The sequence below is a fragment of the Heptranchias perlo genome, chromosome 12 (assembly GCF_035084215.1).
Source record: "Heptranchias perlo isolate sHepPer1 chromosome 12, sHepPer1.hap1, whole genome shotgun sequence".
In the NCBI taxonomy this organism is placed as follows: Eukaryota; Metazoa; Chordata; class Chondrichthyes; order Hexanchiformes; family Hexanchidae; genus Heptranchias; species Heptranchias perlo.
Window position 1 is genome coordinate 1,516,197 of NC_090336.1, and position 111,376 is coordinate 1,627,572.

At 43.1% G+C, this 111,376-nt stretch overlaps 1 protein-coding gene across 1 annotated transcript; it reads right to left on the reverse strand.

Moving 5' to 3' along the window:
• Positions 1 to 45,997: 45,997 nt before the first annotated feature.
• On the reverse strand, positions 45,998 to 109,768 carry LOC137328112 (mucin-6-like). Its single transcript, XM_067994292.1, has 7 exons — positions 109,589 to 109,768; positions 107,524 to 107,709; positions 97,651 to 97,890; positions 89,459 to 89,615; positions 79,840 to 79,980; positions 66,305 to 66,367; positions 45,998 to 46,062 (listed from the first exon to the last, which is right to left on the reverse strand). The coding sequence occupies exons 1-7, from the start codon at positions 109,766 to 109,768 to the stop codon at positions 45,998 to 46,000; spliced, it is 1,032 nt and encodes a 343-aa protein (XP_067850393.1).
• Between the last annotated feature and the right edge of the window lie 1,608 nt (positions 109,769 to 111,376).

Below are 111,376 nucleotides of genomic sequence, written 5' to 3' on the forward strand. Positions count from 1 at the left end.
GTAATTCCTACCTACCTGGTAAAGGTATAACCGTTGGGATTACTAAATGATACTGTGAACCATCCATGGAGAACACCAATTATCATGCACTAAAGCCTCCTGTGCATCTTCATGGAATGACTTTGTTATGAGATCAATGGAAAAATAATTAATTTATGTTGGTAACTTGATACCTGTTGTTGAAGTCAAGGTTGTTGTTGGTGTCAATGTTGACGATGCTGCAAAGTAAAGATTTGAAGGTTTAGATGAGGAGGATACTGAGCAATTCCATCATTTTTCAATGGGAAATACCAGGTATGAAGTGAACAAAGAGGTGGAAATAGGCAGCATAAGCAATGAATTCAATACCGTTTAATGCTGATGCTGCACTGAGAACTTTCAGCTTTTTGATACAACCTCACCTCTTCTTAGCAAACCTCTCCAACAAGATAAAGGGACTTGGCAGGACAGAGCTTGTGTGGGAAAAATCCTCTTTGAGCATTCTTTAGCCGTATATATTTTTTAAGCTTCCATGGGAAGTATTAGTATCTCAACAATTGCTTGCATTTGAAGCATGTAAATGCAGGGAATAATGTACAGATAAAGGAATGTTTTGTGTTTATATGTTTGCACATAACAGTTTCCATATATGTATCTTTTACAACTATATAGAAATAGGTGTAGGCCATTCGGCTCCTCGAGCCTGCTCCGCCATTCAATAAGATCATGGCTGATCATTTACCTCAACTCCACTTTCCCGTCCTATCCCCATATCCCTAGATTCATCCAGTGTCCAAAAATCTATCAATCTCAGTCTTGAATATACTCAATAATTGAGCATCCACAGCCCTCTGGGATAGAGAATTGCAAAGATTCCCAACCCTCTGAGTGAAGAAATTTCTCCTCATCTCAGTCCAAATGGCCGACCCCTTATACTGAGACTATGACCCCCAGTTCTAGACTCTCCAGCAAGGGGAAACAGCCTCTCAGCATCTATCCTGTCAAACCCTCTAAGAATTTTATACATTTCAATGATATCAGCTCTCATTCTTCTAAACTCCACAGAATATAGGTTCATTCTACTCAATCTCTCCTCATAAGACAACCCTCTCATTCCGAGTATCAATCTAGTGAACCTTCATTCAGAGGAGATGAGAGGAATGGTCCTGATGCTGAGGTGAAACCTTCATTCATCTATTTCCTGCCATATGCCAACTGCTGGCAGCTCCTTGAGATGAGGAGGAGAGGGAGTGGGTGACCACCAGGCAGACAGTTCAGATATCTCCTGAGAGTGTGACACTCACAAACCGGTATTCAGTGTTGAATACCATTGAGGGTGATGACACTTCAGGGGAGTGAAGACAGAAGCAAATCCATGGCACCGTGGAAGATTCAGCTGCTCAGGGGGGACAAGAAAGTGGAGAAATGTAGTTGTGCTAGGGGATTTGATAGTCAGGGAGATGGACAGGCGTTTCTACAACCACAGCCATGAGTCCGGAATGGTGTGTTGTCTCCCTGATGCCGGGGTAAAGGATCTCACTGAATGGGTGCAGGTCATTCTGTGTGGGGAAAGGGAACAGCCAGAAGTCATGGTCCATGTTGGAAGCAATGACATAAGTCGGAATTGTTGAGGACCTACAGGCAGAGTTTCAAGAGCTAGGAAAAAGATTAAAGAACAGGAGCTCAATGGTGGTAATCTCTGGATTACACCCAATGCCTCATCCTAGTGAGTACAGAAACAGTGTCTGACAAACCTGATTGAGTTCTTTGATGAAGTATCAGATCGGCCTGATGAAGGTAGTGCAGTAGATGTTGTATATATGGACTTTTAAAAGGCATTTAATAAAGTGCCACATGACAGACTTATTTGGAATATAGAAGCTCATGGCATTAAAGGGACAGTGGTAATTTGGGTACGTAATTGGCTAAGGGATAGGAGGCAGAGAGCAGTGGTGAACTGATGTTATTCTGATTGGAGTGAAGTATGCAGTGGGCGCCCCCAGGGATCAGTATTAGGACCATTGCTTTTCTTGTTATATATAAATGACCTCGACTTGGGTATGGAGAGTATAATTTTGAAGTTTGTGGATGATACAAAACTTGACAAAGTAGTAAATGGTGAGAATGATAGTAGCAGACTTCAGGAGGACATAGACAGACTGGTGAAATGGGCAGATGCAATTTAATGAGGATATGTATGAAGTGATGCACTTTGGGAGGAACAACATGGAGAGGCAATATAATCTAAATGGTACTAGTTTGAGGGGGTTGCAAGAGCAGAAGGACCTGGGGGTGCATATTCACAAATCTTTGGAAGTGGCAGGGCAAGTTGATAAGGTGGTTAAGGAAATAGGGGCATTGAATACAAAAACAAGGAAGTCGTGCTCAATCTTTACAAATCATTGGCCGCAAATCATGGATCCCAAATTAACTGGAAAACTTTGTTGATTTTTGTTAGTTGCCACTCAAAGCTACTGAGCTGAAGAAACAGTTAAAGATATGTCACCTATATTGGAAGAAGGGCTCCTGAACTGCATTTTGCAGGAAGTGGAAGCCTCACAGCTGGAGTGGAACGGTGAATTCATATCTCATTGAAACATATAAGATTCTGAGGGGGCTTGACAGGGTAGATGCTGAGAGGTTGTTTGCCCTGGTTGGCGAGTCTGGAACTAGGGGCATAGTCTCAGGATAAGGAGTCGGCCATTTAAGACTGAGATGAGGAGGAATTTCTCCTCTCAGAGGGTTGTGAATCTGAGGAATTCTCTACCTCAGAGGGCTGTGGAAGCTGAGTCATTGAGTACATTCAACGCTGAGATTGATAGATTTTTGGACTCTGGGGGAATCAAGGATATGGGGATCGGGCGGGAAAGTGGAGTTGAGGCCAAAGATCGCCATGATCTTATTGAATGATGGAGCAGGCTCGAGGGGCCTTATGGCCGACTCCTACTCCTATTTCTTATATTCTTATCTGAGGTACTAAGAGAGTGAGAAGTGGGTTTATAAACATTTTCTTTACAGTGTGTTTTCAGAACATGAAATACCTCATCACAGGGGATGGTTGAGGCTGAGACCATTGCATCATTTCGCAGAAATGTTAATAGACATCTGAATAGAGGAAAATACAGGGACATGAAGACATTGGCACAGTGAGATTAGTTTTGGCTTGTTCCAGCAAACAGCAGCACTGGTAATTTGGAAGGTTACTACTAATTCCATCATCTTTCAATGGAAAATGCCAGGTATCAAATCCGAAATTAATTCAAAAATATTAGTGCATTGATAAACATTACAAATTAAAAATTCAGATTCAGAATGTGAACTAGGATCCATTTGGTTTCCATTTCAGTGGAGTACACCAGTCATTAAGTCACCTGGCATTTTGATAGAATAATTTTGGTGATTGATAAATGGCTACAAATGGAAGTCGGTGATTAATTTCATACCTGTTGGTGAAGTTGGAGTTGTTGTTGACACTGGAAAAGATAAGAGTTGAAGGTATAAATTTGGAGAACATTAAAGTTTAAAAAACAATGGAGCCATTCTTCATGGATCAATGATTAAAACATATATGACATTCCTCTATCTGCTGATTAAAATACACTGAACTAAAATAACACATGGAAGAATGTTATATGAATTATTATAACTTCTGTCAATTTAGTAACTTCCAGACTTAAACCATGACAACATCTTTCATTTCAAAATACCAATTCTCAAGCCAATGATTGACACATTTGGTTGGAATTAAATGGTTAACTTCCTACCATATGGTAATATAACTGTTGGGATTACTAAATGATACTGTGAACCTTCCACGGAGAACACCAATTATCACGCACTAAAACCTCCCGTGTATCTTCACAGAATGACTTTGTTGTGAGATCAATGCAAAATGATTCAATTTATATTGGTAACTTGATACCTGTTGTTGAAGTCAAGGTTGTTGTCGGTGTCAATGTTGTTGATGCTGCAAAGTAAAGATTTGAAGGTTTAGGTGAGGAGGATACTGAGCAATTCCATCATCTTTCAATGGGAAAAACGTGATATGAAGTGAACAAACAGGTGGAAATGGGCTTCATAAGCAATGAATTCAATGCTGATGCTGCCAAGGATACAGTGAAAGGAGCAATTAAAGGTTGAGAACGGGTATTGTAAAGAAAGTGGCATTGGAAGTATTGCACTGGGGTCTGGGGAATAGGAAATTCAGTGGATGTCCATTTGCACCATGATTAACACCCTGCTCCTGCTCACAGTACCTAAGAATGAGGAAACAGACCTAATGTGGCTATTTGTTATATGAATTCAACTTGAGGGAGCAAGTCAGCATGGAATAATGTATTTAGTTGCACACTGCTGAAGGATTCAGATAAGGATATAAGATATTCTTCAATCACAAAGGAAGTTAATGGGTTGACTGACATACAAACTGATGAACAGAAAGGAAGTATGAGATCGTCTGAGTGAAGCACAGGAACATAGGAACATAGAAACAGGAGTCGGCCATTCAGCCCCTCGTGCCTGCTCCGCCATTTGATAAGATCATGGCTGATCTGTGATCTAGCTCCATATACCTGCCTTTGGCCCATATCCCTTAATACTTCTGGTTGCCAAAAAGCTATCTAACTGAGCAGTGAAAAGAGATGAGATGAAAAGAATGTGGAAATAACTAACAAAGTATAGAATATTGAAAAACTCACACAAGAAAAATGGCAAGATGGGGTGGAAAAGGAGACAGATGCATGAAGTCCCAAAGAAGAACAGGAAATGCTGAAAAACAAATTTTGGCCAGTCCAGAAAAATGAAAAAAAGTCCAGCAGCCGGGGAATTACCCATTATGTGAGTTAATTCTCCTGAAGGGTTTACAAATCAGGCAAAGTCTCATTCTTAAAAAATGCCACTTTCTTTTGAGCAGGGAGTGGTGGGATTTGGGGACGGTCTGTTAGCATCTGACCGTTTTGTCTCTCGAACAACAGCAATTTGCATTCATATAGTGCCTTTGATGGTGAAAATGTCCCAAGCCTCATCACAGGGAGACGAGGAAAAATGGATAATGAGCCAAGAGAAGAGGAGCACTGACTGAAAGTTTGTCGACAGAGATGATTTCAAAGCAGTGTCTTGAAGGAGGTTAGAGGGGTGGAGAGACAGAGATGTTCAGTGAGTGAGTTCCAGAGAGTGACTCCTAGGTAGATGAAGGCTCTGTCGCAAATGGAGGGGGTGAAGAGATGCACGAGTGGGTTGAGTTAACAATGGGGATTTTGATGGGGAGAATAAGGGGATCGAGAAGTTTATGGACATAGGGTGGGGTATGACCATGGAAGTGTTTAATGATGATGATGAGAATTTTACAGTTGAGCTGCTGTGTGATTGGGAGCCAATGCTCTGAAGATAGTGTGATAGGAGCATGACTTGGAATTTTCAATTTCTCTCCTCAGATGCTGAATGACCTGCTGTTTGTTTCCAGCATTTTTTGTTATTGTTTCACGACTTAAACTTAGTTGTTCTCCCACCTCGATGTTACTCCTCTAATCACTATCCACTGTTTCCTAATATCAACCAATTTCTTAACCGTTCCCAGGCTTCACCCTGAATCCCCAATAGTTTTGTATGTGGAACATTGTGAGCTCGCCTTTGGAAATCTCAGTGCACAAAAGTTGAAGGGTCAGACATTGGATATAAAGGAGGGTAATTTGTGGTAGCAGGTGAGGGAATGAAGGAGATGACGAAAGTCTTTTTCATGACAGTTTATGAGGAGACATCTGTCCTCAACTCTAGGATCCAGACCAAACCCAGGAACGCTCTTCCTGGGGGGATTAAGTGATGAACCAGATGGATGTGCAGAAGATGATGCACAGAACAGGAATACTGCTGCACCACTCTGATACTCGTGTCTGTAATACTGCTGCACCAGTCTGATACTCATGTCTGAGTACTGCTACACCAGTCTGATTCTCGTGTCTGTGTACTGCTGCACCAGTCAGATACTCATGTCTGTGTACTGCTGCACCAGTCTGATTCTCGTGTCTGTGTACTGCTGCACCAGTCTGATACTCCTGTCTGTGTACTGCTGTATCAGTCCGATACTCGTGTCTGTGTACTGCTGCACCAGTCCGATACTCGTGTCTGTGTACTGCTGCACCAGTCAGATACTCGTGTCTGTGTACTGCTGCACCAGTCTGATTCTCGTGTCTGTGTACTGCTGCACCAGTCTGATACTCCTGTCTGTGTACTGCTGCACCAGTCTGATACTCGTGTCTGTGTATTGCTGAACCATCTGCTACTTGTGTTTGTGGCACTTTAATCAATGTGAGTACAGTACTGCAATCCATCCATGAGACTGTGACCGATCCAGGCCTATCTATAGTCGACATCTGCTCTGCACAGCCAGTATTGCAATTCTGAGCTCCTGACCAAGATACTCTCACACCTGCCATTGAGGTTTGGGGCACCAGATCAGAGAAGGCTATCTGCAGTGGCTTTGAAAACTTGCAGACAATTGTCTTTCTCGGGTGGGAAGATGAGATTGCAACCATTTGGCATGCTCGCCAATTGATCAGTAGCCAAGCAGAGCAGATATCCAGAAATTGGTTAGGCCACAGTAGCGTCTTATGGTCTCATAAAAGAAAACGTATAAAAGATATAGATGGGATTCAATAAAGTATGACTGGAATGGTTCCAAAAATTAGAGGTTCTGATATTAAGAGAGGCTTGAAGCATTGGGGATTCTTTCACTCGATCGGAAAAGGTGAAGAGAGTGATCGAATGGACACTTCAAAACGTTTTGGAGAGGATTAATCATGAAAGATTGCTTCCACTGCATGGCAGATCAGTAATTTAGAGTCATGAATCAGGATTACCACTGGAAGAATGAAGCAGAAACGTAGAGGAAAGATTCATATTGTGGGTAATTAGAACACGGAATGCTCTTTCACAAATGGGTACTGAGGCAGATAATGCATCATTTTTAAAAGGGAGCTGGATAAATCTTTGAAAGTAAGAATATAAAAGGATTGAAGGAAAGGTCAAGGAAATAGGATTGAAGTACATAACTGCATTAAAGGAGCCATCACCACTGCATAAATGATTGGATGAATGGACTCTGCTTATGGTCTAATTTCTATGATTCTAATAGTCTTTGTACATATCCAAACCATCTGAGTGTACGAAGAATCTATCCTATATGGAGGCCCAGTCTAGAAAATCTTGTAATCCACTGATCTCTGTGGTTGGTGACTTGGAGAAGGAAAGTGATTGTATGAGTTAGTTCAGTTGGCTTAGATTTTACTGATCATTTACAAAGTTTTGATAAGATTTCATTTTCTCTTTGCTCATCATCCTCTGTTGAAATCCACAGTGATTGCACTGCCTCCTTCTCCAGCTCACTCTTTCTATTGATCCTAAAACTAAGGATATTCCCTTCCTCCTGAAGTCTACAGATCTTTAATAGTGAAGCCACCTAACAACAACTTCTTGATTTACCTCCCATCCTCCACCTCTCATTTTCATCCCCTGCTGATGTCCTTCACCATCGTCACCTCATATATAAAAAATTGCAAAGCAAAAAATAAACCTTGGGTCTTAAATCAACAAGCTTGGAGAAGGGGAAGGTAACAGGAAAAATGAAAGCTGGATGTGGAGATAATTGATTTTGAAGTGAGGAAGGGAATCAGTTTGATTCTTTTGAAGAGATTCTTTCTGCAGAATCGGGATATGAATTCATGGAGATATGATAATCCAGCAAGGACACCATGAACTAAATGTATAGAGGAACCATTCACATTCAGGCCGTTAATTTATAGAGAAGTCTCTGAAGAACCAGCACAGTATTTGATAGATTGAGGTGAAAAACATAACAAGCATTAATGAACTTACCAGTGGTAGTTGAAGCTGGTGATTTGGAGGGAAAAAAGTTGACATCAGATTTGAAGAATGAAGAGATGGTCAAACATTTTGACTGAATACGATAATCTTCTATATTCTTGTATGATGCAAAGAACACACTCTCTTACTATTATTGTACAAAGAAAAGGTATATATTGGCAATACTGTTGTTTGAAAAAATGGAACATGATGGCTGGGATTTTCTGTCTCGGTTCTCCAAACCCTGCAATACCCCCTAACACCCTGCCTCCGCTCCCCACCCCGAACCGGCATTCAGTGTAACTGTACATGAAATCATGGGTTGGTACGCTAATATTTTTCTGCACTACTTTTCTTCGAAACAGACTTTGCAAACCAATGGAAAAGATCTTAGTGGAAGGTCCTGGATGGTTCCTTCGGAACAGCTATAGTGAAGAAACTTGTTGGTCATACAGAGTTTGTCTCCAAACTGTGTTCAAACCTATGATAGATGCATTAATTGTTCCTTCAAGAAAACTGCCTTCTCACTTTGGGTTAATGCACGTGTTGTTGATAATTGCCTCCCTTGTCCCAGGCTTCCCCCTGCTTCCCCACCCCCTGCACTTACCTATCTGCTGGGGACTGTTACCGGCGGAACTGTCCGTGACGATGATCTTCTGCCGCCCAAATTCCTGTTCCCGCTCACTGGCCAGGTAGTGGATCTGGCCGGTTTCAGTCAGGAGTCAGACGAAATTTATGGGAATGAGGTCTGTTTCTGGATGTGCCACCTGCTTCGAGGCTCGCATGTACCGATCCTGCCCCTGCCCCTGCCCCTGCCCCTGTTAAAATCGGGTCCATATTAATCCAAACATGAATGAGATTGTAAGCCATGTCTACTTTACCTTTTGTTGAAGGTGGTAGTTTGAAATAAACGTGGCTGGCTGGAAAAAAAAAGAATTGGAAGAAATAAGTACAGAATATGAACTGCATGTTAATTTTAAATGATTGAGTTGAAACCTAAATTGTGTTTTAAAGAGAAATTGTGTATATTATATTAATTTGATAGCCACTGTTAAATTTCAGGTTGTTGCGCTTGGTGTTGTCATTAATTCTGTTTAAGCTGGAAAGGATCCATGAAAGGAGAATTAAAGAGTAAAATCTGAATTGCAAAGAGTGCCGCAATGTAACAAGCTGGAGGCTGGTGGAATTGGATCCACACTGATTCTATTCTGCTGCTGTTTGATATGAAGAACACAGCCCACCTCCAATTTTCATCGCTCCACCATTGTTGGCCCTGCCTTCAGCTGCCTGGGTACTAAACACTGCAATTCTGACCGTAAACCTCTCTACCTCCCCCTCCTCCTTTAAGACGCTCCTTAAAACCTACCTCCTTGACTCCGCTTTTGATCACCTTCCTAATATCTCCTCACATGGCTCGGTGTGAAGTTCTGTTTGATAACGCTCCTGTGAAGTGCCCAGGGACGTATTACTGTTAAAATATTATTGGAGTCTCATTTGCATTCATTAATTCCATTTCCGCTGGTCCACTTTCCTCTCGTTCCAAGCAAGAAGAGGATGCAGAGCAGCTGCCAGCAGGTGTGGGATGGGGGTTTCAGGAGGGTCTCACAGGACCAAAGCAGTGAGCCTGGTGCAGCAGAAGGCATAACATTCCTTGAAGGGCCTGGAGGAGTACTCTTGCTCCTTGTGACCCCACAATGGAAATTGTTTGATTTACCTGGAGGGCCTCTTGATCCTTGCCGCCAGCTGCCATCTTGCTTCTGTCTGGCAGGAAAGCTGCTTCCCCGCTCAGGGCCCAGTTAAAATGCCTTCAGGGTCCTATTGCATCATTTCATGTGGCCGGTGCCTGCTTTAGGCGGGTGTCTCATCCACCTCCAGAAACCTTCAGGTTAATATCGGTGACCGAAGGAAATGGTCGAGTTCTGATCGGGTAAGTTACCTCGTTTTTAACTGAGCCACTGTCCGGTTAACGGCAGGTTAGTCGGGTGAAATATGATCGCCACGGTTCAGAATTATTGCAGCGGCTGCAAAGTAATCTTTTGAAGGCGATGAAACCTAATTTGTACAATTTTTATGAATGATTCATGAGTACAAATTCCATTCCTGTTGTTGAAGTTGTAGGAGAGAAGAGTAAGTCTAAGACTAGAGATGCAGTGGCAGACATTTAATGAGATATTTCATAACACTCAGCAAAGATACATTCCAGTGAGAAAGAAAGACTCGAGGGGAAGGACGTACCATCCGTGGCTAACTAAGGAAGTTAAAGATTGTATCAAATTGAAAGAAAAATTATACAATTCCGTGAAGATTAGTGGCAGGTCAGACAATTGGACAGAATATAAAAAGCAGCAAAGAATGACTAAAAGAATAATGAAGTGGGAGAAATTAGAGGACGAGAGAACCTAGCGAGAAATATAAAAACAGATAGTAAGAGTTTTTACAGGTATTTAAAAAGGAAAAGAGTAAGTAAAGTGAGCGTTGGTTCTCTAGAGAGAGTCTGGGGAACGAATAATGGAGAATAAGGAAATGGCGGATGACGTGAACAGATATTTTGTGTCCCTCTTCACTGTAGAGGATACAAATAACATGCCAGAAATAGTTGTCAATCAAGAGGAACTTAAAACATTTACAATCACCAGGGAAAGGGTTCAGAAAAAAATATTAGAACTAAAAGCTGACAAGTTCCCAGGTCCTGACGGACTTCATCCTAGGGTCTTAAAAGAAGTGGCTGCAGAGAGAGTAGATGTATTGGTATTAATTTTCCAAAATTCCCTAGATTCCATCATATTGGAAAAGAGCGAATGTAACTCCTCTATTCAAGAAAGGAGGGAGACAGAAAGCAGGAAACTACAGGCCAGTGAGCTGAACATCTGTCATAGGGAAATGCTAGAATCTATTATTAAGGAGGTTATCGCAGGGCATTTAGTAAAAGTCTAAATGCAATCAGGCAGAGTCAATACAACTTTGTGAAAAGGAAGTCGTGTTTGACTAATTTATTAAAGTTCTTTGAGGAAGTAACAAGCAAAGTGGATAAAGGGGATCCTGTGGATGTGGTGTACTTGGATTTCCAGAAGGCTTTTGACAAGGTGCCACATCAAAGGACGCTACACAAAATAAGAGCTCATGGTGTAGGGAGTAACATATTAGCAAAGATAAAGGATTGGTTAGCTAACAGGAAACAGAGAGTAGGTATAAATGGGTCATTTTCAGGTTGTCAAGATGTAACGAGTGGAGTGCCACAGGGATCAGTGCTTGGGCCTCAACTATTTACAATCTATATCAATGACTTGGATGAAGGAACCAAATGTATGGTTGCTAACTTTGCTGATGACACAAAGTAGGTAGGAAAGTAAGTTGCGAAGAGGACATAAGGAGTCTGCAAAGGGATAGAGGTACGTTAAGTGAGTGGGCAAGAATTTGGCAGATGGAGTATAATGTGGGAAAATGTGAACTTGTCTACTTTGGCAGGAGGAATCGAAAAGCAGGATATTATTTAAATGGAGAGAGATTGCAGAACTCTGAGGTACAGAGGGATCTTGGTGTCCCAGTATATGAATCACAAAAAGTTAATATGCAGGTAGAGCAAGTGATTAGGAAGGCAAATGGAATGTTGTCATTTATTGCAAGGCGAATGGAATATAAAAGTAGAGATGTTTTGCTACAGTTGTACGGGACATTGTTCAGACCACATCGAGAATACTTTGTGCAATTTTGGTCTCCTTATTTAAGAAAGGACGTAACTGCTTTAGAGGAGGTTCAGAGAAGGTTCACTCAACTGATTCCTGGGATGAGTGGGTTATCTTATGAGGAAAGGTTGGACAAGTTGGGCCTGTATACACTGGAGTTTAGAAGAATGAGAGGTGATCTTACTGAAACATGTAAGATCCTGAGGGGAGTTGAAGGGGTAGATGCTGAGAGGATGTTTCCCCTTTAGGATAGACTAGAACTAGGGGCCACAGTTTAAAAATAAGGGGTCTCCCATTTAAGACTGAGATGAGGAGAATTTTTTCCTCTCAGAGGGTCATGAGTCTGTGGGACTCCCTTCCCCAGAGAGCGGTGGAGGAAGGGTCATTGAATATTTTTAAGGCTGAGTTGGATAGATTCCTGATTAACAAGGGAGTCAAAGGTTATAGTAGGTAGACGGGAAAGTAGGGTTGAGGTCACAATCAGATCAACCATGACCTTAACAAATGGCAGAGCAGGCTCGAGGGGCTGAATGGCCTACTCCTGCTCTTAATTCATATATTCGTGTGTTCGTAAGAGTTAGTGGGAGGTCGATACCTGCATTGTCTCCCGGTCTGGGAACTCCTTGATTTTAAAATTCTCATCTTTGATTTCAAAACCCTCCATGGCCTCACCCCTCCCTGTCTCTGTAACCTCCTCCAACCCTACAACCCTCTGACATCTCTACGCTCCTCCAATTCTTGCCTCTTGCACATCCCGATTTTATTCGCTCCACCATTGGTGGCTGTGCCTTCAGCTGCCTAGGCCCTCAGCTCTGGAATTCCCTCCCTATAACTCTCCGCCTCTCTACCTCTCTCTCCTCCTTTAAGACGCTCCTGAAAACCTACCTCTTTAACCAAGCTTTTGGCCACCTATCATAATATCTCCCTATGTGACTCGGTGTCAAATTCTGTTTGATAACGTTCCTGTGAAGTGCGTTGGGAAGTTTTACTGTGTTGAAGGCGGTATATAAATGCAAGTTGTTACTGTTGTTGTTGTTGAGGTGTAAGTGTGGAGAGCATCAAAAGGATCCATTTTAATCAATGGAAAATACCAGTTAACAAGTTAAAATTTGTTTCAATTGAATTCCTTTTGTTCCTGATTAATCCTAAATTATGCCTTAATTCATATTTATTTCATAAGTTACTGAACTTGTGGTTCACATTGTGAAGATATCGAGGGTGGAGAATTGTGCTGGTTCGGGAAGGCTCTTCAAATTGTGCTCATTTTCTTAGGCGCACAGGCACCAGAACGCACGTTTTCAAGGCATTTCGTGTCAAAAAGTATTCAATTTACGAAGAAACTGTCTCGTTCACACCAATGAAACTATTAAATGGCTCAGTATGGTTTTTGAAGTCAATTTGGGTGATTTTAAATCAGGTTACTCACAAGTGGAAGATTGGACACCATTATTAAAATTGCTGATAAACCCATTTTCAGACATATTAATAAAAACTTCACCAGCTTAACACACTTCAATACATCAAGGAATACATTTTAATGGAAAGAAGAAAAATAAGAAACAATTACGTTTTTTTAATATTCATTCATGGGATGTGAGCATCGCTGGCAAGGCCAGCATTTATTGCCTGTCCCTAATTGCCCTTGAGAAGGTGGTGGTGAGCTGCCTCCTTGAACCGCTGCAGTCCGTGCGGTGAAGGCTCTGCCGCAGTGCTGTTGGGTAGGGAGTTCCTGGATTTTGACCCAGTGACAATGAAGGAACGGCGATATATTTCAAAGTCGGATGGTGTGTGACTTGGAGGGGAACGTGCAGGTGGTGTTGTTCCCATGTGTCTGCTGCCCTCGTCCTTCGAGGTGGTAGAGTTCGCAGGTTTGGGAGGTGCTGTCGAAGAAGCCTTGGCGAGTTCCTGCGCTAGCCACACTGCAGCCACTGTGTGCTGGTGGTGAAGGGAGTGAATGTTTAGGGTGGTGGATGGGGTGCCAATCAAGCGGGCTGCTTTGTCCCGGATGGCGTTGAGCTTCTTGAGTGTTATTGAAACTGCATTCATCCAGGGAAGTGGAGAGTATTCCATCACGCTCCTGACTTATGCCTTGTAGATGGTGGAAAGGCTTTGGGGAGTCAGGAGGTGAGTCACTTGCTGCAGAATACCCAGTCTCTGATCTGCTCTTGGAGCCACAGTACTTATGTGGCTGGTCCAATTAAGTTTCTGCTCAGTGGTGACCCCCAGGATGTTGATGGTGGAGGATTTGGCGATGGTAATGCCGTTGAATGTCAAGTGGAGGTGGTTGGACAATCTCATGTTGGAGATGGTCATTGTCTGACACTTGTCTGGCGCGAATGTTACTTGCCATGGAGGGATTTGAAAATAAAGATGAGATTTTAAAATCGAAGCCTTCCCAAACCAGGAGCCAATGTTGATATAGACCTGCAACTGTATCTCTTATGAATACACTGCCCAACTGCGCTGGTTCATGGAAGATTCTCTGTTTAGGATTATGCAAATGCATTTTAGCGTAAACTTGAAGCCAGCGCTAACCAGTACAAATTTCAAGCTCATAAATTGGGCCCAAAGTGACACAATCACTTTGTCAAAGTGACAGTCTGCCCATGATCCGTGAATGAGAACACGGCCATGATAAAAAAGTGCATTTCTTCTGACAAGAATTGAGGAACTTGTGCAACTTAATCTGAATAGCATTTTATCACTTTGCATTATAGAATCAAAGACTAATACAGCGCAGGAGGCCATTTGGTCAATCATGCCTGTGCCGGATCTTTGAAAGGGCCGGCATATTCCTCAATCTACCATTACCAACAAGGCAGGGGATGAACCCTGGTTCAATGAGGAGTGCAGAAGAGTATGCCAGGAGCAGCACCAGGCGTACCTAAAAATGAAGTGCCAACCTGGTGAAGCTACAACTCAGGACTACATGTATGCTAAACAGCAGAAGCAACATGCCATCGACAGAGCTAAGCGATTCCACAACCAACGGATCAGATCAAAGCTCTGCAGTCCTGCCACATCCAGTCGTGAATGGTGGTGGACAATTAAACAACTAACGGGAGGAGGAGGCTCTGTAAACATCCCCATCGTCAATGATGGCAGAGCCCAGCACGTGAGTGCGAAAGACAAGGCAGAAGCGTTTGCAACCGTCTTCAGCCAGAAGTGCCGAGTGGATGATCCATCTCGGTCTCCTCCCGATATCCCCACCATCACAGAAGCCTGTCTTCAGTCAATTCGATTTACTCCAAGTGATATCAAGAAATGGCTGAGTGCACTGGATACAGCAAAGGCTATGGGCCCCGACAACATCCCGACTGTGGTGCTGAAGTCTTGTGCTCCAGAACTAGCTGCGCCTCTAGCCAAGCTGTTCCAGTACAGCTACAACACTGGCATTTACTCGACAATGTGGAAAATTGCCCAGGTATGTCCTGTCCACAAAAAACAGGACAAATCCAATCCGGCCAATTACCGCCCCATCAGTCTACTCTCAATCATCAGATGGAAGGTGTCGTTCACAGTGCTATCAAGCGGCACTTACTCACCAATAACCTGATCACCAATGCTCAGTTTGGGTTCCGCCAGGACCACTCGTCTCCAGACCTCATTACAGCCTTGGTCCAAACATGGACAAAAGAGCTGAATTCCAGAGGTGAGGAGAGAGTGACTGCCCTTGACATCAAGGCAGCATTTGACCGAGTGTGGCACCAAGGAGCCCTAGTAAAATTGAAGTCAATGGGAACCGGGGAAAAACTCTCCAGTGGCTCGAGTCATACCTAGCGCAAAGGAAATTGGTAGTGGTTGTTGGAGGTCATTGCTGCAGGAGTTCCTCAGGGCAGTGTCCTAGGCCCAACCACCTTCAGCTGCTTCATCAATGACCTTCTCTCCATCATAAGGTCAGAAATGGGGATGCTCGCTGATGATTGCACAGTATTCAGTTCCATTCGCAACCCCTCAGATAATGAAGCAGTCCATGCCCTCATGCAGCACGACCTGGACAATATCCAGGCTTGGGCTCATAAGTGGCAAGTAACATTCGCGCCAGACAAGTGCCAGGCAATGACCATCTCCAACAAGAGAGAGTCGAACCACCTCCCCTTGACATTCAACGGCATTACCATCGCCGAATCCCACACCATCAACATCCTGGGGGACACTGTTGGCCAGAAGCTTAACTGGACCAGCCATATAAATACCGTGGCTGCAAGAGCAGGTCAGAGTCTGGGCATTCTGCAGCGAGTGACTCACCTCCTGACTTCCCAAAGCCTTTCCACCATCTACAAGGCACAAGTCAGGAGTGTGATGGAATACTCTCCACTTGCCTGGATGAGTGCAGCTCCAACAACAATCAAGAAGCTCGACACCATCCAGGTCAAAGCAGCCCGCTTGATTGGCACCCCATCCACCACCCTAAAGATTCATTCCCTTCACCACCGGTGCACTATGGGTGCAGTGTGTACCATCCACAGGATGCACTGCAGCAACTCGCCAAGGCTTCTTCGACAGCACCTCCCAAACCCGCGACCTCTACCACCTTGAAGGACAAAAGCACGCACATGGGAACAACACCACCTTCATGTTCCCCTCCAAGTCACACACCATCCCGACTTGGAAATATATCGCCGTTCCTTCATCGTCGCTGGGTCAAAATCCTGGAACTCCCTTCCTAACAGCACTGTGGGAGAACCTTCACCACACGGACTGCAGCGGTTCAAGAAGGCCGCTCACCACCACCATCTCAAGGGCAATTATGGATGGGCAATAAATGCCAGCCTCGCCAGCGACGCCCACATCCCATGAACGAATAAAAAAAAAGTACCACTCCCCTGATCTTTCCTCATAGCCCTGCCAATGTTTCCTTATTAAGATTCCCTTTTCAAAGTTACTATTGAATCCGCTTCCACCACCTTTTCAGGCAGTGCATTCCAGATCATAAGTAACAACATTTCTCATCATCTCACCCCTGGCTTCTTTGCCAATGAGCTTAAATCTGTATCCTGTGGTTACCGACCCTCCTGCTAGTGGAAACAGTTTCTCCCTGTCAACTCTAACAAAACCCCATGTAATTTTGAACACCTCTATTAAATCTCCCCTTAACCTTTTTTGCTGTAATATGAAGTAAAATTAAAACATTGCTTACTTGGTAGGGAGCCTCCAACTATTTCTTCTGAAAGACAAATCGTAATTTGAAATGAGACCGTGAAATGAAGGAAGAATATTAGACATTATTGAGATGAATTTTCTCTCACCAGTTGGAGAGGCAAAAGTTTAAGTATGGAGGATGTTCAATGATGAATCCATCAACTTTCAATGTAAAGGGCTCGTTGTCAGGTGAACATAAGAACATAAAGAAATATGAGCAGGAGTAGACCATACGGGCCCTCGAGCCTGTTCCGCCATTCAATAAGATCATGGAATCATAGAATGGTTACGGTATAGAAGGAGGCCATTCGGTCCATCGAGCCTGCGCTGGCTCTCTGCAAGAGCAATCCAGCTCGTCCGCTCTTTCTCCTTCAGGTACCTATCTAATTCCTTTTTGAAAGCCACAATTGACCCTGCTTCCACCACCCTTTCAGGCAGTGCTTTCCAGATCCTAACCACTCGCTGCGCAAAAAAGGTTTTCCTCATGTTGCCTTGGGTTCTTTTACTAATTACCTTAAACCTGTGACCTCTGGTTCACGACCCTTCCACCAGTGGGAACAGTTTCTCTTCATTACTTTGTCTCGACCCTTCTTGATTTTGAACACCTCTATCAAATCTCCTCTCAACCTTCTTTGCTCTAAGGAGAACAATCCCAGCTTTTCCAGTCTATCCACATTACTGAAGTTCGTCATCCCTGGAACCATTCTAGTAAATCTTTTCTGCACTGTTTCGAAGGCCTTCACATCCTTCCTAAAGTGCGGTGCCCAGAATTGCACACAATAATCCAACAGTGGCCGAACCAGTGTTTGATGAAGGTTCAACATAACATCCTCGCTTTTGTACTCTATGCCTCTATTTATAAAGCCCAGGATCCCGTATGCTTTCTGAACCGCTTTGTCAACCTGTCCTGTAACCTTCAACGACCTGTGTACATATACCCCCAGCTCTCTCTGTTCCTTTAGAGATGTACCCTTTAGTTTATACTGCCTCTCCTCATTCTTCCTACCAAAATGTATCACCTCACACTTATCAAGCTTTAAATTTCATCTGCCACGTGTCTGCCCATTCCTCCAGCCTGTCTATGTCCTCTTGAATTTTATCACTGTCCTCCTCACTGTTTACTACACTTCTAAGTTTTGTGTCTTCTGCAAATATTGAAATTGTGCCCTCTACACCCATATGTATCAAGAAAAGCAGTGGTCCCAGTACCGACCAATGGGGAGCTCCACTGCATACCTTCCTCCAGTCTGAGAAACAGCCGTTCACCACTACCCTCTGTTTCCTATTACTGAGCCAATTTCGTATCCATGTTCCTTTTATTCCTTGGGCTTCAATCTCCAATCTCCAGACGCTATCCTACAACTCATCCACTTCATCCTGGATCACAATGTCTTCACCTTCGACAACCAGTTCTTTACCCAAACACACGGAACAGCCATGGGGACCAAATTCGCACCCCAATATGCCAACATTTTCATGCACAAGTTTGAGCAGGACTTCTTCACTGCACAGGACCTCCAACCAACGCTATACACCAGATACATCGACGACATTTTCTTCCTATGGACCCACGGCGAAGAATCACTGAAGAGACTACACGATAACATCAACAAGTTCCATCCCACCATCAAACTCACCATGGACTGCTCCTCAGAATCGGTTTCATTCTTGGACACATGAATCTCCATCAAAGACGGGCACCTCAGCACCTCACTCTACCGCAAGCCCACAGACAACCTCACGATGCTCCACTTTTCCAGCTTCCACCCTAACCACATCAAAGAAGCCATCCCCTATGGACAGGCCCTGCGAATAACAGGATCCGCTCAGACGAGGAGGAACGCGATGGACACCTACAGACGCTGAAAGACGCCCTCGTAAGAACGGGATATGACGCTCGACTCGTCGATCCACAGTTCCGACGGGCCACAGCGAAAAATCGCATAGACCTCCTCAGAAAACAAACATGGGACACAACCAGAGAGTACCCTTCGTCGTCCAGTACTTCCCCGAAGCCTTCAACATGTCATCGATGACGACGAACACCTTGCTAAGGCCATCCCCACGCTTCCACTACTCGCCTTCAAACAGCCACCTAACCTCAAACAGACCATCGTTCGCAGCAAATTACCCAGCTTTCAGGAGAACAGCGTCCACGACACCACACAACCCTGCCACGGCAACCTCTGCAAGACATGCCAGATCATCGACACAGATACCACCATCACACGAGAGGACACCACCCACCAGGTACATGGTTCATACTCCTGTGACTCGGCCAACGTTGTCTACCTCATACGTTGCAGGAAAGGATGCCCCGGAGCATGGTACATCGGCGAGACCATGCAGACACTGTGACAACGGATGAACGGACACCGCGCAACAATTGCCAGACAGGAGGGTTCCCTCCCAGTCGGGGAACACTTCAGCAGTCAAGGACATTCAGCCTCCGATCTTCAGGTCAGCGTTCTCCAAGGCGGCCTTCGAGACACACGACAACGCAAAATCGTTGAGCAGAAATTGATAGCCAAGTTCCGCACCCATGAGGACGGCCTCAACCGGCGTCTTGGGTTCATGTCACGCTACATGTAACCCCACCAGCGAAAAAAAGTTACCTGTTTTTAATACAACTGGTCATTCTCTCTCTTTCTCTGCCTTTCGGGTGTCTCTCTCTCTCTCTCTCTCTGTCTTTGTGTTCTGACCGTTTGTGTATTCAGTAGTCTTGTATGTAATGTTTCTCTGTCTGAACACCATTCCACTCCTTTGATTTCTTTGATTATATCTCTGCCGAGGTGTGATAACGGGCAGTTGGAAAGATTATCTGTAATCACCAGGCATTGTTCCCTGACTATATATGCTGTACCTTTATGGAATCCTACACTCACCTGACGAAGGAGGAAAGCTCCGAAAGCGTGTGATTTCAAATAAAGCTGTTGGACTATAACCTGGTGTTGTAAGACTCCTTACATTTGTCCACCCCAGTCCATCACTGGCATCTCCACTTCAATTTTATTGACAAGCTTATTATGTGACACTTTATCAAATGCCTTTTGGACGTCCATACACACATCAACTACGTTGCCCTCATCAACCCGCTCTGTTACCTCATCAAAAAACTCAATCAAGTTAGTCAAACACGATTTGCCTTTAACAAATCCATGCTGGCTCTCCCTTATTAATCCACACATGTCCAAGCGATTATTGTTTCTAAGATCTGGTCATTGACTTCAACTCCATTTTCCTGCCAGATTTCCATATCCCTTGATGCCCGTGGTTTCCAAAAATCTATCGGTTTCAGCCTTGAACATACTCAACGACGGATCATCCACAGCCCTCTGGGGTAGAGAATTCCAAAGATTCACAACCCTCTGTGTGAAGAAATGCCTCCTCACTTTAGTTTTAAATGAGTCGATGCCCCTGAGTTCTGGACTCTCCAGCCAGAGGAAACAGCATCTCAGCATCTACCCTGTCAAGACCTCTCAGAATCTTACACCTTTCAATGAGATCACTTCTCATTCTTCTAAACTCCAGAGAGCATTGGCCCATTCTACTCAATCTCTCCTCGAAGGACAAACCCCTCATCCCAGGAATCAATGTAGGGAACCTTTGTTGCACCGCCTCTAAGGCAAGTATATCCTTCCTTAGATAAGGTGATCAAAACTTTACACATACTCCAGGTGTGGCCTCACTAAGGCCCTATACAATTGTAGCATGATTTCCTTACTCTTGCACTCCAACTCTCTGGCAATAAAGGCCAACATACCATTGGCCTTCCTAATTGCTTGCTGTACCTGCATATTAACTTTCTGTGTTTCATGTACGAGGAAACCCAAATCTGTCTGAACACCAACATTTAATAGTTTCTCACCATTTAAAAAATATTCTTTTTTTCTATTCTTCCTACCAAAGTGAATAACCTCACATTTCCCCACATTATACTCCATCTGACACCGACTTGCCCACTCACTTAACCTGTCTATATCCCTTTGCAGCCTCTTTGTGTTCTCCACACAGCTTACTTTCCCACCGAGCTTTGAATCGTTGTCACACTTGGATACATCAGACTCGGTCCCTTCATCTTAGCCATTCATATAGATTGTAAATAGCTGAGGCTCAAGCACCGATTCTTGTGGCCCTCCACTAGTCACAGCCTGCCCACCTGAAAATGATCCGTTTATTCCTACCCTCTGTTTTCTGTCCATTAACCAATCCTCTATCCATACTAATATATTACCTCAACTCCATGAGCCCTTATCTTGTGTGACCACCTTTGATGTGGCACCTTATCGAACGCCTTTTGAAAATCCAACATGAAAACACTTCGGTCTGTACCCTGCTGATGACAGTGAGAGAAGCCCTTTAAAATTAACGTGTTACCATCTAGAATCATAGAAAGGTTACAGCACGGAAGGAGGCCATTCGGCCCATCGAGTCTGTGCCGCCTCTATGCAAGAGCAATCCAGCTAGTCCCACTCCACACCCTTTCCCCGCAGCCCTACAAATTTTTTCCTTTCAAGTGCTTCTCCAGTTCCCTTTTGAAGGCCACGATTGAATCTGCCTCCACCATCCCCTCGGGCAGTGCATTCCAGATCCTAAACACGCACCTTCAATGATTTGTGCACATATCCCCCAGATCTCTCTGTTCCTGTCCCCCTTTTAGAATTGTGCCCTCTAGTTTATATTGCCTCTCCTCCTTCTTCCTACCAGAATGTATCGCTTCACATTTTTCATTTGCCATGTGTCAGTCCATGTCACCAACCTGTCTGTATCCTCTTGAAGTCGATCACTATCCTCCTCACTGTTTACTACCCTTCCAAGTTATGTGTCATTTGCAAATTTTCAAATTGTGCCCTGTACACCAAGTCCAAGTCATCAATATATATCAAGAAAAGCAGTGGTCCCAGCACTGACCCATGGGGAACACCACTGTACACCTCCCTCCAGTCATAAAAACAACCGTTCACCATTACGCTCTGTTTCCTGTCGCTCAGCCAATTCTGTATCCAAATTGCTACTGCCCCCTTCATTCCATATGCCGAAATCTTGATGATAAGCCCATCGTGCGGCACTTTGTCAAACACCTTTTGAAAGTCCATATACACATCAACTGCATTGCCCTCATCTACCCTCTCTGATGCCTCACCAAAAAACTCTATCAGGTTAGATAAACATGATTTGCCTTTAACAAATCAGTGCTGGCTTTCCCCAATCAATCCACCCTCGTCCAAGTGACAGTTAATTCTGTCCTGGATTGTCGTTTCTAAAAGATTCCCCACCACTGAGGTTAAACTGACTGGCCTATTGTTGCTGGGATTATCCTTACACACATTTTTGAATGAGGATGTAACATTTGCAAATCTCCAGTCCTCTGGCACCACCTCCGTATCTACGGGTGTTTGGAATATTATGGCCAGTACTTCCGCAATTTCCACCCTTACTTCCCTCCGCAACCTAGGATGCATCTCATCCAGACCGGCTGACTTATCTACTTTAAGTACAGATAGCCTTTCAAGTACCTCTCCTTTATCAATTCTTATCCCATCCATTATCTCAACGACATCTACCTTTACTGAAATTGCGGCAGCATCTTCTTCCTTGGTAAAGACAGATGCAAAGTACTCATTTAGTACCTCAGCCATCCCCTCTACCTCCATGAGTAGATCTCCTTTATGGTCCCCAATCGGCCCTTCCCCTACTCTTACTATCCGTTTACTGTTTACATGCCTGTAGAAGACTTTTGGATTCCCCTTTATGTTGGCCGCCAGCCTATTCTCATTCTCTCTCTTTGCCCCTCTTATTTCCTTTTTCACATCCCCTCTGAACTACATTCTGAATTGAAATCTGCATTACAATCAGAAAATCTAGGCCTGATTGCGTATCTTGTTATTCCATGTTTGTTCTGAAGATATTGCTGAATCTATATTCTCAATGTCATACCTGTTGTTGACGCCAATGGGGTGCTTGTTGCTGGAAGGCAAGTATTTGGAGGTATAAGTGCAGAAAATACAAACTAATTTCATCATCTTTCAATAGAAAATCTCAGTAGTCAAGTCCACAGAAAGACACTTTAGGATCACAATTTCCAGCCCATCCAGTGTAACCCTGTAATCTCCATGGGAGCTGGCTGGAAGAGCCACTGTTTCGGCCAGATCATGATGGCTTCTGGTCAGCCTTGTGGAGCCAGAGCCTCCACCTGCCACAAGGAAGTAAGTGAACTTTTGAAGGTGTTTGTGTGAACAATAGTAATACACTCTATGATCTTTCAGTGGCAAATATCAGTTAACAATTCATAAGCTCTCTTCAGAAACAAAAAGCCAATGAGCCCAGCAAGGTCACACCACGCATCAATATTCTTTTCTCTCCACCAGCAACTGTTGATCTCTATGAAACATTAATGCCCTCTTGTTTGCCCTTTTACCTACAACCAGTGTTGATCATAGACATTCCATTGGGTATGTTGGATTTGGAGAAGGATGGGTAATTTGTGTGGAGAGAAGAGCGGCAGGAACACTGGCACAGCAGGTGGCTGGCACTCACCCGCCTGCGTAATTGGATCCAGGGAGAAAGAATTAATCATTTCAGAAGGGACCTGCATTGGCCATCAAGTGAGGCAGTCACTGAGTTATGCCATGTACTGGTGCCTGAACTTCAGACAATGCAACACGGTGACATCTTTGCCTGTTTCACTTAATATATTGACCACATTGAACTTTTATATGACTTGCTTATTTCAAGACACTAATGGCGACATTTTCCAAATCAGTCAATCACGCATATGGTGATGCAGCCAGCAGATCATTGCGGACTTATTTTTTGGTGCAACACCTTTGTGCTCAATGATAAATTAGTAGATACTGTTGGAATTATGTGATTAATTTTATACTCGTAAAAGTTGTAGTTATTGTTGGCCCTGGAAAGGATACAGTTAATGATGTAAGTGTGTAGAATCCACACCATCCCATTATCCCATCATCATAGAATGCAGAATAACAGTTATCAAGTCATGAATAATGTACATTTCACGCATTGAATCTATTCCCTAAACTGCCTTTTGAACATTTCACTCGATCCTAATTCCAATGCAGTGTTTGAACCTTGTTCGTGGCTGGAGAACCGTGTCCACTTGTTGTCCACTGATTGTCCAAAGAAAATACTTCCATTACTTCACGCTCATTTGTACCAGTTAGTAAATGAAAAAGCTCGAGGATGCCTGGATTCATTCTTTTATTTTGCAGTAAAAACACGTTTAGAAACTTGACCTGTTCTTGGGAACAATCCCCCATCACAATATGTGCCTTGGAATCATCTTGGTCACTTTGTATCATCATCATAATAGCAGTGTAAGTTAATGTAGCTTGTCATTTAATTTCCAAATTAAACAAAATGCTTAATGGTACTTTATTAATTGCTAGATTATTGTGATTCAATCATTTCAAACAACAGTGCCTATTTGCAAAACAGCAGGAAGACACTTTTGGTGCTGTTTTTATATAAGTTTGTGCTCAGTGATAAAGTAGATAGTATTGTTGTAATGATGTGCTTAATTTCATCCCCGGTTTTGATATTGTAGTGGATGTTCGTACCAGAGAGGATACAGTTGATGATGTAATTGTGCAGAATATAAATTTAAATAGTTTAAAATTAAAGAAAAGAGATACAATGTCAATAGAGAATACTCCTTCTTCATATTGAGAATTTTGGTTCCCAGGTTACTTGGAAGACTTTGCTGACAGAATGTTGTTTGCTAATTACCTGTTGTTGAAGTTGAAGTTGATGTTGGTGCTGGAAAGAACACAGTCGATGGTGTGAATATGCAGAATAGAAAATCATCCCATCATCTTTCAATGCACAATACCAAATGTCAAGTCATCAAACATGCAGGTTAAGCACTGATTGTACATTTTGATACTGAAAGTATTGTCACAACTGCACAGCTAATTTCATACCTGATGTTGAAGTTGTAGTCGTTGACGATACTGGAAAGGATACAATTGAATGTATTAAGTGTGGGGAGCACAAAATCATCCCGTCATCTTGGAATACAGAATACCTGTTGTCAAGTCATCAAATAACTCTCAGAAGTGATTTCTAATTTCCTTCTTCTTTTTGCACCCAAATATGTAATCTCGTTAATATTATGGAGCCCACAGTCCTCGTGAGAAGCAATTAACATGCAGCTCCTTTTTAAAGATTCCAATTAAATCTGAAACAGCTGTCTTGTCGAGCAGTTCCTTCTAAATGTGCATTTTGGACATGTGGAAGGGTCTCCTACTGCAGTGCGGAGGGAGTGCTGTATGGTCATAAGAGCTCCATGGTCTTGGAGATGAGACATTGAACCAAAAACCCCACTGGTCAGATCCATGATACTGGCATCTGCGCCCCCCCGCCCCCCACACGGGTTTTATTTCATTCACAGGCAAACCTGGGCTATCTGTGTCACAATAAGAAGCTCGGTTTCCACCCGCACTTATTAACTATCTCTCACACTGTTAACTGAAAGCAGCCCCGGGCTTGAGTACTTGGATCAATCCCATCCCAATAGTGACTGCGGATTACTTGCTGTGATATGAGGAAAAAGAGGAAATTTGTTACCACATCGGTAAGTACAGGGGATTGAACTGCTCAAATTTGCCAGAGTGCTGAAAACTTTAAATAGTTATCGCTATTTGCCCGATATAGGAGGCGGCCTGTGATAAGTGTGGATGGCGTAAGTGGTGGGGATTGAAGTTTAGGATTGTGGAGAGATTAAGGGAGGATAGGAGGACAGTGAACTCAGAGGAGAGAGAGAATGATGAGTTGAGATGGAGGCTGAAAACACCGAGGATGAGAAGTCGCAGGGTGCAGAAGCTGCGCGAGGAAAGCAGTGAAGATATCTCAGTAAGAAACTTCGCGTGGTACTTAGGAGGGTGGTAGAGAACGAGGATTTTAAAGGAGAGGCGAGAGAGGTGGAACAAGGTGAGATGCTCAAAGGAAGAGAATACTAATTTCATCATCTTTCAATGGAAAATGTATCAAATCAGATTAATTCAAAAATATTGTTGCACGGATGATCTGAATTTTTAATTTGGAAGGTTTAAGCGTGAGAAATGCTGTCCAATTGGGGTTCATTTCAGTGGATAATACCAGTTTTGAAGTCAACAGACACGTCGATGCATTGATAGAGTAGCTTTGGTGATTGATAAATGAGCACAAATTCTTGGAATTAGGTGATGAATTTCATACCTGTTGTTGAAGTTGGAGCCGCTGTTGACACTGGAAAAGATAGAGTTGAAGCTATAAGTTTAAACAATTCAACTCCATAAATTACTGATGCTGATATTATTGAATGAATGATTAAAAAGAGATGTATGCTTTCATCTCACTGCTACTTTAAAATACACTGTACTGATATAACAGATGGAACAATGTCATCTGAAAGTAGTAAGAGTTCTTCTGCCAATATAGTAACTTCCAGGCTTAAATAAGAACCACATTTTACATTTAAAAATTCCAATTGTGAAGATAATGATTGTCGTACAACATTGTTGTAATTAGATTGTTAATTACCCTACCTGGTAAAGATATAACTGTTGGGATTACTAAATGATACTGTGAACCTTCCATGGAGAACACCAATTATCATGTACTGAAGCCTCCTGTGCATCTACATGGGATGACTTTGTTATGAGATCAATGGAAAAATAATTAATTTATGTTGGTAACTTGATACCTGTTGTTGAAGTCGAGGTTGTTGTCGGTGTCAATGTTGACGATGCTGCAAAGTAAAGATATGAAGGTTTGGATGAGGAGGATACTGAGCAGTTCCATCAATTTACAATGGGAAATACCAGGTATGAAGTGAACAAAGAGGTGGAAATAGGCAGCATAAGTAATGAATTCAATACCGTTTAATGCTGATGCTGCACTGAGAACTTTCAGCTTTTTGATACTCCCTCACCTCTTCTTAGCAAACCTCTCCAACAAGATAAAGGGACTTGGCAGGACAGAGCTTGTGTGGGAAAAATCCTCTTCAAGCATTCTTCAGCCGTATATATTTTTTAAGCTTCCATGGGAAGTATTAGTAGCTCAACAATTGCTTGCAATTGAAGCATGTAAATGCAGGGAATAATGTACAGATAAAGGAATGTTTTGTGTTTGTATGTTTGCACATAACAGTTTCCATATATGTATCTTTTACAAATATATAGAAATAGGAGTAGGCCATTCGGCTCCTCGAGCCTGCTCCGCCATTCAATAAAATCATGGCTGATCATTTACCTCAACTCCACATTCCTGCCCTATCCCCATATCCCTAGAGTCATCCAGTGTCCAAAAATCTATCAATCTCAGTCTTGAATCTACTCAATAAATGAGCATTCACAGTCCTCTGGGGTAGAGAATTGCAAAGACTCACAACCCTCTGAATGAAGAAATTTCTCCTCATCTCATTCCAAATGGCCGACCTCTTATCCTGAGACGACGACCCCTGGATGCAGACTCTCCAGCAAGGGGAAACAGCCTCTCAGCATCTACCCTGTCAAACCCCCTAAGAATTTTATACATTTCAATGATATCACCTCTCTCTCTAGAAATGCAGTTGTGATAGGGGATTCGATAGTCACGGAGATGGACAGGCATTTCTATAATCATAGCCATGAGTCCCTGATGCCAGGGTAAAGGATATCACTGAACAAGTGCAAGTCATTCTGTGTTGGAAAGGGGAACAGCCATAAGTCATAGTCCATGATTGAACCAATGACATAAGTAGGAACTGTTGAGGACCTACAGGCAGAGTTTCAGGAGAGAGGAAAAAGATTAAAGAACAGGACCTCAATGGTGGTAATCTCAGGATTACTCCCAATGCCACGTGCTAGTGAGTACAGAAACAGTGTCTCAAGACAAATCGTATCCGACGAACCTGATTGAGTTCTTTGATGAAGTATCAGAGAGGCCTGATGATGGTCGTGCAGTAGATGTTGTATACATGGACTTTCAAAATGCCTTTGATAAAGTACCACACGACAGACTTATTCGGAAAATAGAAGCTCATGGGTTAAAGCGATGGTGATAACTTGGGTATGTGATTAGCTAAGGGATAGGAGGCAGAGAGTAGTGGTGAACTGATGTTATTCTGATTGGAGTGAAGTATGCAGTGCGCTGCCCCAGGGATCAGTATTAGGACCATTGCTTGTCTTGTTAAATATAAATGACCTCGACTTGGGTATAGGGAGTACAATTTTGAAGTTTGCGGATGATACAAAACTTGACAACGTAGTAAATGGTGAGAGGGATAATAGCAGACTTCAGGAGGACAGAGACAGACTGGTGAAATGGGCAGACATATGGCAGATGCAATTTAATGAGGATATGTGTGAAGTGATGCAATTTGGGAGGATCAACATGGAGTGGCAATATAATCTAAATGGTACTAGTTTGAGGGGGTTGCAAGAGCAGAAGGACCTGGAGGTGCTCATTCACAAATCTTTGGAGGTGGCAGGGCAAGTTGATAAGGCCGTTGAGAAGGTGTATGGGATACTTGGCTTTGTAAATAGGGGCATTGAATACAAAAACAAGGAGGTCATGCTAAATCTTTAAAAATCATTGGCTGAAAATTATGGATCCCAAATTAAGTGGAAAACTTTGTTGACTCTTGTTAGTTGCCACTCAAAGCTACTGAGTTGAAGAAACAGTAAAAGATACGTCACCTATATTGGAAGAAGGGCTCCTGAACTGCATTTTGCAGGATGTGTAAGCCCCACAGCTGGAGTGGAACGGTGAATTCCTATCTCATTGAAACGTATAAGATTCTGAGGGGGCTTGACAAGGTAGATGCTGAGAGGTTGTTTGCACTGGTTGGCGCGTCTAGAATGAGGGGCATAGTGTCAGGATAAGGGATTGGCCATTTAAGACCAATTTCGTCTCTCAGAGGGTTGTGAATCTTTGGAATTCTCGACCCCAGAGAGTTGTGGATGCTGAGTCACTGAGTACATTCAAAGCTGAGATTGATAGATTTTTGGACTCTGGGGGAATCAAGGTAGATGAGGATCAGGCGGGAAATTGGAGTTGAGGCCAAAGATCAGCCATGATCTTCTTGAATGGTGCAGCAGGCTCGAGGGGCCTTCTGGCGTACTCCTACACCTATTTCTTATGTTCTTATCTGACGTACTAAGAACATAAAATACCTCATCACAAAGGATGGTTGAGGCATAGACCATTGCATCATTTTGCGGAAATGTTAATAGACATGTGAATGGAGGAAAATACAGGGATATGAAGACATTGGCACAATGAGATTAGTTTTGGCTTGTTCCAGCAAACAGCAGCACAGACAAAATGGGACAAATGGCCTCCTTCTGTGCTGTTAATTTGTAAGGTTGCTACTAATTCCATCATCTTTCAATGGAAAATGCCAGGTATCAAATCAGAAATTAATTCAAAAATATTATTCCATGGATAAACATTACCAATTAAAAATTCAGATTCAAAATGTGAACGAGGATCCAAATGGTTTCCATTTCAGTGGAGTACACCAGTCATTTAGTCACCTGGCATTTGGTGATTGGTAAATGGCCACAAATGGAAGTCGGTGATGAATTTCATACCTGTTGGTGAAGTTGGAGTTGTTGTTGACACTGGAAAAGATAGAGCTGAAGGCATAAATTTGGAGAACATTAAAGTTTAAAAAACAATGAAGCCATTCTTCATGGATCAATGATTAAAACACATATGACATTCCTCTATCTGCTGATTAAAATACACTGAACTAAAATAACACATGCAAGAATGTTAAATGAATTATTATAACTTCTTCTGCCAATTTAGTAACTTCCAGACTTAAATCATGACAACATCTTTCATTTCAAAACACCAATTCTCAAGCCAATGATTGACACATTTGGTTGGAATTAAATGGTTAAATTCCTACTAGACGGTAATATAACTGTTGGGATTACTAAATGATACTGTGAACCTTCCACGGAGAACACCAATTATCAGGCATTAAAACCTCCCGTATATCTTCACAGAATGACTTTGTTGTGAGATCAATGCAAAATGATTCAATTTATATTGGTAACTTGATACCTGTTGTTGAAGTCAAGGTTGTTGTCGGTGTCAATGTTGTTGATGCTGCAAAGTAAAGATTTGAAGGTTTAGGTGAGGAGGATACTGATCAATTTCATCATCTTTCAATGGGAAATACGAGATGTGAAGTGAACAAACAGGTGGAAATGGGCTTCATAAGCAATGAATTCAATGCTGATGCTGCCAAGGATACAGTGAAAGGAGCAATTAAAGGTTGAGAATGGGTATTGTAAAGAAAGTGGCATTGGAAGTATTGCACTGGGGTCTGGGGAATAGGAAATTCAGTGGATGTCCATTTGCACCATGATTAACACCCTGCTCCTGCTCACAGTCCCGAAGAATGAGGAAACGGACCTAATGTGGCAATTTTTGTAAATGAATTCAACTTGAGAGAGCAAGTCAGCATGGAATAATGTATTTAGTTGCATACTGCTGAAGGTTTCAGATAAGGATATAAGATATTCTTCAATCACAAAGGAAGTTAATGGGTTGACTGACATACAAACTGATTAACAGAAAGGAAGTATGAGATCATCTGAGTGAAGCAATGAAAAGAGATGAGATGAAAAGAATGTGGAAATAACTAACAAAGTATAAAACATTGGAAAACTCACACAAGATAAAAGGCAAGATGGGGTGGAAAAGGAGAACAGATTCACGAGGTCCCAAATAAGAACAGGAAATGCTGAAAAACAAATTTTGGCCAGTCCGGAAAAATGAAAAACAAGTCCAGCATCTGGGGAACGACCCATTATTTGAGTTAATTCTACTGAAGGGTCTACAAATCAGGCAAAATCTCATTCTTTAAAAATGTCACTTCCTTTTGAGTAGGGAGTGGTGGGATTTGGGGACGGTCTGTTAGCATCTGACCGTTTTGTCTCTAGAACAACAGCAATTTGCATACATATTGTGCCTTTGATGGTGAAAATGTCCCAAGCCTCATCACAGGGAGACGAGGTAAAATGGATAATGTGCCAAGAGAAGTAGGGCATTGACTGAAAGCTTGTCGACAGGGGTGAATTTGAAGCAGTGGCTTGAAGGAAGTGATAGGGGTCGAGAGACAGTGATGTGCAGTGACTGAGTTCCAGGGACTGGCTCCTAGGTAGATGACACTTTGTCACAAATGGAGGGATTGAAGAGATGCACGAGCGGGTTGAGTAAATGGGGATTTTGATGGGGAGAATAAGGGGATGGAGAAGTTTATGGACATAGGGTGGGGTATGACCATGGAAGCGTTTAATGATGATGATGAGAATTTTACAGTTGAGCTGCTGTGTGATGGGGAGCCAATGCTCTGAAGATAGTGTGATAGGAGCATGACTTGGAATTTTCAATTTCTCTTCTCAGATGCTGAATGACCTGCTGTTTGTTTCCAGCATTTTCTGTTATTGTTTCACGACTTAAACTTAGTTGTTCTCCCACCTCGATGTTACTCCTCCAATCACTATCCACTGCTTCCTACCATGAGCCAATTTCTTATCCATTCCCAGGCTTCACCCTGAATCCCCAATAGTTTCGTCTGTGGAACATTGTGAGCTCGCCTTTGGAAATCTCAGTGCACAAAAGTTGAAGGGTCAGACATTGGATATAAAGGAGGGTAATTTGTAGTAGCAGGTGAGGGAATGAAGGAGATGACGAAAGTCTTTTTCATGACAGTTTATTAGGAGACATCTGTCCTCAACTCAAGGCTCCAGACCAAACCCAGGAACGCTCTTCCTGGGGGGATTAAGTGATGAACCAGATGGATGTGCAAAGATGATGCACAGAAAAGGAGGCTGTCTGTGTACTGCTGCACCAGTCTGATACTCGTGTCTGAGTACTGCTACACCAGTCTGATACTCGTGTCTGAGTACTGCTACACCAGTCTGATACCTGTGTCTGTGTACTGCTGCACCAGTCTGCTACTCGTGTCTATGTACAGCTGCACCAGTCTGCTACTCGTGCCTGTGTACTGTTGCACCAGTCTGATACTCATGTCTGTGTACTGCTGCACCATCTGCTACTTGTGTTCGTGGCACTTTAATCAATGTGAGTACAGTACTGCAATCCATCTTTGAGACTGTGACCAATCCAGGCCTATCTATAGTCGACATCAGCTCTGCATAGCCACTATTGCAATTCTTAGCTCCTGACAAAGATACTCTCACAGCTGTCATCGAGGTTTGGGGCGCGAGATCAGAGAAGGCTATCTGCAGTGGCTTTGAAAACTTTCAGACAATTGTCTTTCTGGGTTGGGAAAATGAGATTGCAACCATTTGGCATACTGTCCGATTGATCGGTGGCCAAGCAGAGCAGATATCCAGAAATTGGTTAGGCCACAGTCGAGTCTTATGGGCTCATCAAAGAAAACATATAAGAGATATAGATGGGATTCAATAAAGAATGTCTAGAATGGTTCCAAAAATTAGAGGTTCTAATATTAAGAAAGGCTTGAAGCATTGGGGATTCTTTCACTAGATCAGAAAAGTTAAAGAGAGTGATTGAATGAACATTTGAAAACGTTTTGGAGAGGATTAATCATGAAAGATTGCTTCCACTATAGGGCAGATCAGTAATTTAGTGACATGAGTCAGGATTACCACCAGAAGAATGAAGCAGGAACTTAGAGGAAAGATTCATATTGAGGATAATTAGAACATGGAATGCTCTTTCACAAATGGGTACTGAGGCAGATAACGGATCATTTTTAAAAGGGAGCTGGATAAGTCTTTGAAAAGGAAGAATATAAAAGGATTGAAGGAAAGGTCAAGGAAATAGGATTAAAGTACATAACTTCATTAAAGGAGCGCTCACCGCTGCATAAATGATTGGATGAATGGACTCTGCTCATGGTCTAATTTCTATGATTCTAATAGTCTATGTACATATCCAAACCATCTGAGTGTACAAAGAATCTACCCTATATGGAGGCCCAGTCTAGAAAATCTTGTAATCCACTGATCTCTGTGGTTGGTGACTTGGAGAAGGAAAGTGATTGTATGAGTTAGTTCACTTGGCTTAGATTTTACTGATCATTTACAAAGTTTTGATAAGATTTCATTTTCTCTTTGCTCATCATCCTCTGTTGAAATCCACAGTGATTGCACTGCCTCCTTCTCCAGCTCACTCTTTCTATTGATCCTAAAACTAAGGATATTCCCTTCCTCCTGAAGTCTACAGATCTTTAATAGTGAAGCCACCTAACAACCACTTCTTGATTTACCTCCCATCCTCCACCTCTCATTTTCATCCCCTGCTGATGTCCTTCACCATCGTCACCTCATATATGAAAAATTGCAAAACAAAAAATAAACCTTGGGTCTGAAATCAACAAGCTTGGAGAAGGAGAAGGTAACGGGAAAAATGAAAGCTGGATGTGGAGATGATTGATTTTGAAGTGAGGAAGGGAATCAGTTTGATTCTTTTGAAGAGATTCTTTCTGCAGAATCAGGATAAGAATTCATGGAGCTATGATAATCCAGCAAGGACACCTGTATAGAGGAACCAATCACATTCAGACCCGTTAACTTATAGAGAAGTCTATAAAGAACCAGCACAGTATTTGATAGATTGAGGTGAAAAACATAACAAGCATTAATGAACTTACCAGTGGTAGTTGAAGCTGGTGATTTGGAGGGAAAAAAGTTGACATCAGATTTGAAGAATGAAGAGATGGTTAAACATTTTGACTGAATACGATAATCTTCTATATTCTTTATGATACAAAGAACACACTCTCTGACTATTATTTACAAAGAAAAGGTATATATTGGCAATACTGTTGTATGAAAAAATGGAACACGATGGCTGGGGTTTTCTGTCTCGGTTCTCCAAACCCTGCAATACCCCCCAACACCCTGCCTCCGCTCCCCACCCCCAACCGGCATTCAGTGTAACTGTACATGAAATCATGGGTAGGTACGTTCATATTTTTCTATATTACTTTTCTTTGAAACAGACTTTGCAAACTAATGGAAAAGATCTTAGTGGAAGATCCTGGATGGTTCCTGAGGAACAGCTATCGTGAAGAAACTTGTTGGTCACACAGAAGATTGTCTCCAAACTGTGTTAAAACCTATGATAGATGCATCAATTGTTCCTTCAAGAAAACTGCCTTCTCACTTTGGGTGAATGCACTTGTTGTTGATGATTGCCTCCCTTGTCCCAGGCTTCTCCTTCCTTCTCCCCTGCACTTACCTATCTGCTGGGTACTGTTACTGGCGGAACTGTCATCGATGGCGATCTCCTGCCACCCGAATTCCTGCTCCCGCTCACTGGCCAGGTGATGAATCTGGCCGGGTTCAGGCAGGAGTCAGACGAAATTTATGGGAATGAGGTCTGTTTCTGGGTGTGCCGCCTGCTTCGAGGCTCGTGTGTACCCTTCCTGCCCCTGCCCCTGTTAAAATCGGGTCTATATTAATCCAAACATGAATGAGATTGTAAGCCATGTCTACTTTACCTTTTGTTGACGGTGGTAGTTTGAAATAAACGTGGCTGGCTGGAAAAAAAAGAATTGGAAGGAATAAGTACAGAATATGAACCGCTTGTAAATTTTAAATGATTGAGTTGGAACCTAACATGTGTTTGAAAGATAAATTGTCGAGATTATATTGATTTGATAGCCACTATTAAATTTCAGGCTGTTGCGCTTGGTGTTGTCATTCATTCTGTTAAAGCTGGAAAGGATCCATGAAAGGAGAATTAAAGAGTAAAATCTGAATTACAAAGAGTGCTGCAATGTAACAAGCTGGAGGCTGGTGGAATTGGAAGTCTATTTGATCCACACCGATTCAATTCTGCTACTCTTGAATGGGAAGAACACAACCCATCGCCGATATTCATCGCTCCACAATTGGTGGCCGTGCCTTCAGCTGCCTAGGTCCTAAGCACTGAAATTATTTACTTAAACCTCTCTACCTCTATCTCCTCCTTTGAGACACTCCTTAAAACCTACCTCTTTGACCAAGCTGTTGGTCACCTTCCTAATATCTCCTCACGTGGCTCGGTGTGAAGTTCTGTTTGATAACACTCCTGTGACGCGCCCAGGGACGTATTACTGTTAAAATATTATTGGAGTCCCATTTGCATTCATTAATTCCATTTCCACTGGTCCACTTTCCTCCCATTTCAGGCAGGAAGAGGATGCAGAGAAGCTGCCAGCAGATAAGGGATGGGGATTTCAGGAGGGTCTCATAGGACGAAAGGGTGAGTCTGGGGCAGCAGAAGGCAAAACATTGCTTGAGGGGACTGGAGGAGTACTCTTGCTCCTTGTGACCCCACAATGGAAATTGTTTGATTTACCTGGAGGGCCTCTTGATCCTTGTGCCAGCTGCCATCTTGCATCTGTCTGGCAGGAAAGCTGCTTCCCCGCTCAGGCCGCAGTTAAAATGCCATCAGGATCCTATTGCATCATTTCACAAGGCCGTGCCTGCTTTATCTCATCCACCTCCAGAAACCTTCAGGTTAATATCAGTGACCGAATGAAATGGTCGACACAAAGTTAGGTAGGAAAGTAAATTGTAAAGAGGACATAAGGAATCTGCAAAGGGATATAGATAGGTTAAGTGAGTGGGCAAAAATTTGGCAGATGGAGTATAATGTTGGAAAATGTGAACTTGTCCACTTTGGCAGGAGGAATAGAAAAGCAGTATATTACATAAATGCAGAGAGATTGCAGAACTCTGAGGTACAGAGGCATCTGGGTGTCCTAGTACATAGAATCACAAAAAGTTAGTATGCAGGTACAGCAAGTGATTGGGAAGGCATATGGAATGTTGTCATTTATTGCAAGGCGAATGGAATATAGAAGTAGAGATGTTTTGCTACAGTTGTCCAGGGCATTGGTGAGACCACATCTAGAATACTGTGTGCAGTTTTGGTCTCTTTATTTAAGAAACAACATAATTGCTAGAGAGGCGGTTCAGGGTAGGTTCACTCGACTGATTCCTGGGATGAGGGGGTTATCTTATGAGGAAAGGTTGGACAAGTTGGGCCTGTATACACTGGAGTTTAGAAGAATGAGAGGTGATCTTGTTGAAACATATAAGATCCTGAGGGGACGAAATGGGGTAGATGCTGAGAGGATGTTTCCCCTCGTGGGAGAGACAAGAACTAGGGGCCACATTTTAAAAATAATAGGTCTCCCATTTAAGATGGAGATGAGGAGAATTTTTTTCTCTCAGAGGGTCATGAGTCTGTGGGACTCCCTTCCCCAGAGAGCGGTGGAGGCAGGGTCATTGAATATTTTTAAAACTGAGTTGGATAGATTGCTGATTAACAAGGGATTCAAAGGTTATAGTAGGTGGACGGGAAATTGGGTTGAGGTCACAATCAGATCAGCCATGATCTTATCAAATGGCAGAGCAGGCTCGAGAGGTCCAATGGCCTACTCCTGCTCTGAATTCGTATGTTTGTAAGAGATACAGTTGGAGGTCTGTACCTACATTGGCTCTCGATCTGGGAACACCTCGATTTTAAAATTCTCATCTTTGATTTCAAATCCCTCCATGGCCTCACCCCTCCCTATCTCTGTAAACTCCTCCAACCCTACAACCCTCTGACATCTCTACGCTCCTCCAATTCTTGCCTCTTGCACATCCCGATTTTATTCGTTCCACCATTGGCGGCTGTGCCTTAAGCTGCCCTGGCCCTCAGCTCTGGAATTCCCTCCCTATAACTCTCCGCCTCTCTACCTCTCTCTCCTCCTTTAAGACGCTCCTTAAAACCTAACTCTTTGACCAAGCTTTTGGTCACCTATCATAATATCTCCTTATGTGTCTGGGTGTCAAATTCTGTTTGATAATGTTCCTGTGAAGTGCGTTGGGAAGTTTTACTGTGTTGAAGGCAGTATATAAATGCAAGTTGTTACTGTTGTTGTTGTTGAGGTGTAAGTGTGGAGAGCACCAAAAGGATCCATTTTAATCAATGGAAAATACCAGTTCACAAGTTAATATTCGTTTCAATTGAATTCCTTTTGTTGCTGATTAATCCTAAATTGTGCCTTAATTCATATTCATTTCATAAGTTACTGAACTTGTGGTTCACATTGTGAAGTTATCGAGGGTGGAGAATTGTGCTGGTTCGGGAAGGCTCTTCAAATTGTGCTCAATTTCTTAGGCTCACAGGCACCAGAACACATGTTTTCAAAGCTTTTCATGTCAAAAAGTATTTAATTTACTAAGAAACTGTCTAGTGTACTCCAATGAAACTATTAAATGGCTCAGTATGGTTTTTTAAGTCAATTTGGGTGATTTTAAATCAGATTACTCACAGGTGGAAGATTGGACACCATTATTAAAAATCCTTATTTTTGCTGATAAACCCATTTTCAGACATATTAATAAAACTTCACCAGCTTACCACACTTAGATACATCAATAAATACATTTTAATGGGAAGAAGATTAACATGAAACAATTATGTTCTTTTTTGTAATTCATTCATAGGATGTGAGCGTCGCTGGCAAGGCCAGAATTTATTGCCCTTCCCTAATTGCCCTTGAGAAGGTGGTGGTGAGCCACCTTCTTGAACCGCTGCAGTCTGTGTGGTGAAGGTTCTCCCACAGTGCTGTTAAGTAGGGAGTTCCAGGATTTTGACCCAGTGATGACGGACGCACGAACATATTACACTGCCCAATTGCGCTGGTTCATGGAAGATTCTCTGTTTGTGATTATGCAAATGCATTTTTGCGTAAACTTGAAGCCAGCGCTAACCAGTGCTAATTTCAAGCGCATAAATTGCACCCAAAGTGACACAATCACTTTGTCAAAGTGACAGTCTGCCCGTGATCCGTGAATGAGAACATGGCCATGTTAAAACAGTGCTGTGTAAGGGCTTTTCTTGACAAGAATTGAGGAATTAGCTGAGATAAAGTCTATTGCTGTGCAACTTAATCTGAATAGCATTTTATCACATTGCATTATAGAATCAGAGAATAATACAGCGCAGGAGGCCATTCGGCCCAACGTGCCTGTGCTGGCTTTTGAAAGGGTTATCCAATTAGTCCCACTCCCCTGCTCTTTCCTCGCAGCCCTGCAAATGTTTCCTTATTAAGTATATATCCACTTCCCTTTTGAACTTTACTATTGAATCCGTTTCCACCACCTTTTTCAGGCAGTGCATTCCAGATCATAACAACTCGCTGAGTAAAACATTTCTCATCATCTCACCCCTGGCTTGTTTGCCAATGAGCTTGAATCTGTATCCTGTGGTTACCGACCCTCCTGCTAGTGGAAACAGTTTCTCCCTGTCAACGCTAACAAAACCCCATGTAATTTTGAACACCTCTATTAAATCTCCCCTTAACCTTTTTTGCTGTAATATGAAGTAAAATTAAAACATTGCTTACTTGGTAGGGGGCCTCCAACGATTTCTTCTGAAAGACAAATCGTAATTTGAAATGAGACCGTGAAATGAAGGAAGAATATTAGACAATATTGAGATGAATTTTCTCTCACCAGTGGGAGAGGCAAAAGTTTAAGTATGGAGGATGTTCAATGATGATTCCATCAACTTTCAATGTAAAGGGCTAGTTGTCAGGTGAACATAAGAACATAAGAAACAGGAGCAGGAGTAGGCCATAAGGACCTACTCATCTGCTGCATGTCTGCCCATGTCACCAGCCTGTCGACGTCCTCCTGAAGTCTATCACTATCCTCCTCACTGTTTAGCACCCTTCCAAGTCATACAAATTTTGAAATTGTGCCATGTCAAGTCATCTATATCAAGAAAAGCAGTGGTCCCAGCACTGACCCCCAGGGAACACCACTGTACACCTCCCTCCAGTCCAAAAAACAACTGTTCACCACTACTCTGTTTGCTGTCCCTTAGCCAATTCTGTATCCATGTTGCTACTGCCCCCTTTATTCCATGGGCCGCAATCTTGATCATAAGCCCACCATGCGGCACTTTATCAAACGCCTTTTGAAAGTCCATATTCACCACATCAACTGCATTGCCCTCATCTACCCGCTCTGTTACCTCTTCAAAAAACTCTACCAGTTGAGTTAAACACGATTTGCCTTCAACAAATTCGGGCTGGCTTTCCCGAATCAATCCATCCTCGTCAAAGTGACAGTTAATTCTGTCCCGGATTATTGTTTCTAAAATTTTCCCCACCACTGAGGTTAAACTGACTGGCCTATAGTTGCTGGGTTTATCCTTACACCCTTTTTTGAACAAGGGAGTAACATTTGCAATTCTCCAGTCCTCTGACACGACCCCCGTATCTACGGTTATTTGGAAGATTATGGCCAGAACCTCCGCAATTTCCAACCTTACTTCCCTCAGCAACCAAGGATGCATCCCATCTGGACCAGCTGACTTATCTGCTTTAAGTACAGCTAGCCTTTCAAGTACCTGTTCTTTATCAATTATTTTATCTCAACTATATCTTCCTTTAGTGAGACTGTGGCAGCATCTTCTTCCTTGGTAAAGACAGATGCAAAGTACTCATTTAGTACCTCAGCCATCCCCTCTGCCTCCATGAGTAGATCTCCTTTATGGTCCCCAATCGGCCACACCCCTCCTCTTACTATCCGTTTACTGTTTATATGCCCGTAGAAGACTTTTGGATGCCCTTTTATGTTGGCCGCCAGTCTATTCTGATACTCTCTCTTTGCCCCTCTTATTTCCTTTTACACTTCCCCTCTGAACTACATTCTGAATTGAAATCTGCATTACAATCAGAAAATCTAGGCCTGATTGCATATCTTGTGAATCCATGTTTGTTCTGAAGATATTGCTGAATCTATATTCTTAATGTCATACCTGTTGTTGACGCCAATGGGGTGCTTGTTGCTGGAAGGTAAGTATAAGTTTAGAAAATACAAACTAATTTCATCATCTCTCAATAGAAAATCTCAGTAGTCAAGTCCACAGAAAGGCACTTAGGATCACAATTTACAGCCCATCTAGTGTAACCCTGTAATCTCCATGGGAGCTGGCTGGAAGAGCCACTATTTAGGCCGGATCATGATGGCTTCTGGTCAGCCTTGTGGAGCCAGAGCCTCCACCTGCCACAAGGAAGTAAGTGAACTTTTGAAGGTGTTTGTGTGAACAATAGTAATACACTCTGTGATCTTTCAGTGGCAAATATCAGCGAACAATTCATAAGCTCTCTTCAGAAACAAAAATCCAATGAGGCCAGCAAGGTCACACCACGCATCAATATTCTTTTCTCACCACCAGTAACTGTTGATCTCTATGAAACATTAATGCCCTCTTGTTTACCCTTTTACCTACAACCAGTGTTGATCATAGGCATTCCATTGGGTATGTTGGATTTGGAGAAGGATGGGTAATTTGTGTGGAGAGAAGAGTGGCAGGAACACTGGCACAGCAGGTGGCTGGCACTCACCCGTCTGCGTAATTGGAACCAGGGAGAAAGAATTAATCATGTCAGAAGGGACCTGCATTGGCCATCAAGTGAGGCAGTCACTGAGTTATGCCATGTACTGGTGCCTGAACTTCAGACAATGCAACACGGTGACATCTCTGTCTGTTTCACTTAATATATTGACCACATTGAACTTTTATATGACTTGCTTATTTCAAGACACTAATGGCAACATTTTGGTGCAACACCTTTGTGTTCAATGATAAACTCATAGATACTGCTGCAATAATGTGATTAATTTTATACTCGTAAAAGTTGTAGTTGTTGTTGGCCCTGGAAAGGATACAGTTAATGATATAAGTGTGGAGAATCCACACCATCCCATTTTCCCATCATCGTAGAATGCAGAATAACAGTTATCAAGTCATGAATAATGTGCATTTCACGCATTGAATCAATTCCCTAAACTGCCTTTTGAACATTTCACTCGAACCAAATTCCAATGCAGTGTTTGAAACTTGTTCGTAGCGAGAGAACCGTGTCCACTTGTTGTCCACTGATTGTCCAATGAAAATACTTCCGTGACTTCACCCTCATTTGTACCAGTTAGTAAATGAAAAAGCTCGAGGATGCCTGGATTCAGTCTTATATTTTGCAGTAAAAATACATTTGGAAACTTGACCTGTTCTTGGGAACAATCCTCCTTCATAATATGTGCCTTGGAATCATCTTGGTCACTTTGTATAATCATCATAATGGCAGTGTAAGTTAATGTAGTTTGTCATTTAATTTCCTAATTAAACAGAATGTGTAATGGTACTTATTAATTGCTAGATTATTGTGATTCAATCATTTCAAACAACGGTGCCTATTTGCAAAACAGCAGAAAGACTCTTTTTGAGCTGCTTTTATATAAGTTTGTGCTCAATGATAAAGTAGATAGTATTGTTGGAATGATGTGCTTAATTTCATCCCCGGTTTTGATATTGTAGTGGATGTTCGTACCAGAGAGGATACAGTTGATGATGTAATTGTGCAGAATATAATTTTAAACAGTTTAAAATTAAGGAATAGAGATACAATGTCAATAGAGAATACTCCTTCTTCATATTGAGAATTTTGGTTCCCAGGTTACTTGGAAGGCTTTGCTGACAGAATGTTGTTTGCTAATTACCTGTTGTTGAAGTTGAAGTTGATGTTGGTGCTGGAAAGAACACAGTCGATGGTGTGAATATGCAGAATAGAAAATCATCCCATCATCTTTCAATGCACAATACCAAATGTCAAGTCATCAAACATGCAGGTTAAGCACTGATTGTACATTTTGATACTGAAAGTATTGTCACAACTGCACAGCTAATTTCATACCTGATGTTGAAGTTGTCGTCGTTGATGATACTGGAAAGGATACAATTGAATGTATTAAGTGTGAGGAGCACAAAATCATCCCGTCATCTTGGAATACAGAATACCAGTTGTCAAGTCATCAAATGTGTCTGTTTCGTAACTCTCAGAAGTGATTTCTAATTTCACCCAAAAATGTAATCTCATTAATATTATGGAGCCCACAGTCCGACTGAGAAGCAATTCCCATGCAGCTCCTTTTTAAAGGTTTCGATTGATTCTGAAACAGCTGTCTTGTCGAGCAGTTCCTTCGAAATGTCCACAACGGACATGTGAAAGGGACTCGCAGTGCAGTGCAGAGCGAGTGCTGCATGGTCATAAGAGCTCCATGGTCTTGGAGATGAGACATTGAACCAAGATCCTGTGTGCCCGTTAGGTGGAGGTGAAAGAACCCAAGTCATTATTTGAGCTAGAGTCAAGTATCCTCATGTGCCAGTGCCAAGATTTCTCTACCAACACCATCAAAACACAACGGCCTACAAATTTAATATTGCTGTGACTGTTGTTCAGGTGCTAAACTGCCCACTAAGCCTCCAATATGGCAGGCAGGAAGCACACACTCATTACGAGCCAGTAATGTGCCGCATGCCATACTGCTGTAGGTAAAAAGATAGGTGTCCAGGGCCCACGCCTGAAGCAGGAAACCAGGTCCACAAGCACTGTGACAGGAGGTTCTTATATGGACCACTGCAGGCCACAACACAGAACCGAAGTGCTGAAAAGAGGCAAACCTGGGCTATCTGTGTCATAATATGAAGCTCGGTTTCCACCCGTACTTATTAACTATCTCTCAGACTGTTAACTGAAAGCAGCCCCGGGCTTCAGTACTTGGATCAATCGCATCCCAAGTGTGATTGCGGATTACTTGTTGTGTTATGAGGTAAAGGAGGAAATTTGTTACCACATCGGGAAGTACAAGGGATTGAACCGCCCAAATTTGCCAGAGCGCTGAACAGTTTAAATAGTTAGTGCTATTTGCCCAATATAGGAGGCTGCCTGTGACAAGTATGGATGGTGTAAGTGGTGGGGATTATAGTTTGGGATTGTGGAGAGATTAAGGGAGGATAGGAGGACAGTGAACTCAGAGGAGAGAGAGAATGATGAGCTGAGATGGAGGTTGAAATCACCGAAGGTGAGAAATCGCTCGGTGCGGAGGCTGAGGGAGGAAAGGAGTGAAGATATCTCGGTCAGAAACTTGGCGTAGTACTTGGGAGGGAGGTAGAGAACGAGCATTTTAAAGGAGAGGCGAGAGAGGTGGAACATGGTGAAATGCTCAAAGGAAGAGAATACTAATTTCATCATCTTTCAATGGAAAATGTCTGGTATCAAATCAGAGATTAATTCTAAAATATTGTTGCACTGATAATCTGAATTTTTAATTTGGAATGTTTAAGAGTGAGAACTACTATCGAATTGGGATCCATTTTAGTGGATAATACCAGTCATGAAGTCAACAGACACTTCGATGCATTGATAGAGTAGCTTTGGTGATTGATAAATGAGTACAAATTCTTGGAATTAGGTGATGAATTTTATACCTGTTGTTGAAGTTGGAGCCGCTGTTGACACTGGAAAAGATAGAGTTGAAGCGATAAGTTTAAACAATTCAACTCCATAAATTACTGATGCTGATATTATTGAAAGAATGATTAAAAAACAGGTGTATGCTTTCATCTCACTGCTACTTTAAAATACACTGTACTGATATAACAGATGGAACAATGTCATCTGAAAGTAGTAAGAGTTCTTCTGCCAATATAGTAACTTCCAGGCTTAAATAAGAACCACATTTTACATTTGAAAATTCCAATTGTGAAGATAATGATTAACATACATTGTTGTAACTAGACTATTAATTACCTACCTGGTAAAGGTCTAACTGTTGGAATTACTAAATGATACAGTGAACCATCTATGGAGAACACCAATTATCACGTACTGAAGCCTCCTGTGCATCTTCATGGAATGACTTTGTTATGAGATCAATGGAAAAATAATTAATTTATATTGGTAACTTGATACCTGTTGTTGAAGTCGAGGTTGTTGTCGGTGTCAATGTTGACGGTGCTGCAAAGTAAAGATTTGAAGATTTAGATGAGGAGGATACTGAGCAATTCCATCAGTTTTCAATGGGAAACGCAATGTATGAAGTGAAGAAAGAGGTGGAAATAGGCAGCAGAAGCAATGAATTCAATTTTTTTTATTCGTTCATGGGATGTGGGCTTCGCTGGCAAGGCCAGCATTTATTGCCCATCCCTATATGCCATTGAGAAGGTGGTGGTGAGCCGCCTTATTGAACCGCTGCAGTTTGTGTGATGAAGGTTCTGCCACATTGCTGTTTGGTCGGGAATTCCAGGATTTTGACCCAGCGACGATGAAGGAACGGCGATATATTTCCAAGTCGGGATGGTGTGTGACTTGGAGGGGAACATGCAGGTGGTCTTGTTCCCATGTGCCTGTTTCCCATGTCCTTCTAGGTGGTAGAGCCCACCAGTTTGAGAGGTGCTGTCGAAGAAGCGTTGGCGAGTTGCTGCAGTGCATCCTGTGGATGGTACACACTGTAGCCAAAGTGCGTCGGTTGTGAAGGGAGTGAACGTTTAGGGTGGTGGATGGGGTGCCAATCAAGCGGGCTGCTTTGTCCTGAATGGTGTCGAGCTTCTTGAGCGTTGATGGAGCTGCACTCATCCAGGCAAGTGGAGAGTATTCCATCACACTCCTGACTTGTGCCTTGTAGATGGTGGAAAGGCTTTGGGGAGTCAGGAGGTGAGTCACTCGCCACAGAATACCCAGCCTCTGATCTGCTCTTGTAGCCACAGTACTTATGTGGCTCGTCCAGTTAAGTTTCTGGTCAATGGTGACCTCCAAGATGTTGATGGTGGGGAATTCGGTGATGGTAATGCCGTTGAATGTCAAGGGGACGTGGTTAGACTCTCTCTTGTTGGAGATGGTCATTGCCTGGCACTTATCTGGCGCGAATGTTACTTGCCACTTATGAGCCCAAGCCTGGATGTTGTCCAAGTCTTGCTCCATGCGGGTACGGACTGCTTCATTGTCAGAAGGGTTACGAATGGAACTGAACGCTGTACAATCATCAGCGAACATCCCCATTTCTGACCTTATGATGGAGGGAAGGTCATTAATGAAGCAGCTGAAGATGGTTGGGCCTAGGACACTGCCCTGAGGAACTCCTGCAGCAATGTCCTGGGGCTGAGATGATTGGCCTCTAACAACCACTACCATCTTCCTTTGTGCTCGGTATGACTCCAGCCACTGGAGACTTTTCCCCCTGATTCCCATTCAATTTTACTTGGGGCATAGTCTCAGGATAAGGGGTCGGCCATTTATGACTGAGATGAGGAGCAATTTCTTCTCTCAGAGGGTTGTGAATCTGAGGAATTCTCTACCCCAGAGGGCTGTGGATGCTGAGTGATTGAGTACATTCAAGGCTGAGATTGATAAATTTTTGGACTCTTGGAGAATCAAGGGATATGGGGATCGGGCGGGAAATTGGAGTTGAGGCCAAAGATCAGCCATTATCTTATTGAATGGTGGAGCAGGTTTGAGGAGCCTTATGGCCTACTCCTACTCCTATTTCTTATGTTCTTATCTGAGGGACTAAGAGAGTGAGCAGTGGGTTTATAAACATTTTCTTACAGTGTGTTTTCAGAACATGAAATACCTCATCACAGGGGATGGTTGAGGCTGAGACCATTGCATCATTTTGCGGAAATGTTAATAGACATGTGAATAGAGGAAAATACAGGGATATGAAGACATTGGCACAGTGAGATTAGTTTTGGCTTGTTCCAGCAAACAGCAGCACAGACAAAATGGGACACATGGCCTCCTTCTGTGCTGGTAATTTGTAAGGTTACAACTAATTCCATCATCTTTCAATGGAAAATGCCAGGTATCAAATCCGAAATTAATTCAAAAATATTAGTGCATTGATAAACATTTCAAATTCAGATTCAGAATGTGAACTAGGATCCATTTGGTTTCCATTTCAGTGGAGTACACCAGTTATTAAGTCACCTGGCATTTTGATAGAATAACTTTGGTGATTGATAAATGGCTACAAAAGGAAGTCGGTGATGAATTTCATACCTGTTGGTGAAGTTGGAGTTGTTGTTGACACTGGAAAATATAGAGTTGAAGGGATAAATTTGGAGAACATTAAAGTTAAAAAACAATGAAGCCATTCTTCATGGATCAATGATTAAAACATGTATGACATTCCTCTGTCTGCCAACTAAAATACACTGTACTAAAATAACACATGCAAGAATGTTATATGAATTATTGTAACTTCTTCTGCCAATTTAGTAACTTCCAGACAATATCATTCATTTCAAAATACCAATTTTCAAGCCAATGATTGACACATTTGGTTGGAATTAAATGGTTAACTTCCTACCAGAAGGTAATATAACTGTTGGGATTACTAAATGATACTGTGAACCTACCACAGAGAACACCAATTATCACGCACTAAAACCTCCCGTGTATCTTCACAGAATGACTTTGTTGTGAGATCAATGCAAAATGATTCAATTTATATTGGTAACTTGATACCTGTTGTTGAAGTCAAGGTTGTTGTCGGTGTCAATGTTGTTGATGCTGCAAAGTAAAGATTTGAAGGTTTAGGTGAGGAGGATACTGAGCAATTCCATCATCTTTCAATGGGAAATACGAGATATGAAGTGAACAAACAGGTGGAAATGGGCTTCATAAGCAATGAATTCAATGCTGATGCTGCCAAGGATACAGTGAAAGGAGCAATTAAAGGTTGAGAATGGGTATTGTAAAGAAAGTGGCATTGGAAGTATTGCATTGGGGTCTGGGGAATAGGAAATTCAGTGGATGTCCATTTGCACCATGATTAACACCCTGCTCCTGCTCACAGTCCCTAAGAATGAGGAAACGGACCTAATGTGGCAATTTTTTTGTATGAATTCAACTTGAGAGAGCAAGTCAGCATGGAATAATGTATTTAGCTGCACACTGCTGAAGGTTTCAGATAAGGATATAAGATATTCTTCAATCACAAAGGAAGTTAATGGGTTGACTGACATACAAACTAATTAACAGAAAGGAAGTATGAGATCGTCTGAGTGAAGCAATGAAAAGAGATGAGATGAAAAGAATGTGGAAATAACTAACAAAGTATAAAACATCGGAAAACTCACACAAGATAAAAGGCAAGATGGGTGGAAAAGGAGAACAGATGCACAAGGTCCCAAATAAGAATAGGAAATGCTGAAAACAAATTTTGGCCAGTCCAGAAAAATGAAAAAAAAAAGTCCAGCAGACAGGGAACGACCCATTATGTGAGTTAATTCTGCTGAAGGGTCTACAAATCAGGCAAAGTCTCATTCTTTAAAAATGCCACTTTCATTTGAGCAGGGAGTGGTGGGATTTGGGTCAATCTGTTAGCATCTGACCATTTTTATTTCTAGAACAACAGCAATTTGAATTCATATAGTGCCTTTGATGGTGAAAATTCTCAAGTCTCATCACAGAGAGATGAGGAAAAATGGATAATGAGCCAAAAGAAGAGAGCTGAGGAGCATTGACTGAAAGCTTGTCGACAGGGGTGATTTTGAAGCAGTATCTTGAAGGAGGTGAGAGGGGTGGAGAGACAGAGATGTTCAGTAAGTGAGTTCCAGGGAGTGGCTCCTAGGTAGATGAAGACTCTGTCGCAAATGGAGGGGGTGAAGAGATGCACGAGCGGGTTGAGTTAACAATGGGGATTTTGATGGGGAGAATAAGGGGATGGAGAAGTTTATGGACATAGGGTGGTGTATGACCATGGAAGCGTTTAATGATGATGATGAGAATTTTACAGTTGAGCTGCTGTGTGATGGGGAGCCAATGCTCTGAAGATAGTGTGATGGGAGTATGACTTGGAATTTTCAATTTCTCTCCTCAGATGCTGAATGACCTGCTGTTTGTTTCCAGCATTTTCTGTTATTGTTTCACGACTTAAACTTAGTTGTTCTCCCACCTCGATGTTACTCCTCTAATCACTATCCACTGCTTCCTACCATGAGCCAATTTCTTATCCATTCCCAGGCTTCACCCTGAATCCCCAATAGTTTTGTATGTGGAACATTGTGAGCTGGCCTTTGGAAATCTCACTGCACATACGTTGAAGGGTCAGACATTGGATATAAAGGAGGGTAATTTGGAGTAGCAGGTGAGGGAATGAAGGAGATGATGAAAGTCTTTTTCATGACAGTTTATAAGGAGACATCTGTCTTCAACTCTAGGCTCAAGACGAAACCAAGGAATGCTCTTCCTGGGGGTTTAAATGATGAACCAGAAGGATGTGCAGAAGATGATTCACAGAACAGGAGACTGTCTGTGTACTGCTAGATCAGTCTGATACCCGTGTCTGTGTACTGCTGCACCAATCTGATACTCCTATCTGTGTACTATTGCACCAGTCTGCTACTCATGTCTGAGTCCTGCTGCACCAGTCTGATACTCATGTCTGTGTACCGCTGCACCAGTCTGATACTCGTGTTTGTGTACAGCTGCACCAGTCTGATACTCGTGTCTGTGTACACCTGCACCAGTCTGATACTTGTATCTGTGTACTGCTGCACCATCTGCTACTTGTGTTCATGGCACTTTAATCAATGTGAGTACAGTACTGCAATCCATCTTTGAGACCGTGACTGATCCAGGCCTATCTATAGTCGACATCTGCTATGCACAGCCAGTATTGCAATTCTTAGCTCCTGACAAAGATAATCTCACACCTGCCATTGAGGTTTGGGGCACCAGATCAGAGAAGGCTATCTACAGTGGCTTTGAAAACTTGCAGACAATTGTCTTTCTGTGGTGGGAAGATGCGATCGCAACCATTTGACATACTGTCCAATTGATCAGTGGCCAAGCAGAGCAGATATCCAGATATTGGTTAGGCCACAGTAGAGTCTTATGGTCTCATCAAAGAAAACATATAAGAGATATAGATGGGATTCAATAAAGTATGACTGGGATAGTTCCAAAAATTAGAGGTTCTGATATTAAGAGAGGCTTGAAGCATTGGGGATTCTTTCACTTGATCAGAAAAGGTGAAGAGAGTGATTGAATGGACATTTCAAAACATTTTGGAGAGGATTAATCATGAAAGATTGCTTCCACTTTCGGGCAGATCAGTAACTTTGAGACATGAGTTAGGATTACCACCAGAAGAATGAAGCAGGAACTTAGTGGAAAGATTCATATTGAGGGTAATTCGAACATGGAATGATCTTTCACAAATGGGTACTGAGGCAGATAACGGATCATTTTTAAAGGGAGCTGGATAAATCTTTGAAAAGGAAGAATATAAAAGTACTGAAGGAAAGGTCAAGGAAATAGGATTGAAGTACATAACTCCATTAAAGGAGCGAGCACTGCTGATTGGATGAAAGACTCTGCTTACGGTCTAATTTCCATGATTCTAATAGTCTATGTACATATCCAAACCATGTGACTCTACGAAGAATCTACCCTATATGGAGGCCCAGTCTGTTGTATACTGGCAATGCTGTTGTATGAAAAAATGGAAAATGATGGCTGGAGTTTTCTGTCTCGGTTCTGCAAACCCAAAAATACCCCCCAACACCCTGCCTCCCCTCCCTACCCCCAACCTGCATTCAATGTAACTGTACAGAAAATCATGGGTTGGTACGTTCATATTTTTCTATATTACTTTTCTTTGAAACAGAGTAGAACAAGGGCCACAGTTTCAAAATAAGGGGTCTCCCATTTAAGACTGGGATGAGGAGAAATTTTTTCTCTCAGAGGGTCGTCAATCTGTGGAACTCCCCTCCCCAGAGAGCGGTGGAGGCTGGCTCATTGAATATTTTTAAGACTGAGTTGGATAGATTCCTGATTAACAAGGGAGACGGAAAAGTAGGGTTGAGGTCACAATCAGATCAGCCATGATCTTATCAAACGGCAGAGCAGGCTCGAGGGGCCGAATGGTCTACTCCTGCTCTTAATTCGTATGTTCGTAAGAGGTACAGTTGGATGAATATACTTACATTGGCTACCGTTCCGGGATCGACTCGATTTTAAAATTCTCATCTTTGTTTTCAAATCCCTTCATGGCCTCATCCCTCCCTATCTCTGTCAACTCCTCCACCACTACAACCCTCCGCTATCTCTACGCTCCTCCAATTCTTGCCTCTTGCACATCCCCGATTTTAGTTGTTCCACCATTGGCGGCTGTGCCTTCAGCTGCCCTGGCCCTCAGCTCTGGAATTCCCTCACTAAAACTCTCCGCCTCTCTACCTCTCTCTCCTCCTTTAAGACGCTCCTTAAAACCCACCTCTTTAACCAAGCTTTTGGCCACCTATCATAATATCTCCTTATGTGTCTGGGTGTCAAATTCTGTTTGATAATGTTCCTGTGAAGTGCGTTGGGAAGTTTTACTGTGTTGAAGGCAGTATATAAATGCAAGTTGTTACTGTTGTTGTTGTTGAGGTGTAAGTGTGGAGAGCATCAAAAGGATCCATTTTAATCAATGGAAAATACCAGTTCACAAGTTAATATTCGTTTCAATTGAATTCCTTTTGTTCCTGATTAATCCTAAATTGTGCCTTAATTCATATTCATTTCATAAGTTACTGAACTTGTGGTCCACATTGTGAAGATATCGAGGGTGGAGAATTGTGCTGGTTCGGGAAGGCTCTTCAAATTGCGCTCATTTTCTTAGGTGCACAGGCACCAGAACACACGTTTTCAAAGCTTTTCATGTCAAAAAGTATTTAATTTACTAAGAAAATGTCTAGTGTACTCCAATGAAATTATTAAGTGGTTCAGTATAGTTTTTTAAAGTCATTTTCAGTGCTTTTAAATCAGGTTACTCACAGGTGGAAGATTGGACACCATTATTAAAAATCCTTATTTTTGCTGATAAACCCATTTTCAGACATATTAATAAAACCTCACCAGCTTACCACACTTAAATACATCAAGAAATACATTTTAATGGAAAGAAGAAAAATAAGAAACAATTGCATTCTATTACACTGCCCAATTGCGCTGGTTCATGGAAGATTTTCTGTTTGTAAATAGGCAAATGCATTTTTGCGTAAACTTGAAGCCAGCGCTAATCAGTGCTAATTTCAAGCGCATAAATTGCAGCCAAAGTGACGCAATCACCTTGCCAAAGTAACAGTCTGCTCGTGATCCGTGAATGAGAACATGGCCATGTTAAAATAGTGCTGTGTAAGGGCTTTTCTTCTCACAAGAACTGAGGAATCAGCTGATATAAAGTCTATTACTGTGCAACTTAATCTGAATAGCATTTTATCACATTGCATTATGGAATCATCGAATAATACAGCGCAGGAGACCATTTGGCCCAACGTGCCTGTGCAGGCTCTTTGAAAGGGCTATCCAATTCGTCCCACTCCCTGCTCATTCCTCATAGCCCTGCAAATGTTTCCTTATGAAGTATATATCCACTTCCCTTTTCAAAGTTACTTTCGAATCCACTTCCACCACCTTTTCAGACAGTGCATTCGAGATCATAACAACTCGCTGAGTAAAAACATTTCTCATCATCTCACCCTTGGCTTCTTTGCCAATGAGCTTGAATCTGTATCCTGTGGTTACCGACCCTCCTGTTAGTAGAATCAGTTTCTCCCTGTCAACTCTAACAAAACCCCATGTAATTTTGAACACCTCTATTAAATCTCCCCTTAACCTTTTTTGCTCCAATATGAAGAAGAATTAATTGTAAACAATTTTACAACACCAAGTTATAGTCCAGCAATTTTATTTTAAATTCACAAGCTTCCTCCGAAAGCTTGTGAATTTAAAATAAAATTGCTGGACTATAACTTGGTGTTGTAAAATTGTTTACAATTGTCAACCCCAGTCAAGGGGCCTTTTGGCCTACTCCTGCTCCTAGAACCATAGAAAAGATACAGCACAGAAGGGGGCCATTCGGCCCATCGTGTCCGCGCCGGCTCGAAGAACAACCAGGTGCCCATTCTAATCCCACCTTCCAGCACCCGGTCCATGGTCCTGCAGCTTACAGCACTTTAGGTGCAGGTCCAGGTTCTTTTTAAAAGAGTTGAGGGTCCCTGCCTCTACCACCAATTCAGGCAGCAAATTCCATACACCCACCACCCTCTGGGTAAAAAAGTTTTTCCTCGTGTCCCGTCTAATCCTTCTGCCAATCTGCTTAAATCTATGTCCTCTAGTTCTTGAACTCTCCACTAGGGGAAACAGGTACTTCCTGTCTACTCTATCTGGGCCCCTCATAATTTTGTACACCTCAATCAAGTCTCCCCTCAGCCTCCTCTGCTCCAAGGAAAACAACCCCAGCCTATCCAATCTCTCCTCGTAGCTCCAATTTTCAAGCCCTGGCAACATTCTTGTAAATTTTCTCTGCACTCTCTCTAGAGCAATTACGTTCTTCCTTAATGTGGTGACCAGAACTGCGCACAATACTCCAGCTGTGGCCTTACCAGCGTTTTATACAGTTCCATCATTACATCCCTACTTTTGTATTCTATACCTCAGTTAATAATGGAGAGCATTCCGTATGCCTTCTTCACAACCTTATCTACCTGTACTGCCACCTTCAGGGACCGTGAACATGCAGTCCAAGATCTCTTACTTCCTTTACCCCTCTCAATATATTCCCGTTTACTGCGTATTCCCTTTTACTGTTTGCCCTCCCTAAGTGCATTACCTCACACTTCTCCGGGTTGAACTCCATTTGCCACTTTTCCGCCCACTCCGCCAGCCCACTGATAACTTCTTGGAGTCTACAGCTATCCTCTTCACTATCAACTACACAGCCAATTTTTGTGTTGTCTGTAAATTGGCCAATCATGCCCCCTACATTCAAGTCCAAATCATTAATATATACCACAAACAGCAAGGGACCCAACACTGAGCCCTGTGGCACACCACTGGAAACGGATTTCCATTCGCAAAGACATCCATCGACTTTTACCCTTTGTTTTCTGTTACTGAGCCAATTTTGGATCCTTTTCGCCACATTTCCCTGTATCCCATGGGCTTTTACCTTTGTGACCAGTCTGCCATGTGGGACCTTGTCAAATGCCTTACTAAAATCTATGTAGACAACATCCACTGCACTACCCTCATCAATCCTTCTCACTTCCTCAAAGAATTCAATCAGATTTGTAAAGCATGACCTTCCCTGAACAAATCCATGCTGACTATCTTTGATTAAACCATGCCTTTCCAAGTGACAGTTTATCCTATCTCTCAGTATTGATTCTAATAGTTTGCCCACCACTGAGATAAGACTGACCGGCCTATAATTGTTAGGCCTTTCCCTCCTATTTCTTATATTCTTATTAATGCAGGAGAAATGTTGCCTGAATGAAACAAAAGTATATGTACCACAGCAAATCAGATAGTAAATTGGCTGTCCTGTAACTATTGATGAAGTCTGAGGTGGTATAGCAGTTGCAGGATAAGGTGGTGTAGGCAATGTAGTTGGAAAATAGGAATTTGAAGATATAAAGAAAATATCAGTTATCAGTTTAACATCACTTTATCGATACGTTTTGTATAATTTTTGTTGGTTGATGGACTAGCACATATTGTTGAAATTACATGGGCTTTTCACAGTTATCGGTGAAATTGGAGTGCTAATTGATGCTGTAAAGGAAATAGATGAAATTACATATATCAAGAGTGTTCAGCAGTTCCATCTTCATGTAATGGAAAGCACCAGTTATCAAATCAATAGAAAGATACTTGTGCACCTTCCATTATTGTTGACCTGTTATTGAAGTCATGTTTGTTGAAGTTGAAGACAATTAACAATTTGAGGACGTGAATTTGGTGTTATTAACCAATTACATCATCTTTCAAGGGGAAACACCTATTAGAAAATCAAGAAACAGATAATTTTTGCAGATATATTTTTCATATGGCCAAGTAATTAATCCTTTGAAGGATAATAGATATTATATTTCTAAATTCTAGTCATACAAGCATCAAAAATTGCATGCTTACAGGCATAGTTATTCACCCTTATTTTGCAATCCGCCAAAAATTGGGATTGTGTTGACTTTAAACACAAGCACACTGCACGCATAGCTCAGGGATCATACAATGCCAAACTTTGCAATATAATCGTTATCCCCTCAGCGGACTAGGTTGCAGGCTCAGGAGAACCTTGCCGAGAGAGACTGATCTGCGGCACACTTGGCGGGGGAGTGCAAGATCTGGTGATGGAACACTTTTAAACAGCTGCAGCTTGCCACAAGTGTGGAGGTTGTTGTGGTGACAGAAAAATAGATTAATTGTCCATAATAGCATAGCGAAGACATGTGGGTGACACTAGTCACTTTGGGGGTCCTGATGAGGGAGGTGCAAGGTAAAAATAGAGGTACCAACTGCGTGGAAGGAGGTTGTCAAAAGAGTTAATTCAGTCACCCAGCTCCCTAATATCTGGCTGGAAATTAGGAAAAAGTAAGCTGTTCTCAGGACAAAGGTGAAGATGAGTCTGCCCCTCCCTTTAGCACATATTTCTTGTGGGCCCATCAAGCATGGCTCAAATATAAATTGGGAACTCCTGCATCGTGCAGGAGATACCATTTCATAGAATCATAGAATGATATAGCAGAGGAGAACATTCGGCTCATCGTGCCTGTGCCAGTTCTTTGGAAGAGCTATCTAATTAGTCCCACACCCCTGCTCTTACTCCATAGCCCTGCAAAATTTTCCCTTGCAAATTTGAAACATCTTGCATTGCCCTTTTACACACATTTTTATTGTGCATCAACTGTATGGTTCATTTTTCTGTAAAGTGTCAGTGGTAGCCAAGGAACAACAAACAGATCCTAAGGTGTCCAGGCTGACTTGGTCCACTATGGTTACGGCTTTTTTGAGTGGGGTCAGCAGCCATGGATGCAGAAGATAGCCCAATTCTTCTGAAAAACATACCAGAAATAGTGGGGAACCAAGTGTCTGATGAGAGTGAGCAACTTAAAGTGATTAGTATTAGTAAAGAAAATGTACTGGAAAAGTTAATGGGACTAAAAGCCAACAAATCCCCTGGACGTGATGGCTTACATCCTAGGGTTCTAAAAGAGGTGGCTGCGGAGATAGTAGATCATTGGTTGTGATCTTCCAAAATTCCTTAGATTCTATAACGGTCCCAGCGGACTGGAAGGTAGCAAATGTAACCCCACTATTCAAGAAGGGAGGGAGAGAGAAAACAGGGAACTACAGGCCAGTTAGCCAGACATTAGTCATCGGGAAAATGCTGGAATCCGTTATTATTATTAAGGAAGTAGTAACAGGGCACTTAGAAAATCATAACATGATTAGGCAGCATCAACATGGTTTTATGAAAGGGAAATCGTGATTGACAAATATATTAGAGTTTTTTGAGGAACTAACCAGCAGGGTAGATGAAGGGGAACCAGTGGATTTAGTATATTTGGAATTTCAAAAGGCATTCAATAAAGTGCCACACAAAAGATTGTTACACAAGATAAGGGCTCATGGGGTTGGGGGTAATATATTAGTATGGATAGAGGATTGGTTAACGGACAGAAAACAGAGAGTAGGAATAAACGGGTCATTTTCAGGTTGGCAGACTGTAACTAGTGGGGTGTCGCAAGGATCAGAACTTGGGCCTCAGCTATTTACAATCTATATTAATGACTTAGATGAAGGGACCGAGTGTAATGTACCCAAGATTGACGACGATACAAAGCTAGGTGGGAACGTAAGCCGTGAAGAGGCCACAAAGGGCCAAATTTTAACAGTGAGAAACAGGTAGGTTGGGGGCAGGGTGGGGGGGGGCATTGAACCCCTCTCAGGAGGCTGTGGGCCTCCATTTTTTCAGGTTTTGCAATTTCAATCCCTGGGGGCTGGGATTCCCGGGCCTTCTCCTTCACACTATGAGTTGACATTCAACAGCATTACCATCGCCGAATCTCCCACCATCAACATCCTGGGGGTCACCATTGACCAGAAACTTAACTGGACCAGCCATACCCACACCCATCTCCAACCCCCTGCCCCCCCCAACAACGATCACGGAACCCCTCCCCCCTCGATCTCCGATCCCCCTCCCAATGATTGCGGACCCCACCGATTCCAACCCCAACCATCGCGGCCCCCCGCGATGACCCCAACTATCCCGACATCTCACCCCCTAGGTGACTGACCCTTGTTCCCTCCCCCCATGACTGACTCCTTTCCCCCCTACCCCCTCATGATCCTCATGCCCATCCCCACCTATCCATACAATCAAAGACTTACCTGAAGACTTACCTTTTCATGTCCTCTCCCTGGCTGCTCTTCTGTCCAACGGAGGCCAGCCTGTCAATCAGGCCGGCCAGTCGGACTGCAAACTAACAAAAAAAATGTCCTTACATCAATATCATAAGGATGTCCAGGAAACCCGTACTACCGGGTTTCAAGACCGCAATTCGACTCCCCTGCCCCCTTCCCGTCTCCGGCCCAAAGAGGCTGCAAAGGGATATAAACAGGTTAAGTAAGTGGGCAAAAAGGTGGCAGATTGAGGAAAAGTGAAGTTATTCACTTTGGTAGGAAGAATAGAAAAACAGAATATTTTTTAAATAGTGAGAAATTATTAAATGCTGGTGGTCAGAGAGATTTGGGAGTCCTTGTACACGAAACACAGAAAGTTAACATGCAGGTGCAGCAAGCAATTTTTTTTTTATTCGTTCATGGGATATGGGCGTCGCTGGCGAGGCCAGCATTTATTGCCCATCCCTAATTGCCCTTGAGAAGGTGGTGGTGAGCCGCCTTCTTGAACCGCTGCAGTCCGTGTGGTGAAGGTTTTCCCACAGTGCTGTTAGGAAGGGAGTTCCAGGATTTTGACCCAGCGACAATGAACGGCGATATATTTCCAAGTTGGGATGGTGTGTGACTTGGAGGGGAACGTGCAAGTGGTGTTGTTCCCTGCTGTTCTCGTCCTTCTAAGTGGTAGAGGACGCGGGTTTGGGGAGGTGCTGTCAAAGAAGCCTTGGCGAGTTGCTGCAGTGCATCCTGTGGATGGTTCACACTACAGCCACTGTCCGCCGGTGGTGAAGGGAGTGAATGTTTAGGGTGGTGGATGGGGTGCCAATCAAGCGGGCTGCTTTGTCCTGGATGGAGCTTCTTGAGTGTTGTTGGAGCTGCACTCATCCAAGCAAGTGGACAGTATTTCATCACGCTCCTGACTTGTGCCTTGCAGATGGTGGAAAGGCTTTGGGGAGTCAGGAGGTGAGTCACTCGCCGCAGAATACCCAGCCTCTGACCTGCTCTTGTAGCCACAGTATTTATATGGCTGGTCCAGTTAAGTTTCTGGTCAATGGTGACCCCCAGGATGTTGATGGTGGGAGATTCGGTGATGGTAATGCTGTTGAATGTCAAGGGGAGGTGGTTAGACTCTCTCTTGTTGGAGATGGTCATTGCCTGGCACTTGTCTGTCGCAAATGTTACTTGTATGTTGTCCAGGTCTTGCTGCATGCGGGCTCAGACTGCTTTGTTATTTGAGGGGTTGCGAATGGAACTGAACACTGTACAATCATCAGCGAACATCCCCATTTCTGACCTTATGATGGAGGGAAGGTCATTGATGAAGCAGCTGAAGATGGTTGGGCCGAGGACACTGCCCTGAGGAACTCCTGCAGCAATGCCCTGGGGCTGAGGTGATTGGCCTCCAACAACCACTAACATCTTTGTTTGTGCTCGGTATGACTCCAGCCACTGGAGAGTTTTCCCCCTGATTCCCATTGACTTCAACTTTACCCGGGCTCCTTGGTGCCACACTCGGTCAAAAGCTGCCTTGATGTCAAGGGCAGTCACTCTCAACTCACCTCTGGAATTCAGCTCTTTTGTCCATGTTTGGACCAAGGCTGTAAGGAGGTCTGGAGCCGCGTGGTCCTGGCGGAACCCAAACTGAGCATCGGTGAGCAGGTTATTGGTGAGTAAGTGCCGCTTGATAGCACTGCCGACGACACCTTCCATCACTTTGCTGATGATTGAGAGTAGACTGATGTGGCGGTAATTGGCCGGATTGGATTTGTCTTGCTTTTTGTGGACAGGACATACCTGGGCAATTTTCGACATTGTCGGGTAGATGCCAGTGTTTTAGCTGTACTGGAACAGCTTGGCTAGAGGCGCAGCTAGTTCTGGAGCACAAGACTTCAGCACCACAGCCGGGATGTTGTTGGGGCCCATAGCCTTTGCTGTATCCAGTGCACTCAGCCGTTTCTTGATATCACGTGGAGTGAATCGAACTGGCTGAAGACTGGCTTCTGTGATGGCGGGAGGAGGTATTGGCGGTTTTAGCAGGCCTAAAAATGGATAAATCCCCAGGCCCGGACGAAATGTATCCCAGGCTACTGTGTGAGGCAAAGGAGGAGATTGCGGGGGCTCTGACACATATATTCAGAACCTCTCTGGCCACAGGGGATGTGCCAGAGGACTGGAGAACCGCTAATGTAATACCATTATTCAAGAAGGGGAGTAGGGAAAAACCGGGGAACTACAGGCCAGTGAGCCTAACATCAGTGGTAGGAAAATTATTGGAAAAAATTCTGAAGGACAAAATTAGTCTCCACTTGGAGAAGCAAGGATTAATCAGGGATAGTCAACATGGCTTTGTCAAGGGAAGATCATGTCTGACTAATTTGATTGAATTTTTTGAGGGGGTGACTAGGCGTGTGGATGAGGGTAACGCAGTGGATGTGGTATACATGGATTTCAGTAAGGCCTTCGATAAAGTCCCCCACAGGAGACTGGTCAAGAAGGTACGAGCCCATGGAATCCAGGGTGCCGTGGCACTTTGGATACAAAACTGGCTTAGTGGCAGAAGGCAGAGGGTGATGGTCGAAGGTTGTTTTTGTGACTGGAAGCCTGTGGCCAGTGGGGTACCACAGGGATCGGTGCTGGGTCCCTTGCTGTTTGTGGTCTACATTAATGACTTGGATATGAATGTAAAAGGTATGATCAGTAAGTTCGCTGATGATACAAAGATTGGTAGGGTGGTAAATAGCGAGGAGGATAGCCTCAGTCTGCAGGACGATATAGATGGGTTGGTCAGATGGGCGGAACAGTGGCAAATGGAATTTAACCCGGAAAAGTGCGAGGTGATGCACTTTGGAGGGACTAACAAGGCAAGGGAATACACAATGAATGGGAGGACCCTAGGCAAGACAGAGGGTCAGAGGGATCTTGGTGTGCAAGTTCACAGATCCCTGAAGGCGGCGGAACAGGTAGATAAGGTGGTAAAGAAGGCATATGGGATACTTGCCTTTATTAGCCGAGGCATAGAATATAAGAGCAAGGAGGTTATGATGGAGCTGTATAAAACACTGGTTAGGCCACAGCTGGAGTACTGTGTGCAGTTCTGGTCGCCACACTACAGGAAGGATGTGATCGCTTTGGAGAGGGTGCAGAGGAGATTCACCAGGATGTTACCAGGGCTGGAGCGCTTCAGCTATGAAGAGAGACTGGGAAGATTGGGTTTGTTTTCCTTGGAGCAGAGGAGGCTGAGGGGGGACATGATTGAGGTGTACAAAATTATGAGGGGCACAGATAGGATGGATACTAAGGAGCTTTTTCCCTTCGTTGAGGGTTCTATAACAAGGGGACATAGATTCAAGGTAAAAGGCGGGAGGTTTAGAGGGGATTTGAGAAAGAACTTTTTCACCCAGAGGGTGGTTGGAGTCTGGAACTCACTGTCTGAAAGGGTTGTGGAGGCAGGAACCCTCACAACATTCAAGAAGCATTTGGATGAGCACTTGAAATGCCATAGCATACAAGGCTACGGACCAAATGCTGGAATATGGGATTAGAGTAGACAGGGCTGATGGCCGGTGTGGACACGATGGGCCGAAGGGCCTCTATCCGTGCTGTATAACTCTATGACTCTATGATATTGGGAGGAGGCCGAGATGGATCATCCACTTCTGGCTGAAGATGGTTGCAAATGCTTCAGCCTTGTCTTTTGCACTCATATGCTGGACTCTGCCATCATTGAGGATGGGGATGTTTGCAGAGCCTCCTCCTCCCATTAGTTGTTTAATTGCCCACCACCATTCACGACTGGATGTGGCAGTTTTTCCCTCGTGAAGGCAAATAGCATGTTGTCCTTTATTGCAAGGGTGTTTGAGTACAAGAGTAAGGAAGTCTTACTACAATTGTAAAGGGCTTTAGTGAGACCACACCTGGACTACTGTATACTGATTTAATTTCCTTATCTAAGGAAGGATATACTTGCCTTAGAGGCAGTGCAACAAAAATTCACCAGATTGATTCCTGGGATGAGAGGGTGTCCCATGAGGAGAGATTGAGAAGAATGGGCCTATATTCTCTGGAGTTTAGAAGAATGAGAGGTGATCTCATTGAAACATATAAGATTATGAGAGGGCTTGACAGGGTAGATGCTGAGAGGCTGTTTCCGCTGGCTAGAGAATCGAGAACTAGGAGGCAAAGTCTCAGGATAAGGGGTCGGCCATTTAGGACTGAGATGAGGAGGAATTTCTTCTCTCAGAGGTTTGTGAATCTTTGGAATTGTCTACCCCGGGGGCTGTGGATGCTCAGTCGTTGAGTATATTCAAGACTGAGATTGATAGCTTTTTGGACTCTAAGGCAATCAAAGGATATGAGGATTGGGCGGGAAAGTGGAGTTGAAATCGAATGTCAGCCATGATCTTATTGAATGGTGGAGCAGGCTCGAGGGGTCATATGGCCCACTCCTGCTCCTATTTCTTATGTTCTTATGAAAGGCATCCACACAGTGTTCCTTCCCCCTTCAAAAAATTTGGCCAACACGGACTGCCACACAACAAAAACACCATGGATGCTTCCTGGATAATGACATGCAAGATGATGTTTCTGTGCTCAGATGCCACTCGAACATTAATTGAATGCCAAACTTTTATCTTAATGAAGGCTATGGTGTTGATATGAAGAGCCCTGGGGGTCATTTTCACTTTGGGTGATAGTGTAAAACAAGCAATATCGATTTAGCCACTGTCCCGATTTTTGTTCTCAATGACTTCAAAGTCAAAATTACCCCCCACTGATGTCTAAATATGCGGCTCTTTGCATCAGTGGGAACCCTACCATCGGGTGAAAGTTATGCATTTTGTTCAGTTGATGCCTCCTTTCCACAAGAAAAGTTACAACAATATTACTTCTTGCAAACATTGCAGTCACTTCCCTGCTATGTGTGTTACTGTCTTTTTTAAAAATTCGTTCATGGGATGTGTGCTTCGCTGGCAGGGCCAGCATTTGTTGCCCATCCCTGATTGCCCTTGAGAAAGTGGTGGTAAGTGCCTTCTTGAGTAGCTTGCTGGGCCATTTCAGAGGGTGATTAAAAATCAACCACATTGCCATGGGTCTGGAGTCACATATAGACCAGACCTGGTAAGGACAGCAAGTTTCCTTCCCTAAAGAACATTAGTGAACCAGATGGGTTTTTACGACAATCCGGTAGTTTCATAACCACCATTACTGATACTAGTTTTTTTTAATTCCAGATTTTATTTAATTAATTGAATATAAATTCTCCAGCTGCCAAGGCAGGATTTGAACTCATGACTCCAGATTATTAGTCCAGGTCTCCGGATTACTCGTCCAGTAACATAATCACTATGCTACCGTACCCTAATTGATGTGACAGATGTCTCCTGGAAGAATATAGTGGAATGAACGTTACCTGCTGTGATAATTTGTACTTTTACTGAAAGAGCAGCCCCTGCTCCAGATGTTCTGTGCAGCTCATAAAACAACAGACAGCACAATCTGTGACAATCTGTATCGTGATGTGGAGGCAGCAAAGATGGAATTCCTTTGACATGTCCAGGTAAAGGCCTCGGAGTAATGACGGGTACGGCCAGAATATCTCAGTGATTATTGCCTCCACGTTTGTTGGCCACTCACAAACTCCTCTTCCTCATTTTAATTATGCAGCGGATAATTAAAATGAGGAATATCAATCCTTACCTCCATGTAAAGTGTGGAATCAAAATGAGCAGAAACCAAGAACAATAAAGAAGATCAATGGTGGTGAAAGTGGAATAAAAATGCAGAAATGGAGGTGTACCCTACAAAACCTACTAATGCATGGAGGAAAATGCATCAATGGATATCTGAAAACACAGCAAAAATCTTACCTTCTCCTTTTTATGGTCTACTAAGGAGACCTTGCACTTTCAGCCTGAAGGCAGAAAATTTGGTGTGGGACCAAAATTGGGCTATTTAAATGTTATGAGCCTATGCTTGCCCTCAGCATAGCCTTATTTTTTCGCTTAAAATGCCGGTCACAAAATGAGGCACCCCACATTTTTCGACCTTCACAGGCCCTGCTGGTGGTGCGAGGGCTTGCAAAATTTACCATTGCTGAACCATCAAAAAAGCTTTGTTTTGCAAAACATTGACCAGTGCTTTAATTTGAAAATTAGTCATGAGGCAGAGAGCACATCTAAGAAATAATCCTATTAAAGCATTAATTGGGTATGTGAGGCCTGGACCTTTGCTCATCAGGTGATTCTATGTTACAAAGAATTACATAGAATGTACAGCACAGAAACAGGCCATTCAGCCATGTCCATCTGGGTGTTTTTGCTCCACACGAGCCTCCTCCCTCCCTAATTCATCTAACCCTATCAGCATAACCTTCTATTCCTTTCTTTTTTCTAGCTTAAATGCATCTATGGTAGCCGCCTCAACTACACCTTGTGGTAGTGAGTTCCACAATCTAACGACTCTCTGGGTAAAGAAGTTTCTCCTGAATTCCCTACTGGATTTATGAGTGACTATCTTATATTTTTTACACAGTGAGTGGTTAGGATCTGGAATGCACTGCCCAAGAGGGTGGTGGAGGCAGATTCAATCACGGCCTTCAAAAGGGAACTGGATAAGTTCTTGAAAGTAAAAAATTTGCAGCACTATGGGGAAATGCAGAGGAGCGGGACTAACTGGATTGCTCTTGTATCGAGCCAGCACGGACTCGATGGGCCAAATGGCCTACTTCCATGCTGTAACCTTTCTATGATTCTATGATTTATGACACCTAGTTCTGCTTTACTCCACAAGTGGAAACATCTTCTCCATGTCTACTCTATCATAGAATCATAGAATGGTTACAGCACAGGAGGCAATTCGGCCCGTCAAGCCCCTGCCGGCTCGCTACAAGAGCAATCCAGCTAGTCCCACACCACTGCCCTTTCCCCTTTGCCCTGAAATTTTTCCCTTGAAGTACTTATTCAATTCCCTTTTGAAGGCCATGATTGAATCTGCCTCCACCACCCCCTCGGGTAGTGCATTCCAGATCCTAACCACTCGCTGTGTAAAAAAGATTTTCCTCATGTTGCCTTTGGTTTTTTTTGCCAATCACCTCAAATGTGTGTCCTCTGGTTCTTGAGCCTTCCGCCAATGAGAACAGTCTCTATCTACTCTGTTTAGACCCTTCATGATTTAAAATACCTCTATCAAATTTCCTATCAACCTTTTCTGCTCTAAGGAGAACAATCCCAGCTTTTCCAGTCTATCCACCAAAGAACCAAAGTCCTTCATCCCTGGAACCATTCTCGTAAATCTCTTCTGCACCCTCTCTAATGCCTTCACATTCTTCCTAAAGTGACCAGAATGGGACATAATATTCCAGTTGTGGCCAAACCAGTGTTTTATAAAGGTTCATCATAACTTCTTTGCTTTTGTACTCTATGCCTCTATTTATAAAGCCCAGGATCTCGTATGCTTTTTTAACTACTTTCTCAACCTGCCCTGCCACCTTCAACAAATTGTGCACATATACTCCCAGGTCTATCTGTTTCTGCACCCACTTTAGAATTGTGCCCTCTAGTTTATATTGCCTCTTCTCATTCTTCTAGCCAAAATGTATCACTTTGCTCTTCTCTGCATTAAATTTCATCAGCCACGTATCCGCCCATTCCACCAGCCTGTGTATGTCATCTTGAAGTCTATCACTATCCTCCTCACTGTTCACTACACTTCCAAGTTTTGTGTCATCTGCAAATTTGGAAATTATGCCCTGTACACCCAAGTCCAAGTCATTAATATATATCAAGAAAAGGAGTGGTCCTAGTACTGACCCCTGGGGAACACCACTGTATACCTCCCTCCAGTCCAAAAAACAATCGTTCACCACTACTCTCTATTTCCTGTCGCTTAGCCAATTTCGTATCCATGCTGCCACTGCCCCTTTTATTCCATGGGCTTCAACATTGATGACAAGCCTATTATGTGGCACTTCATCAAATGTCTTTTGGAAGTCCATATACACCACATCAATCGCATTGCCCTCATCGACCCTATTACCTCTTCAAAAAACTCAATCAAGTTAGTTAAGCACGATTTGCCTTTAACAAATCCTTGCTGGCTTTTCCTAATTAATCTACACTTGTCCAAGTGACTGTTAATTTTGTCCCGGATCATCGTTTCTAAAAGTTTCCCCACCACCAACGTTCAATCAATCGCTTTCATAACCTTAAAAACCTCCATTAGGTCACCGCTCAGTCTTCCCTTTTCTAGAGAAAAGAGCCCCAGCTTGTTCAATCTTTCCTCATAGGTATAACCACTCAGATCTGGTATCACCCTAGTAAATCTTTTTTGCACCTTCTTCAGTGCCTCTATATTCTTTTTTATAATATGGAGACTAGAACTGTTCACTGTACTCCAAGTGGGGTCGAACCAAGGTTCTATACAAGTTTAACATAACTTTTCTGCTTTCATTTCTAGTGATTTGTATATCTGTACCCCAGATCCCTCTGTTCCTCTACTCCATTTAGACTCTTATTATCCGAGCAGTATGTGGCCTCCTTATTCTTCGCACCAAAATGTAATACCTCACACTTATCTATATTGAAATTCATTTACCAATTGCACACCCATTCTGCAAGTTTATTAATGTCTTCCTGTATTTTGTCACAGTCCTCCTCAGTATTAACTATATGCCCCTCCCTAATTTGTGTCGTTCGCAAATTTTGAAATTGAACTTCCGATTCCCGAGTCCAAATTGTTTATGTAAGTGGTGAACAACAGTGGTCCCAGCACCGATCCTTGTGGAACACCACTTCCCACCTTTTGTCAATCTGAATAACTACCTTTAACCCCATTCTCTGTTTTCTCTTTTGCAGCTAGCTTCCTTTCCATTGTCTCCTGACTCCACATGCTCTGAATTTAGTCATGAGCCGACAATGAATTACCTTATTGAAGGCCTTAAAAATCCAAACATATTACACCATCTACAAGGCACAAGTCAGGAGTGTGATGGAATACTCTCCACTTGCCTGGATGAGTGCAGCTCCAACAACACTCAAGAAGCTCGACACCATCCAGGACAAAGCAGCCCGCTTGATTGGCACCCCATCCACCACCCTAAACATTCACTCCCTTCACCACCGGCGCACTGTGGCCGCAGTGTGTACATCCACAGGATGCACTACAGCAACTCGCCAAGGCTTCTTCGACAGCACCTCACAAACCCGTGACCTCTACCACCTAGAAGGACAAGGGCAGCAGGCACATGGGAACAACACCACCTGCACGTTCCCCTCCAAGTCACACACCATCCCGACTTGGAAATATATCGCTGTTCCTTCATCATCGCTGGGTCAAAATCCTGGAACTCCCTACCTAACTGCATTGTGGGAGAACCTTCACCACATGGACTGCAGCTGTTCAAGAAGGCGGCTCACCACCACCTTCTCAAGGGTAATTAGGGATGGGCAATAAATGCTGGCCTTGCCAGCGATGCCCACATCCCATGAACGAATAAAAAGAAAATCTACTGCATTGCCCTTGTCTACCCTTTCTGTTACTTCTTCAAAGAATTCAATATGGCTGTTTATGCATGACTTTCCCTTTTGAAATCCATGTTGACTATTCTTTATTATATTTTGGATTTCTAGATGTTTTTCTATTACATCTTTGAGTAATGATTCCATTATCTTTCCTATCACTGATATTAAGCTAATTGGTCTATAGTTCCCTGGACTGGTTTTATCTCCCTTTTAAAATACAGGAGTCACATTAGCTGTCCGCCAGTCCTCTGGCACTATTCCCTTTTCTAATGAATTTTTATATGATGTAATAGTGCCTCTTCCCTAACTTCTTTTAAGATGCGCAAATGCATTCCATCCGTACCAGGGATCAAGGTGTTCAAAATTCTCTACTGTGTCTTTGGTCTGGCTTGTTTTACAGTTCTGTACTCAGAGCCTCTTAACCTGGAATATATTCTGAAGACAGTTGGCCATGTGTTGAGTTCAGTTTTGGTTGTGTCAATGGCCAAAATGCGGTAGAAACATCATACCAACAAATCTTGCAGCTTACAGGACTGTATAAGAAATACATTCTGAAAAAGATACTTCGAAATTTATTGGCTGATTCAAATGTGTGTTTTTGAATATATTTGTATTGCTAATCCCATACTATTTTGTTTTGTTTCTGTATAAACTTAATTGCAAATAAATTCAACTTATAGTTTTGGCCTGAATAATATGATCTGACAGCGTCGTCTTTTTCCACCTACGTACTCTTCACCGCCAAATTTCTCAGTAAAAGGATAACTGTTAGTCTTTTGGTGCGCCATTCCTGTTCATTGCATGCCTTTGATTAATTTGCTATGAATTTGAGTTGTGAAAAAGTCTGAATCACAACAGACATAATATATTTCCTCTTTAAATAAAAAATCTGAAAGTTGGTTTTGGTCGAATGCAGTGACAATGAGAATATAAACAGTTTGTTTTTAATCTCAACTGATTATCCTTTTTATATTAAAAATTATTTATGTATTTACGTACCACCAAATTTGGAAGTACATAATTATTTTTTTAATCAAGCATCAAAAAAAAGTTTTTATACTTACTACATGGCACACAGCGCTGCTGGCCTGCATCATAGTACTCATCTATGCTGCAATTGTAACAACCTTTAAACAGAAAAATTCAATTTAATCATTTGTTATTGGATTTTCAAATATTTCATCGAGTAATTGTACAAATCGAGAGTTGCATCTGTCAAATAAGATATGTGTAATCATGTTGTTGGCCAGGGGCTGCAAAAAAACTACTGAGTTTATTCCGAATTGCTAACACTCAGGCAAAAGTAACTTTTGAACTGAAGTGACCTGAAGTTCAGTCACTGGTCTGGGCTGGCCGGAACTGGTTTGAATTAGCTACGCTTCTAAGAGACAAATGGGATGTGACGAGACACCAGTCCTTATTTAGAAAAGGAGTAATGGGGTAATGCTACCTAACCCCTTGGAACAGAGCCAATCAGGGGATGACACCGACCACTCGAGCAAATCTAAGCCAACAGGAGAAAGACAACACCACTCGAAGAGATAAGACTTGGGAATAAGAATGAAGAATTGCAGGCTTTGTGCCAGTGTGCGAAACTCCGGAGACTAACCATCGCGGAAGCGGAAGACCCTACGTCAGGGACATGGAGACGACGTCAAGAGAGAGAGAACGGAACGCCTGGCCAGTGTCAGCTCTCCTTTCCGGGTAATATAATATCCTTTCTATTCTGTGACCACTCAGGGAGTGTCAGAGAAACCTAGTGGGTGGGCGTTTAAATCCTAGTTTGGGTATAAAACTGTATAACCTGCTGTAAACTGCATTCCTATATCTAACCAGACGTATAAGCTATATGTACATGATCTAACAACGTTAATATAGCGAATTGAGAATTAAGAGAGAATTGACTCTTCTCCTCTTTGTACTAAGCCAATAACCGTAACCGGCGACCTCGGTCTACATATTTGGCGTCCCTGGGTGGGCTCAGGATAAATCTCTCCGTTGAGTCAGCGGGAGACTCGAGCCGAACTGAATTGGCAAAGTTCACAGAGAACAGGAGTTTGGGTTAATTCATAGCTACTAACATAAGATGACGAATAAAGGGAAATCTCCAAGCCCTGGGGACTTGGACTGTTTTGACTGGAAGGGACTCCTCCAAAAATACGTAATAGGGAAGTGGCCGCAATACGGGGAGTATGCGGGTCACATTGGAGACAAGGGAAAGCCTGTTGGGGAGGTCCTTTGGAGAATTGCGCAAACAAAGATGTCAGATAAGAAATTTAAAAAGATACAGAAGTCCGTAGCGATCGGATGTTTACTTGAGGAATGGATAGAATGCTAGGAGAGAGAGAGAGAGGAACATCAGAAAATCCAGAACGGATTAGGGGAAGAAAATAAAAAACTCCGTGAGGAGATAGCCCGCCTTAGTGAGAAGGTAACTGATCTAGAGGGAGAGAGAAGTGCAGATTTGATGCACATGAACCAATATCAGTTACAGTGCAAAAAATTGACTAATGAGAAGAGTAAGAGAGAGGGAGAAGCCCAAGCAGCTAAAGCTGAGGTGGAGGGATGGAAACAACAATGTAGTGATTTAAAAACTGCAATGAATGTGATTCACAGATCAGCTCAGGAGAAGAGGAGTAGTACCGGCGATCACACAAAGTGTCAGAAACTGATAGGGAGGCTGCAAGATCAGCTAGCCGCACAGAGGGGCATATTGTGTGCTTTCGCACCCGGAAGAGGTGAAGAAAGTGGTCAAGAGGATGTAGATCGGGATGATTTAGCAGACGAGGCGGATAGATACAGCAGCGGTGATGGGGAACCTCCACTAGGGGACCCACCACCAGCATATGCTCCAGAGCCGAAAAAACCGTCTGCCCCAATGGCCCCCCTTGTAACCACTAGAGCACAGATGGGGAAGATGGCCAGGATATGACATATTCCACCTCACTTGGGGTACAAGAACTGAGGGTTATTGTGAAAGATATTGGGACGTGTGCGCCTGGGGATGATCCTAGGGAGTTGTTCCTAGCAGTCAGGCAACAGAGAGCGATACACGGCTTAGACGATACTGAGGAAAGAAAATTAATCTGAATGTGCCTACACCCACATATACACTCCGCCCTACCGGAGGAACAAAAACTTGGTAGAGGCACAAATGAGGCCTTAAAGGACCAGGTATTATCTGTCATGGGCGATAACAGAGGGGATCCAGTGGAGGCGCTAATGAAATGCTATCAAAGAAAAGGTGAACACCCCACTGTATTTTCGGCCCACATTTGGGCGGTGTTTCAAGGGGTCTACGGCACAGGCTTAGATAGGGATAATTTACAGCAGGAGGTTAGGAACCGATGGCTGAGAACACTAGTGTCATATGGCACTGAGGAGTCGAGGAAGGCACTAGATCAGTTTGACCCCGCTGATGACACACATACAGAACCCTGGATAATTAGGAAGATAGTTAGAGTATGGGAAAGGGAAATACCAAAACGATCCAAGGCATCCGGGGACAGAGCAATGCCTGTTAAAGATCAGACGATAACCTGGAGAAATGAAGGGAGGGGACCTACTCAGAGGGAACCCCCTCCAGCTTATCAGACAATGGGAAGAGGTAGAGGCAGAGGAAGAGGAAACTTCTCGGGAACAGGGAGAACTCAAGGCGAGGTGTCCAAATGCTATAACTGTGGCCAAGAGGGACACTTCGCAAGGGACTGCCCGAACCCGAGACGAGAGAATGCAGGTCGGGGAAGAAACCAGAGCCGACCCGTGGCAGGGCCGAATAGACCGAGTCCTCAGTGTGATACGATAGAAATATCACCGAGTTCCAGGTTGTACCCCGAACTGCAATGACGGTCTCAGGCCTCTCCGTTATGGGTGTGTGACGCACGGTGGGATGACACGGAGAGACCCCTAGTGAATGGTAGGGTCGGAGGCCGCCCTCTTACATTCCTTTGGGACACAGGGGGATCCCAAACCTCCATTAACACCACTCAGATCAATGACATAGATTGGAAAATTCAAAACAAAATTATTCTAAGCGGATTCACAGGGCATTCACAAGTGGGATATGTGAATGTACCGTTGGAAGTCGGTGTGGGAGACATAGTGATAGAGCATTCAGTGGTCCTTATTAAATGACCCAGAGAACAAGAACATATATTAGGGAGTGACTATATGGCCAAAGCGGGATTCTGCTTCGACCCCGTTAATTGTATGATTTGGCAAATGCCTTTGGACATGGGCAGTATAAATCACACAGTCGTCCCGGTGGGGGAATATCAGGATAGGATATGCGCGATCGGGGAAATGTGGATAGAACCAGGAGAAATGAGTAACGATCGTGAATTACAACAAATTATTGCACAAAACTCAATAGTATTTGCCCGACATAAACATGACTGTGGGAAAATGACCGGGAGTGTGTGTATACAAGGTCCAGACCTCAAACCACAAAAGCAGTATGGTTTCCCAAAACAAGCAGAAGAAGAGATAGAGAAGGTGATACAGAGTCTGCTGCAGCAAGGGATATTAAGACCAATAGCTTCTACTAATAATGCACCTATTTGGCCAGTGAAGAAACCCGACGGTAGCTGGCGACTAACGATAGACTACAGAGAATTAAATAAAGTCACCCCGCTAACAGCCCCTACTGTAGCAACTAGCCCAGAGACAGTAGTTCGACAAAACGAGGATGCGCAGTGGTTTACGGTTTTGGACATAAGTAACGGTTTTTGGTCTATTCCACTGGAGAAAGAATGTCAATATAAATTTGCATTTACTTTCCAAGGACAGCAATATACATGGCCCGCCCTGACGCAGGGGTTTCACAATTCCCCGTCCACATTTCACAAACGGCTGAGGGAAGGGTTAAAAGGATTCTCGAGGCCTGAATGTCTAGTGCAGTATGTAGACGACTTACTCCTACAAACTGAAACCAAGAAGGAACATTATCAACCGCTAAGTGAATTACTGCAGTTGTTACATGACTTGGGATTAAAGATTGACCCTAAAAAAGCGCAGACCATGAAACAAAAAGTTACTTACTTGGGAATGATTCTGACACCGGGACAAAGGGACATTGACAAGCGAAGGGTAGAGACGGTTGGCAGACTCCCTGATCCGCGGGATGTAAAAGGGTTAAGGTCCTTCTTGGGGTTGGTGGGATATTGCAGGGACCATATTGATGGATTCGCCACAAAGGCGGCCCCACTGATGGAATTATTAAAAAAGAATGTAGCCTGGGAGTGGAATACAGAACACACCCAGGCCATGACTGATCTAAAGCAAGCACCAGCTGCCGTGCCTGCTCTAAAAACCCCAAATCCAACTGAGCTGTTTTCATTGGAGGTGGCTAGCACAGACACCACCCTATCGGCAGTTCTATTACAGGAGACACACGGGAAATTACGACCAGTAGCGCACGCCTCACGTATGCTCTCACCAGTAGAGCAGGGGTATACGGTATGCGAAAGACACTTGCTAGCTGTCTTTTGGGCAGTGCAGCATTTTACCTATATAGTGGGACTAAACCCACTTACAATATTAACAGAACACACCCCCGTACAACTACTGTTAGATGGAAGGATTAAGGATGGTTCAGTTAGCCAAAATAGAATTGCTAGATGGACATTGTTGCTGCAAGGGAGAAATATAACCGTAAAGGGGGTAAAAACCACCACTATGTTAGTAGACAACTTAGTTTATCAGGGAGACAAACATGAGTGTCAATTGATGATTGCAAATGACCCCAAGGGCCCATTTATATCAAAACAAAAGGGAGGGGGTAAGATGGGGCCTGAAAGGAAAGAGAAAAGGAAGAACCCGATTTTAAAATTTTTGTGGATGGCTCTTCATCAGTACAGGATGGGGAAAGGAGAACTGGCTGTGGGATATACATGGAGGATGACCACGGACAGGAAAGATTTAGTGCGGCTCTGAAATTACCGAACACTATGAGCGCAGGCAGCAGAACTAGCAGCCGTCGCATATGTGGTTGGTCAGCCGGAATATTTTCTGCCCAGATCAGTCATATATTCTGATAGCATGTATGTTTGTAATAGCCTCACAGAACATTTGCCCCTATGGGAAGCGAGGGGATTTGTCTCAGCGGATGGAAGGCCCCTTCCGTCAGCCCCGCTATTACGGTACATCTTTGAAGAAAGGGGAAAGGATATGGGGTCACAAAAGTGAAAGCTCATTCAAAACTATCTCCCGAAGGGAACAGGAAAGCTGATGAACTAGCCAAACGAGGTGCTGTAAGTGGACAGGAATGGCAGCCACCGATTGGGGAAATCGGGGGCCAGAAAGAGAAGCAGGTCAAAGTAATGGATTTAACGGAGGAGCAAAAGAAAGATGGAGAATTAAAAAAACTAATAGAAGGGCTAGTGAGTATAGAAATAGGAGGATAGAACAGATGAATGCGTGGCTAAAGAGTTGGTGCAGGAGGGAGGGTTTCAGTTTCCTGGATCACTGGGCCTGCTTCTGGGGAAGGTGGGACTTGTACAAGTCGGACGGGTTGCACCTGAACCAGAGCGGGACAAATATCCTTGCGGGGAGGTTTGCTAGCACTGTTGGGGGGGGTTTAAACTAACTTGGCAGGGGGATGGGATACAGAGTGGAGCTACAATAGGGGGTATTGTGCAGCCAAATATAGAGAAAAAAACAAGTCTGCTTGGAAGACAGGGCAAATATGTGAGGGCAAGGCTGGATGGCATCTATTTTAATGCAAGGAGTCTTGCGAATAAGGTGGATGAACTGAAGGTGTTGATAAACACATGGAGTATGATGTTGTTGCTGTCACAGAGACATGGTTGAGGGAGGGGCAAGACTGGCAGCTCAATATTCCGGGGTACAGAATCTTCAGGCGAGACAGAGGGGGAGGTATAAGAGGAGGGGGGGTTGCAATATTAATTAAAGAATCAATTACTGCCATAAGGAGGGATGATATATTAGCAGGTTCCTCTAATGAGGCCATATGGGTGGAGCTTAAAAACAAAAAGGGGGCAAGCACTTTGATGGGAGTGTACTATAGGCCCCCAAACAGTCAGGGGGAGATAGAGGAACAGATATGTAGGGAAATCTCAGAAAATTGTGCAAATAATAGGGTAATAATAGTGGGGGATTTCAACTTCCCCAATATTAACTGGGATACTCAGAGTGTAAAAGGCTTAGAGGGTACAAAATTCTTAACGTGCATCCAGGAGAGCTTTTTGAGCCAGCATGTAGAAAGTCCTACAAGAGAGGGGGCGGTACTGGACCTAATTCTAGGGAATGTGGCCGGCCAAGTGGAAGAAGTGCTAGTAGGTGAGCACTTTGGTGAGAGTGACCATAATTCGGTGAGATTTAAGGTGGTCATGGAAAAGGACAGGGAGGGGCCGGAAATAAAGGTTCTAAATTGGGGGAAGGCCGATTTTAATACGATAAGGCAGGATCTGGCCAAAATGGACTGGGATCAGCTGCTTGTAGGAAAATCCGCATCGGAGCAATGGGAGTCTTTCAGAAGGGAGATTGAGACCATACAATGGCAACATGTTCCCGTAAAGGTCAAGGGTGGTTCCAAGAACTCCAGGGAACCTTGGATGTCAGGGGATATACGAGAATGGATTAGGAAAAAAAGGAGGGCTTTTGGCAGATACAAAAGGCTAAAGACGGAGGAAGCCCTAGAGGAGTACAAAAAGTGCAGGGGGATACTTAAAAAAGAAATTAGGAGATCAAGGAGGGGCCATAAAATAACACTGGCGAGCAAAATAAAGGAAAATCCTAAGATGTTTTATAAGTATATTAAGGGTAAGAGGATGACTAGGGAAAAAATAGGGCCCATTAGGGACAAAAATGGCAATCTGTGTGTGGAGCCGGCAGATGTAGGAGGGGTTCTAAATGAATTTTTTGCATCTGTTTTCACTATGGAGAAGGACGATGTAGACATAGAAATACGGCAGGGGGACTGTGATATACTCGAACATATTAACATCGAGCGAGAGGAGGTATTGGCGGTTTTAGCAGGCCTAAAAATGGATAAATCCCCAGGCCCGGACGAAATGTATCCCAGGCTACTGTGTGAGGCAAAGGAGGAGATTGCGGGGGCTCTGACACATATATTCAGAACCTCTCTGGCCACAGGGGATGTGCCAGAGGACTGGAGAACCGCTAATGTAATACCATTATTCAAGAAGGGGAGTAGGGAAAAACCGGGGAACTACAGGCCAGTGAGCCTAACATCAGTGGTAGGAAAATTATTGGAAAAAATTCTGAAGGACAAAATTAGTCTCCACTTGGAGAAGCAAGGATTAATCAGGGATAGTCAACATGGCTTTGTCAAGGGAAGATCATGTCTGACTAATTTGATTGAATTTTTTGAGGGGGTGACTAGGCGTGTGGATGAGGGTAACGCAGTGGATGTGGTATACATGGATTTCAGTAAGGCCTTCGATAAAGTCCCCCACAGGAGACTGGTCAAGAAGGTACGAGCCCATGGAATCCAGGGTGCCTTGGCACTTTGGATACAAAACTGGCTTAGTGGCAGAAGGCAGAGGGTGATGGTCGAAGGTTGTTTTTGTGACTGGAAGCCTGTGGCCAGTGGGGTACCACAGGGATCGGAGCTGGGTCCCTTGCTGTTTGTGATCTACATTAATGACTTGGATATGAATGTAAAAGGTATGATCAGTAAGTTCGCTGATGATACAAAGATTGGTAGGGTGGTAAATAGCGAGGAGGATAGCCTCAGTCTGCAGGACGATATAGATGGGTTGGTCAGATGGGCGGAACAGTGGCAAATGGAATTTAACCCGGAAAAGTGCGAGGTGATGCACTTTGGAGGGACTAACAAGGCAAGGGAATACACAATGAATGGGAGGACCCTAGGCAAGACAGAGGGTCAGAGGGATCTTGGTGTGCAAGTTCACAGATCCCTGAAGGCGGCGGAACAGGTAGATAAGGTGGTAAAGAAGGCATATGGGATACTTGTCTTTATTAGCCGAGGCATAGAATATAAGAGCAAGGAGGTTATGATGGAGCTGTATAAAACACTGGTTAGGCCACAGCTGGAGTACTGTGTGCAGTTCTGGTCGCCACACTACAGGAAGGATGTGATCGCTTTGGAGAGGGTGCAGAGGAGATTCACCAGGATGTTACCAGGGCTGGAGCGCTTCAGCTATGAAGAGAGACTGGGAAGATTGGGTTTGTTTTCCTTGGAGCAGAGGAGGCTGAGGGGGGACATGATTGAGGTGTACAAAATTATGAGGGGCACAGATAGGATGGATACTAAGGAGCTTTTTCCCTTCGTTGAGGGTTCTATAACAAGGGGACATAGATTCAAGGTAAAAGGCGGGAGGTTTAGAGGGGATTTGAGAAAGAACTTTTTCACCCAGAGGGTGGTTGGAGTCTGGAACTCACTGCCTGAAAGGGTTGTGGAGGCAGGAACCCTCACAACATTCAAGAAGCATTTGGATGAGCACTTGAAATGCCATAGCATACAAGGCTACGGACCAAATGCTGGAATATGGGATGAGAGTAGACAGAGCTGATGGCCGGTGCGGACACGATGGGCCGAAGGGCCTCTCTCCGTGCTGTATAACTCTATGACTCTATGACTCTATGAGTCAGACACATACAAAAGGCACAAGGGGGTCTATATTCAAGACGGAGTGGTTTTATGTGAAGGAAAATTTGTGGTGCCAGAGGGGGGACGAAACCAAATAATCCACTGGTACCATGACTTATGGGGACATAAAGGGACGGAGAGCACCCTAGAAAGGATAAAGGAGGTGTGTTGGTGGCCTGGAATGACAGGTGACGTGGAACACTATGTCAAGAATTGTTTGATATGTGCACAACACAACCCCGATAGAAATGTTAAGGGGCCCTCCAACATACTAGACCAGTAGAAGGGCCTTGGACTAATTTACAGATAGACTATGTAGGACCCCTTCCCCCCACTCCAGGAGGCTACAAGTACATTCTAGTAATAGTGGATATCTTCACTAAATGGGTGGAAGTTTTTCCGACCAGAACAAACACAGCCAAAATTACTGCGAAAATTCTATTAGAAAAGCGGTTTACCCGTTGGGGTGTACCCCGAAGCATAGAATCGGATCTGGGAACACATTTTACAGCCCAAGTAATGCAAGATGTTATGACCCTTTTTGGGGTCAGACAGAGATTTAACATACCCTATAGACCACAGTCTAGTGGAATTGTGGAAAGAATGAATCGGACATTGAAAAACATGATAGCCAAAATGGTGCAGCAGCGCAAGACAACCTGGCAGGTCGTTCTGCCCTTTGTGCTGATGATAGTCAGGAATACCGTGGCTTCATCAACAGGCTACACTCCTTATAGACTCATGACAGGAAGGGACATGAGGGGAATTGAAGGGGTTGGTAGGTTTGGATTTGTCTGAACCCGAGGTAGACCACATTATATCAGAAAAATGGGTACAACAGCTCGTAGAAACAGTAAAAGAAGCAAATTATGTAACCGACAGGGAAAGAAGAAACAGCAAAGCAAGGCTTATTTCGATGCAAAAGCCAGCCCGATAGAGTTGAGCCCCAGATAGAGAGTAATGATTAGAATACACCAGCCCACCTCATTCTTGAGTCCAAAGTTTGCCGGTCCCTATGAGATAGTAGACAAAGCTAACCCATCTCTATACAAGATATTAATGGCACCGGATAGGAGTGGCTGGTCCCACATTAATCAGCTAAAGTTGGTAGGAGAAAAACAAGATAATCACCATTGGCATGTGCTGCTCGATGCAAACAATGTTCCGAATTCTGAAGGTCAGGAAGATCAAGAACAGGACCAGCTACAGGTCCAAGAGGAGGTCATTGAAAACAAATTTGATACTGTCCGTTCACATGCAGAGGCGAATCCAGGGGAAACACGAAAGAAAAATAAAACAAAAAGGGGGAATAAGTGGGTTGGAAGAAATGGACGGTTAGAATCTGAAACAAATTGGGAACAGGATACGGACGGTCTGGCTCAGTATATGGAGAGACTGGACTTATGATAGTACTTAAAAGAAACTGTAAATAAGAGCAGAAATTACACTTGTTTATTACAGGTCCAGCCTAGAATGAAGGGGATAATGCATTTTGTTGCTGTCGGATTGACCATCATCAGACCTGTGGTTGAACCTGCCTCGGAGCCGTCACGACGAATGAACGTGCCTGAAGCAGTGTCGACGGCGGAGGGATATCCCGAGACCAGGGACAACTTTGCTCTGCAGAATAAGACAGTCCGAACCAACAAAGGGAAAAGAGAGGATTTAAATTTGTATTATACGGGAGTGGATGGGTTAGCGTGTGCGGGAAAGACTTTGGGTATACCGGAGGGAGCGGGAGTACAGTTTTGATGTATCACAGTTCTAGAGGTGATATTATCGGTAATCCCAGAGGGAAAAATCATTAATCAATTTGCGGGTCCATTTATGGAGCGACCATCAGGGAGCGACGGTCGAGGTAAAATTATGGTGCACTGGGACCACACCTATGTAAATATTGACTGGGGTAGTGACTCATACCAGAGATATATTGATTGGGGTGGATATAGCAGGCGTTTTAGAAAGATTGGCTGGATCATCATCAATTGTACAGAGGAAGACACAACACAGAAAGGGGATAGAGCAAAAAGGGCGTTAAGGGTTGCAGACAGGAGTTTCTGTTGGGGGCCAGGACCCTTCATAATTTTCAGGACCCCGAGGAGGCTTACCACACCACCCCCTCCAGTGATTAAAACCACACCGGAACCTAGATGTAGCGAATCTCAGTACAAAACGGACGGTGTAGGTCTGGTGCTGGAGGAAACAGGAGAATCTGTCACTTTGGTACCGGGATATCAACATGTGCAGGTGGTCTTCAATTTGACTGAAATAACTGCTCCAGAATGGTGTTCATACGCCACAAACACTTATTTATCCACCTCCTTAGGAGACAGTTAAGCAGGAATGAGTTCAGGCCAGTAAAAAACAGGAAAAAGAGAGGGCTATTAGAACTAGCAGGGGCAGGTTATGCATCAGGAGTGGCAACAGTCAACACGTTGGACATAGCAGAATTGGAAAATCAGATACAATCCCTCCAGCAGAAAATGCAGGTTATTACTGGAGAGGGTTATCGGGATCAAATACGAGACAGCCAAATAGGTCAGGATGCATCACGAGTGACCCTAGACACAGTAAAATTGCTGAAACCTTTACAGGATACAATAAATTTGATTATTGACCGTACGGCTAATGCTTCAGAGGAAGCCCATAAGGCCGAGACGTGTGCCATATATACTAGCTGGGTGTTGACTATGATTGGTACTAATTTGTTACAGCTCAATACACACCAAGTTCCAGACTGAGTGTCGGATGAACAGTTAGAGAAATGGGTCGGAGAAGAAACACCTCTATGCCACCTCAGAAGTTTAACCTTAACTAATAGGGTGTTAGGTACCTGTCCCGAGGATAACGGGAAATATTACGTTGGGGCGGTGTTTCATATTCCCCGGCACGGAGGCAATTTGACCTACCCTTTAAAAAGAGTTCATAACGTGGGCAAGTATCATGAGAGTACTTGGATATCTTTGAGCAATCCACCATCTCATGCTATTGAAATGGACGGTGCTAAGAAAGGGGTAGATTTGTCAAAGTGTCACCAAGGAGGGAATCACTGGGCCTGTCCAGAAGAGATAACGAGACAGAAACTTACTAATTGCGGGTTCAGTACTTATGAAAATTGTTCATTGTCCATTTTGCCGGTTAACAACCAGTCCTTTTTACAATACGCCCTTGTGGGACAAATGTATTACATAGCCACAGTGGCTATGAACTATAACAAAGGATGGAAACAGTGCCCTCTGGAAGGACACAATGTGGCCATTAACAATGTGACCTCAGACCTGGTTGTCGGTGGACAAGTTCTGCCTAAACCAATAATGAGGATGCAGCGGACTGCAGCGGTTCAAGAAGGCGGCTCACCACCACCTTCTCGAGGGCAATTAGGGATGGGCAATAAATGCTGGCCTCGCCAGCGACGCCCACATCCCGTGAACGAATAAAAAAAAACGAAAATCTCACAGTCCAACGTAGCGATATAGACCAAGATCTCCGGAAATATGTTCCTACCAAACTACCACCCATTCCGCACCTGACTGCAGATTGGACGCAAATAGCGGAGGAAGCCAATGAGATAATTCATCAATGGACTAAACACACTAAAATAATTAAAACTCATGCTGATAAAGCAGATGAACTGCTATGGGACCCTGGGTTCTGGGATAAGTTTTGGAATTGGGGATCTAATGTTCAAATACATCCATGGGTCAGGATTTTATCACATGCTGCTGTAGTTGTGATTTTATGTGCATTAATACTTGTCATATTCAATGTATATCAGCTTAGAAGGTGGAAAAATGAAATTTTGCAACAATTGAGTGTTAGTGCTATAATGAAACAGAAGAAGCGATTATCAATATAAGGACACTGTGTGAAGTATATTTTATACGCTTCTTTTTTATATTTTTCCTATAACCATTTATATTTTTTTTCTATAACCATTTATATTTTTTCTATAACCATATGATATCGCGGATGTAATGTGCCCATTGGGGGACAATGACAACCTCAGGAGTGGTACACAGAAAGGGAGAATGATGATCCTAAGATAAGCATCTTTGGATCAAAAGGGGGGAGATGTTGGCCAGGGGCTGCAAAAAACTACTGAGTTTATTCCGAATTGCTAACACTCAGGCAAAAGTAACTTTTGAACTGAAGTGACCTGGAGTTCAGTCACTGGTCTGGGCTGGCCGGAACTGGTTTGAATTAGCTACGCTTCTAAGAGACAAAGGGGAAGTGATGAGACACCAGACCTTATTTAGAAAAGGAGTAATGAGGTAATGCTACCAACCCCTTGGAACAGAGCCTATCAGGGGATGACACCGACCACTTGAGCAAATCTAAGCCAACAGGAGAAAGACAACACCACTCGAAGAGATAAGACTTGGGAATAAGAATGAAGAATTGCAGGCTTGGTGCCAGTGTGTGAAACTCCGGAGACTAACCATCGCGGAAGTGGAAGACCCTACGTCAGGGACGTGGAGACGACGTCAAGAGAGAGAGAACGGAACGCCTGGCCAGTGTCAGCTCTCCTTTCCGGGTAATATAATATCCTTTCTATTCTGTGACCACTCAAGGAGTGTCAGAGAAACCTAGTGGGTGGGTGTTTAAATCCTAGTTTGGGTATAAAAATGTATAACCTGCTGTAAACTGCATTCCTATATCTAACCAGACGTATAAGCTATATGTATATGATCTAACAACGTTAATAAAGCGAATTGAGAATTAAGAGAGAATTGACTCTTCTCCTCTTTGTAGTAAGCCAATAACCGTAACCGGTGACCTCCGGTCTACAATGTCATATAAAGATGCTGCTATAATTATATGTAGAATTATTCATCAAAACTCAATTAATAGTTAATTATGTTAGGGTGTAATGGTATTATTGGATAATCCATGAAGAAATAGGATGAGTTAAAATCTTATCACAAGGAAACAATTTTCATTAAATGACTAATATATCAGTTACAACATAAAATTTTAGTTAACTGAGAAAAGGAGTTATCGTACCTTCCATATTGGTCTTTGAGAAGGTCCATGGAGTGTTAGGGCACAAACAAGGCTGATAATGCCATCTGCATTCAATGTCACCAGCATATTTATAACTGTTAGTTCTTCGCTCATGAGTATTGTAAAAATCACAGTTCACAGCTGGAAGATATTTAAAATGATGAATTATTCAGCCATCCAAGAGTTAGTGCTGGTTTAATTGGGTTCATTAATGTAGCACAGTGACACCTGTTGCATATTTCTATGTCAGTTACACAAGAAGCTAGATACAATTACATGGTCATTCTATATGTTTCTTATGACCTGGGTCAACCACAATGTGGGTGAAATTCCACAGGGGTTCTTCATAACTTCAGCAGAGAAGCCACAGAACCCTCTGAGTAAACAATGTTTTCATGGGGTTTCAGCAACTTTTCTACCAAAGTTACAGCAGAAAAGCGGGAGAGCCCTTACAGAAATCCCCCCCCCCCCATCTGCCGATAAAAACTCATACCCTAGTATATATAAACCTGCAGGAAAATAATTGACAATTGCCCTCAAAATCAGAAACCGTTTTATTTATCACATAAAAGCTTACTGCATTTATTTTAAACAGGTTAACACTACTTCTGTGCTCACGGTCTAGGTCAGTTAAAGACTTAGTCAAAATTAGTTCATTTCTGCAATGCCTAGAATTCCTCTTTACGCATGACATAAATACTGAATCTGTTCCTAATTGAGGTGCAATATATAGTAACAATATTGTATTTCATTATAATTTTGCTGAAGTGGGTTAATGTAGCACATTCATTATTTTTATTTTATTTTGTGAAGGTAAGTTGTATTGATGGAAATAAATGAATCTGAACATAACTGTTCTCTATGTTCATCTGGTGGGAAATGAAATAGCTTAATGCCTCGTATCAAATCTCATCTCACCAAATGTTCACTTGGAGAGACTGAAGAAATATACATGCAAAAAGCACGAATATTCATTTTAGGTCACAAAGGGGTTCCATTGTTACACCCCCAGGTCCACTATCATGCATGTAGATATAGGACAATGTGAGTCAAGTCCCACAAAAGTAAGGCACTCAGGCCGCTTCGGGGAGCAACTGGCACCTTTGAACCCGAGACGGTATTTATGCAGATCCAAATTTGTGACAGCTAAGTAGACACAGTAGCAGAATGCATACTATATGGTCACTGAGATGGTTGGGCAGATAAGAAGGATCAGAATTTCTTTCTCCATTTCATATGCAGTAACATTAGTGAAGCAGTTCTCTCACTGTAGACAATAATGGAACATGCGACATAGCTTCACTGGAGTCTGCAAACATTTCCTTCCGCTGTCCCCGCAGAAGTGGGCCAGAAGATGTCAGTGCGTCCTCCTCATTGGAAACACAGACTGCAGCCCTGGAGAATAGGCTTAAGAAAGCCCTGCATTCCAACATGCTCTCCCCACACAGAGATTACCTAAGCAAAATCACTGACTATGATATCAATGAGATGAAAGTCCTAGACAGGCTGAAAGGGTTCATAACATAAAAGGGGGAGACAGCAATTGTTTTGCTGGAAAAGGGGCATCAAAGATCGTGAATGAGTCGGATAAAATATCCAAGTGGGCAGAATAAGACCAGATAAAATTTAATGCAGACAAGTGTAAAATACTGCACATAAAAAGGAAAAAAAGCAATACACATACTCCATAAATAATGTTGAAATGGCTAAGGATGAAGCCAAAAAAGACCTAGTAGTCTTAGTAGACTCAATCAATGGATATAAGCAATCTATAAAGCTAATAGAATATTTAAAAACATAGCCAAAACAGTAGAATATAAATCAGAGGAAGTTGAGGCCAAACTTTATAGAAACTGGTCAGACTGCATCGTGAGTACTGCATCCATTTCTGGTCGCCAAGACACAAGGGAGACATTCAAGTGCTAGAAATTGTAGAGGACAGCCAGAAGATCGATCCCTAGGGCATGATTTTATTGGGGAGTCGGGAAGAGGGCGGGGAGGGATGGAATTTCTGATGGGAAAACCGAAAATATGGGTTTCTCGGACATCCTTATGATTTTGACGTAAAGACGCCGTTTTTTTTTGATGGTTTCCAGCCCGATAGGACAGCCTGATTAACAGGCTGGCCTTAGTCAGACAGAAGAAAAAGCGAGCATCTAAGTCTTAGATTGGGGGGGGGGGCGGTCATCATCGGAGGGGTTCGGGTCAGGGGTCATCGGGGGTCGGAGGTCATATGGGGGTCAGAGATCGTGTGGGGAGGTCGGAGATCGTTGGGCCTGGGGGAAACACTTCTGCTCCTCTAGACACACAAGCTGTGCCATAAAGGCACTTACCTGCTGTTTCGGGCCTTCTCACCTCTTCTCTTCCTCTCCTCCCTGAAAGCTTTTAGTGACCAACCCGCCTCTTCAGAGTGCATTGGTTGCCCGTCCGTCGTCCCTCCTCCGTCAAAACCGGAAATGGGCAGGTTGGAGGCAGGATTTAGATTTTTAACATTTTTACTGCCCTCCCTGTCCCCAACCCATCCGTTTTTTCAAGTTAAAATCATGACCCTAGTGTCAAAGGTCTGAGTCATGAGGAAAAGCTGGAGAAACTTGGGCTTATGAGCCTGGAAAGCAGGCATCTGAGAGGTGATCTTAATAAGTATGCAAGAATGTTAAGGGAATGGAAACGGTGAGTCTGGAATGTTACTTTAAGTTAAATTCCAACAATAGGTCAAGAGTCACTTGATTCATACCAGTGAAAGGTAAATTTAGGAATGACGTCAGGAAATTCTTCTTTATACAAAGAGTGGTCAACATATGGAATAGACTTCCAGGCAGAGTGGTGAAGGCAAAAATCTTGGAATCTTTTAAGAAGCAATTGGATGTTGAAATGGGGATAAAGTAAAATGGGCCTTCCTCCAATGTAATTACCTTGTGACTTGGACAGGTTTGCAGGAGACACTCTCTCAGGGCTTTCAAGATCAGTAGTCACACTTAATCTGGACCCTGTACCAGTGGCATGATAGAAGTCGACCAATTTGTTTCTCAGGATAGGATCATATGCTAAACTTCAAGACAAGCCCCTCAGACGCCTACTCAAAGAGAGCACAGGAGGCACAGTAAGGCTGCCCAGGCAGTTCTTTTTTTATTCGTTCATGGGATATGGGCATCGCTGGCAAGGCCGGCATTTATTGCCCATCCCTAATTGCCCTTGAGAAGGTGGTGGTGAGCTGCCTTCTTGAACCGCTGCAGTCTGTGTGGTGAAGGTTCTCCCACGGTGCTGTTAGGAAGGGAGTTCCAGGATTTTGACCCAGCGACGATGAAGGAACGGCGATATATTTCCAAGTCGGGATGGTGTGAGACTTGGAGGGGAATATGCAGGTGGTGTTGTTCCCATGTACCTGCTGCTCTTGTCCTTCTAGGTGGTAGAGGTCGCAGGTTTGGGAGGTGCTGTCGAAGAAGCGTTGGCGAGTTGCTGCAGTGCATCCTGTGGATGGTTCACACTGCAGCCACTGTGCGCCGGTGGTGAATGGAGTGAATGTTTAGGGTGGTGGATGGGGTGCCAATCAAGCGGGCTGCTTTGTCCTGGATGGTGTCGAGCTTCTTGAGTGTTGTTGGAGCTGCACTCATCCAGGCAAGTGGAGAGTATTCCATCACACTCCTGACTTGTGCCTTGTAGATGGTGGAAAGGCTTTGGGGAGTCAGGAGGTGAGTCATTCGCCGCAGAATACCCAGCCTCTGACCTGCTCTTGTAGCCACAGTATGTATATGGCTGGTCCAGTTAAGTTTCTGGTCAATGGTGACCCCCAGGATGTTGATGGTGGGGGATTCGGCGATGGTAATGCCGTTGAATGTCAAGGGGAGGTGGTTAGACTCTCTCTTGTTGGAGATGGTCATGGCCTGGCACTTGTCTGGCGCGAATGTTACTTGCCACTTATGAGCCCAAGCCTGGATGTTGTCCAGGTCTTGCTGCATGCGGGCTCGGACTGCTTCATTATGTGAGGGGTTGCGAATGGAACTGAACACTGTGCAATCATCAGCGAACATCCCCATTTCTGACCTTATGATGGAGGGAAGGTCATTGATGAAGCAGCTGAAGATAGTTGGGCCAAGGACACTGCTGTACAAGAGATGCAGCCAATAGCAATCAGGACTCAGCGTCATGAGACCAGAGCCTCCTTAGTTCCAAGAGGCTCTTGCACCAAAGCAACAGCCAAACACCTCTCATGAGACAAGCACTCAAGTGGCACTTAAAAGAAGCACTAGGATAGATCATAAGAAAGGCAACCCAAAGTAAACTCGGTGACAAGAATTCGGGTTGAACATTGATAATGTATAACCAAAGTGGTGTTGCACTTTGAATTGGTTCTGTTGTCCAATGAAGTATCATGAGGTCTAATTGGGGTGATGTGGCATGTTTGTTTACTGAAACACAAAGACAGATGTTTACATATAGAATGATTGGATTTGGCAGGGGGGCAGGGGAGATATAGTAATGGAAGATTCAAAAAGAAAAGTTTTAATCCAAGAAGAATGTATTAGTAATAATTTCCCTATGAATTTCCTTTGCAGCCGGAATGGAAGAATCCTCTGTCCTGATCTTCATAAGGCTGATTTCTATGTTCCTCAGCCTCCAGATCATCCATGTCCACTTTCTGGAAATTAATTTCCATTCCTTCCTGAATAGTGAAAAGCACAGCAAGCAACCACAATGCAAGACATGCTCTGGAGGATATTTTAGTGCTCTTTCTGATCTATCAAGGCACTGAAACCTTCCATTGAAAACCCCCATATTCCTCTCAATAATCATTCTAGTTGGTGAATGGGTCTCATTATAGGGATGTCCAGCTGGTGGGGTTGGCACTCAAAGTGGCATCACTAACCATGCAAGCAAGTTATTCAGAAGCCACTCTGATTCTTTACAGTCTTCCCTGAATGCAGCTAGATGGCTGGACTACCTCATGGCAAATGCATCAAGACCCCCTGCATATTTGGCTTTGACATGGAGAATTTGTTGTAGTTGATCACAATTTGAACATTGAAGGTTTGCTGTAGGAGCCTGCAGTACCACTGGACTGTGCTTATAAAAGGCTGCTGTCTGACTATGATCATTCAAAGAGGAAATTTCCAGTTCTGGGTGTAAGTTGGTAGTTGGTTTAGTTGGTTGAGGTTGTGATGAGTCATGGGCTACTGTGATCTTCTGGTTGATTACCTTAGGGAGTTGGAGAGGAATTTTCCAGAGTTTTTCCTGAATTAGCCTAATCTTTTTGTCCTTTTATTGTCGAAGTAGCATCATTAACAACCTGCAGGGCTCGCTATTTCTGGGGAAAGAAGAGAATCAAGGGTCTTATGCTTGTTAGGTCCCCTCCCATCTGCATTTGCTGGGATCTGTTACATGCAAAGGCTACAGGGTAAACACATTGTCATGGTAACAATACAGAGTGGTCAGGAAAAACAATGGCATGCCTGTACATTTGGAAATTGGTGAACAGCTGCCAGTGTGCTGGTCATCCTCCTTCTGTGATGTGTCTGTGGCAGCTGCCCTGGAAAAGTGCAGTCTCCTTATATACTGCTCCTCAGAGAACAGGAAGTAGGTGACTCTGAGCCTACACACCTTATTTGGAAGGTAAGGACATTTATTTACAAGCTCCTCTCCTAATCTGTAGCTCCAGCTGCAGCTCCATGTGGTCCTTCTACCTGTTGCTGTTGCTCCACTTCCTCTAGCAAGAATGGATTAGCTAAAAGGATTTCCATTTTCTGATATAGCTAGTATCTCCATGAGCTTCCTGAAGGTTGTGCAGCAACTACAATAAAAAACAGCAGTAAAATACTACAAAGAAATGTCTACCATAGCAGGTGAGTGTCCCTTTAAGTAGTGCTTGACCTGGCTGTTTCCCACATTGTACAGCCCATGAATAGTGAGATTTGGAAAAGGATAGATATGCCGTGATTTAGTTTGATTAGCACAGAGGGATCAGGAAAATATTTTCAGTCAAGAGAATAAACAGGTAGAAACGAGACCGTGATAGGATAGATTGAACTGTGGATGGAGCAAACTTTATGGGTCAAATAACCTTTTCTCCATACTTTCTTTATGTTCTAAGTAGATTGGTCCTTGGGAAAGAGTTCACTCTTTTGTCCCGATAGCTCGATAGGCAAATATGTCATGTGCTCCGGTACTGAACCACAGCGACCAAGAAGATCCGAGATTTGATAATTGATCTCAACTGGGATGATGATTGGCTTCAACCTGAGACCTGCTGGAAATGGCATGTCTGTGGCCTACAGTGAAGACATCACCAAACTTGACTGTAATGCTCTCCTTGGACTGTGAGTTCCAGCAGACAATTTGACCAAGGTCACTAATGAAGGTCAGCTAGGATCTATGGAGCTGTACGCAACACAAATGTTCACTTTCTGGAGATAAGGAAAGGAGAATTGGAAAAAAGAATTCTTCAGCACTGAATACATATTGCATGCTTAATAATAAGAGTTGGCATGGAGATCACAAGCTCTTTGATTAGAGTCTACATTTGAGTTGCTTGTTGAAATGCCTGTGATTTGATTGGTGAGCAGTATCATGATGCTTTATAAAAACCATCAAGATCAAACAATGATGATATGAAAATATGAAAAAGAAGGAACTCAGCCAGAGGTTTTGCTCCTGGTTACTATCTAGTGTCTCCAGGGAAAGTGCAGCTATAACAACATCAGGTGAGGAGAGGGCTGGTCTAGGATGTGATACCAAGTTATAGTCAAACTGCCTGTTGAGACTCAATGGGCTTTATTTTCCTGATTGGTGAGTTAGCAGCAGGTAGGACTTCCACCCACCCACATGAGTCCAATGGTAACTCACTGCTTTTTCCTGGAGTTGCTGTAACTATGTATGCAGTTGGGTTTAGGGTGGTAAAACTGCTGGTCATTGGCTTATTGCCACTGGAAGCTGTACTGCAGTGCTCAAAACACTGCAACTAATTAAAGCGCCAAATGCTATTTTGTGAATTCTAGAATCATAGAACAGGAAATGAAATATTGCAAAATGGCTGAAGGAGCAGCAGCCTCGGGGTGGGGGGGGGGTGCATCAGCAGCATCGGCCCCCAGGTTTTCTGATGCATCAGTGGACGTTTAAATTGCTGAAGTGAGATCTAGAAGGGATTAACTTTTTAGGACTGAGAACAGGAAGTGCCTTAAGAGGATTGTACAAACATTATAGAGGGAGGTGACAGAGACAGTCAGTACAACCTTCACCCATGACCTACTACACAGTGCTGAAAGAGGTTTAATGACTTCATGCGGTTGGCCAAGGTGAGCGATGGCTCTATAACCCATGCATATGTTGTAAGAGTGACAGAGGCATAACTTACCTCATTACCTTTCATGCCCTTTCTGTCACTAAATGGGTGCAAGGAAACCTGCACTATTCACAAGCAACCTTCAAAATCAATAATTCATCTTGTTAACACCATAGTATTGTCTAACCTCACATTGCCTTTCATAAGGAAGTTGTGCTAACTTTGAAGGAGAGGTGTTTAAAGGGAGCCTGCACCTGCAAACCTCATAATCTTGGTATGAATATAGCACCAGTAACCTTCTTTATGCAGGCTGCTGTCTGAGATTGACCGAATTTTTTGAGGAGGTAACAAGGAGGGTCGATGTGGGTAGAGCATTTGATGTAGTCTATATGGATTTTAGCAAGGCTTTTGTCAAGGTCCCACATGGCAGACGGATCAAAAAAGTACAAGCTCATGGGATCCAAGGGAGAGTGGCTAGTTCGATCCAAAATTGGCTCAGTGGTAGGAAGCAAAGGGTAATGGTCGACAGGTGTTTTTGTGACTGGAAGGCTGTTTCCAGTGGGGTTCCGCAGGGCTCAGTACTAGGTCCCTTGCTTTTTGTGATATATATTAATGTAGGGGGCATGATTAAGAAGTTTGCAGATGATACAAAAATTGGCCGTGTGGTTGATAGTGAGGAGGAAAGCTGTAGACTGCAGGAAGCTATCAACGGACTGGTCAGGTGGGCAGAAAAGTGGCAAATGGAATGGAGAAGTGTGAGGTAATGCATTTGGGGAGGTCAAACAAGGCAAGGGAATACACAATAAATGGGGGGGATACTAAGAGGTCTAGAGGAAGTGAGGGACCTTGGACTGCATGTCCACAGATCCCTGAAGGTAGCAGGACAGGTAGATAAGGTGGTTAAGGGGGCATGTGGAATACTTTCCTTTATTAGCCGAGGCATAGAATATAAGAGCAGGGAGGTTATGCCAGAACTGAATAAAACACTAGTCAGCTTGAGTACTGCGTAAAGTTCTGGTCACTACACTACAGAAAGGATGTAATTGCACTAGGGAGGGTACAAAGGAGATTCACGAGGATTTGCCAGGACTGGAGAATTTTAGCTATGAGGGAAGATTGGATAGGCTGGGGTTGTTCTCTTTGGAACAGAGGAAGCTGAGGGGTGATTTAATGAGGTGTACAAAATTATGAGGGGCCTAGGTAGAGTGAATAGGAGGGACCTATTTCCCTTACCAGAGAGATCAATAACCAGGGGGCATAGATTTAAAGTAATCGGTGGAAGGATTAGAAGGGAGCTGAGGAAATTATTTTTTCACCTAGAGGGAGGTAGGAGTCTGGAGCTCACTGCCTGAATGGGTGGTAGAGGCAGAAACCCTCAACTCATTTAAAAACTACCTGGATATGCACTTGAAGTGCCACAACCTACAAGACTACGGACCAAGTGCTGGAAAGTTGGATTAGGCTAGGTGGCTCATTTTCAGCCAGCACAGATACGATGGGGCCGAATGGCCTCCTTCTGTGCCGCAAACTTTCTATGATTCTATGACGACTGTGAAAAAGGTCATCCAAGCCTCCATTGAAAGATCCACTGGCAAAACATTCAAGGCTGTGGTCACTTGTACAGCTGCATATAATGCTGTTCTCTTGGTGGAAATTGGATGCATGTGTTCCGCTCGCAGGTGGCATAATTCCACTGATAGCCTTCAGGGGGGAACTGCAGACTTCTGAGCCATTGATCATCAGAGAAATCTAAGTAAGACCTTCTAGGTCTGTAAATCTTCTGGAGATGCATCAACGGCTCGGAAACAAGCATCATCTGTGATGCGTCACTCTAAGTTCTTTTCCATTTCCTCTTCCTCATCCTCTTCATAACACAGGACGCAAGGGATTTTCAATAGGAAATCTATTTTATGTTAATTGAGATTTTTGTAAAAAAATAGCTGCATAAAAGTTTTAAAAAAACACTCGTATTAAGACAATTTTTTTTAGTGCAGTTAAAATAGGGGTATTATTCTTGAATTGTATATAGGTAGAATAAATATATCTATAAATTCCAGCATAATGTGTTAACAATGCAAAATGTTCTAAATTAGTTTATGACAAAAATAACTTTGTAAGGCCAACATGTGGCATATTTTCACTTTGTGTCACTGTTCACTACAATGTTAATAGCAGATTTGTTTATATCATATAAGGACATAAGAAATAGGAGCAGGAACAGGCTATATGACCCCTCGAGCCTGCTCCGCCATTCAATAAGATCATGGCTGATCTTCTACATCAACTCCACTTCCCGCCTTATCCCCACATCAGTAAGTTCTTACAACATTGATAATTAAAACTTACGACAAAAGTCAGGGGTTCTCCAGTCAATGCAGACTCCAGCATCTAAGCATGCTTTAGAAAAGGCTGCAACAGCATCACAGAGACAGTCGCAATCCCCAACTAGTTCACAACCACACGAATCTCTGATACACTTATCATAGTATGGAAGCCATTGGAGCTGGAACAAAAATATATTTTTAAAACCCCATTTGTTGCATTTTAGGAAACTTGAGTTTTCTCTACAAAACAGTATGAAAATAATGATGTTGTATTATTTCATCTCCTTTGGTGTCATCACTATAAACTGTAACAAAGTTTGTTTTAATCCAGAATCATTGCCATAAATATCTAAAAAAAAATGCCTTCCTTCACAATTTTCATTACATTTAATAATACAACTAGATACCCTAGGGCTGATCTTTCAAATGCTCGTTCCCAGCATTAAGGCTTGTTCATCATGATTGCATGTGAGTGCGATTCGGATGATTTTCGATCCATTGTAACATTTAGAAATATTGTAAACAGCAGGAATTCCAGAACAATTTCCCGGTGGAACACCCTGGTTACTTTTTTCAGGCAGGGCATTTTCCAATTATCACCATCTTCTCTTGCTAACCTAATTATCAATCCATCTAGACATTCATTTTATGAATTATAACTTTTCCTACAAATTTCACAAGAGTGTTGTCAAACACTTCTTAAAAATCTAAGTGAACTACATCTGCTGAATTAGCCATAGCCATTTCTTAGCTCCTCATAAAAAAATACAGTTGGTTTGTTAGGTATGACCTATTACTTCAAAAACCATGCTAAGTGCTCCTTATGAAAGCTATGCTCTTTAGATGGTCATATAGAATTCAATAGGAGGTTGATATGCATTCTTCCAAGTAGGGATGTTAGGATATCTGACCTGCATTGATCAGGTTCATGACTTACTCCTTTTTTGAATGTTGGAATACATTTGTTATCAGGTACTATTGCAGTATTAAAAACAGAAAATGCTAGAAACACTCAGCAGGTCAGGCAGCAGCTGTGATGAGAGAAACTAGAGTCCTAAACTTAAATAAAGCCAATTATATAGGTATGAGGGGCGAGTTGGCTCAGGTAGATTGGGAAATTAGATTAAAGGGTATAACAGTTGATAAACAATGGCAAACATTTAAAGAAATATTTCAATATTCTCAACAAATACACATTCCATTGAGAAATAAAAACTCCACAGGAAAAGTGATCAATCTGTGGCTAACTAAAGAAGTTATGGATAGTATTAGATTAAAAGAAGAGGCCTATAATGTTGCCAAGAAGAGTAGTAAGCCTGAGGATTGGGAGAGTTTTAGAAACTGAATTAGCCATATAGAACATAGAACTAAAGATTTAAATTGGGGAAAGGCCAATTTTACTAAGCTGAGAAGTGATTCAGCAAAAGTGGACTGGAAAGAGCTACTTGAAGGTAAATCAGTGTCAGAGCAGTGGGAGGCATCCAACAGGGAGATTTAAGGGGTTCCCACAAAGAAAAAGGGTGGCACTCCCAAATCTAGAGCCCCCGGATAACATGGAGCATACAGGGTAAGATAAGGCAAAAAAGAGAAACTTATGTCAGACACTGAGAGCTCAATACTGTAGAAAGCCTAGAGGAGTATAGAAAGTGCAGGGGTGAAATTAAAAAGGAAATTAAGAAAGCAAAGAGAGGGCATGAAAAAATACTGGCAAGTAAAATTAAGGAAAACCCAAAAATGTTTTATAACTACATAAAGAACAAGGGGATAGCTAAGGAAAGAGTAGGGCCTATTAGAGTCCAAAAAGGTAACCTATGTTTGGAAGCGGAAGATGTGGGTATGGTTCTTAATGAATACTTTGCATCTGTCTTCACAAAAGAGGGGGACGATGCATAGATTGTAGTCAAGGAGGAGGAGGAGTGTGAAATATTGGATGGGATAAACATAGTGAGAGAGGAAATATTAAAGGGTTTAGCATCTTTGAAAGTAGGATAAATCGCCAGGCACTGATGAAATGTATCCCAGGTTGTTAAGAGAAGCAAGGGAGGAAATAGCAGAGGCTCTGACCATCATTTTCCAATCCTCCCTGGCTACAGGTGTGGTGCCGAAGGATTGGAGGACTGCTAACGTTGTACTATTGTTTAAAAAGGGAGAAAAAGATAGACCGAGTAATTATAGGCCAGTCAGCCTAACCTCGGTGGTGGGCAAATTATTGGAATCAATTCTGAGGGACAGCATAAATCGTCATTTAGAAAGGCACGGGTTAATCAAGAACAGTCAGCATGGATTTATTAAGGGAAGGTCATGTCTGACCAACTTGACTGAATTTTTTGAGGAGGTAACAAGGAGGGTCGATGAGGGAAACACGTTTGATGTAGTGTACATGGATTTTAGCAAGGCTTTTGACAAGGTCCCACATGGCAGACTGGTCAAAAAAGTAAAAGCTCATGGGATCCAAGGGAAAGTGGCCAGTTGGATCCAAATTTGGCTCAGTGGCAGGAAGCAAAGGGTAATGGCTGACGGGTGTTTTTGCGACTGGAAGGCTGTTTCCAGTGGGGTTCCACAGGGCCTGGTACTAGGTCCCTTGCTTTCTGTGGTATATATTAATGATTTGGACTTGAAAGTGGGGGGCTTGATCAAGAAGTTTGCAGATGATACAAAAACTGGCCGTGTAGTTGATAGTGAGGAGGAAAGCTGTAGGCAATGGACTGGTCAGGTGGGCAGAAAAGTGGCAAATGGAATTCAATCCAGAGAAGTTTGAGGTAATGCATTTGGGGAGGTCAAACAAGGCAAGGGAGTACACAATAAATGGGAGGATACTGAGAGGTGTAGAGGAACAAAGGGACCTTGGAGTGCACGTCCACATATCCCTGAAGGTAGCAGGACAGGTAGATAAGGTGGTGAAAAAAGCATACGGGATACTTTCCTTTATTAGCCGAGGCATAGAATATAAGAGCAGGTAGGTTATGCTAGAACTGTATACAACATTGGTTAGGCCACAGCTTGAGTACTGCGCACAGTTCTGGTCACCACATTACAAAAAAGATGTGATTGCACTAGAAAAAGTACAGAGGAGATTTACGAGGATGTTGCCAGGGCTGGAGAATTTTAGCTATGAGAAAAAATTCGATAGGCTGTGGTTGTTTTCTTTAGAACAAAGGAAGCTGAGGGGAGATTTAATTGAGGTATATAAAATTATGACGGGGCTAGATAGAGTGGATAGGGAGGATCTATTTCCCTTAGCAGAGGGGTCAGTGACCAGGGGCATGGATTTCAAGTAATTGGTAGAAGGATTAGACGGGAGCTGAGGAGCAGAGGGTGGTAGGGGTCTGGAACTCACTGCCTGAAAGGGTGGTAGAGGCAGAAACCCTCAACTCATTAAGTACTTGGATGTGCACTTGAAGTGCCATAACCTTCAGGGCTACGGACCAAGTGCTGGAAAGTGGGATTAAGCTGGATTGCTCTTTTTCGGCTGGCACGAACACGATGGGCCGAATGGCCTCCTTCTGTGTCGTAACTTTCTATGATTCTATGAAACCAGCAAAGGACGACCAAAAAATTGATAAAAAGGGAGAAAATATAATATGAAAGTAAACTAGCAAGAAAAATAAAAACAGATTGTAAGAAAAGAAAGAGAATAGCAAAAGTAAACATTGGTCCCTTAGAGACTGAGACAGGAGAAATTACAATGGGGAATCAGGAAATGGCAGATGCGTCAAACAAATATTTTGTATCAGTCTTCATGGTGGAAGACACGAAAAGCATACCAGAAATAATGGGGAACCAAGGGGCTAATGAGAGTGAGGAACCTAAAGTAATTAATATCAGTAGAGAAAAAGTACTTGAGAAACTAACGGGACTAAAAGCTGATAAATTCCCCGGACCTGATGGGCTACATCTGAGGGTTCTAAAAAAGAGGTGGCTGCAGAGATAGTGGATGCATTGGTTATGATCTTCCAAAATTCCCTAGATTCTAGAACGGTCCCAGCAGATTGGAAGGTAGCAATGCAACCCCGCTATTCAAGAAAGGAGGGAGAGAGAAAACAGGGAACTTCAGGCCAGTTAGCCTGACATCAGTCGTCAGGGAAATGCTGGAATCTATAATTAAGGAAGTGGTAACAGGGCACTTAGAAAATCATAGTATGATTAGCCAGAGTCAACATGGTTTTATGAAAGGGAAATCATGTTTGACAAATTTATTGCAGTTTGAGGATGTAACTAGCAGGGTAAAGGGGAACCAGTGGATGTAGTATATTTGGATTTTCAAAAGGCATTTTATAAGGTGCCACATAAAAGGTTGTTACACAAGTGCTCATGGGGTTGGGGTAACATAGTAGCATGGATAGAGGATTGTTAACGGACAGAAAGCAGTGAGTAGTGATAAACGGGTCATTTTCAGGTTGGCAGGCTGCACCTAGTGGGGTGCCGCAAGGATCGGTGCTTGGACCTCAGCCATTTACAATCTATATTAATGACTTAGATGAAGGGACCGAGTGTAACGTATCCAAGTTTGCTGACGATACAAAGCTAGGTGGGAAAGTAAGCTGTGACGAGGACACAAAGAATCTGCAAAGGGATATAGATAGGTTAAGTGAGTGGGCAAGAAGGTGGAAGATGGAGTATAATGTGGGGAAATGTGAGGTTATTCACTTTAGTCGGAAGAATAGAAAAACAGAATATTTTTAAATGGTGAGAAACGAGTAAATGTTAGTGTTCAGAGAGACCAGGGTGTCCTCGTACAAGAAACAAAAAAATTAGCATGCAGGTACAGCAAGCAATTAGGAAAGCAAATGGCATGTTGGCCTTTATTGCAAGGGGGTTGGATTACAAGAGTAAGGAAGTCTTACTACAATTGTACAGGGCTTTGGTGAGACCTCACCTGGGATACTGCCTACAGTTTTCGTCTCCTTAGCTAAGGAAGATATTCTTGCCATAGAGGCAGTGCAACAAAGGTTCACTAGATTGATTCCTGGGATGAGAGGGTTGTCCTTTGAGGAGAGGTTGAGTAGAATGGGCCTATACTCTCTGGAGTTTAGAAAAATGAGAGGTGATCTCATTGAAACATGTAAGATTCTGAGGGGGCTTGACAGGGTAGATGCTGAGAGCTTGTTTCCCCAGGCTGGAGAGTCTAGAACTAAGGGGCATAGTCTCAGGATAAGGGGTCGGCCTTTTAAGACTGAGATGAGGAGGAATCTCTTTACTCAGAGGGTTGTGAATCTTTGGAATTCTCTACCCCATATGGCTGTGAGTGCTGTGTCATTGAGTATATTCAAGGCTGAGATAGATAGATTTTTGGGCTCTGGGGAATCAAGGGATATGGGGATCGGGCAGGAAAGTGGAGTTGAGGTCAAAGATCAGCCATGATCTGACTGAATAGTGGATCAGGCTTGAGGGGCCATCTGGCCTACTCCTGCTCCTATTTCTTATGTTCGTAAACAGGGGTGGGGTGAAGGAGGGAGTGGGTAGGAGGAAAGAACATAGGGAAAGGTCTGTGATAGGGTGGAGCGCAGAAATAATTAAATGACAAAAGGAATGAGGGTGCAAGGCAAAATGGGGTGGCAATGGGACAAGAAAAGAAACAAAAGATGGGTCCAGAGGAAGTGTAAGTGGTTATAGCAAAACCATTACCAGCACTTGCTGTCTGAGAAAATATGAGTTGTGGTAATGATCTGAAGTTGTTGAACTCAATGTTGAGACCAGAAGGCTGTAAAGTGCCTGATCGAAAGATGAGGTGCTGGTCCTCGAACTTCATTGGAACTGTGTAGGAGGCCGAGGACAGAGAGGTCAGAGTGGGAGCGGGGTGGAGAATTGAAGCAAGTGGAAGCTCAGGGTCATGCTTGCGGACTGAACGGAGGTGTTCAGCAAAGCGATCACCCAATCTGTGTTTAGTCTCCCCGCTGTAGAGGAGTCCGCATCATGAGCAGTGAATACAGTATACTAAGTTGGAAGAAGTACAAGTAAATCGCTTTTTCACCGGGAAGCATTGTTTGGGGACCTGGACGGTGGGAAGGGAGGAGGTGAAAGGGCAGGTGTTGCATTTCCTGTGCTTGCATGGGAAGGTACCGGGAGAATGGGAGCGGGTGATGCTGTACTGTTGGACATCTGAAAAATATCAGCCAAAGTCTCATTATGAACCTTTTAAGAAAATAATTTCAATTTTTTTTTATCGACCATCAAGCCATTTCAGTGCTTTTTTATAAACATTAGCTCTCTCCTTTAATTCCTTGAAGATCCCATAGGTATTCCATTTGGCTCAGAAACCTTGTGGTCAATTAAAGGTGCCTGCACGATATTCCTGCTAATGTTATTTTAAGGGAGGTATTGACTGTCTTCTTCATTCTTGGCTGCCCACTTGGCTATGGTCCAAACCAGAGCTATTATCACATTGCCCACTGATATGGGAACAATCATTGAGTTGACAGAGGACCCACCTGGGACTACTATTGTGTTGTCTGTCTAAACACATGTTGATTTGCCCTAAATACTCTGAAAGTGGTGTGGAGCCAATCATATTGTTTGAAGTGTTAGCTTCTTTATGGGCTAGATAATGGCACGGAGGCATCTTGGGTGCTACATGCTCCTGCAGCACATTGTGCTGATCCTCTGCTATAATGCGAGGTCAGCTCATTTAAATACATTTTCAGCATATGATACAGAGTGTCAGGGTGAGAAATATCTGGCATCAGAAGGTTTTGAAAGCCTGGTGAACACCGTTAAAGGGGAACTGGCTCCAAATGTGAAAAAAATGGCAGAAGCAAGGCGCAAAGGCAGAACAGCACCATTCCTGCTTTGGAGGTGCTTCTGCAGGAGGAACTACAGGGAAGAATGCTTCTTTTTGAAGCACAGGGGCAGCCTCCGGTCAAAAGTGCTGCCAGTGCAGCCTGGAAAGAGACTGCCGAGCGAGTTAATTCTGTCACCTGTGGCCTGAATTTGGGAGTAGATGAGAAAGAAATTTGCTGGGCTATACAGGGTTGGTAAGGTAAGTGTGCTCACCATCATATAATTGTTTTACAAGATAACTTACTAGCACTTCACAGTAAGTCTGGTGGTGCATCACAGAGGGAGAGTGTACAGTGCTGTTCTCACTATTTCATTCTGTTATTTTTATTTCTTCTTTGGCAAGGCTGTACTGATTACCCTGTTACCCTCTCTTGTTACCTTGAGCTGGTGGTAATGGACCATCTCCTTGAAATGATTGATTTCAAATGAGAGACTTGCTACGCCACTACAGGGGGCATTAAAAGTCAAACATGTGGTGTGGAACTAGAGTTGTATGTAGGCCATACTGGGTAAGAGCTGCAGGTTCTTTTACCTGCAGGAAATTAGTGAATGAATTAGGCGTTTACAAGAATCCAGCAACTCTCATGTCATTTTTTTTTCTGTAGTACCAGCTCACAAATTACCAGCTTTATTAAATTAAATTTCACAAATTGTCACGGTGGGGTTTGAATTCACCACCTCTAGTTTGCTCATCTAGTACCATAAATACAGGTTGCCCAAAAATGATTTTAAAAACGCTCTCTTGTATTTAGCATTGATGGATGGAAAGCCATGCAGATCACAACTCGGGTGCACCGATCTCTGCACATGAATTTCTTGGTGGGTGGGGGGGGTTATCATAGAATCATAGAAAGGTTACAGCACGGAAGGAGGCCATTCGGCCCATTAAGTCCTGGCCGGCTCTATGCAAGAGCAATCCAGCTAGTCCTTCTGTTGTGAAAAGTTCTGTTCTGGGAGAAATAAATCATAAAATTTACCCCCATTAGAATTTTTAGGGTGAGAAAGCCATTTGACCCAAATAACCTGTTCCTTTTTAATAGATGAACCCACCTACCTGCCTTCTAAATACATCCCTCAATTTCACCAGAAATGCAGCTCGTTGCTTCGGAACCCATTTATGTTGTTCACTTCAATGGACTTTCCTGATATCTTCTTACACAACCTAATTATCTTTTGAATAACAACATCTGACTGACTTCTCTTTTTTCACTCCTAACTTTTCCTGGGTTCATTTACTGCTATAGAATTTAACAAAACAGAAGAAATGTAAACCCAATACATTCTTAAATGAAAAATTTTGAAATATATTTTCTTTGTTGAATTCTCCAAACCAGGCAGTTTCATTTTGATTTTGAATTTCTGGTTGATTTTAATGTTTATCCTTGACACTTATTTAACCTTATAATACTGAGATTTCTGACTGTTGAACATACTCACCAATTTGTGGCATGGTTGAAACACATCACTGTGAATTATCTTACATCGTTTTTCTGCCCAGGACTTACGATATGGATTTTTGGCACATGGATATACAACTTCAGTCACATCATCACACATGGGATCTTCTTTCCAAGAATTTACAAAGCTCATTAAAGTGAAAGCTGCGTAGTGGCTCCGAGTTAATAATTCATCTTTTATATTACCATTGGCATTGCCGCAAAGTCCACAAACTGAAAGCTGACAACATGTAAGAATGTTATTCACTTTTAATGCTAACAAATTATTGTGCATACATGCCTTTTGAATTCAAATATATTAATTAGCATTGTAATGTAACTCCCATTACCTGCCATTAACAGAAGGGATACCGCTGATAGATAATGGCAGATAATTGACTCTTCCCAAGTATTGATTTTATATATATTGAATAGCAATAGCCCAGGGTTATCAAAGAAGAAAAATACAATAAAAATAATCTAAATTGAATTTATTCTTTTTCTGGGCTGAGAGATTGAATTTATTGAATAAGGGGATTTGTGATAGGGAGTCTGTGTAATTGGACAGCAGGGTTCTGGCAGATAATTGGAATGCTAATAATGCAAATTCCACTGATGATTGAGTGAGCAAAAAAAGATTAGCCACCTTTTGGGTCTTCTTCACTTTGGGTGTAATGACATTCTCCATACACGGTCAGAATGAAACAATTGCCATGGAGACAAATAAACTAAACGGTCATTCTCTCTATAAATTTGAAAAAGCAAATGTCCCATCTTTGAGACATTGCATTTCGTGCTGATTTTCCTCCGGGACAGGTTAGCTGCTAGAAGAGAGTCAGGACAGGACTTCTGCCCATCCCACTGACTAACATTTTCCTAGGTTGAGGCTCATTAGTTATGCAGGACAGGCTCCCGTGGGATCTCTGTCAAACAGACGCAGCCTGCCACTGTTACCAAGGGAAATGAGACAATGTTCCAGCAGGTCACCCACTGATGTCCAACCTACCTGATGCAGACATATGTGTCCATGATATCAATGGATGGAGTGACCACTAAATAGCCCTTATGAAGACAAAGTCTCATCTTCACAGAGAGGACACCTTCCATCGTGTAGTGTGTCGCTACCACCATGCTAAGTGGACAGACTAAGGACAGGTCGAGCAGTCTAAAAGTAGCCATCTATGAGGCACTGCGAGCTATCAGCAGCAGCAGAATTGTATACCACCACCATCTGTAACCTCGTGGCCAGCAAATCACTCACCTCTTGATCACCATCAAGCCAGGAGGCCAACCTTGGTTCAATAGGGCGTGTAGAAGGCTATGCCAGGAGCAGCACCAGGCATAACTTAGAATGAGCCGAAAACTTAGTGAAGCTATTTGTATGCTAAACACACACGGCAATAGGCTATAGATTATAAGTGAGATCATAGAACTTGGGGCCCACCATTTTATTAAACTAAATCTGATTCCAAATTTTAAAAAGGGTGGTAATACTGATAGTTTTTTCACAGCATTTGAATTGTTAGACGGTCACCTCAAGTGGGAGAAAAATCAATGGCCCAGCCAACTCATCACTTCATTAAGCAGAAAGATGCTCATGGCATTTTCTTGGTCAATCTGACCGATAGTATGGACTATGACATTGTAAAGTGCGCTACTCCTGGTGTTTATGATTTAATGCCTGAAGTTTACAGATAGAAATTTAAGAAACTAAAGAAAAATTAGTTCAGTACTTATAGAGATATGGTTATTGAGCTTGAAGACATGGCAAATGAGGCTAGTACACAAAGGTGTAACAGACTATTTTGCCAGTTAAAGTTAAGGGAAACATTTCTGCAAATAGTATCTGAACAGCTTGGTTACTTGACCGAGGATGTAAAAAGCAAGCAGACCACCACTATAGGTCCTTGTGGGCATGAGGCTCCAGGTGGGTAACCAGATCCCTCCTGACCACTAGTCAGAGGCGGGGGGACACCTAGCCAGGCATGTACTTGCTGTCACAAGAGCTCTGGGGTGCTTTGCAAAATATAAGGCTGAGGGTGAAATCCAGAGCCTTAGATGCACCAACTGTAACAGACTCAAGCATGACATAGGTGATTGCTGGTCCAGGTGGGGGATCAGGTACTTCCCAGAAAGATCCAACCTTGTCATAATGCTTAAATCTGTGCAGTGTGTTACAATACTGGAAGCTGGGAAACTGGCAAAATACCTGCACCCGATCACAATAAACAGAAGGTTCACTGAGGTGTGGCGAGATAAAGGGAGTAAATTCACCATGGAGCAGCCCACCTCGTTTGGAACAACCAGTATGTGGAGGGCAAGATAGCCCATATGTAAGAACTAGCAGATAATTTAATGTTCTGCTGGCCAAAGTTCCACTGGATTGTTGCTCACGGTCAGGGAACAGAAGTATGAGTGTCTGCAGTGACACAGTGTAAGGTTTTGCTAGGAAATGATTTATAGATGAGGAGGTTACAACCAATCAAGTAGGATAGGAGCAAATTTTAACATTAATCAAGGGCCAAGCCAAGGCCATGAGCACCTTGCCTATGAGAGTTACCACACGCTCAAACTGCCTGTCTAATATCAAGACCTAGATAAGACAGAACTTTCTCAAGTTGAGTGGTGGCAAGACTGAGGCCATATTCTTCAGCTCCCCACAATATCTCCATTCTTCTGACCTCAGTCCTATCAAACTTCCAGCCTGCTATCTCAAGCTGAGTATGTAATCTTGGTGCCCTGCTTTAACCCACACTCAGCTTTCTTCCCCACACTCCGTTACCAAAACCACTTTCATGTATCACTGTAATATTGCCTATCACCACTAGTCCAGCAGGACAGCTGGGCCCCATCGCATGCACATCCTGTGCCATGTGGGAACTCTAGAACACTTCGTGTGTCCTGGAAAACCACATGTACAGGAAGTGCCGCCAACTGCTCGAGCTCAAGCTCAGATTTTCTGAGGAAGAGGGGCGGCTGGCGTCACTACAATGCATACGAGAAGCTGAGAGTTTTGTGGATAGCACATTTCAGGAGGTGGTCACCCCACAGCTACAGAGAGTTCAGGCAGAGCGGGAGTGGGTGACCACCAGACAGACTAGGAGGAACGGGCAGGCAGTGCAGGAGTCCCCTGGGAATGTGACACTCACAAACCGGTATTCAGCATTGGATACCAATAAGGGTGATGACACCTCGGGGGAGTGCATTCAGGAGCAAATCCACGGCATCGTGGGAGACTCAGCTACACAGCGGGGCAAAAGAAATGCAGTTGTTATAGGGGATTCGATAGGGGATAGACAGGTGTTTCTGCAACCGCTGATGTGAAACCCGCATGGTGTGTTGCCTCCATGATGCCAAGGTAAAGGACATCACTGAGAGGGTACAGAACATTTGAGGGGGGGGGGGGGGAAGGGGAACAGGCAGAAGTCGTGGTCCATGTGGGAGCCAATGATGTGGAAAGGAAAAGGGTCGAGGCCCTGCAGTCAGACTTTCAGGAGCGAGGGAGGAAGTTTAAAAGCATGACCTCAAGGGTAGTAATCTCTGGATTACTCCCAGTGCCACATGTTAGTGAGTATAGGAATAGTAGGATAAGACAGATTAATGTGTGGCTGGAGCAATGGTGCAGGAGGGAGGGATTCAGGTTCCTGAGACATTGGGACCAGTTCTGGGGCAGGAGGGATCAGTTCAAGATGACGGGTTGCACCTCAACAGAGCTGGGACCAATGTCCTCACGGGAGGGTAACTAGTGCTTTGGGGGAGGGTTTAAACTAATTTGGCAGGGGGATGGACACCAGGATGAAACAGTAGAGAGGAGAGACAAGGTGCTCAGAGGACCGGGAGGGACAAGTAGCATTAGAGTAAAGAATAGTTCAGAAATAGGAGGGATCAGACAGGGGGTAAATGTGAGGCAGTTAAACTGAGATTAGAGTGCATGTGCATAACTGAATGTAGCGTGCTAAATAAGGTTGGTGAGCTGAAGGCTCATGGACTATGATATAGTGGCAATAACAGAGACCTGCAATTATAGCATTGCAAAGAGATGATGTAGTTGAGCGGTCAAAGACAGAATCTATTTGGTTAGAATTAAAGAACAATACATGAACTATTACGCTACTGGGCGTATACTAGAGGCCACCAAATAGTGGGCAGGAGATAGAGGAGAACATTTGCAGGCAAATTACAGAAAGGTGCAAGAACTATGGAGTACTGATAATGGGGGACTTCAATTATCCAAACATAGATTGGGACAGTAACAATGTAAAGGGCAAAGAGGGGGAGGAATTCCTGAAATCCCTCTCTAAGGCTGTCACATCTTTCCTAAAGTGTAGTGCCCACAACTGGACACAATACTCCAGTTATGGCTGAACGAATGTTTTATAAAGGTTCATCATAAACACCTTCCTTTTGTACTCTATGCCTCTATTTATAAAGCCCAGGATCCTGTATGCTTTCTTAACTGCTTTCTCAACTGGCCCGACCATCTTCACCTTCCAGTGTGATTTAAACATGTTGGGTGAGTGGGCAAGAACATGGCAGATGCAGTATAATGTGGATAAATGTGAGGTTATCCACTTTGGTTGTAAAAACAGAAAGACAGATTATTATCTGAATGATGATAGATTGGGAAAAGGGGAGGTGCAACGAGACCTGGGTGTCCTTGTACACCAGTCGCTGAAAGCGAGCATTCAGGTGCAGCAAGCAGTTAGGAAGGCGAATGGTATGTTGGCGTTCATTGCAAGAGGATTTGAGTACAGGAACAGGGATGTCTTACTGCAGTTGTACAGGGCCTTGGTGAGACCACATCTGGAGTATTGTGTGCAGTTTTGGTCTCCTTATCTGAGGAAGGATGTCCTTGCCATGGAAGGAGTGCAACAAAGGTTTACCAGACTGATTCCTGGGATGGTAGGACTGACGTATGAGGAGAGATTGGGTCGACTAGACCTATATTCACTAGCGTTTAGAAGAATGAGAGGTGATTTCATCGAAACATATAAAATTCTAACAGGTCTAGACAGACTAGATGCAGGGAGGATGTTCCTGATGGCTGGGGAGTCCAGAACCAGGGGTCACAGTCTCAGGATACGGGGTATGCCATTTAGAACCGAGATGAGGAGAAATTTCTTCACTCAGAGGGTGGTGAACCTGTGGAATTCTCTACCACAGAAGGCAGTGGAGGCCAAGTCATTAGATGTATTCAAGAAGGAGATAGATATATTACTTAATTCTAAAGGGATCAAGGGATATGGGGAAAAAGCGGGAACAGGGTACTGAGTTAGACGATCAGCCATGATAATTTTGAATGGCGGAGCAGGCCCGAAGGGCTGAATGGCCTACTCTCGCTCCTATTTTCTATGTTTCTATGTTTCAACGATTTGTGCACATAACCCCCACCGATCTCTCTGTTCCTGCACGCCTTTTAAAATTGTACCTTTTAGTTTCTATTGCCTCTCCTCGTTCTTCCTACCAAAATGTATTACTTCACACTTTTCTGCATTGAATTTCATCTGCCACATATCCGCCTGTTCCATCAGCCTGTCTACGTCCCCTTGAAGTCCATCACTATCCTCCACACTGTTCATTAGCCTTCCAAGTTTTGTGTCATCTGCAAATTTTGAAATTGTGCCCTGTACACCCAAGTCGAAGTTATTAATATATATCAAAAAAAGCAATGGTCTTAGTACCAACCCCAGAAGAATACCACTGTATACCTCTCTCCAGTCCAAAAAACAACCATTCACCACTACTCTCTGTTTCCTATCACTTAGCCAATTTCGTATCCATGCTGCCATTGCCCCCTTTATTCCATAGGCTTCAACTTTGATGACAAGCCTATTATGCGGCACTTTATCAAACATCTTTTGGAACTCCATATACACCACATCAACTGCATTGCCCTCATCGACCCTCTCTGTTACCTCATCAAAAAACTGTCAAGTTTTTTAAACACGATTTGTCTTTAACAAATCCGTGCCTGCTTTCCTTAATTAGTCCACACTTGTCTAAGTGACTGTTAATTTTCTCCCAGATTATCGTTTCTAAAAGTTTCCCCACTACCAAGATTAAACTGACTGGCCTGTAGTTGCTGGGTTTATCCTTACACCCTTTTCTGAACAAGGGTGTAACATCTGCAATTCTCCAGTCCTCTGGCACCACCCCTATATCTATGGATGATTGGAAGATTATGACCAGTACCTCCGCAATTTCCACCCTTACTTCCCTCAGCAACCTAGGATGCATTCCATCCGGACCAGGTGACTTATCTACTTTAAGTACAACTAGCCTTTCTAGTACCTCCTCCATCAATTTTTAGCCCACCCAGTATCTCAACTACCTCTCACTTACTGTGACTTTGGCAGCATCTTCTTCCTTGGTAAAGACAGATGCAAAATACTCATTTAGTACCTCAGCCATCCCCTCTGCCTCCATGAGTAGATCTCCTTTATGGTCCCGAATCGGCCCCACCCCTCCTCTTACTACCCGTTTACATGCCTATAGAAGACTTTTGGATTCCCTTTTATGTTGGCTGCCAGTCTATTCTCATAATCTCTCTTTGCCCGTCCTTTCCATTTTCGCATCCCCTCTGACCTTTCTATATTCAGCCTGGCTCTCACTTGTATTATCAACCTGACATCTGCTTCATCTTACTCTCTATCTCTTTTGTCATCCAGGGAGCTCTGGTTTTAGTTGTCATATCTTTCTTCTTCATGGGAATGTATCTAGACTGTACCCGAACCATCTCCTCTTTAAAGGCCGCCCATTGTTCAATTACAGTTTTGCCTGCAATCTTTGATTCCAATTTACCCAGGCCAGATCCGTTCACATCCCACTGAAATTGGCCCTCCTCCAATTGAGTATTTTAACTTTAGAGTGGTCCTTGTCCTTTTCCATAGCTAATCTAAAACTTATGATACTATGATCGCTGTTCCCTAAATGTTCCCCCAGCTGGGGGAAGCTAGGGTTGTTCTCCTTAGAACAGAGAAGGTTAAGAGGAGATGTGATAGAGGTGTTCAAGATCATGAATGGTTTTCATAGAGAAAATAGGGAGAAACTGTTTACAGAGGCAGAAGGGTCAGTAGCCAGAGGACACCGATTTAAGGTGATCAGCAAAAGAGCCAGAGGCAACACGAGGAGACATTTTTTATGCACTGCCTGAAAGGATGGTGGGAGCAGATTCAGTAGTAACTTTCAAATGGGAATTAGATAAATACTTGAAGGGAAAAAATTTACAGGGCTATAGGGAAAGGGCAGGGGAATGGGACTAGATGGATCTCATGGCCTCCTCCTGTGCTGCACCTACTATGGTACTATGATGATACTATGAGTATATTTTCCCTTCTGCTGCTGAAACCCTAGCCCATTTCTTCATCAGCTCAAGGTTTGACTTCTCCAATGCCCTCCTAATGTTCACCTCTATATCAACCCTCCAAAAGCTTCTACTCATCCAAAATACTGAAGACTTCATCCTTACTAAGCTCCCCCATTATATCCTTTCCTCCTTATGTAAAGTGCTTTAAGATGTCTTCCACATGGGAGAAATGCTATATAAATGCAAATTGTTGTTGTTGATGGGGAACATAGTGTTCCATGATAACAATATCTCTGGGCATACTATGCACTTGTGATTAATTAAAAATAAGGTTAGATTAAGGTGTATGGTCACAAAATTAAATTGTGTTCAATCTTTAAATCAACTCCATCGCACTGAATTAAATTGGAAAAGACAAAGATTTATCATCATAAAGTAATGAAGATCAGGCATATTGTTTACAATTACAGTCTGCTGCGTAACAAGCGCTGCAGTTATAAGTAGTTCATTGCCCAGTAACATAACCACTATGCTAATGGGTACGGTAGCATAGTGGTTATGTTACTGGGCTAGTAATCCAGAGATCTGGACTAAAATCCAGAGTCATGAGTTCAAATCCTGCCATGGCAGCTGGTGAATTTAAATTCAATTAATTAAATAAAAATCTGGAATTAAAAATACTAGTATCAGTAATGATGGCCATGAAACTACCGGATTGTCGTAAAAACCCATCTGGTTCACGAATGTCCTTTAGGAAAGGAAGCCTGCCGCCCTTACCCGGTCTGGCCAAGAAGTGACTCCAGACCCACAGCAATGTGGTTGATTCTTAATTGCCCTCTGAAATGGCCTAGCAAGCCACTCAGTTGTAAAAAATCTTGCTCAAGAAGGCAGCTCACCACCACCTTCTCAAGGGCAATTAGGGATGGGCAATAAATGCCGGCCTTGCCAGCGACGCCCACATCCCGTGAATGAATAAAAAAAATTTTAAAAAATTGTATGTAAAGCACTTTGACATTTTCCGAGAGACAATGATAAGGTGATATATAACTAGAAGTTCTTTCTTCTAAAGTTTTTTTCTAAACACAAATCTTTCTAAGATTCTGCTGAAGGTGCACAGGAAACTCCACAGACAGAAATTAGCAATGGTACTGTATTTAAAGCCTCTTGATCAGCGGTGTCAAACATACAGCCAGCAGAACAGTTCCATCCAGCCCATAGTATGCTATGCCTAGTCTCCCTTGCACTGCTTCTTACAGCCTGGGAGATCTGCGCTTTTAAATTATCGCCGCAGTCATGCTCCATGACATCAGCGCCCCCTCCCACCGGCACAGAGATCCACCCCCCTTTCCCCTCTCCCCAATAAGGGGCAGGAGATTGCCTCGAGGGGGGTGGGGGGAGGAGTCTGGAGATTGGGACTTGGGGGCGGAGGTTGGTGAGATTGGGTGACAGGGTTCTAGGGAGTGGGGCTCAGGGGGGAGAAAGGGACTCGGGGGAGAGAGGGGGATGAGGGAATGGGGGTCGGGGAGGAAAAAAAAGGAGGACAGGATAATGGAGTGGGTTTTCTAGGCGTTGTGCCCAGCATTGTGCCACTGCGAGAGGAGCAGGCAGTAAAGGGGTGAGTGAAATCGGGGGTCTTTACTGTGGGTCAATAGTGAAAAATTGCTTCCACTATTGTGTGAATGGGGAACAAAGGAACGGAGCCCGAGGATTCTCACTGCGCTCAAGGAATTGCACGCTATGTTTTTACATCGCAAGCTCCAACTGCCACCGTTCACATTAGGCTGGGAGAGGAGGGGAGCAGCGCGTGGAACTGCCGCAAGCTGCAGCCCCACTACCTCGGCTCCTCTCTCAGGGTAACAAACCCCACAGACAACCCCGGGCTTGAAGCTCCCATCTTATCTGTCGGCTTCTCGCTCGGGATCTCGCAGAATTTGTGGCTGAGGCCCGAGGCTCATTTCAAATTGGGCTTCAGGCCTCATTTTAATAATAGAGGCGAGCTGCCCGGCATCTGTTGCGCCTCCAGAGGCAGCTCGCCCAATGTTGGGGATGAAATTTGGGCCTGCTGCATCGCTGGGCAGTGGGCAGAAGCAAATGCATGAGGGCCGAGCATGGGCCGGCAGCAACCCACATTAGTGCTTTGGTGCTGGGGGAGGCACGTTTTCACTACAATTTCTTCAGCAGCCTTTTGTGGTCCCTTTAAGAGCCGTTGTTTAGGCTGCTGCAGAATTGTAAAAACTAGTCCGAGCTTGCACCTAGTTTTTCATTCATTTTGCAGAAGGGTCATTAATTAAATGAATCTAATGCTGATTTCAGGCAGCCGCCATGAACGTCTAAAAGCAGTGAGGACCAATATGGCAGGATCTTGCACCCTGGAATTAGTATCCACTGAACCCGTTTTACATCCACCCCAGTGTGTCCAAGTAACTTTTGCTGAATGTGGCCCACGCCAAGTGCCAGGATATAAAATCAGGCCCACCATATAAATTGAGTTTGACACCACTGATCTAGATATACCCGCTCATGCCTACAAAAATACATGTATTCTTATAAGGACTGTTATTTAATTACCTTTGACGGTCCAGCAATCTGGATGTAAGTATTCATCTTTAAATTCCAGGTAACTATTAGCTGAAAACTTTCAGTGTTTACAAAATAAAATATTAGATACATCTGATTGTGAACCACAGTGAATTTCCCTGCAGCATTTTCAGGTATAACCTTGTAAGTGCCATCTGTCATTTTGATTAGAAAGTCCTAGAAGAAAAATACAAATTAATAATATGTATTTGTATGATCACAGATAACAATATACAGAAATTACTTCTATTTGTTTTAATAAAACCACAATTCCACCATAGGCATAACAATTTAATTATAATTAACAAATACTGTTGGTGAAGAAGAAATTGATGAAGAAAAAACTCTGATTATTGGTAATAATTCATGGATAAATTCAGCGATCCTGCACTCCCAATCAAGCCTTGCTCGATGAGATTGCAGTTGAAAAATAAGGCTAGAGCAGTTTTCCAATCTGCACTACTGTAGAGTGAGGCTCTCCACTAGTAAGCAAAGGATCACTGAATGAATCCTTTAATGTTTTGGTACACTTCTAAAAGTAGAAAGGGGGTAAAATTTTGGTTTTACTTTATAGAATTATAGAATCTTACAGCACAGAAGGAGGCCATTCGGCCATTGTGCCTGTGCCGGCTCTTTGAAAGAGCTGTACAATTGAGTTCCACACCCCAGCTTTTTCCCCATAACCCTGCAAATTAGTCCTCTTCAAGTACATGTCCAATTGCTTTTTGAAAGTTCAATGGAATCTGCTTCCACCATCCTTTCAGGTCGTGCTTTCCAGTTCTTAACAACCTTCAGTGTGAAAACATTTCTCCTCATTTCCTCTCTAGTTCTTTTGCCAATTATATTAAATCTGTGACCTCTGGTTACCGACCCACTGGCCAGAGGAAACAGTTTCTCCCTACTTGCTCCAACAAAACCGCTCATAATTTTTAATACCTTTATTAGGTCTCCCCTTAACCTTCTCTGCTCCAAGGAGAACAATCCCAGCTTCTCCAATCTCTCCACATAGCTGGAGTCCCTCATCCCTAGTATTATCCTGGTAAACCTCCTCTGTACCCTCTCCAGGGCCTTGACATCCTTCCCAAAGTGTGGTGCCCAGAATTGTACACAATACTCCAGTAATTTGTAAAGGTTTAGCATGACTTCTATGTTTTTGTATTCAATGCCCCTATTTACAAAGTATCCCATACACTTTCTTAACCGCCTTATCAACTTGCCCTGCCACCTTCAAAGATTTGTGAATATGCACCCCAAGTCCCTCTTTCTTGCAAACCCCTCAAGCTCGTACCATTTAGATTATATTGCCTCTCCATGTTGTTCCTCCCAAAGTGCATCACTTCACACATATCCTCATTAAATTGCATCTGTCATGTGTCTGCCCATTTCACCAGTCTGTCTATGTCCTCCTGAAGTCTGCTACTATCCTCCTCACTACGTACCAAGTTTTGTATCATCAGCAAACTTCGAAATTGTAATCCCCATACTGAATATTATGGGACCATAATGTATTTGTAGATTCCCAAAGTGCCTGCTGTTTGTATATTTTGTTGATACAAATGGGTATAAACACTAGCAACTGCAACAAGGACATACATAAAGAAAGAAAGGACATAAGGACATACATCTAAGGACACATCACAAAATTGACTCTATTTGCTGATGCTGAGACCGCAGAGACTTCCAAAAATTGTACTCTGTATCAATGGGAAAGTTGCTGATTTCCTAGTGCTGATTGGATCAACTAAAGTTCAACAAGTGATGGGCTAACTCTGTATTGAAACTTCTACATGCATGAGACAAGAGATCCAAGTAGTGATACTGAGAGAAAGTTACATAGGGAGGTGAAGCAGTGTATGAAGGTTTGGCAGAATTCTGATCAGATTTAAGATTTATTCAATCTTGTAAATATAGAATTCTGACTTGAGTTGTATTGTGGTGCTGTTCTGCTCTTAATTTTTTCAGTGGATTGACAGCCTGGTAATATTTCTCTCATGTAATAGGCCGTGGAAGCTGGCTTGCAGTAAACTATCTTCATTAAGTGTACAGTTTGCATTGCCTTGGGCTCTACTTCGTCCAGTGGTAAGAGATAGGTTTTCTTTCTAATACGCCAAATAATAGAACAATATTTCATCATTGGATAGACTTGGGCTTTATGGAACTCTGAAATTGCTACTTGTGACAAGGAGCACCAAGCTTGCTTGAAGATTTCTCTTCTTCCACTAGCTTTTTCAGCCATCTTTACCATTTCCTACCCCAAGCATACACCAGATACAATAACCAAACCAAAATGCTCACTATTTCTGACTGAAAGGAGAGGATATGGGGTCAGATACTCAGCTCAGAGTTGAGTAAGACACGAAGGATGGAAACGGTCTGATTCAGCCTGAGATAGTGGCTGGGGAGGGAAATGGAATTGGCGGTGAGGGTACAGAGTTTGTGGCAATGACCAAAGACGATGGTTTCAGACTTCCCACTGTTTAACAGAAGGAAATTAAGGCCCATCCAAAACTGGATGTTGAACAAGCAGTCAGACAACTCAGAGGCAGTACAGGGGTCAAGAGAGATAATGGAGCGGAAGAGCTAGGCATCATCAACATACATGTGGAAGCTGACCCTATGTTTGTGATGATGTCACCAATGGGCTGTATGTAGATAAGGAACAGGAGATAGCTCTGGATGGATTCTCAAGGGTCGCTGGAGGTAACAGTCGAGGGACGAGAAGAGAAATCATTGCTAGAGATGCACTGTGTACAATCGGATAGGTAAAATGAAACCAAGCGAGGGAAATCCCACCGAGCTGGCAACAGAAGAAAGACATTGGAGGGCAATGGGGTGGTCAACTGTGTTGAAGGCTGCAAAGATGAGGAGAGATAATGCATCATGGTCACAGTCATAGAGAACGTTGTTCGTGTCTTTGGTTAGGGCCATTTTGCTGCTTATGCACCTGTATCCTTAAGTTCCTTTGTTCATTTACATCTACTGGCCTTCTCAGGGCCTTTCCCATTTAGATTATGCTCACACCTGCCACTCTTACATACAAACTGTACTATTTCACACTTTGTTATGTTAAACTGCATTCGCTCAGTTAGCTATGCCCTTTTGCAGTTTTCTGTTCTCTTCTTCACAGTTCACTTTATCTCCTATCTTAGTATCACCTGGAAACTTGGACACATTTCCCTCTATTTCCAAATCAAGCTCATTCATAGATGATTGAGAAGCTGATGCACCAGCAACAATTCCTGAGGAGCACCACTGGTCACTGCTCAAACTTTTATCTCAACTAACTGCCTCCTATCGCCCAATTAATTTCCTATCCATTTCACAAGGTTACCTTCCATTCGTTATTCCCTAATCTTAGCTGGTGTAATGTTATCAAATGCCTTTTGAAAGTTCATCTATTATATATTAAAATGCAAAGTGGGTCACAATATTCCCTACAGTACCTGTTATACAGGTTGGTGGCACTGTGATAGGAAATTGCAATGAAAAGTTAGGTAATGTTACACGCCAAGCGATAATGGTCACTTCTATCCTAACCATTCAAAAATTCATGCAATTGGGCGGCGCTGCTGCAATTTCTGTCCTTCACAGATTCGAACAATCCCATTTAATGGGCAGGAATTTGCTGGAGCAGTGCATCTCATGGTGTGCCCGATTAGTTAAGACTTTTTCCTGCACCATTCAGCTCAATTTTTTTTGCCCTGTAAGTTGCTGGAAGTGTGAACTGATATTGGTGCAGTGAGGGAAAAGGGGCAATTGAGAACTTAATGAACAACAGGACCAACAGTGTATCTCCTTAACCAATGAGATTTAAGGATTGAGAAATAAACAGAGGAAAGACTGA

What these genes read in the sequence shown, in the direction of transcription:
- LOC137328112 (XM_067994292.1), bottom strand. Translation starts at nt 109,768, where the DNA reads ATGGCTGAAAAAGCTAGTGGAAGAAGAGAAATCTTCAAGCAAGCTTGG. An exon ending in GAGAACCCCTGACTTTTGTC is followed by an intron (nt 79,981 to 89,458) that starts GTAAGTTTTAAT and finishes AATATCTTCCAG; the next exon opens with CTGTGAACTGTGATTTTTAC. An exon ending in GCAGCGCTGTGTGCCATGTA is followed by an intron (nt 46,063 to 66,304) that starts GTAAGTATAAAA and finishes TTTACTTTGCAG; the next exon opens with CATCAACAACATTGACACCG.